Genomic DNA, 144,179 nt, shown 5'->3' on the forward strand with positions numbered 1-144,179 from the left:
CGAACTAAACAATTAATTAAACATTTAATTTGCAAGTGCAAATATTTCGGTCAATTTGATTTAAAAAAAAAAAGCCTATAGCCTTCCTCAATAAAAGCACTATTCAACACAAAAAGAATTTTTCTATTTGAACCAATGATTCTTGAGAGAGAGAGAGAGAGAGAGAGAGATTAGCACGTTCAAAGAAACACACTCTTCAGCTTTACGTTATTAGTTAATTAATAAGAAAAATAATGCAATGAATAATAATAACAATAATACTAAGTATAAAACTTGTCCGTGGGGTATTTTTCAAAGAATTTTGGTGTCCCTATATTATTACTTAACATAAGCAATTAATTCCAAATAAATTTAGAACCACACTTTAAAATATTCATTGAAACGTTATATAATCCACGAAATCTTTTATTTAATTCCTAATCTCATCATAGATTATGTTACCGTGACCCGGACGTATTCTTAAGCATTGTATCTAAGCTTTTAAGGATTAAAAAAAGTCAAACTTATGAAAAACCACAATTCTTCAAAAAAAAAAAAAAAAAACTGACTGCAAGACAGAGTAAAACATACATAGATATTTTTTAACACAGCTGTGCAAACATATTAGAATTTTCCAAATTCGTTAATCTTTTATCTATTGTTGGAAGTTTACATTTTTTTAAAGTATCATATTAATTTTTTACCTTCCCTATAATTACGTTACTGAGATGTCCTTTCTTGTGTAAAACCTTTAAAAAGTGGTAATAAAGACCCACGACAGAAGTGAGCTTTTATCTTTTATTTTTCTCAATGGATGTCCGGAAGAGATCCAGGAGTAAATGAATGAAAATCAGAGGCGGCGATTGGGGCTGAAAAGTGATGGGGGGGGGGGGGAAGGAAGGGGCAAAATAAAAATAAATAATAAAAAAAAAGAAAACAAAAACAAAGAATTTTTTTTTGCTAAGGCTGGTTTTGAGAGCATATGAGAGGTAATTGTTGCTTATCTAACAACTTAACTCACGTTTTTCTTAAGATTTTGATAAATTATGTACGTAATAACTTTCCCCGAAGAAATACTTAGATATAAATTACTTTACATTATTTACCCCCAAAGTATATGTTGAGATGTCACAAACACTTGGTAATAATTTCAATAAGCAAGTATGGCTTGCTTAAGTAAAACAATTGATTTACTAATATCTAGACAATTAATACATGAACTAAAAGTTACTGATTGTAAGAAATAATGTTTCGTAAACAGATACACGAAGTAAAACAAATAATTATGTTCTGAAAAATTTAAAGCTTATATATATATATATATATATATATATATAATATATATATATATATATATATATATATATATATATATATATATATATATATATATATATATTATATATATATATATATATATATATATATATATATATATATATATATATATATATATATATATATATATATATATATATATATAATATATATATATATATATATATATTATATATATATATATATATATATATATATATATATATATATATATATATATATATATATATATATATATATATATATATATATATATATATATATATATATATATATATATATATATATATATATATATATATACTATATATATATATATATATATATATATATATATATATATATATATATATATATATATATATATATATATATATATATATATATATATATATATATATATATATATATATATTTTAATTTTCAGTTTTTACTCCTAAATTGTAAAATAAAAATAATAAATGTACCATAAAAAGAAGGGGGCAGCTACCCCCCCCTTCTGTCCTCCGAATCGCCGCCACTAATGAAAATTATTAAGTGCCACGCACCAGTGGCCACAAATGGCACTGAGCCACAGGTAACGAAAACAGGGGAAAATGCACGTAAAATCCAAAATGGTGGCACGAGTTCAGCGTATTTCTGCTGTATTTTATGGAAAACTCGACGGAAACATACTGGTTTAACAATAATTGTGTATAACAGCTGTAATTCGTTTAAGAACAAATGGGGGTAGAATTTTGCAATGAACTTTTGCACTCAAAAACATCAACAATATAACACCCAACATCAGTTCTCGATTCAGAACTAAGAGCATGTTCCACTAGGCATGCGTTAAAATGTTCTTCTGCTGAATACATTTGTCATGATTTATTCGGTTCTCATTTTCATGTGAGAGAGGAAAAAGCTCCCAGATAAATTTAAATTTAAATCATTCCCGGTTAATCTCCCACGCAATCAGGAAAAAACATGTCATTTGTCTTCTCGAAAACTACGTGCACTGTCCAGCTGATGATCGAATAAGCATTAAGAATATAAAACGTATCTGAAACGGACACCTTTGCGAACAATAAATCATTCTCTGTTACCGACGGAAATTACTTTAGAATATTGGAAGAAGTCACGTTTTTTCCTCCATTTTAACAGACACGTTATCATTTGGTAATGTATTCCATTCGCATACTGTGAAGAGGATTTTTTCTAGAGAGGCAGAGAATAAAAGTAATTGATGTTTCTAACTTGATTTCCATACTTGAATATCTTTAGAGTCAAACGAAACAGACATACTATATAAAAAAAAGGAGCGTCGTTTGCAAAATATTGATTTCGAAGCATCATTTAAAGCATGCACATCATTAAATACGGTACTGTTTTTGTCGAACAGCTGGTTTCCTCATCTATACTTAAAATGTTTTATTGCAAAACATATTACTAATTTTTTACATACACCATACATTATGGCGTATATATATATATGAGGAGCAAACATTCAAACCATGTTTTCTCCTTCGGATACAGTTTTTCAGGAAACACAAAAAACTAATATATTTAAAAAAAACTCGTATTAGACCCCAATTATCATTTTTTTAGTTGTATTACTGATTACTAGTAAGACTTGTAGGCGTACTTTACCTAATAAACTTAAAATGAATTAGAAAAATGCATTTGAAATTTGGAGAAATCATGTTTTGACCGAACTCAAAGGAGGAAACGTGTTTTGAGTGTTTTCAATGTGGATAAAACACTTTTTGAATGAAAAAGATAGTAACTTATATTGCTACGATTACATTTTTTAATGGAATAAAACTAATTAATGACATAATAAAACTGATTGTTATAAAATAAAGCTAGAAATTTATATGTGAAAAAAAAATTGTCCTGCATAATCCTCATCCAAACAATCGCACACTACTACCTCCGTTTCATCATTGCGTGCAGATAAATTATAAATAATGTCTTTGTACCAATTAAAATCAGGTTGATTTTGTCACTCTTCGCCATACATTAAGTTTAAAAGTTTGTCTACGTCTCTTTTCTTTTCAACTGATATTCCATGGTTAAGAGGAAGAGATTGTAAGACAACACTTTTCACAATGTGCATCTATTATTTCTTCCATCCCTAAATTAATAATAAAAATTTAGGTAAAAGCACACCACTCTAAAATAAACAAACAAACCAACATAGCACCAAGCAAACAATAACATAACCTCTGAAACACTAGACACATTGGGAAATAGCTGGGTCACGTGATCAGCAAGAACAGCTCTGATTGGTTGACTGGAGGAATCACTGTTTGACTGGAAACTGGCTCTGGTGGAAACACTTTTTGAATGAAACCTGAATTTTATAAATAGGTTTATAATGGGAAAAAATATGTTTTGGTTGAAAACAATAGCATATTTTTGTACCATTTAATGTTGAGTTCAAAGAAAAATCACTAACTCATTTTTTTCATTTTTGGAGAAAACACTGTTTGAATGTTTGCTCTTCATATATAGATGCTTGTTTATTAAAGTGACACATCATTTAAAGGCGGGAAAAAAGCAATTGCACATATGTTGATCATGGACTATTCAAAGTTAGCAAATATTTTGAATAATTCACTTGAAACTTTTTCTTTCTTTTTAATGTTTAAGCATTTTTTTTTCTTTTTCTTTTTTTTTTTTTTTTTTTTTTTTGTTTATTTTTCAATCTCTAGCTTTTCTAAGTGCAATAATCAAAGCCGCGTGGCGTCAGGCGTATCAGTGACATTTTTAAACAAACAATCATTCTAAAAATCTATTTTTTTTATAATGATTAACAGATTTTATGACGAACAACTAGTTTGGAAACTTGACGTTTTCACTGTTTTCTATAATCAAATAAAATATGTTTTTGTAAGTTCAGGAACTGCAAAATTCATTTCAAGCGTCCGTTAAAACACTAGATAATCAGATCATTGCCATCTAGATTAAAAAGAATTTTAAAAATATATTATTTTTACGCACTCTTCTAAGATGCAAAACGAATGATAAATACGAAGATCATTTCTCTCAAATTAAGTGATAATTTCTCCTTTATATAGCTCAAATTATTAACTCAAGTAAGAAATACAAAATAAAATTTTCATAATGATATATGCATATTATTATTCATGTATACTGAGGGGAAAATGAGGCGGATTGAGAAAAAAAACCTGTTTAAAAGAAAAAACTTTTCTTTTTTTCTCAATTCATAGCCAAAAAAATTCATTGGAACTACGTTATATTGCAAAAACAGACAGCTAAATCCTCTTTGAAAAATTTATGAAGCGGCTCTTTTAAGAATGAAAAGGGAACAAATTGTTTCAATTCGCTAATGTTCTGTTGGCTCAGGTGTCCCAGGAGATGCCCAATTGCTTAAATGCAAGTTCATAAAGCTATTGTTCTACCTCGTTTGGCACGATCGGTGTCCATATACTAAAACAACATTCATCCATTTTTAATGAATTTGAGCTAATAAATGGTCTGTTGGGTCTAATTGAGCAGACAATATTAGATTGGATTTCCTTTCAAAAGCTAAACTACGTGACTATTTTGCAAGGTTCTTGTTTGACTTGTGACTCATAAACTTTGTTGCTTAGCACAAATGAAATAAATATTATTTCACGATCCAAACTGGCTGAAATAGTATTAAAAATGCAAAAAAGATTCAAATTAAAGTCAATTTTTGATTTTCTAATAAATGCATTGAAATTGAAACTACTGATATCATTTTTAAATCCATAAATCCTCATGCTTGACTGATACAAATTAATACATCATTAAAAAAGCTTGTTGATCACGTGTTACAAAAAATACTTTCTATGACTTTTAGCATGGGACATGGCCTCGCTTAATTCTTATAGGTCGTGATAATCGCTTAAACTCATGGCAACGAAGACGGTGCTACATGCAATCAATGTTTTCCATTACGTTGCCATTGATTGGTGGATGCACAGGATTGGGTTCAGCGCCCCGTGCGATAAAATGGGCGACGTCCATTCAAAAATAAACAAACTTTGAAACGTTGACATAGATTAGTGGAGGCACAGTGTTGGGTTCAGCGCCTCTTGCGGTCAAAATGGGAAGCATATGAGGTCTCGAATTTTCCAGAATTTCCAGTGCAGATCATAGTTGCATCGGTTTAACACAGATAAGTCATAATCTGTCAAGGCCCGTAAAGCGTCAGCGCCTTGTAGTGGCGCAATGCATGGGACTTAAGATTGTAGGAAGACACCCTACATTTTTAATAATGCTCAGGAAAGTCATGTTATCCATACATAACGAGTTAAAGAGAAAATGGAGTTTTATGGGACTAAATTTGATTATGCATTCTTAAAACTGAAAAAAAAAAAAAAAAACTTACATTTAGCATGAATTGATAAGAGGCAGTGAGAAGTCAGGGGAGGTTGATGAACGTTTAATAGTTTTCAGTAAAACAAGTTTAAAGTTCAGATCCTAGGAACTCTTTCATTAAAATGCTTTTCTATTTCATGCTATAGAGCAACCCCTAACAATGTTCTTAGTTCTATCGAATAACTTAGCGATTATCTTGCCAATTGTGCTCTCCAAGTTTAAAATTTTGGCACTTGTATTCCTTTGTTTCTCACGACATCAAATATCTTTTGCCTCCGACAGCTACATAAAATGAGATTTTTTTGTGAAAAATTACCTTTTTGTAAGTTATGCTTAAAATTTGTCAAAAAAAACTTTCAAATGATAAAAAATATTAAGTCATTTAAAATAATATTAGGGTTAGCAGGAAATTTCTCAACCCATGATAGATGAATTATATAGGGGAAGGTTGCCGTCAATAAACCGGTTCCATGACTATAGACCGCAAAGATATTTTCCGCACCAGAGTTTGTGCAGATACGAAATCAGTTTTAGTACTTGAAAAATAGCTTGAAAAATAATTTTCAAGAAAAACCTAACTCGAAATTTTAAAATAATACTAATATTGCGCTTATATTTTTTTCAGATCTTACTTGTACCAAATTTTAAGGCTATAGATGCTTAGAATTGTTTGGAGCATCGCGTACAGACGAACAATGAAGCAAACACCGTCTCTTTTATGCAAATCCACACTTTTTATACGTTTATATGCAAGTTTGCATTTTTAATTATCCTTATATGGTGTTTAACAATATACATTAACAAATAGGTTAGGAAATTAATTAAGAGGAGTTCAATACTTAAATGACTAGAAAATTGTTTACTATACGTTTAATCGTGAAACAATTTAAAGATGCTCTATGTCTTAGTTCAGACAGTTTTAATCCTGGAGTTTTGCACTTCACTTTCTTTCTGCCGAGATATCAGTGACGATTTGCTCTTAATGACACTGAAACAAACTAGGAAAATCACACATTTCTTCTCTTACACTTAGTCACTAACTATGTTTTAAAAAAAAATATTCTTTGAACTGTGCAAATGCTTTCAGACACATTACTTTTAATTATTTAAAGGGTAAGCATCCTAAGGGAAGCCCGCATGAAATGAAAGCATCACAAAAGAAAAAAGATAGTTATTCTTTAATGAACGAGCCATACATTGAATGTAAAATAGCTTTAAACTTGTTTTGAAAGTATTTTCTAAATAATTATCTTGTTCAAATTTATAGGAGCTGATAGAGTTTTAATTTATTTAATATGCTTTTTAGAGAGTTAAAATTACTTTTTTAAATCAGACAAGGACGTTTGTATCCCAAATATGAGGGAGAAGTTGTTCTTTTAATACATACACTACACTCACAGACACTTTACACACATACACACACACACACACACACACACACACACACACACACACACATATATATATATATATATATATATATATATATATATATATATAATCACATTCATTATTAAATTAAATATTTAATTAATATTCAGAAACATAAATTATAAAAATATTTCACATTTTATTTTAAGCTGAATAACTGATCAATTAATTGCTAAAAATAAAAACCAAATATTGATTTAAATAATCAGCTAGCATTTATTAAAATCAATAAATAGCATTTTATTGAAAAAAAAAGAGCAAATTTTTTTTTATAAACTATTTTGCTTCAGCAGTATGTGTTTAAGAAACACCTTTGTACAGTGGCACAATCAGAAATATATATATATATATATATATTTTTTGGAGGGGGAGAAGACACATTGTAAAAAATCTTGTCTGAAAATCTTTTTTATCTGACTGGAGAGGGGAGTATGGGTTCGGGTGTTCTCCCCCGGAAAAAAAATTTAAAATTTGTAGTCTTAAAAATGCAATTTTAGACTTTCTTTGCGGATATTGTTGGGGGGGGGGGGAGTAGAGCGATCTCAGCAGAAATTTCTAGAGATTGAAGCCCTAAGAACGCGATTGTAGGCCATATTTATTGACGTTAGGGTAAGTGATGGAACTCAGGGACTGTCCCGATCGATTTCTTTTTAATAAATCGAAATCAATTCCTTCTCTATCGGCAAATTTTCGAAATTAAAATTTAAAAAATTATTGTAGACAATCTTTGAAAATTTTACGGAAAGAAAGTTCTAATGCTCGGCCCAGGAAAAATGTTCAAAATTTTTTGTCCTGAAAACTTAAGCAATAATTTATATTCAGGAGCTATTCCACTTTTTTTTTTTTTTGTAAGTATGGTTTAAAAAACTAAATTGTGTATAATATTGGAAAAAAGTAGTATAGGTACAATATTTTTTGAAATTCAAATCTTAAAGTCGCGGTGTAAGACTATATTTTGTAATATTAGTTGTGCCAGTAATTTTCAAAGATTAAGACTCCAAAAACGCTATTTTAAGCAATTTTCGATGTCGCTGAGTATTTGGGGGTTTCACCTGGAAATTTTGCGAAATCAAAGATGTGGAAACGAAATTTCAGATGTTCCATTAGTCTCATGTTAGTGAGAAATTGATAATAAAATTACCTGGAGTATTTTTTTTTTCTTTTCTTTATGTTATGTATGGTTTTCGCCACGCTATTTAACTACTAACTACAAATATCTATACACCTTAATGGCAGGGGACACGCCCTAAATATTGGTCTGTGAAAGGGGTCCGCTGGCTATAAAGTTTGAAAAGCCCTGGTATAGAGCAAATAATAAGAAAAACTTTGTGTTACTAATTTTCAAATCGGTTTTGCTATTTTAAAGTAAAAATATAATTAATATAGTAAACGATAGATAAGTGATAAACTCAATCGTATTAAAATTAAGTAAAAAAGTAGCTTAATATGTGCAAAATTACTACATTTACTTACAATATTTATGATTTTTAGGAAGTAAAGGGGGCCAAAAGGGCCAGCACATTAAACAATGAGAAGAGATTTCTACAGTATTTTTTTCTTGCTAAGTTATTTAAAATTTCATAAAAATTCAGGTTTTCTATTGAACTTCGTTTCCTCTCATTTTACCAAAGATTGCCTATAAGGCGGTTTTCGTAAATGGGTCACGAATTTTTCCTCTTCTAACATCACCAAAGATCTTCCAAAACTGCGTTTTTAGAGCTACAATTTCGAACACTTCCGGGGAAGAGCCTTCAAATCCCTTTTCTAATATCATCAGACAACAACTACTTTTGTAAAGTTTCAATTTTGAAAAATGAAAGGGGAAGTACATCCCAACCTTTTCTTCTCCTATCATTACGAAAGTTCGTCCAAAATGCATTTTTAAGGCTGCAAAATAGAAAATTTCCGGATTGAGAAGCCTCCGAACTTTTTATTTCAGAGTGAGTACTATAAGATTTAATAATGACTAATCAATCCCTCTTAAAACATATGCTGAATCTTCCTCCTCTTATCTCTCTCTCTCTCTCTGCATATTATATGCACACACATATATTTTAAAAAACTAAAGTGCCGCCAATTTCGTGTATTTTTTTTTTTTTTTTGTCTGCGCAACGGCCGTGGCCCTAGTTCCCTGCTTCTGAATTCTCCGGATTCTGAGTTACCGCGTAGCTTGTTGGAAGATAAAGTCTAATTCTCTAATTATTCCCATAATGGGAATCAAACTCGATCGCATGCATGATACAACTAGTTTAACACAAACGTAACTTTGCAGAAAAACTCATACATCAACTGATTTTTTTTAATTCTATTTTAAAGCCCCCTCTCTCCCTGCACATGAACATTATTCAGCTCAGGAACATTTTTTAAATTTTTCTTTTCTCTTAGGGGAGCCATATATTAAAATATGAAAACGTTTTAAAAAATAGATAGCATTAACTTGTTAGCATATTTTATTATTTAGTTCAATCACAAGACTCCTTATTTGATGCAGTTTCGCAATTACTCTCCCTTTTTCCCCCCTAGAATTATGAAATGAGTAAAGAAGGTTCTTTTAATTTGGAGGCAACCAATACCCCGTAACATTGGAAATGAATATTAGCCAAAGAAAAGAAGTTAAATAAATAGCATGTTGCATGTTCCAGTGGAGTACGCAGAAATTAATTTTAGAGGCTGAAGCTTTGTCAATCTACCCCTGCGTACGCCACTGCACCCTACTATGTAATAATTATAAACAGCAATTTTTTAAATTTTTTTTTTTCGCGAAGCGTTTTAGTGAACGGACCGTTTTTACAATACCAACAAGAAACATCGATCGCTAACAAATCTTAACAAAGCATTCTGTTAACAAGATAGTACAAAAAAAAATAATTATAAGAAATAATTATAATAAATCAATTAATATATTTATACGTATCTACCATTCTTCTTACTAACATTTCAAAGTACTTCCAAGTAATTGTTGTATCATAAATTTAAATATACTTCTTCAAAACACATCTGGAAAAAAAATTTACGAAAGCAAAAACGTGCACATATGCTCGTCATTTTTGTCAAAGAGCTAAATTGAAACATTATTTTGTGCGAACACTGGAAATCTCAAAACACGGCGTCCTGCGGAAGTGCCCTAAATAATAAGTTCAATAAAACTCTCTTGGGAAATCTTCCGACGTAGACCTCGAAGAACTTTTGGAAACAAAAACAGTAAGATCTTCCACATATAATGTTGAAATTGAGCGGCGCTAATTTCAGTCCTGCTCCCTGCTGATGAACAAAAAAAAAACAGATGGGGTTCATTTACTTGTAAGATCTACGTTGTAATGTGAGTGGCCTGGTGTGAATCAAAGTGGGATCGGGATCCTATGCCTGCCCGTGGATATCTGCGATACACACAGGGCAGGCCGTTCGCAGGCAGTCTCCTCTTCTAAAGACCCTGGTTCGCAGGTATCCATGCTCTGCCCCAGGGCCATCTCTTCTCATCCCGTCTTTTCCTACAATGGTTATTAGATAAGAAGTGGCAACGATCTCCTATGGGGAGTTAAAAGGAATTGAATCACAGGAAGTCTAAAAATAGCTTTTTTTTCCCTTTCCGATAGTTTCTATTGCAAGTCAAACTAATCCTTCATTTCTCAATTGACAAAAATTAATACAATAAAATTTTCCGTAAAAATAAAGACGACGGCCGATCGGCGCATTTTGGAGTGGTGCACCGGGCATTTGCCAAAATGCCCTCTTTGGCAGTCCGACCCTAATAATGATATTGCCTGGTTTACTTGCTGACTCGTGACGCGTTCCGAAACCTGTGAGGCCCTGCTTAGGGTATGCTGCTCCGACCCACTGACGAAGAAGCAGCTTATTTGTTCATATAATATTATGTTAATTTGTGAACTTTATTTCATTTACATACCTACATTCTTTCGTTTACATACCTGCATTTTTACGCCTTTTTTAATATTAAATATTTGATATAATTCTAAGTGCTGCAGTTAGAGCCTTATTTGTACTGATCTTTCGTTCGTTTCAATTTCTGTATCTACCAATGGGAAAGTTTTTATGCTGCACTTGCGCTGTCTTCTCAAAGTTTTTATGCTGTACTTGCGCTGGTTTTGCATATTTTTTATTCGTCATTGTGGGTATGCATTTTTGTTTATATTGTTGGTTGATTGTTACTAGCATTTAAGCTTATATGCTTACTAAAATCATACAAAAAAAAAAGGTCCTAAACACTCTTGAAATTACGATATACAGTCGAACCTGCTTATCTCGAACCTGCTTGTCTCAAAAACTTGTCCATCTAGGAATTTTTTAAATTTCCTGCATTTGACACCAAAACTCAATGTATTTTCCATGTTTTTGTCGAAAAAGAAATTCCAAAAACCTCTATATTTAGAATTCCAGCAATGTGGTCATATTCAGATTCGAAATCTAGTAATCTTCAAAACAACTAACAACAACTTTCTTTACAGAAACAGTAGTATTGTCCTCAAGGGCAGAGAGGGCAGAGGAAAAAAGGGAGATATGCGTCCAGGTATGGGTTTGTTTTCTAGGAAGACCAGTCGTTTCGAGCGCTTTCTCAGAAGCAGAGCAGAGGGCAGAGAACGGAACAATGAAGTTAGGGGTGGGCTTGGCAGATTAATTGATCTGTGGGATGAGTTTTTCAAGTTCGTGTTTAAAGATCACTCAAATTAAAAGTCGATGATAGGCGTGAAAAGAAAATTCAAGACTCTTTCAAATGATGAAAAAAGAAAAATAAAATTCTAGAATTTTTGGACGGCAATCCAACACTGAAAAAAAAAAAAAAAAAATTGCCGCCAAGCTCAGTATTCTAGTTAGCACGCTTTCAACGAAAATTAAAAACAATGTCCGTGGAACAAAAGTTTCAGCGAAATAAAGCAGCAAAAAATATTTGAATGTGCGCTTTTCTGGATGTGGACGAGTGCGTTTTAAAATGATTCCCCCAATGCAAGGACTAAGGTGTTCCAGTATGTGGATTAATGCTACAAAAAAAAAGGAAGATTTTCCGAATGATGGTTTTTCAGCCATTGCCAAACTCAAGAGGATAGTTAAATCCAAAAAAAAAAAAAAAAAAAAAATCAGGCACCAAAAAACAGTAAAAACTAATTTGCTTGGAAAAGGTATGCTTAAAATTTCATAACTGCCAAAAGGATTCTTTAACTTGCAATAAAGTATTTGGTATAAAATAGTAGAATAAATGGCTCACAAAACTAATACACAAGAATTTTAATCTTTCGCATGTATTGTCTTCAGAATATCGCTTATTATCGCTTGTAGTTTTCTGCATATCATATACATACATAATAAGGAAAAAAAAAGCTTACATCTCCATTATGTATGAGTAAACATTTTTTTTTAATTTTCTAACTTTGACGGTTAGAGTTTTTTTTTTCTTTGAAAAATGTGTACAGAGACACATTTTAATGCGTTTATACTAAAGATTCTCTAACTTAAAATCTTACGTATGGAGTCAAACGATATTCAGTACATATATTCCACTGTATGAGAGCTATTGATGAGTTTTTGCTTTAACTCTTTCTGCCCCGTAAGCCGAACGCGCCCGAATGCTTTGGCTCCCATAATAGCCCAAAACAGCCCAGAATATTTCCCACCCCCTTGAGAGCTAACAAGCGTGAACTCGGGGCGTGTGCGCGGGAATAAAGAAGCGACAGTTGACATGACGGACAATAAGAAGGAATGTGAAGCAACATCGCAGTTGCACTTCAACATGAAATTTTCGTTGCTGGTTGCTCTTGAAAGAGAAGTCTCACTTTTCTACTTCATTATTTAAATTTTTGATTACTTTTAAATGGCATATTGGAGGAAAAAGACATTAACGCAGGAAAAAATTAATGCCATACTTTTTAATTCTGATTTTGATGACTCAGCAAACCTGCAAATTGAGGGGAAAAAATAGAAACATAAGGAATTAGTTCAGAAACATATTTAAATTTAAATTAAGTTTTAAATTGAAAACCCGACAGTAAGTGTTACATTCTTGAAAAATACCACAAACAAATAACCGAAAATAAATTAATGTTGGAATTAAATAAATTGAAAAAAACAAAGTGCGTTGAAAAGAAATAATACTGCCTTTTTGCCAACATGTTCTCAGTTTCTGATTATAAAAAAGGGTCGGTAAGATAGAGCTTCCCCACAAAATTTTCCGGGTACCCAAAAATCATTGAAAAATTCATTTTCCAGGATCTGGTTTCAAATGCATGCTTGAAGCGAGGGAGAAGGGGTTGTTTCAAAAAAAAAAAAAAAAAAAGAAGAAGAAGAAGATACTAGAATAAAGGAAAATGCACACTGTTTTAAAAATTAAGCTCTACATTTTTACATTGCACTTTTATGACATTTATTTAAATATACATAAGTGTAATTGTGAGACTGTGATAATTTTGGTTCAACAAATATTTATAGAATTGCAATGCATACATATCTAATGCCAGTGAGGAGAAGATAGAATAAACCTAAATCCTAAACTTAAATTCTACTGGACAACTTTTGAAAATATTTGTGACTATAATTTAAATGTGCGTAGAACTCAAGAAAAATTCCCGAAAAACAAAAGCGAAGGGGGAGGGGGGAGGGCGTAGTGAGTATTTTGCTGTACTACTTTAGAGACTTGAGTATTATTATTAATGACAGAAGAGTGGATTCAATGACGTTTTCATATTATTTAAACGTTTTTTTCTCAACAATGAAAATAATATTGTTTAAAAACAGTTCTTTAACTATTTGTAACGAAGATTCGAAACAATCTAGTGCATTAGTGTTATTAATACAGCAAAATTAATGTTAGTACATGAACAAGCAAGCTGTATAAGTTCTGAACAAACTTCATGTTTTTCTGAATTTTTCGTAAACGTTCTTAGAAAACTTAAATTAAAAAAAAAAACTTTTTCAAATAAATTGTCATGTTTTAATCTCATTCCTTTCTTTTCTTATTATTTTCCTCTAACGTCACAATCATAATGAACATGTAAAAAGGCATTGGAAAAATCTTTGCTTTAATGTGCTAAATTCTCCATAACCAATTATATACATCTCACATAGAAAACATAAAATTTCACATTCCTAAAATGTAGCGAAAATGCTACAGGAATTTGCTCCACGTGGATAGGGTAGAACACCTGTCACTACTTGATGGGAGGATGAAAAGGATAGGAAGTTACTCACAGGATTAGCAACTCAGCAGTGCGCACTAAGAGGACAAAGAAACAGGGGAAAGCATAGAACAAGAAACTCGGCCATGTGGCTGGGACCCTAGGTGCTTTCAAAATAGTTGCCCTTGGGGCAGAATTAAATCACGTCCATGCAGGTAATGCATTTAAGCATTTCTCTGTCTTTAAACATGAGCAATAAATTTTACGATTAGTGCAATGATTGAAACAAGAATATTTTCATAAAAGTGGAACGACACCTTTGGGAATTTTCAAATAGATTAACCAATTTTGTTCGAGTTTAGAGGGGATGATAACAAACAAGGACCGTGTAAAAACATATGTCTGCAACGGCAATGTTACATGCACACAAAGCCACGCACTTGCGGATGCAAAACATGTCACAAAAAAGGACAAGCTTTGATTTTACACAACATTTTAGTTTCAAGGAATTTTTCGAACTGTCGTTTTAATTTCCGGCCTGCAGTTACATATTACATGCGTCACAATAACGACACGACGAGTCATTCTCACCAGATTTCATCAATCACTATGCAGTGTCATTGTGATAGGGGAACTACACAAATATCGACAACTGCTTTTACCCTTCTTTACAGACTGAACTGTTGTTTAAAATTGCGCTTATGTAATACCTCATTATTTTTTGTGAACTGTCCTGCATTCGCCAGATTTTGTAAAGAAGCGCGTCACCACTGGGTTTGCGACATTATATTTCTACATAATTCTTGTTTGTTATCACCCCCTCTAATCCACATCGAGATTGGGTACCCTTTCCCCAGTTCATCCTGTTAGTATACAAATGATTCGTGATGAAAAGAATATTTTTTGAACCGTATAAACCATTAAAGAAAACATAAACAAATAATAAAAATTGATTTGAATTTAGACATCTGGAATTCAAATTACGTTTTTCGCAATCACAAGTGTGTGTGTTTGTGTCTGTGTGCAATTATGAGTGTGTGTAGGTGTGTGTATGTGTGGGTATGTCTGTGTGTGTAGGTGTATATGTAAGCGTGTGTGAGTAGGATATGGACGCAACCTGGAGACGGTTTTCGTTAGAGGAGCAGCATTGGGAGGGGCCAGTCGAAGGTGGTGCTGCAGAGGGAGGAGGTGGGAAAATAAAATCATAGGAACATCAAAACAGTCAAATGAGAACAATAAGCAATGTAATTGCTCAAAAAAAAAAGTCTAACTGATTCAATTGTTTTGACCACAAAAAAGGCTAAACATGTGCGTAAACGGGTTTCTACTGGGATGAATTTGCGGTTTGATTTCCAACCGTTGACCACTCTGTTCATTTGCAAGCTCATTTCTCCTTTCAAATGAAGATACTGGGTTCGAGAAGGACCATCTAAATCGCAAGTTCCATTTTTTCTTTCTTTACTTCAGCTTTAAACAGTATTTGAAAATGCCTAACAATTGTATTTTCAAGGGATATGCATTTAGCATGTAAAATTTTTCATTAATAAAATTGTTAATTTATCCATGAAAAAATTAAGAAAAATCTTTTCATAGAAGAAACAAAAAACGCAACTTACACCACCTAGCAAAAATTGTTGCTAGAGTCTTAGAAAGCAAATTAATCTTCCGAGTACCAATGTTAGCTCAAAAACATTTATTACAGAACCACCATTTAGATAATTATCCGCTGGAACGAAGTGTCTATGTCTTAATCACTTTTTCTGTTTAATTTGTTCGAAGCAATGCATAGTTACCCACATCGTCGTGACATACTTTGACATTTTAATCACAGCAAATCGAGAGGAGAAAACAATCTTTTCTAAAGTAGATTATCGTGTCGTAATTAGAATGTTTCCGCAATGTAAGCGTTTGTTCGTGCGAAGTTCCGAGATTTAAAATTCACAGAAGATTAAACTTTATTTTTCAGGTTAGAATGTTTCAATGAAATATCGGTTACTCAAATAAACATTTCTTCCCCAAGTTTAAATGCATTGGCTCTTAGGAAAGAGGACTTAAGTTTTACATTGGAAAATAACATTTCAAGCACTTATATTTCGATTGAGTAATAAATAATCTTTTTAGTATCTTAAGAATTTTTCACTGTATTTCAATTTCTGGACTGCAAAATGTTTACGAACCAGTACAACTTTTATTTTTTCACTAATGAATGCATTTCCCCACTCTTCCTGGTAGAAAAATTTGAAAAAAAAAAAAAAATGTTTTTGTTTTAATTAATTTAAAAAACATGATTAATTTTTTGTAAAGAAGACGCAATGTATACATTTTTACTTAATTTATTCTCGCCATCTAATTTTTGCACTTCATCAAAGAATCCAGCCTTCATTATACACATTTTTTAGTGAAGTCAGTATGAGGTCCTTACGAATAGGAAAACGTCACCATAACACGCGTTTCCCAAGTAGCATAGTGTAAATACATGAGTTAGAAATAGAATTTTAAAGCTGCGATCTTAAAAAAATGCTTGGAAGTTCATGAACAACCCGGAAGACACCAAATGAATTCTTTGTTCACTGTAAAAACATTCAGAAACGTCAAAGATTTTGTTTCCCGAACAACGTTTCGGTATTTTATGGGTTTCAGCCAGTTTTCTCCGAAAAAAAAGCATATTTGCAAATTATTTTACCGCAGTGCTTAGATTTTATTAATGCTAACTTCTCATTATTTTGAAAAACGTCTTTACCTACCAGTGTAAAGATATGTTTAGTTTTTTTATAGGTGCTTTGCGAGTTCAATTACAACATTTTTTGATTAACTGAACACCGAGCAAGGGAAAAATGCTGGGTTAAAAATTATGCCGTGAGTAAAAATTATAAACTCAGTTTATCTTTGCTATCTAATTTTTGCACTTTATCAAAGTATCAAGCCTTCATTTTAAAACTGATCTATACTGGCAGGAAGTTCTGACCAAATTTATTTTAGGAGCTTCATTGTAAAACCAGGAATTAGCAAAATTATTACTACAAACATATACACTAAACTCTCGATTATCCGCGGAATAGGGTGTTCTGGCCAAATTTGCTTTGGGAACTTCATTGGAAAACCAGGAATTAGCAAAATTGTTACTACAAACATATACAGTAAACTCCCGATTATCAGCGGAATAGGGTGGCTCGGTAACCGCGGATAAGTGAAAACTGCGGAAAATTCGACTAATATGTAAAACACGATATTTAGGGTATATAATAGCTAAAAAATATTAAAAACACTCATTTAAATTATAACCAAAAACATTGCTACATCGCCTCTACTAACATTGAATGTAAAAAATATATCTAAAATCAAAAGCGAACAATAACACAATCATACATTTTTTTAAAAACTATTGTGAAAAGACCCGCGGATAATCCAACCGCCAATAATCGGGATCTTACAGTAAGCTTATCAAGCTATTACTAAAAACATATAAGTTTACTCAAACTATTTCTATAAAATATATGTTTTCATTGAATGTTTTTAATTTATTGAACAAACATGTCTGCCTTTTATTCCGTTGTTTTTTATTCTTCTCTTCTGAGTTCTTTGGACTTATTCTAGGTTAATTTCAGGAAGGGTACTGGCTTTTTGCGAGAAACTTTCCATTTTCTCCAGATAATCGCGGACAGAATGTCCACAAACATTGATTTCATTCTAACGGTGTTTTTTTTTTTAAACTATCAGGATATTAGTACGAAGTGGACATGAGATCTGAGTTATTTTAGTCTAAATATATACCAATCAGTAGTGTCAAAAAATGGGCCTGTCTAAAATTACGATAGTGAAGAACAAAATATATTTCACTAGACTGGAGCTTGGGAAATTTTCCCCAAGTCTGCAGTATTTAACATTGTGGTCTTTCAATTTTAAAGGAATGATGGAGGTTTAATAAATCAGTGCATTAAAGGAAACCACAGTTCGTCTGAAAAAAGCTTTCTGATTCAGAAATCGTAATTGTCATCGGTTATTACATTTGAGTGAAAAAAAAAGGTCATTATGAAGTTCAATAACACGGCGATTTTGCATTTACTTTTGCGGTAAGGTAACTTGTTTATGAGCAGTACAATCAGGTATGTATGTTTAGAGACACCCGCATGTGTCAAGTTATGGAACATCATAACACAATTCGCCTGCAACTTTTTAAGCAATTTGTAATTAGTGAAAAAAATATTCTGCTTGCAACTTAACAGGGTCGTAAATCACCTCCGACTTTTTGAAGCAGTAAGTTTAAAAGATTGAAGAATACAAATTTCAAAACAAACAAAATCCAACCACAGTTATCTACACAACTGAAAACTGGTTTCTTCAACAGCACACATTATAAAATCTTGATATCTTCTTGTCTGAATAAAACATGTCGTTAAAAAAAAATCATGTGGTAAGTTGGATTACTTTACTTTGTCAGTTTTAGTACCATATCCATTCAACTGTGTTAGATATAACGATAACTTTCTTACTTCTTGCCCTTTCACAACTAATTATTAATTTTGTGACCGAATAGTTTCGGTACCTTTGACGGGCTTTCTAAGAATCCAATTTTTAATAACCTTACGTACACAAAAGCACTTCTTGAAAGACTCAGAATATAACTAAAACATTGCATGTATCACGCAGTCAAGAAGAAAATAAATTCATTACTATAAATAAAACTTGGTTATGGGAAGACATCGATAACTGCGGTTACTGGCAAATTTTTACTTGTTAAGTGTTTTATTTCGAAAAATTTCGGGGTTAGCGCTTTTTAATTTTTTCGTTATTGCAAGAATTACAAGTCTATTAACAAAAATTTCGCTATGGGCAAAAAATTTCATTTATTAAAATATCCTCATCCTTTTAAATGTATTTATTCTTTTATTTTTTGTTGTAAATTTTAAGTATTTTATCATTATTTTAATTTATGCTAGATGTCTAAAACGTTCACGCAAAAAATCCTTAGGGGAAAATTTTTTAATGGTTAAAAATGTTCAGCGCAAAATGTCGACTTTCTTCTGTCCCTAAACAATTCTCATCATATATCATCGAAACGTTCTGTCTTCGTACAGATACATAGGATTTTTCAAATCGCTACCTATGACAAAGAGTGAAAGTAGTTTTGGATATTTTTCATTTCATCTGAACAAGGAAGTGTACTCACAATGATTTTGAATGTAGCGATTTATTACCTGTACTAAACTTTTCTACGTCACAGAATTTATGTGCCAGAACAAAGCTGTTCATATTGAATTGGAGATAGAGCATACAGTAAAAGTAGGCTGTAACAAATAGAAGAATATTTTTACATTATCATGCTTTGAGTCATATAATGTTTTGAGTGTGTTGGTAGATTTTTAGTTGGTTGAGTGTAAAAAATAAAACGCCTTTTAATTAATATCAAAAGCAAAAGTGAATATTTTATTTATTTAAAAATCTAGAAAATAAATTTCATGACTGAACCTAAGCAGTTATACAAATGTAGGTAGTGGACTTTTTTAGTTTCACAGATTTTAAAAATATTCCAAGATTTTTTGACGGTTCTCCACTAAAGTTTTCATGTTAAAAACATTTTAATTACCCTTTTAATTCAATTAATAATCTTCTCGGGCAAAAACTATCACCGGTAGTAAGTTAGAGTTTCAGTAAGAAACTAATCGGATTAAAAAAAAAAAAATAAATAAACACCAGTTGCACACAAGCAGAAAATCCCAGCTTTCACGTAAAGAAGTTTTAAATATTTAAGTCTAGCTTAAAAAGTGCTGATTATAGCAATTTGTGGTAATACAATTTCAAAACGTCATATTCTGGTCATATCTGTTTTGGTCTGTTTATTATGAGTCAACGGTAAAAACTCGCAAGATCGTTAAATTCTAGGTGAAATCTGAAGATTTTAAAATATATTTTACTCCTTGCTTAATATATATATATATATATATATATATATATATATATATATATATATATATATATATATATATATATATATATATATATATATATATATATATATATATATATATATATATATATATATATATTATCGAACTTTCAAATCCCTCAAGAAATTTTTGACTATTCTGAACTGATGCACGATTTTTACAAATCAAAAATATTCAGAGCAATGACATATTTTTTTACATACATACATACATATATATATATATGTATATATATATATATATACACACATACACATGCATATATATATATATATATATACACACACACAGTCGGATCTCTATTTAAGGACGCATTCTACTTAAGGACAATTTGTTGTGGTCCCTTGAAGGTCGTTCAGCAGAGAGTCAACTGTATATATATATATATATCGATCTATCAAAAAAGAAAAATGAGTTCTTTTCTTGAACGTACAAATGTAATGTCATCACCTTTCTTAACCGATCAATCATTCGGGTCGTACACTATGCTACTATTTGTAGAAATTGTACTTCAATTTGCTGGCGTATTGCAAGGATATAAAGTTTCGTCGTGCAGCCCTTTAAAACCACATTGCCGAAAGCATCTGTGGCAACTGGAGGCGGGGCCATCGTGAAGGCAGTCGAGGCCGACTGACTTCACGATGGTCCCGCTGGAGGCTACCATTTCCGAAACCCTCGTCTGTTTGGACGAGCGGTTTTTGTTTTTTGGACTGTTCTTCAAGTAACGAGAAACGTCTTCGTGTCATAATTAAACAAATAAAGGAAACTTTCTTCAATTATTAGCGAAAACTACAGTGAAATCTACAGAATCATTGTAAAACCGTGGAAACAAAATTGCTGTTTTATTTAAAATGAAGATATTTGCTTTTAAAACTGAAATTCTGCATTGAAAAAAAGCTGATAACCGCTTTGCCAGTATTCGTTGTCTGTGTGGGTGTGTTATTTTTTTTTCTTTTGCAGTAAATAGTTTTGAATTAAATTAAAATTCATGCTTCGAATTGTACTATTTTTTCCCGGTAAAAATTACCGTTTTAATTGAAAACTGAGTTTTGTTTTTCAAAACAGATCACATAAACAAGAATTAAATTGCATTTGTATAATATAAAGGAATTTATGCCATTGACGCAAATGCTAAAAAATACTGTATAATTATTTTAAAAATAATAAAAGTTAAAAATGCTGTGAAATTAATAATGTTAAATCAACAACGTTAAATTCTACAGATTTACCGTTTAAACTGAAATACAAAGTTCATGAAGATATGTGAGTGAAAAATGCATTTATACTTTTGGACAGTATAATTTGCTGGAAGATTAGTGTCGATTCAAAATAGTATGTATTAAACTTGGATTTATATTTTTAAATTATTACATATTCAGTTATTATTTTGTCAAAAAATCGCATTTTAAGAAAGAATGAGCTAAAGTTGTCATTAAGAACTTTGAATTAATGTGTAACCGATCTATTTAATGAAAATAAAAGAATTTTGTAATTTTAAATTTCCAAATTCCACTTAATTTTCCATTAACAAGATGGTTTATCTTGTAAAATATATCAGTTTCTGTGTAACAATATTTTTCACTTACGATTTATGTTTATTCAAGCCTGTTGTAAATTCTAGTTTTTTAAATTTCATAAAACAAAATAATGCTCGTTCCATTTCTTATCTAAATAAAATATTGTTCCCTGATATTGTGCTTACTTAAAATAAATAATCGGAAGGTAAAGCTCAAAAATCTGCACATAAAAAGTGTGTTTGTTTTCACTCTAAAACTTTCACTTCTGCGGTCAATACTTTTGTATGAATTTTCTCTTACAATCTGATTTACATATTTATGTTTATGGCTTACTGTTTTAGCCCGAAGAAAGAAATTTCGAATGTATTTTTTCGCAAAACAAACTTTCCGTGCAACAAATGTATTGCTTTAAAGCAATTTTTATTAAAGTCGAGATGTCAGCACTCTTGTTTTGAGTTACGTTCTTGTTGAAAATAAACAAACATTTGGATTTTCCTTCCTGTTTAAAAGAAGTTGCTTACGAGGAATGTGTTATATTGCTACGAAGAAGCTCAGCAAACAGAAAAGAGAAATAAATATACAAACTTTAAAAAACAGGGTCTCAAGATAGGAAAATATGAAACATGTTTTGTTTTGCTGCCATCTGCACACAATGTAATATTTGATGCATATACAAGAGAATCCCTGCTCGTTGAATTGGTTCATCTACAGTGATTGTTTTTACTTCCTTTTACAAAAAAGGAAGTATTGAATTCGCGAAAAAATTTTCACTCAAAAATCGATAGTAATTTCCATTTTGCTCACCCCCGAATGAATGTTGAGTTATTTTTTTTGACTCGACCACACGTGTATAAGTGCCTAAGAACGTATAAACACGCGAAATATCCATTTTGACGATTCCCGAGTTAGTTACAACGATTTTTCTCGTGACGTATGTATGTGTGTGCGTATGTGCGTCGCATAACTAAAGAACGGTATGTCCTACAAAGTTGAAATTTGGTACGTAGACTCCTAGTGGGGTCTAGTTGTACTTCTCTCTTTTTGGTTGCATTCGAGTGTTTCCAAAGGGGTCTTTTACCCCTTTTTTGGGCGAAATCATTCTTGATTTCGATGTGAACTCAAGTGGTGTTATAATTTGGCGGACACTTGGTGATATATGGGCAGTCTTTCGGTCGCCAACTTGGCGACAAATTTGGCAATTTTTTTTTAAATAATTTGTTTCAATTTGGCCGCTGTTGGTGATATTTAGAGAGTAAACTATTGAATGACATTAAAATTGCCAGAAATGGGGAAATGACATTAAATTGGAGTAAAAGGAAGTCATGTGATACGCACATCAGCTCATTTTTTTTTCGCAAAGTATAAAATCTCAACTTATAATAAATGAAATTCGAAATGAAACTAAGTTAAGTGCTTCGTTTACGATTTTTCTATTTGCTAAAAGTAAAATGATGCGCATGCAGGAAATATGTTAGATTTTCAGGAAAATTATACAGTCGAACTGGCTTATAACGAGCATGAAGGGACCGTGCTATTTGTTTCTTAAAACCGAGTGCTCATAAAAATCGGGTTCGCGAAAAAAAAAATCATAAAATTTGTACGTGCTTTTCTTTTTTTAACGTTTTTGTACAGTCCAACGAAGCCGATTGATTCGCTTTGATGTTTTATTGTTGTTTTCATGTATCTTGTGATTCAATAAATATCATTCTTTGCACCTATGGTTTTTCTGCACTTCAAAAGCTACTGAGTCTGTTGAGGATAGTTCAACTCTTTATTTGTCGTAGTCGTCGTCGATTTCATTTTTTTAACTGTAAAAGACTGAATTTGATTACCAATAGCCTCGGAAACATATCGGAGGCGGTAACTTTAGAATCAAGAAAAAATTAATTTTCAGAAGCTTCTTTACTCCACATTTTTTTAACGAAGGTTGTTTTCAAAATTTAAGACTCATCACACTAACTTTCGGTTGATATTGGAATATTAAAGGAATTTTTTAAACAAAGTTTAAACAGCGCTGGAATTCAATAAAAACTTTAGGAATATCGAAAATAAGAATCGCTTTAAGCGGAGTTTGCTCGTTAAGATCGAGTTGCGCTCCTGGGATCCGGACAAAACGTCCAGGTCCAAAACGTCCGAGAGACAAAATGTCCGAAGGACAGAACGTCCGACGGACATAACGTCCAGCGGACATAATGTCCAACAGACATAATGTCCGACGGACAAAAGGTCCAAGGACAGAACGTCCACATTTTTGGACAGCTAGGACATAACGTCCAGTTTTCTGAGCAGGCTGGACAAAACGTCCGGATTTTAAAGTTTTTCCTTTGTCTCAACTAATTTTGTTGAATATATTTGTGTTTGTGTGACATGTGATGCAATCACCAGCAAAAAACGAGTTTTTAATATAGAATGAGTCTGAATAGATCCCCCCCCCCCCCCACACACACTGACATGATGGAAAAATAAAATTTAAGTATTAGGGTCCCCCTTTTTTAAAATAAAATATGCTTTACGGCAAATGCAGCGTGGAGACGACCCCCGTATCATCAAGCTTTTTCAGGGGAACAGGTCACTTGAAGGTCAGTGATTGGAGTAGTAGAGAAAATTTTGCGAATGGGAGGGTTCTTTAACAGCTGATTCCGCGCAGAGACAGTAAACAAACCCCTTTCAGTGCTTGCGGCGGGTGTTCGCTCATTTGATTATCTTCCTTTTTTTTCTGTCTACTTGTATTTATTTCTTTTTTTTTCTTCCATTGTTTTTTCTGTTAAGTTGTTATTCATTTATTTTCTTGATAGTTTGTTGCCATTATTGTTTTAATTTTTTAATTCGCTTTTGAAGCAATTAAACTTTTCGGATTTTCTACCAAGGCTATCATTAGTTCAGGGCATCATAAGCGAGTCCATCACTGCACTATCTTTTATCTTCACAAAAAAGAAAAAACTGGAATAGCGGAAATTTTCATTTCTAAAATTTTGACTGTTGTATGCTGAATAAATTATCGTACATATTATTTCAAAAATGTTATTTGCTTGCACCTGTTTTGTTTGCACCTGTTTGTGTTCACAGGTGGGACGGGGATCTATGACTCAAAAAAAAAAAAAAAAAAAACAACGTTTCCGAAAGGACCAGTCAATGTTGACACGATGGTCCCTACTATATATCAAAGAATTAGAAATTAATGTATCGAATAATTCAACAATTAATCAGTAGCGGATGGGGCCGGCGGGCAGTCGGGCAAATGCCCGGTGGGCCGCCTCGGTTTGGGCCGCATTAAATCTTTCAATTGAATAGTACAAAAAAAAAAGTTTTTTTTTTCTTTTCCTTAAAAAAAACTAGTGAAAAAAATCTGTCGCCTAGAAAATGCGAAATCAAACCACTTTGCGACATTGGAAAATCTAAAATAGGTTCACTCATTTTTGTAAACGGATTTCAAATCTTTGTAAAAATCTTAGGAAGACCTTTGCCTTCTTTAAAAAAAAAACGTCGACTCGTACATGACGAAAGCCTTCTTTTTCTTCCCTTGTGGACCGGCCCACCACGCACTCGGCAATCGATTAGCACCCCACCTCATTAGCCCTTTCATTGATGATAGTCTATAACCATTTCACGGCCATCTGTGTACAGGGGATAGGGACCAGTACAGGAACACTACTTGGGACGGGACGGCAAAAGCAGTTTGCGGAACGGAAACAGCTGTTTTTCATTCGAAGATGCAAAGAGAGAGGAATTTTTCCGAGAGTGAAGCCGAAGGCTGAAGGGTCGGGATTGTTTCCTGGAATTCTTTTCAGTAATTTTTGCTTTAGGGTAACTGAGGATTATACCACACCTACCATTTCCTTTTTTGTGGCTTTATGTATAAAAGGGATTCGCGCGTTGAAACTTGTAGGCACTGGCAATCTATTTATTTTTTCTCCAGCTTCGAGGCAACAGGACTGAAGAATGATGGAGTCATTTGTAACACGTTTTAGTTGTAATTAAAAATCCTTTTAAAGTTATAATGAAATTGAAATTCATTTTGATGATTCAATTAAAGGATTTTGAAGAGCAAGTTTGGTTTGTAAAAAAAATTACTTATTTCTAAAACTTTTACTTTAGTTATCCATTACCGCTTTTAATTTGTAAAAATGTTTTGGAGACTTTTGTTATTTATACTACTAGCTGCGTGCCCGGCGTTGCACGGGCTACATAAAAAATGTAAGAGCAGTCCAGTTGATGCTTTTGTAGTACACTGACACTAGTTTCTAACGCGTTAAGGAATAAATAAATGCGCGTAAAGCAAGGTTTGCAAAACACCAGTAAAACATATTTTTGCCAAAACACCTCATCAACGTTAATAATCGTTATCAATGATACAAGTTATGAGTACATTTTCAGTCAGCACAAAAGGGGAAAATATATGCATTGTCAACTATAATCTTTACTCACGTTAAACTGAATTACATCTGATAGACTATATCGGAAATATTTATGCACAATAACAATCCGCTTTTTACATAAAATAGTCTACTACCCGGCGTTGCCCCGGTGTTTATTAATGCAACATACCACTCAGATAAATATTTGGATGGATTCTATCCACATGGTCGTACAAGAATTACATCAATCCGTTTTCCAGGTACAAACCCTCAAAGAACTCAAATAACTTGTAAATCACTCATTTACTTTACGACGTGCACGGTCCTCCTCGAAAATGAAAGTTATGTCATGTGACGCGTATTTAACAATCAGGCTTGAACAAAAAAAAAAAAAAAAAAAAAAACAGCAAAATTTTGCTGCAGATTACGGCAAAATAATCGAAAAGTAAACAACTTAAACACCCTGATTACAGGAAAAGCCTTAAAACAAAAGCCTAATTTTATTTCTTTATATTCGAGAAAAAAAATTGCAACAGATGTTTCTTTTCAATGATTTTCTTCACGCTGTAAATTTTAATAAAAGCGTTCATCCGGAAAGTTGAGTTGAAGCACTGAATAATAATTTGAATGGAGGAAAGCCTTCGAAAAATAGTGATTTGATTTTGAAATCTAAGAGTCATAATTAAAAGTTTTTAATTGATATCTCCGCTAATTATTATCGGAGAATTATGTTAAATAGCCAAACATGAAGACGGGAGGATTACGAATCCATCGATACCTGGTTCGATGGTCAGTTCACTGTCGTTCGGGAGAAGAAGCTTGGACATATATAGATAGATAGATACTCGGATTTTATATGTATAAGATCATTTCCAGGGCCGGATTTACATTTTAGTTGAAAGCTATTGCTTATAACGAAAAGTTGTGTGAGTTGTCGTTCCTAAAAACAATGGAAATACTTCATTTTCAAATGCTTGAAATGTTGCAAAAATGTGGCTACAAGCCTTGAATTTTGAAATTTCTAACAAATTGGAGTTGATAAGGGGGAGGAGTGTCAAAATATGTTAAATTCAGTGTGTGTTTCAATGTATGTTCGTCAAAGTATGCTTCAATTTTATTTCTTACTAAGAGTATAAATTATGAATTGTTGAAATGGGCAGTATGTTACTCTCTTGCTACCTATTTTCTAAGTGTGTACCCTATTTCTTTTAAAGCAATTTGTAGATGGGTTGCAGGGGTGATTAAAAACTAGCTGTATCGAAAGTCCCTGAGCGCAAGTAACAATGCATTATCCTTTATCCTCCCTCGCTCTTGCTCTCTGTCGAGTGCCTCATCGATGTGTCGACCCCTAAAAAAATTTTACTGTGTATTATCTCAACTTGCAAGAGTACATAATTTGAAAAAGTTTTGTTTGCCTACTTTTCCCCCGAATATTTTTGATTCCAATCTTCCTTTATATGGCTTCAAACTGCTGAATTTTACTATATATTTTTTTTTCTAAAATTCCCTCTGGGGGAACCCCCAGAACCCCTAAATTGGGAGCCCTGCATCATTCTCTCGATGCTATTCCCCTTCTTAAGGGAAATCCAAAAAGGCAGGCAAACACACATTAAAAAACACACACAAAAAAAAAGAAAGAAAAAAAAGGAAGGAAGAAAGAAAATAATGCATAACTTTATGGTGTCTCAGGGGAAAAGACAAATATAGCGCAAAAAAAGTAATAATAGTCATTGATAAAAAAAAAACACTTTAGCATTTCCTCTTTCGCCACCGACAAAGTGGTCCGGATTACAAAAAGGGCCCCATACCTGAAATAACTTAAGGCCCCGTTAAGTCTAAATCCGACCCTGATCATAAATGTTTTAGAAATAGTAACAAAACTGGCTTTATATGCTAGTCTATGTAATTATTCTTCATTCCCTTTTTAATATGGGATCTTCCAAACCACTTCTCTTGTTAATATTACCAAAGATCGTCTACAAACTGCGCTTAAAAAAAAAAAAAAAACTTGTAAAAGTTTCCATAGGAGGGTGCCCCACCTCTCCTTTTCGCCAGCATCGTTCAAGATTGGCCGATTTTGATAAATAAGGTGTCATTCGTTTCGTAATTAAGACCCGGGTAGGCTATATTTTTTGCAGACTTCAGCAATAGGAAAATTTGATTTAACCTTATACATCCTGATTTTAACCAATTTCATTCCTTTCTCTTTCTAGCACGGGTTTTAAATAAATATAACAAAAACTGTAACCATTCTACAGAAAAAACATCATTTGGTAAAGAACAATTTAGGTGTTGATTATTACTATATTCTTATTAAGTAAGAGCAATCTTTCATAATCTAAGTTGTCTACAAGTTTTATGTAGTAACACTAATTTAATTTATCTTTCATGTGTTTCAAACTAAGATGCTTGCTTGCAGGTATATAGTGCTAAAGCTATTGTATTATTCGTTTTTACCCGACTACGGCAAAGTCAAAAGAAAGGGTTATGATTTTAGCAGTCTATGTATGTTTGTATTTACGGTTGTTTCACCACAGCGCCAAAACTATTCATCTTATTTTGATAAATAAGGTGTCATTCGTTTTTAAATTGTAACTCGGATAACATAGGCTACATTTGACACTTACAGTCCTGAATCTTTTAAAAATATCTTCGAACGATACGAAAATCACCCACGAAAGTTAGATGACTACACTGTAAAAGAAGGCCGAAGTTACTGGCTATTTCAGTGGAACGTTTCGGGATTTCGCAGGTTTTCATCCACTTCCTGAGAAAATCGAGGATATTTGTCAAACAGTTTCCTGAATTGCCAAAACCTACACGAATGCAGACTTTTCACTGTTGTGAAGAATATTTTTTCGCTACCAGTTTAAAGACTGACTGAGCTTGTTTATTAAGTGCGTCGGTTTTACCACGATTACTGTCTGTCCAGACTGACTAATGTATCGGTAAGAGCGAATTAGTCAAGGATCGCTTCAGCTTTGCCAGGAGCATGCTTAGTTCTCTTACTTGCAGTTCTGTCGTGTCTGCGTTAATGCTTCTGGAGCTCTGTTAGTGGAACGGCGAGGTTCTAATTAATTATTTAAAACCGACCTACCACATTCTTCTCGAAGGTTCCCGAGACATGGCTGGCTTTAACAGAGGAGATTTTCCAATTCTTTAAAAAGTTTCAAGAGCCGTTTCAGAAAGGTTACTGACTTTTGGCGGAATATTTTTCTGTTTTTTACCCGGCTACGGCGAAGCCAAAAGGAAGGGTTATAATTTCAGCAGTCTATGTATGTTTTTGTATTTAAGTATTATGCACCGTAGTGCCTAAACTATTCATCCGATTTTGATAAATAAGGTGTCAATCGATTCCCTATTATAGCCCGAGTAACATAGGCTATATTTTAACCGACTTCAAATGTAGCATGAGATGATTTATTTGCTTTTTTTTAAAAAATAGCAATCTTTGTATTTGTGTATGTTCCACTGTAGCACCTAAACTACTTATCCGACTTTCATGAATAAAGTGTCAATTGATTCAGTATTACGGTCCAAGTAACGTACGCTATCAATCGACTTCAACAATAAGAGGAGTTGATTTTACCTTGTAAAACTCGATTTTAAAAGATTTTTTTAGCGTGGGTTTTAAATAAATTTATTAATAACCCGACTAAGGGAAAAAGGGTAAGAAACAAGTTTGGTGTTGATTACTATTATAGTCTTATTAAGTAAAATCAATCTTTAATTGTTTAAATTTTCTATCAGCTTCATGTAATAGCAATAAATTAAATTTACCATTCTTATATATCAAACTAAAATGCTTACCGTAAATTACTCACGCTATTATTTTTTGTCCATCTTAGATTAAAACGGAAAATATTTAAATAAAATAAAAGATTAAAAAACTGAATCCCGACTACGGCAAAAAAACCTAAAAAATAAGAAACAAGGTAGGTGCTGTTTAATACCATCGTCCTATTGAGTAAAACCAGTAATTTGATAGGTTAGATATTCCTATTTATTTAGTTCTATTGAAATCCTCTGTCACTTTCGCATTAATAACATTATAATTCAATTCAAATACCGTAGTCGTGCGGTATAGTAGAAGTGTAGTTGAGAACGCACGACAACGGCATTTGAATTGAATTGTAATGTTATTAATGTGAAAGTGACAGAGGATTTCAATAGAACTCAATAAATAGGAATATCTATCCTATCAAGTTACTAGTTTTACTCCATAGGACGATGATATTAAACAGCACCTACCTTGTTTCTTATCTTTTAGGGTTTTTTTTTTTTTTTTTTTGCCGTAGTCGGGTTTCAGTTTTTTAATCTTTTATTTTTTTGAGCTACAATTTCCGAGAGAGTGCTCCAAACCTCTTCTCCTCTACCATTATCGAAGACAAGTAGAATGCATCTTTAAGACTGCAAATTAGAAAAATTTCTTGTTGCGGGCCCTAGAACCACTCCTCCACGTGAGCGCATTGAACTCCGTTTTTAGCACTACAATTGCAGAAAAAAATCCGCCGGACAACCCCCGAAACACCCTCCTCTGAACATTATTGGACATAATGTTTGCGTTTTGGACGTTTCAATTTCGAAAAACGGGCGTGGGGAGGGAGTCGCACCCGAGCGCATAATATTACGAAAGACAGTTAGAATGCATTTCTAAGATTAAAAATAAAGAAAAATTTCCTGGGATATGGACCCTCAAATTTCTCCTCACTCTAACATCATCAAAAAGATCGTCTAAAACTGTACTCTTAGAGCTACAAGTTCGAAAAATATACAGGTGAGCGACACCGAACCTCTTCAATCCTAACATTACCAAAGATCGTCTAAAATGCGTTTTCAAAACTAAAAATTTCGAAAAATTTACGGGGGAGAAACCCCCGGACCCCCTTTACTTCGGAGTTAATACTATGCTTAAGGTTTGTTCATATCGGCTTCCATTTAAATCAGAAATCCTATACAGCCGCCACAGAACAAACAGTACTTACAGAAATACCACTTTGAGGCGACGATTTTGCATACATTTGTTGAGAAAAAAAAGGCTGTAACCTTCTCAATAATTTTTATTCTTATGATAAACTTCTGTCGCCTAGTGAAAATTCCTTAAAAAATGTTCTGCTGTGAGCAATAAGATGCTTTACTGTGTGTCTGTAAATTCATCGGTTGACCGATAAGATAACTTTATTGCATAACTGTCCATGACCTTCTAAGGCGCTAACAGCTGCCTGTAATAATAGTCTGTAGGGGGACAATGAACACGTAAAGACAGGGCCACCTCCAGGGGTGGCGTAGAACCATGGCTGCCAATTTTAATTTAGGGATGAACAAAGTAAAAAAAAGAAAACCTTCTCAGTATTTAAAAAAAATTTAAATAGAAGTAACAAAATACCAAGTGGAATTCCGGTGACAAAAAATATTTTCTCAACAAAATTTTGAAAGAAAATGCAATCCTTGAATATTAAACCTTTAAATATTATTTAGGAACATCCACGGTTCTTTATTATAATTTACCTAACTAAAGGCAGCTAAAATTTTTCGAGACATTCTGACAAATTAAAAAAAAAAAAAAATCAAGCAAAAAAAGTATTCAGTACATTGTAAAAACCTATGACAAATTTTAATTTAATACAATGAATGAATAGCTAGATAATAATGGAGGTTTCATAGGGGCCGCTGAAGCATGTTTTAAATAGAAAAAGAGTTAAAATGCAGTATGGGAGATTTAAAACATTGTAACGTAATGAATACTAAGTATTTGAATGTATAAAACGAAAGTAAAATAAAACTTTATTAAGATATTCTAGCTGGAAGATATTTAAAGTAAAATAAAGTTGGAAGAAGATCTGGTGTCCCTGAAAAGTACCACATCAGTCCAAAATGTTAAAAAATATTTTGACGAATCTCAATCTCTTTATTTTCAAACAAATTCAAACACCAGGTTGGAAATTGAAAATTTCACTATGAAAAAAAACCAAAGAACTAAAATGATCTCGGAAAAGATATACTGGGGGGAGGTTTTCCCATAACATTTGTATGAATAATTTAATAAAAAGATAGGGACTTACCAAAGAATGCGGAAGGGAAAGACATCCTCTAGCCTCACCCTTCATTTTACACCTCCGAGGTAGATTAGAAACGTGTTTAAAACTTTTATTTTGAAAGAGTGCAGGGGAAGTTTCTAAATCGGAACCCAGTCCCATCTCATCGCCTATCGTTATCAAAGATGGCCTACAATTCGTATTTAGGACTTCAAATTCGAAAAACTTCCAGGAGAGTGATCACCTAAATCCCTGCAGAAGTGCCTCCACCCCATCTTTAAAGACCATTTAAAAATTCGTTTTTAGGACTACAATTAAGAAATTTTTCAGAGGTCATCGAATCTCTCCTCCCTCTTGAATCACCAAAGGTGGTGTGAAATTTCTTTTTTAGGGCTTCAATCCTGAAAAGATTTCTGAGAAGGGCCCCTGAACCCTTGGTAACATCAGCGAATATCATCTACGACTGCGTTTTAGAATTCAAATTTCGGAAAATTACGGAATGAAAGTCCCCGAACAGCTTCACCCACTAACATTACCGAAGATCGACAAAAACTGCGTTTTAAAAGCTAACTTAGAAATTTTTTTGTTCCCAACACGCTCGCCAGCATCACTAAAGGTCCTCTCAAATTTCGTTTTATGGGATTCAATTCCAAAATATGTCCCGAAAATTCCTCCCCCTCACGTCATTGAAAGTCGATGAAATAACGTTTTTTAAGTTTCAGTTTCCCAGAATTGTCAGTCCCCTTTACGTTATCAAAGAAAACCTACAATCCTTTTCTTTAGATTTCAATTACCAAAAAATTCCTGGAGAGCACCTTCGAGCCTCTTCTCTCCCAAACATTACCTAAGATCACCTAGAATGCATTTTTAAGACAACTAATTGAAAAAAAAAATCCCGGAGGGGGGGGGACACCGGATCTTTGCTCTCATTAACATTGTCAAAGATAATTTAAAGACGTTCATCAAAATTATACGTTCTCTTTTCACGCGTTATCGCGTGAAAAGTTCCTCATCAATCGTTATTGCACATAAGACCTTCCGATACTGACTTTAGGGGGGGGGGGCAATTTATAGGTAACAAACTTTTTGAAGAACTTCAATTTCAAAAAACATAGCCCTCCCCCCAAAGATCGTCAATTGTCACCTAAATTGGCGCTTTGGGAACTTCAATTGAGAAATTTTTCCCAGAAAGAATTCCTGAACGCCCTAGTGTTACAAAACAATGCTTACGCATACGTTTTAGAACTCTGATTTTGAAAAAGTTTTGGGGAAATTCTCCAAATACCCCCTCCCGCAAACATCGAGCAAGATCATTTAAAAAGTCTAACAATGCGTTTTTGAAGCTATAATTTTGAAAATTTTCCAGGGGAGTGCCCCCTCCCCCCCTCCCCCACATCATTAGCTAGAGTATTAATTTTTACTATGCAGGTGTTCGTATTATTGATTCTTTTTCTCCACATTCGTAAACGCAGTTCTCCTAATTTGAATATTCAAATTCTAATGGTGACTCCCTACTAAAACTAGAAGATGTATCCGCTCCATCTTTTATATTGTTACAAATCCTGTAAATAGTAATTATTGTAGGAACGTAACCTGTAAATAGTTTCCCGTAATGAATATACAACCCCTTTTTCATTCGGCTAAAGTATACGACCCCTATTTTCTTTCTTTTCATTGATAACGGTCTGCTACTTTACAGAAGCGTGTGGAATATTTGAGAAATTTCTTTTCGGTGTATTTAAGCCGTTAGCGATGGATAAACAGTGAGTTTCGATTCAGATTTCGAACTGAGTGCATTTTTGCTCTGTTTATTGCGAGGCATTTCGCTGTGTTGTTTTCGTATTTGGAAGTAAATACGTGTGTAAACGTTGAGTTTACGGTGTTGTGTGATAATTGCTTAATTGCTGATGAAAAATTTAGCAGTTGTTGAAGATCTTTCCTGTACATAGTGTAAATAAATTTCCTGTGTTTTATCAAGAACTGTGTCTTTATTTCAAGAAAGTGGAAGTCGCACCGAATCCGTTACAATTTGGCGCCCAACGTGGGGCTACTTCAGGACTTTCTTGCAGTAAGTGTGACTTTGGACATTTTTTCATAAAGACTTTTTAAATTTGGACTTTATTTTTATGGTGATTACTCGCGCAATGGATGAACAATTAAAACAACTGCTTGATGCAATCAACTCTGTGAAGAGTGATATGGCGGCTAATCAAGGACAATTAAAAAGTGACTTGACTGCAAGTTTTACAGCTAATCAAGAACAATTAAAAAATGATATGGCAGCTAATCAAGAGCAATTAAAAAATGATATGGCGGCTAATCAAAACCAATTGAAAAGTGATTTAACGGTGCTGAAAAATGACCTAGTTTCTAACCAAGAGGAAATTAAAAACGATCTTACTTCGGTAAAGACCGTGATGGAAAATAAATTTAATGAGATAGAGCATCGAGTTGATGCTATTGAAGGAAAGTTTGAGGCAGTTGAAGGCCGATTCATCGCAGTGGAAAATAAAATCGAAGAGAAATTTGAAGAAAAATTAAGTTCCGTTGAAGGCCGATGCAATGCTGTAGAGAATAAACTGGAAGAAGAAGATAGAAAATTTCATCAACTTAAAGAAGACATCTTTAAAGACCTGGAAAGGAGATTGGCGACCGCGGAAAGCAGCTCTGTACAGTTTGGCGCTCCCACATCGGTTGCTCGACCGTCCATTAAACTTGCCACCTTTGATGGGAAAACTTCGTGGCAGGTTTACAAAACTCAGTTCATGATAGTGGCGGAAGCGAACGGATGGGACTCTGCTACCAAGGCCTGCCATCTTGCAGCATCCCTGAGAGGTGACGCAGCGGATTTTCTTCAGACCCTTCCGGACGGCCAGCGCCTGGATTTCGCCGCCCTCACATCTGCGTTGGAGCTTCGCTTCGGTGAGAAGTGTCAGAAAGATTTCAGCCGACTCCAGTTGAAGTCCCGTTTCCAGAAAACCGGGGAAACCCTGCAAGAGCTTGCGGCGGACATCGAGAGACTGTCTCATCTTGCTTTTTGCGACTGTCCTGCGGATGTTCGAGACCACCTGGCACTCAACTACTACATCGACGGGGTTCGAGATCCGGAAATCCAGAAAGCTCTACGGATGGCGGATGTCAAAGACCTGAGTTCTGCTGTTGTGTATGCGATGAAGTGGGAGGCCGCCCAGCAAGCAACCCGTGTGGATCGCCATCCCATCCGAACTCTGGAAGCTGATGAGTCTGATTCCAGGTCGTCCCACCTCGCTGAACTCGAGAGACAACTCGGTGACTTGGCAAGACATCTGAGCAGCATAACAGCTCAAAAGAAACAAGAGCAGAAGTGCTGGAAATGCGGTAGTGAAGGACACCTGCGAAGGAGTTGTCCGGCTCGCCAAGCTACACGAGGGAAGGAAATCACCACCACCAGAACTCTGCAGATTTCCTCTTCTAGTAGTGGCAGTGATGGACTTTTCATTTACGCCCATGTAAATGGAAACCCCTGCAGACTGATTGTCGACACTGGAGCCAATGTAACAATCATTAGGACAGATGTGGCTCGTGAATTTGGATTGAAACTGCTGTGGACATCGCCATGCGTAAGTCTCCAGACTGTGACAGGTGACAAAATCGAGATTGACGGTAAAGTGGACTTGGAAATAGTGTTTGGGAATGCCACCTACCATCATACGGCATTCGTCGCTAATATCACGGACCCCTTCATTCTCAGATTGGACTTTTTGAAGAAATATGACTTCACTCTCGACTTCAAGGCTAATGAGCTGCACTCGATGAGAGAAGACATAGCCGTTTTCCCTGCAGAAAGTGATGTAAAATCCGCTCATCAAATAATAGCCCAAACAGATTTATCGATTCCCTCAAGATCAGAATCATTAATACCTGGCTCCATTGAAGAAACCAATAGTTTTCGATTTGGACTCATTGAATACCCTAACCTAAGCAATAGCCTAAAAGGAGTGCTGGTAGCATCTACGCTGGTGGACCTTTCTAAAGATGTAATTCCTGTGCGAGTCGTCAAAGTGAGTGAAAGGCCAAGGAATATCCGGAAAGGTGAAGTGCTGGCAACTTGTACTCCGGTAAACTGCATCATTAGAAGAATCAATTCCCCTGAGACTGTGTCTTCTGAGTCCTTGACATCGAAGTTAATTGGGAGTGCACCCTTATCGAAAGATCAAAGAATTGCTGCGGAACAATTGGTGGATGACTTCAAGCATCTGTTTTCATCTACATCGGAGGATGTTGGCCGTACGAATTTAACGCAGCATAGGATCTACACTGGAGAACACCCCCCTATTAAACAGCATCCAAGACGACTACCGTTCGCCAAGAAGGAAGAGGTTGAGACCCTCCTGAAAGAGATGAAGGAGAATGATGTAATAAAACCCCCATCCAGTCCTTGGGCCTCTCCCATCGTCTTGGTCCGAAAGAAAGATGGCTCCACCAGATTTTGTGTCGATTACCGACGGCTGAATGAAATCAATAAGAAAGACAGCTACCCTCTTCCACGGATAGACGACACCTTGGACACTCTTTCCGGACACAAGTGGTTTTCGACCCTGGACTTGAAGAGCGGCTACTGGCAGGTTGAAATACACCCTGATGACCGAGAGAAGACAGCGTTTACAACTGGACAAGGCTTGTGGCAGTTTAAAGTGATGCCCTTCGGCCTCTGCAATGCACCAGCTACGTTCGAGCGTCTTATGGAGACAGTGTTAAGAGGACTTTCCTACGAATCCTGTCTGGTCTACTTAGACGATATCATCATCCTGGGACGCAGTTTCGAAGAACATCTGGCAAATCTTAGGAAGGTGCTGCAAAAGCTTAAGGAAGCCAATCTGAAGTTAAGCCCGTCCAAATGTAATTTGTTCCGCCGGGAAGTGAACTACCTTGGTCACATCATCTCTTCTGAAGGTGTACAAACCGATCCAGAAAAGGTATCTGCAGTCAAGAGTTGGAGTCGTCCCGAAGACATCCATCAGCTGCGAAGTTTCCTGGGGCTCTGCACGTACTACAGGAAGTTTGTAAAGGGTTTTTCCAACATTGCACGACCTTTGCATAAGCTGACGGAGAGCAAGCAAAAGTTTGAATGGTCCAAAGAATGCGAAGATGCATTTCTACGACTGAAGGAGGCTTTAACATCAACGCCTATCCTCGCCTATCCTCAGCCTGAAAAATCCTTCATCCTGGACACTGATGCGAGCAACGAGGGCATCGGAGCTGTTTTATCCCAAGAAATTGACGGAAATGAACATGTCATGGCTTACTGGAGCAAATGCTTATCAAAGTCGGAGCGAAATTACTGCGTCACCAGAAAGGAGTTACTGGCCATAGTGAAAGCTGTAGAACACTTCCATCATTACCTCTACGGCCGAAAATTTCTGCTTCGGACAGATCATGCCTCGTTAACTTGGCTTTTGAACTTCAAGAATCCAGAAGGCCAGATAGCCAGGTGGATACAGCGGCTCCAGGAATATGACATGGAGATCAAGCACCGAAAAGGGCTGTCTCACGGTAATGCAGACGCTTTATCAAGGAGACCTTGTCCTGAGGACTGCAATTATTGTTCCCGAATCGAGAAACAGTATGGAACGACTAGCCCAACTGCCTATCAGGTGACAGTGACCCCAACATCATCAGAACCTGATCCATGGAGTGACGACCAAGTTCGAAAAGATCAACTTGAAGACCCTGACATAAAACCAATTTTGGAGTTCATGGAGAGTGACGGTCGGCGACCTAGCTGGCAGGACGTTTCCATCTTCAGTCCTGCAACAAAAAGATACTGGGCTTTATGGAACTCGCTCCATTTACGGAACGGCGTGCTACACCGAAAATGGGAATCTGACGACGGTAAAACATCTAGGTGGCAGTTACTACTTCCCCGATCAAGGATTTCAGATGTTTTGAAAGAAATACATAGTAGTGCGACTGGAGGACATTTTGGTGTCTTGAAAACCCTCAATAAAGTTCGGGAGCGCTTCTTCTGGAGCAAGGCGAAGGATGACGTGGAGAAGTGGTGCCATTCTTGTGACGCCTGTGCTGCTCGTAAAGGACCGAAGAAGAGAAGCAGAGGGAAGCTACATCTGTACAACGTTGGAGCTCCTTTCGAACGAATTGGGATTGACATCCTGGGTCCTCTACCAAGAACTGCTGATGGGAACAAATACATTCTTGTTTCCATCGACTACTTCACCAAATGGCCGGAAGCATATCCCATTCCAGATCAAGAGGCTACCACCGTAGCAGAGACTAGTCCAACACTGGATCTCGAGATATGGAACACCTTTGCAGATTCATTCCGATCAAGGGAGGAATTTCATCTCTGCTGTGTTTAAGGGCCTATGTCAAATTCTCGGAATTGAGAAAACTAGGACAACACCACTACACCCACAATCGGACGGCATGGTGGAGTGATTTAACCGCACAATCCTGAACAATCTCTCACTTATGGTCTCCAGAAATCAACAGGATTGGGACAAGAAGCTACCTTTGTTCCTGCTGGCCTACCGCAGTGCTGTCCACGAGACTACCGGATATGCCCCATCTCAGATGCTCTTCGGACGAGAGCTTCGGCTACCTTGTGATCTCGTCTTCGGTCGTCCTCCGGATGCGCCTGCATCGCCTGAGGAGTACATCCAGGATCTCCAGGCCCGGTTGGAAGACGTTCATAACTTCGCACGAGAGCGAATCAACATCGCGGCGGAGAAGATGAAGACCCGATACGACACAAGGTCTACTGGACATGAATTCAACGAAGGCGACAAGGTTTGGTTATGGAATCCCATCCGACGGAAAGGTCTTTCACCCAAATTGCCAAAGTCCAACCTCGCATTGGGATGGACCCTACAAAGTCCTTAACCGACTGAATGACGTCTTAGTGAAGATCCAAAAATCACCTTATGCAAAACCTAGGGTTGTACATTATGATCGGTTAGCCCCATAATATGGCCATAGTTCATGAGTATTACGTAAACAACCATGGTTGATAACATAAAAGTTGTAGATAATTTTTGCTTTTAATGTTTAGTAATATTTCTTGTTATTATTGTGTTTTCTGTATCTGTTAGTTATTAATTAATGTGTATATTTGTAAACTTGTGATAGAAGTTTGGCACCCTTTCTGGGGATTGTACTGCCCGGGACGTGCAGTCCTTAGGAAGGGGGCAATGTTACAAATCCTGTAAATAGTAATTATTGTAGGAACGTAACCTGTAAATAGTTTCCCGTAATGAATATACAACCCCTTTTTCATTCGGCTAAAGTATACGACCCCTATTTTCTTTCTTTTCATTGATAACGGTCTACTACTTTACAGAAGCGTGTGGAATATTTGAGAAATTTCTTTTCGGTGTATTTAAGCCGTTAGCGATGGATAAACAGTGAGTTTCGATTCAGATTTCGAACTGAGTGCATTTTTGCTCTGTTTATTGCGAGGCATTTCGCTGTGTTGTTTTCGTATTTGGAAGTAAATACGTGTGTAAACGTTGAGTTTACGGTGTTGTGTGATAATTGCTTAATTGCTGATGAAAAATTTAGCAGTTGTTGAAGATCTTTCCTGTACATAGTGTAAATAAATTTCCTGTGTTTTATCAAGAACTGTGTCTTCATTTCAAGAAAGTGGAAGTCGCACCGAATCCGTTACAATATATTTGAGTCGTTTGGACCCATCGCCATATCAACGCCTTCGCTTAGATGCCGCTGGTTAGTGCTGTTGGTAGATAGTGCAAATAATCCTTATAAGTTATGAATACCAATAACTAAGTATGCATAACTTAGGTTTGGTTTAGGGGAGTGGGTCATTGTAGCATTTGGGTCATCCTCCTAAAAGTGATATATGCATATGGCTTTTATATTTTTTTCCATTGATCATGCCACATTCCATCTCAATGATTGAATTTGTATATATTTTAACTGCTTGAAACATTTTTTCTAGGTCATAACACTATGTATGACCTCTATGTAAGTATTTCGAGCTCAATTTCAAAGTCTCAAGCAAACTTAATTTTGATCAAAATCATACATTTTAGTTCAAATTGAGAAAATGTGTCTCTATGATTATAAAAAATGCAATCAATCATGATTTATATAATTTGACATTTTTAAAGCCATGGAAATGTTCTCATATAACATTCGTAAACGGTACACTAATTGGTTCCAAGCTAACATAGCTACATTTGGAGACCGGTGCAGATATTCTATAGGGGCACACGTATTCCAACGCGCCATAGTTTAAGTGTTTCTCGCTAGGTACCGACACTTACCGGACAGTGTGAAACTGCAGCACTGCGCACGCATTCCACGTGATCCTTAGTTCAACAGCTGGCTTTGTCTTGATGGGACGTCAACTTTTGCGGGGTTTTTTCTGGTGAGTAACTTAGCAAGCATTCACTTTTCATTAAAAAAACATGTATGATATTGATTTTTTTTTTCATTGTCAGGACCTAGCTTTAAACTATATTTCATTACGGTTCTGATGGCGTGATTGCTTTGGAAAATAGTTTTCATTTTCATAGTTAAATATTGCAAAAAATAAAAAAATAAATAAATAAATATGGCGTTGGGGCACGTATTCCAATTCAATACAAGGTTCATTTTCTCATTGGAAAATGTGCTCCGAGCTCTTAATAAATGTTTTTTATGTTTTTTTTTTTCGGTTTAACTTTATATTTTTTGCCATACAGTTTATAATTACTGCATAAAACCACAATTATAAATATTTAAAATTAAATTTTGGATAACTACTTAAATGATCTGATTTTTTTTAAATAGTACCAAGTACTGAAACTGAATTTCATTCTCCAATGTAATATATCAGATGGATGGAAAATGATGCGCAATTACCGTAAGAAGTCATACCGAGAGAACTACTCGCAAGCGCAAATAATGCAGCGCTTGCAGCAATAAGAAATGGATGTAGTGCTAGGAAAGCTTCTATAGAGTTTGATATAAATACGTGAACATTAAATAACTACCTTCACAAGTTTATTAATGTTCAGTTGGCTCCAACTGAAGCACCTCAACTCGAAGTGCCTCAGGCCGAAGTTCCACAAACCGAAGTGCCTCAAACCGAATTACCACAAGCCGAAGTGCCTCAAACTGATGGCCCTCAAGTCGGAATGTCACAGGCCAAGTACCTCAAGCCGAAGTTTCTACAACACAAATGCCGCAAGTTGATGTACCGTCAGCACGAGTTCCTGCAATTAAAATGGCCTCAGCTGAAGGCATGTCCCCTACACCTCAGCAGATAGAGGAAACTTGGTAACTGCGGCACATACTGTAAATGCTGCTGGAAACAGCATCCCGCCATTTTTAGTATTTCCTAGGGTAAAGTTTCACGACTATTTTCTGAGGGATAGACCGCTAGGATGTGCAGAAGATGCAAACTCATCAGGGTGGATGGTGGAGAAATTTTTTTTAAAGTTTGCCAAGCCAGTGCAAACACCATGTTTGTTATTGCTTGACAATCACAAATCTCACCTTTCTGTCGAAGTTCTAGATTATTTCAAAGCAAATGGTGTAACGTTGCTATATTTCCCCCCTCAAAAAGGTATGTCAACACAGCTTTCAATGCGTGGGTCGTAGCCAACAAAAGGCCCATAGCCATGTACGACATCCCTTCAATTTCGGCAACAGCCATCCCTCTAACAGTCACGCCAACAAATGCAATGTCTGGATTAAGAGTATCTGGAATATGTCCACTCAATCCCGAATTTTTCACTGATAAAGACTTAATGCCTTCCTATTGCAGACAGATCGGTTCCTGACGAAGTAAACAATGTATGCCCTACTACTAACACTTCTGACAATCGTCCAGCCAGTTCCTTTACAATTATTCCCAATGAACCATGTCAACCACAATTAGGGCTACCAAACGGTGTTCCTCCTACATCTAAGGACACCCGAAGTGAGCCTAACCCACAACCATCTCACTCGCCGATAGCTGGTTCTTTACCTCAACAGTATTTTCTATCCCCCGAAGAAATCAGACCATTTGAAAAAACACAGGCAACGCGAGGAAAAACAAAAATCCGCCATTCTAACGGATACTCCTATCAAGAACGCTCTTCAAACATAGCAAGAAGCAAAAAAGAAAAAGTAAAACACGGTCATTTAGAAAAATGAAGAAGGAAAGCAAACTAAAAACTCAGCTACACTCATGTTTGTGAAAATTGCAACACCACGAAGGACTTACGCGAGTGATCTGAAAATTGCAGGAAATGTAAAGTACGGTATGATATGCAAATGATCAGAATTGCAGATCGGTAGCGCATGCGTATGCTGAGCAGCGCCCTCTGAACGGCGGATCGAACCGAATATAAATAGACGGCTGTAGCGAGGCGTGTATGATTATCGTTGGTTATATGCTAGAGTAAACGTTAACTGAATCTTTACTATGCCTCTTCGAAAGAAAGCGAAATTTGAGCAAATTTCGAAGTTTGAACGGGGCAGAAACTTCGGCCTTTGTGAAGCTGGATTGTCTTATCGTGCAGTAACCGCTCTTGTGCAGCGTGTCCATGCGTGTTTGGAAGCAGTGGATGGACGAGGGTCGGACAGCTCGGAAATCCGGGAGTGGACCACGAAATGTGACGTCAGTTGGCCATGACAGACACCTAGTGCGTATGACGCTGACGAACTGCACAGCTTCTTCTAGACAATTGGCAGCACAGTGGTCAACAGCAACAGGTGTTTCATCGTGTGCTTCATCAATTCGGAGACGTCTGCTGCAGCGTGGGCTGCACGCAAGAATTCCTTTATACAGGATTACTCTCACGCAAAACCATCGCCACCTGCGGCTACAATGGGCAAATGTGCAAAGGAGCTGGTGTGCTGATTGGCAGCAGGTCGTCTTTTCTGACGAATCCCGCTTCAATTTGACTCATCATGAGCGCCGCATTACTGTCAGGCGCTATGCCGGTGAACGGCACATTCCGGAGTACATTATGGAACGCCACAGTGGACAAACACACGAAGTTATGGTCTGGGGTGCTATAACATATCTAGGACGATCACAATTGCTACAAACTGTGGGCAATTCGAACAGTACCCGATACCTAAACGAAGTTTTACAGCCCCAAGATATTCCTTTCCTCAAGGGATTGCCAGCGGCTGTATTCCAGCAGGATAATGCTCGCCCACGTGTCGCCAGGACTGTCAAATCCTACCTTGATTCGCAGCAGGTACAGCTTCTTCCTTGGCCTGCATATTCCCCAGATATGTCACCGATTGAACATGTGTGGGATTTCACTGGTCGGCGCCTCGGCCATGATCCTCGTCCTGTTGCTTCGACAAAAGAGCTTTGGTTGCGCATACAAACAATATGGAAGACTCTTCCGCAGGCAGGTATTCAAACTTTGTTTCACTCCGTGCCACGTCGTGTAGCTGCTCTTATTTCGGCGCGTGGTGGCCACACAAAATACTATTTTCTATTTCTTTTTATTGTTTGTTTGGTTTGAAAATGTAATCATTTATTTGTACCAGTACTACTCAACTGTATATTTAATTTTACTCAATTATGATGCTTCCTTCATTGTGTTGCAATTTTTACAAACATGAGTATTTGTTGATGAAAAAACTGAGAAGAATACATTTCCGCCCGCTTAAGAAAAATAAAACTAAATATGCCAATGTACCAAGTGAGGAAGAAGATGAAGACTGTGTTGCCTATATTGCTTTGACAACTTTTCTAACAGGGCCGTGGTAGCCTGATCGGTAAGGCATTGGACTCGGGACCGGAGGGAATCGGGTTCGATCCTCGCTGGTCGAAGACCCACCGTCGTCATTAAAGGGGACTGGGCGACGTTAAATATGCTCGTGGTCTCAATGTCCTCCAAGTGAAACGATACCTCTGGGGGTGCTAGTACTAGGTAGCTATTAGCTCCTGGACTAGTTCAAAATTCTCACTAACTGTTCGATCCGGTGATGGTGCTGCCATCTATCGGTATATAAAATAATGGAGGCAAGGCACTTAGTATGCAGTCCTCGACATAAATACAGTTGAAGTCAGTTGTGACTCTTGAATAGAATAGAATAGAACTTTTCTAACTCAAAGCCAAAAGAAAAGTGGATCCCGTGTATTCGTTGCAAGAAGTGGTCTCACGTAGCGTGCGTCAAAAAAGAAGACTGTTTTTTTTTTTGTTTTTAAGTTAACGAGAGTAGAGGAATGTGGGGAAAAGTGAAACAGCGGGGAAAAGTGAAATGGTGAAATATTTACTCGACTTTTAGTATCTGTTACTTAGTTATATTTTAACTATGTAGTAACACATGGAGTCTGCCCCATGTGTGTGTGTTATATATATATATAGTGTGTATATATATATATATATATATATATATATATATATATATATATATATATATATATATATATATATATATATATATATATAATTTTCAAATGATAAGATTCTTGCTATTAATCTTTTAAATATTAATTAGGACTTTCTACTGTTCGGTGTAGTATTTATATAGTTAATATTTTGCTTAATTGTATTTTTAATATTTTTTGCAATTAGTCAAATGCATGCGGGGCAAAGTGGATGGGTCAAAGTGAAATAGTTCATTTCGTTTACTCATTTAACCATCTATTATTAACTAATGTGTTTACATTCCTTCATTTAATAATTCACTTATTAATTCATTTTGTTTCACATTCATTCACTTTTTTATTCTCTCATTTATTTTTCTTATTTATTAATCAATAAATCAACTAGTTCATTAGTTCATTGTTTCATTATCTTTTCATTTATTGATTTTCCTTTTATTAACATTGTTTTGTTCAAAAATATTTTTTTTTAAATCGAATAAAAAATATTTCATTTGAAAAATATTTTATTTTTCGCTTTGCCCGTGAAAATAAGGGAACAACATTTTCCACTTTTTTTATTTTTAAAGGCATAATTGTATTGCCAAAAATTAAAAATACTGTTTTAATACAAGTTTTATCAAAAAATACAATGTTATTTCTTTATGTACTGTAATTTCCAAAACAAATTTCAAATTTGTTCATTTTGGAGAAGCTCAGCCATCTTAACTACTTTACTTTCCCCCACATTCCCCTTCACTCACTAAAAACATACTTTAAAAGTTTTGCGTGTTTTTATTTTACAAGTGTGCCAAAAAATATCATTTTCACGTTTCTAATTATGTGAGCTTTTTCTACAATGTACACAAAGTAATACGGCATTAAGAAAAATAAACGAAGTTAGAATAAATTACCATTTATTTAAATCTTTGGAAACAAAAATACAAATATTTACAATTCATTGCATGATATGTTGCGTAAAAGCGTAATTATGCAATAAAGTAATTGAAGTATTTTCATTAAAGTTTCATTATGTAAAAAATCCAAAGCACATAAAAGTAATAAGTAATTGAATGTCAATTCTACCCACAAGACAATCTCATTTGTAAAACATAATGTAGCAGATAAATTAGCAAAACCATAAACTAATGTACACAAATTTTGATACACAGGAAACGTTAATTAATGTAACAAAAAGTATTTAAATGTGTTAATATTCAAATCATATTTTATTGGAAATCAAGAAAGCTGTGGAATAAAGAAGATTATAATGATTTTGACTGCACTGGACATTCAGTGTTATTATTTAATAAAATATTGTGTAGACAGTTCAATTATTTGTTTTACATATTATTATTATTTTTTTTAAATCTTACAATGTGCTTAGTAAGTCTTATGCCTATACAAAATAATCAACAAGTTTAATAAAAAGCAAAATCAATGACGTTTTTTATATTTTAATTTTTACAGCAAACGTATTGTTACGTACTAGTGCTAAAATCCTAATTGAGCGAATAAAATGCGTATTTAAAAAAAAAAATAAAGAAAATGAACTAGCAAACATATTTTGGACTTTATTTAGGATGTATATAGCGAAAAAATACCAAAAGTACATGGTATGATGAAAAAGTAATGAGCCTCACGTTATAATGACGCACGCACATCCTGCAGCTCGCTCCGCTTGTCAGTGGCAGTGGTGGGGACTGTTGGCTTTGCAGTGCAACGCAATTCAGTTGCCTCCCAGCTTTCGGAGCTGTACCATCAGCTTTAAGAGTTACCCCTGTACGGTGGTGTGTGACACGGCGATATGGAAAGTTCGTCAGAGCAACACAAAGAGATCAAGTTTTGCTTCCGGTTTCCTTCCCAAACGTTCGCAATGCTTCAATAGGGAAGTTGCAACCTATTAAATGTTCATATTTTGGTTATTGGATATTGTTAATTGACCCTCAAAACTAAAAAATTCACAATCGCCGAATTTTAAAACACCGTGGTTGATTTTTAATGAATTTTTAAAAATCCACGCACAAATGTGCGCGCATCTGAAACGTCACGAGCCTACGTCACAGGGCTCGAATGGGGAGCCTTCCGCCGAAGATCCCTTGTTTTCGCTACGGACATTTTGAGCGCGCTGATATTTTATTTTTTTAGAAATTCAATAATCCTTTTGAACATACTCTGGAGGCCGGATTCGTTAAAGCATAATCTAAATAATCTTCCTCATGTAACATCAATGATGATATTCGAATATTTCCAAGAGGATGAGAGGTTTAATGTTCCAGAAACGCGAGGAGTTAAAGTCGAGGAGATAAGCCTTTTACGTTTCGTCTTCGAAGTCGAATGAGTGACCTTCGCTTCTCCCCTATCGGAAGAGGGGATGACGTCACTTCCTATGCCATTTGACGTCACAAGAGCTTGAACTTTAAAAATTAATTTAAAAAAACTACTTATCGTATCGCAAAAATTTTTTCACCTATGATGTTCATACATGTTACTCTATCATATAAAAATAGAATTAAAAAATCGAAAACTTCCCTATTGGCGCTTGGGACTGAGTGTCTGTCCTATCTGCAAGTAGAAAAGTGGTACGAGGCCCTTCGTAAGGACGGAAAGTGGTGATTGACGAACCCCTGTCTGGACGCCCGTCCTTGGCCCGTACTAACGTTAATGTGCAACGAATGGTTGAGTTTTTGAACATGGACTGGGGTTTTAGTCTTTACCAAGTAACAAAAGGCTTGGATTTATCGTCGACTACTGCGCAACGCATTGTTACGGAGATGTTGCGCATGCAAAAAGTCTTCGTGAAACTTGTGACGACTGATGAAGGTCCGACTCAACGCTCTCGTGGTGCCCTAGCCTTTTTACAGTCCCGGCCTTTTGGCCTCCTGACTTCTTGTTTCCACTATTAAAATTAGCGCTGAAAAGGAAACGTTTCGACTCCATCGATGACATCCAAGCACATGTCAAGACAGCCCTTGCAGATACCAGGGAACAGGACTTCAAGGATGCTTTTGAGTCATGGAAAAGCCGCCTACATAAGTACATTGTTGCAGGAGGTGCCTAATTTTAAAACTATTACTCAGTTGTACTAATCAGCTTAATAAATATGTATTTTTAAACGAAGGGTCATTACTTTTGGATCGTACCATATGTACCTAGTTTCTTTACTATATTTTTTAACGTTTTTGGTAATTTTTTTTACACATTTCTTGCGTTTTAGTATTACTATAGAAATTTTTAAAATCAATAATTATAAGTCGCATAACGTTATAAATTCATGTTTGAAAATGTAACCATCCATATGAACATAACTGGCAAAAGTTTTACAAGGCAAGAAACTTAAGCTGCTAATAGACAGAAATATACTTTTTATTCAGAAAATATAAGTTTTTATCCCTTACAATTGCCTTTGGCATTTTACTGTTCATTCCTTCAATCTAAAGAAGCGTACATCTTAATAAACTAATATTGTTTATGATTATTTCATATACAGTACGCCTGGAAAAAATGTTCAGTTTCTTGTTATAAATTAGTAAGTGGAAAATAACTCTGCTGTGTCCTTGAATACGTGCTACATTATTAAAAACACAGTAAAACGAAGTGCAACTGAGGTTAGTGTGATCTCATCAAATAAAAAAACAACATCTATCACTTTAAGCAAATATTTCACTTACAAACTTTCGATTTGGCTTTCAAAATTTCAACAAATTTTTTTCGCTCATTTCAGCATTCTCAATGATTTTTTTTTCTTCGAAAAATATCAAACACTAAAATACATTCCAAGTAACAGTACACAAATTTCAGCAAAATGCAATCTGCACCATGAGTGAGAACAATCAGTTACACATTTATAAGAATTTTCAAAATACTTCACGGGAGAACATATAAATCACATTTAAAACACATATCACACAATTCAAAGTTTCTGATAGTCACACATGGAAATTTTATTTTGAGAAGTAAAGCTCAACTACTGACTGCATCTGCTTTTAAGTAATGCGTACATGTGTGTAAGCGTAGGTGAACAAAATGTATGCAAAACAAAAAAGACATTGGCGTTTGTTCGTCGAATCGTAAGAGCTTGTTCCTGATGAAGACAGACCATGGGGAACTTCTGAAACAAATTGTCAAAATGTCAGTACATAGAAATAACTCGATGGTTCACAATACATACAGTTTATTTTGTTAAACCTATGAAATATTTCTTTGTATTATTAAGCGTGTTTTTGCACTGTCATATTTAATCAAAGTAGTTTCAAAAAATTTTTTTTAGAATAAGTTAAACCATGTTGTTATCTTGGAAAAATAAATTTCATTTCATTAGTTTAAAATATGTTCATAAAAAAAAGAATCATGTTTTGCAAACGATGAGGTATAATTCGTATTCTTCGAATTTTGTGTTACACTACGCTACCTGGCAAGGAGATGGACATAACTTAAGAAAACAGAGCCGTGGGGAAAATCAAGTTTGTAAGAAATAGTTGCTTAAGTAATTTAGTCCCAAAAATTACAATACGAGCAACAAAAAAAAAAAAAAAAAAAAATGGTGTTCAATGGTTCGGTTTTCTTTTTGAGAAATCATGATTGCTTATTGTTCTCACTTGACCGTCCCTTTGATGTCCGGTTCCTTTTTCAACTTGAACCAGGAGCCTCGGCAGCACCACCACCCACCGTTCTCTGCAGGCGCGGCTCCTCTGATCCTGACCACTGTTCCCCGGAATCCGGTGTCGTGCATGTCCTACCCACACACGCAATAGCATATACACACACACACGCCTCCATCCATACACACAGGTTTATACACACACACAACTATACACATGTAACCGCCCAGGAGGAGGGGCAGGGTTGAAGGAACAGGAGGCGATTTTAGAAACAATAACTCCAATGACTAGGGTCCTATTGCAACTCGTGATTGCGAAACACATAATTTGAATTCAAAATTTCAGAATTCAAGTTAATTAACTTTTTTTTGTAAAATCCAGATAAATAATATATACTTAAAGCGCGAACATATTTCTTCCTAATATATCGCTCTTACGTCACCATGTACCAGTTACGTAAGCTAAACTTGTGCGAGTTTTGTGTGGCAAGAAAAATCATCTTTAAATCTAAACCAATAGCTCTTAGACGTTTCCGAAATGTTGAGTTATGTCACTTTCCTTGCCGGGGAACGACATGATATTGAGTGCATACATAATAATGGTGTTGCTGAAAGCGATAAATGGGGAAAGTCGGATAATGAAGCTGAGCGAATAATCCTGCTCACACAACGATCTCAAAATATTACTGAATTAAAAAAAAAAATATCGCTATATAGCTAACATCGTTATAAATGCATAGTGAGGAAATAGTCATCGTCGGAAGGAACGTGTTTTAGTGACGTCACTTAATTAGTTTGCATTGTTAAAACTTCACAGGTGTGGGAGGGGGTGGGGGGTGTACAGTAGGGTGGTTCAAAAACACGTGTAAAAATTTTTTCTCTTACATCACGGGACACCCCTCAATATTTTTACTCTTGTTGATATTGGTATTCTGGAAGAATTTTAGCTTCTTATTTCAACTGAAAGAGGATGCTCAACCTTCTCCCTCAAATTTCATACGTGTGGGGAGGGGGGGGGGGATAAAAAAGTACATAAATTGAAAAAACAATGCTACGTATTGTAATATACACTAGTAACATGCATATACATTGCATTAAAATAATTATTTGAGGAAAAAACAGCTAAAAAATTAAATATTTCTAAACTTGTAGCATTTTCTGTACTACGGCTAATGTTAAGTTAAAGGGTCATTGAGCAGGCTCCTCAAATTTGAGTAAGAAGTTAAAACGTTTGCAACGTAATACTATTAGTAAGTCTCAAAAAAGAAGGGGGTGTGCTGGATTATAGCTGAAAAAAGGTTTTTTTGAACCACCCTAGAGTACAGTGTCACAACAGGAATTTATCCAATTATTCAAATACAAAGAATAAATAAATAAATATTGAAGAAATAAATAAATAACAATTATTTTATATTTTGATTAACCCGTATGGCATTTTCAGAGAAAGTAGCAACATTTGAACTGAAAGTAGCATTAGAAAAACAAATCTAAGCTTAATTTAAGAATTTTTTTTTTTAATACATTTACAGCGTACTACGCTCTCAAAAAATGTATCATTCTTCCTTAAATTCATGATTTTATATCTTCCGTTTTGACAACAAGGTAAATGTTTTAAACTGTCACATTAAATTTATTTTATTAAGTACCACAAATAAGATGGCTGCGGCTCAAATTATTTTCCTGTTACTGATATAGTACTTCTGTGTGTTTTATACATTTAATTTACTCTAACCACTAAAATATAGCTTTGAAACTTAAAAGAATTATGTTGTTTGAGTGATTAACATTAATACATTTTCAAAATTTTTTACTTCCTTTTCGAAGTAAAGGAAGTATTCGCAAAAAAATGCTCACCCAAAAATCGGCTTTAATTTCCATTTTGCTCGCCGATAGATGAATATTGAGTTTTTTTTTTCAACAGGACCCCACACACGCAGATATGTGCCTAAGAACATTTAGACACCAAAAATATCCATTTTGACGATTCCCGAATTAACTATAATGAGTTTTGTCGTGACGACATATGTATGTGCGTGTGTGCGTATGCGCGTTTGCACGCATGTGTGTATGTGCGTATGTATCTCGCATAACTTAAAAACTGTATTTCCTAGAAAGTTGAAATTTGGTACGTAGACTCCTAGTGGGGTCTAGTTATGCACATTTTATTTTGCTTGCGTTTAGATGTTCCAAAGGTGGTCTTTTGCACCTTTTTTGGGGGGAAATCATTGTTAATTTCAATGCAAGCTCAACTGGTGTTATAAGTTGTCAAACACTTGCGATATATCGCCAAGCTTTTGGTCGCGAAGTTTTTTCACCAAGTTGGCGACAAATTTAGTGTGTGTTTTTTTAAATCTGGTTTCATTTGGGCCATTATTGGTGATATTTAGAGAGTTAAACATATTAAAATGTCAAATATTGGGAAAATTAATATGTATAAACCTTTTGTTTTTGCTTCAGTTCGCGACTAACTTAGGATAAAAATATTTAAAGTGTTTCTTTGCTTACTCGAAGGCACTATTATCATTAAATTGGCGTAAAAGGAAGTCATGTGATGCCACATCAGCTCGTTTATTGTCTGTATCTGAAGTTTAAGAAGATCTCTCTTACACATATTTAACAGTGTTCTACAAACTTGAAATTGTACACAGAATATAAAAAAAAGAAAAAAAAAAAAAAAGGGACAAAATAAATGATACTTACCTATTCTTTGGCCTTGAATTCCTAAGAAAGGAATAATGTAATGTTTAATAACTTTAACTGAATAAATACACACACAAAGGCACACATATACTATATTGCATCGCCTCAGAGTAACAGTATGACTTTAACCCCAGGAATAACAGTATGATGTCCTACTGTTGCTCTGATGCGACGATATAAATATATATTTATAACCAATACTTTTTCTATTGTGTTTTTGGTGTGCCCAATGATATAATATCTGCATTTACTGGAATTAGAACATCTGTTCAAAAATCACAACTTTAGTATTTTAAAAAAAAATGAAAAGCTACTGTATCAGTCACCGTATGAATCAGTTACCGTAGTACTTGATTAAAAAAAATAAAGTCGGAAACACTTTTAAGTTAATCGAATGAATTAAAACAATACAAAAATGCAACAACTTTGATGCTATTGTTGGTAAATTTCATATTATTAAGGTAATAATTTATTCAGTATAGTAATCAACGTAACAACGTTAAAAACAAAAGTGAAAGATGCAGATGATGCAATTTTTGAGATTACAATGCAGAACTTCTGTTCGTTTTTTACACTTCTAGGAGCTTATTACACATGTATATTTGTTGAGACCTAATCAAATAGCATTTAACCTATATTTTTTCTGTTATATTTTTACTCCATGCAGTAGATAACTCATTCAGGCAATACATGATTCTTTGTCATGTGCAAGGAAGGGGAAGTACATCAGGAGCTGCAGTGGGAATGAAACTCACAACCTCAAATATGTCAAGCAATTCTTCTGAAAACTCGGCTACTGAGACTCCTAATGTAGCATTTAAGAATTTCATGTGAACACTTGGTTTTGAGTAGAGTGTTGGTCCTGCTTTATGTTAGTGATTTTAGGGCACCGTAACTGTAGTAAGCTTGTTTCTCCTTTTTTTTACCACATCTATCATATACAGTTGACTCTCTGTTTAACGAACCTCTATTTAACGATTTCCTCTATTTAACGACGGCTTTTCCTGGTTCCAGATATTCCACTATAGTGTTAAAAGCATTCTATTTAATGACGCTTTCTATTTAAGGACGATTTTTTGTGGTCCCCTGAAAGTCGTTAAACAGAGAGCTAATTGGACTATCTTACAGCTTTAACTTTACTATTTGGAACCACCTTTTAAGGAGTTTGAGTGTAGAAATCTTTTCTGCAAAGCGTGGCAAAAACTTAAGACACATCTTTATGATTTCTCTTTGTTTTAAATCAAGGTAATTTTGATATCGGTTGTTAAACAAAGCATCGCGCTATATGCATTGTTATACATGGCGTTGAGGTGACTAAAAACCGCTTTCTTTAATGACTGTTTGGAGTGGAAAAACTTGATTTTTACAATTTTTGTTTAAATTAATTTAAATATCAGTTTTTTAAAGTAAACTGGTAGCTATACCTTAAAAGAAGAAATTGTGCATTTTCTTTTTGGGTGATTTTTAAGAATAAAAATTTTTTGTCTGAAAGGCAATCAAATAATAAAACATTATACGCATCGGTTTACTAAACCTTGATCTATACAACAGAATGCCTTTCAACGATAACACCGAAAATGTTGAAAGGTTGTCTGCAAAACAGTGATCCACTATGTTGGCTATCACTTCTTGTAAAGTGCTTCTCGTGAATGCAACACTCCTGTTTCATTCTATCCAATATCAAATACTTAGTTATAGACGTTAATGTCTTACCTGGGAAGTAGGCTATCCTTTTTGACTGAACATAGTTGGTGCCAGGTAGTTCTAACACACATTCAAACACTGTGGCACCTTTTGAGAAAATTTCATTGATTTTAAACGTCCTGTACACAATAGCATCATAGGCACCAGACGGTCGCATAACCGCCTTCAGTTTGATATCAGTCACTGCTTGTGGTGGACTTCCACTGGAAGGTCTCAAGTATAACCTGAGAACTGGAGAAGGAAAAACTCCTAAAGCTTTACAGGAAACGTTGACAGAATTATGACCAGTCTCTACATATCCTAGCTCAAATTCATGGGCTGGAACTATACGAAAAAAAGAAACATTCAACTAAAGTAGCGGTATATTTAGCATCATTAACGTGCAACTCTACTTGAAAATATTAATTTATACAATGGACATAAATATTCATTATCATTTAAGTGACCACGTGTAACATTAAGCAAATGAAAATTACCCTACACCATTCAAAGCCCTTAAAACAGATGTTTATTTTTTCCCATCGTACTGTAAAGAGATCAAAAAAAGTTTACATCAAAAAATATATATTTCAAATGATTCTGTAACAGTAATAACAATTTTGATTTTTATTTTTTAAAGCTGATGCGTAAAGTTTAGTTTTTTTGAATTGTCAAAAAGAAACTTTGTTGTACGTGATAACAGGGGAAATACGCACCAAGTGATGAAAATCTACTTTTTTCACCTCGTTGTACGAGGAAAATTTTCGTCCAGTAAAGATCCATCTGAGACCTAAAAGCTACACTAGTGTGCTAAATTACACTCACACACACACACACACACACACACCAATGCGCCGCATTTTGCAAAAGTGTTAGGGTCCTCAGCTGAATGCAATGCACTATAAGGGGCCGCTATTTCGAGGAAGCAGACTCATCCGGCATTTTGATTCCAAAAGTGAACACGTGATATCATTAACATGCGTAAGATGACTGTGTTGAAAAAAACAGCTGTCTAAACCTCTGGTGTGTTGCTTAATAGATTTTTCACTATTTCTGTCAATGGAAGAAGAAGAATTTATTAAATCAGACTTAAATCAAGCAATGTGTGAAACTGAGATTCTTTGCATTTCATTAAACCTTATTACGATCAAACTCGCTAGAAACAAGCGTAAAGTACCGCAGTATTTACTTATTATAACTGAGTATTCGTAAAAAACTGAATTGTATAGAAAAAAATCATAGCATTTAATGCATGCTTATTTTGTTAGTTCTTTATCTGTAATAAAAAACAAATAGCTGTTTAATTTGCTTCTAACTCCTTTCTTTCCTCTGAATGTGTTATTGCTTTTTTAGAAATACTCATGGCCCGAAAAACATCGTCATTTGCACGAAGGAATCGAAAAAAGAATGAAGTTTTAATGCATATCAAAAGCCAATCACTATGTTTGGGGAGGTTCTGATTGAAATTCCTCACATTTCTGATTGTCACCATCACTTTCATCGTTACATTCTGCTTTAGCTTGAATTTGAGCTACAATCTCTGGGAAGTTTTGACATTGGCAGGGTATTAAACTGCTTTCCTTCTTTAAAATTGGAGAAGAAAAAGCCGCATCACTTGTTATTAGGATTTGTGACTCATAACTAAATTTTGGTTGACTTTGGAAAGATAAAGACATTTTATCTCTAAAGGACAGATAGAGCTCATCGTAATAGAATCGATTTTTTAATCATGAAGTACTGCTTGTTTGCTGTAATCGGAGTTTGCTCGTTTATAGCGAGTTATGCTCCTATCGACTTAACATTGTACCAACCAAGTATTTCAGATGTCCTACATCCAGTGATATCTTGTAAAAAAATGTCAGACACATCAAGAAGTCTTCAAAACTGGTTTTCACTGGGGAGCCTTCAAAGCCCCGCAAAAGTATTTGCGATGCCTATTATTCAGGTTTTGAACTATTGAATCAGGTTATTCAGAAAAACCCCATTATCGCATTCAGAGATTCCAGTGACTGATACTTCAAGAAATCTTTTACAATTTGATATGGAATTCCAATAAAATGTCTTATTTGTAGACATCAGAGATAAAACGCTAATAACGAGGTCATTTCACGAGGCATTTCAGTTTACAACGTTATTATTTATGTAACTCATCAATAAATTCTTTAAAAAATCACGATTTTCAGGTAACAGGTTTCAGAGTTTTGGTCGTATGTATTTTCAGGAAAAAAAAGTTTATTTTAAAAATTAGAAACATTTTTATTGTTGTTTATTTATTTATTTATTTATTTTTTTTGAAATTTTAATATTAACTAATTAATTTTAAAGTAGCATTGGATTAAATCAGGACCTCCTAATTAATTGTCAGAAGGATATGATTTTAGCAGATAACGCTTTCTGAAATATACAGCAAAAACTGTTGTAAGAACCCATTCGTTATCTTGAGTAAACTAGCCACAGTATTTTTATTTGCACATTTTGAATTCCTTTTAAACTTGGCGTTCAACTGCAGGTGCTTTTTAAATGTCATTTAAAAAACAGCTCTATTTCTACTGCTAATTATTCTCTTTCGTGGCAGAAAAACCTATACATACTTTGCTTTTAGAGTCATTCTCCGGGTAATGACGCTTATCACCTCGTATTTGGCTGTCTAGTAATGCATTTTTTGAATCGTATTTGACCATATTTTTAACTCTTTTGTTCAACTGTATGGTCCTCGGTTTACTTTTTTTTATTTCTAAGTATTTTATTGATTGCAATCAATTGTAAAAACAAAGAACAACACTTATGATTTCTTTTCCATGTCAATTTCAAAATTGATGAATAAAACAATCTCTAAAGTAATCGACTTTTATTAACATTTAATCATTTGCATCATTGATGTCAAACAAACAGTCCTTCACTACATATATGGATTTCATTGCACACTTATTTTTCTTCTTTTCTTCCACCTGATAGGATAAAGTCACGCCAGGTCTAAAAAACCATTCACATTTAAAAAGTCAAAAACCTCCAGTGGCAAGGTATAGATTTCGTTCCTGCGCAGTTAGATGCAGTTTAGGATGTACTCTGGAGAGGCATGATGTTTAAGTCATTTGGGACTGATAGGGAGGGGCAGTCGTAAAAGTGCCAAGACGGACTTCTGGCCACCGGTGCACTACAAAATAGAAGCTGCACCAACACTTCCATGCACACTTTGACCGCCATATAAAAATGGGGTGAAACAATTTAATTTGTATCAACAAGAAAAAAAATCGGTAGAATGTTTGCTTTATACTGAAATATAACAAAGAACAAAAATGCATTTTTTAAAATATTTCCAACGCCTCATCTTTAGTATCAAAATCATGATTGCGTCTTTTTAAAATAATTATAGGTATTACGGTCTATACGTTTTTAAAATACCAGAAATATTAAAGAGAACAAAGTACTCTTTATTAACAATAAAGCTGAAAGTCTCTCTGTCTGGAGGATGTCTGTAGGATGTCTACATCTCTGTGACGGGCATAGCGCTTAAACCGTACAGCCGATTTTCATGAAATTTGGCACAAAGTTAGTTTGTAGCATGGGGGTGTGCACCTAGAAGCGATTTTTCGAAAGTTTGATTTTGTCCTTTTTCTATTCCAATTTTAAATACATTTTCCCGAGAAAAAATATCGCAACGTGGAAAAGTAAATTACCAAATTATCATAACGTGGAACCGTAAGATGGGCAAGCATAGCAAATGGGCGAGAAATTCATCATCCATTATTCGTAAATATACAGACGAACCAAATGACCTTTTAATTTTCTACTACGGGCAAAGCCGTGCAGGTACCACTAGTGTATTTATAAAACATTATGCTTACCAAACACAGTCATGACTTGCTCTCTTGAATCTTGACCTGCCAAGGAAGAAACTAGACATGTATATTTCCCGCTAAGTTCGATTGAAGGCCGAGGTATCCTCAAAGCTCTGAAGCGAGAATATGAGTCCATTGTATTGATCTCAAAGTTCAGATCCAAGCGGTTTTGTAAAATGCCTGATGTATGCTTTCTGTTGAGCTCGGGAATCCACTGGTATACGGGCTCTAAATTATCTTCGAAGAACCATTTGACTACAAGGCGGAAATCATTTTCATTGTAGACGTAATCACAATCCAGAACAATATAATCTTCAGTTCCATTTTGAATCCACCGGGGAACAACAAGTCTTCGAATTTCGACTGCATAACAACCTGTAAAAGAGAAATCAGTGTAATCGTTGAACTACTGAGACAGACAAACATATGCATATCTATATAAAGCACACGTACAGAGAGATGTATAGGGGAAACCCGGTTAAAGTGGATACCCTGGGCAAAGCGAATTTTGCCTATAACTCCCAAATAATTAGTTGGCCGGCAGCCGCGTTGTCATAGCCACGGTCGTCTGTTGCCGCTCCGTGTGCGGCAAACACGTCGGGACAAGTTTACCTAATACAACGCCAGTGAGCGAACAAAGTATGCTTTGGAGAAAAAAATATTAGTTTACAGAGATTAGTGTTTCCTTTTTAACTTTAATACTATTTGTGACATGTTCTTTGTTATGAGTAGGATTTAATGTACGATTATGTAGCTTTCAATTATCCGTAGATGACGAGTTTAGATGCTCTGGTTTTCTAGTAATTTTTAGTAACCTCAAAAATGTACGTGAAGGGCAAAGCGGATTGGGCAAAGTGAATACCATATTTACTTTGCCCGGTCATGTCACGTCACTTCATTCGAACCTGAAAGTCCTTCAATATTAAGATCTCAAGACAATACTACCATTGAAGACCGTCCTTATACTCCCATGGGATCTGAAACAACAGAATAATTAAAAGGTAATGATGTTCCCGCCGCTTCACTCAAACCTGAAAGTTCTACGAACTACTACAGTCCTTCCGTTTTACTACCTATTCTTCATCCTGTAAAACCAATAACAACACATAAATAAAAACTACAGAGATCTACACTCCAGGCAAGTACTCCAGTAAAGGACAATCAAAGACAAAAATTTGAAAAAACAAAAAAGACTTTCATGAAGTAACTTGATGATGTTTCGACTAAACCTTCTCAGAAGACTATTAAAAAGACCAAGTACCAAAAAGACTAATCAAAAATCTCTACTACAAAACATAGGACTGCATAAGAGAATGATAGGAAGAAGGAAGTAAAAAAATTTGATGGTGTAAGGTGCATTTTCTGTGATAAAATGTTCATTGAAGAAGCTGATCAGCCAATAGAAAACAGGATACAATATCATATTTATACTGAGTGGTGTCATAGTGTTCAGCATTCGAAAATAGGAATGATTTTGTTTGTGATAACTGGCAGTGATTAGTATTGTAGCAGAAAAATGTTTTTTTTTTAAAATATGCTCCTAAATTTTGGATGTTGACTTTTTTAAAAATATTCTTTGCTTGTTACAATAATTACTGCAATAATTAGTATCGTAAAAAAATGCTTTTTAATATAAGCCTTTAATTTTCGATGCTTATTTTATTCTTAAATTCAGTTTCTTTCTTTGTAATACAACAACAATTAGCACTGCAGAAAAATAAATGTTTTGAAATGTGTTCTTTTTATTTTCTACTTTTATTTTATTTTTTTGTTTAATTTCATTGTTTGCAATAACTACAATAATTAGCATTGTAGCAAAAAAATGTTTTTTGGATATGTTCCTTTAATTTTCGATGGTTATTTTATTTTCAATGTTTAGTTTCATGACAAATAATGTTTTTGTTCGCTTTGCCAACAAATCCACTTTACCCGGGGTGTTGGGCAAAGTGGATATTCATGCCATTGTTGAAAACTGGCCTTATATCTAATAGTGTAATTAATATTAAGGACACTTGTTATTGCATTACGCAAGTGCATTAAATGAAGACTGATTATAAACATTTGTTTCATTTTCTAAAGTTATAACTAAACGACAATAATCAAGAAAAGCTTAAGGTATTCACTTTACCCGGGTTTCCCCTAAATGAAAATAATGCGGAATTGAAACAAGAAAGAAAGTATAAAAAAAAAAACTTTTATGAAGCGCTACTTGGTTTAAAAACATATTTCATAGCTTTTGATAACGTATCGGTTTTTACAAGACGAGAAACAATATACTATTTAAACTAAAATTATCCGAACTCCAACTATCCGAATCGCTTTCAGAATTTCAGGAGAAAAAAAATATTTTAAGAAAAGAGTAAAATCATGTGTTGCGATTATAAAATATAAACCAGTTTGCTTCTTTTGTAATGAATCGAGTTTCATTATGGACGAGTACTGCTTAAAGCGGCATTACGATGCCAAGCACGTGCCTAAAAAGACACAATACAATGACGATTCCGACTTGATAAATTGCTAGATTAAAAAAAAAAAATCATAAAATCATCAATTTCTTACTCGGTACAAACTGCTAAAAATGAGTGAAGTGTAAAAGTTTGGGTTTTTCTTAACAATATGCTAAAAAATTGAACTCATACCGAAATTATAAATTAGTGCATGAAATCGGCAGCTGAAGTTCTATGCTCTCCCAAAAGCTCTTGTTTCCACAAATTAGCTTATCTAAGGTTGCTGACGCTGAAAGAATCCAACGTCTAGCTCAGGATATTGAAAACACACTTACGTAGCTTTAAATATTGTCTTTTCAATGTTAATTTAAAGCTTTTTTTTTTAATTATTTTTTTTTCCTTTTTAACGCATATACAGTGTCTAATTAATGTCAGAAAACATCCGAACTATTTACTGCGAAAATTGAGGATTCCAATTGATATGGAGAGTTAGAGTTCTAATTTAATTTGGAATTACATATTCATCAAATTTAAAATATAGCATTGTTTAGGCAAAAGTAAATTATGACGGTCTTTGATTTCCAATTACCAAACCTCTTTCTACTCCCATATTTCAAAATATCCTTTTCGCAAAAATGCATAGAATATTTATAAGAATTTCTTGAACTTCTATAAGAAAAAGTTTTATTCGTCATATTTGTTATAAAAGTATAATTTCTCTGGAAAGACAGGAAACTTATTCACTTTTCCTCGTTATCTGTTTAATGTCGTTTATCTTTCCGATTTAAGAAAGTGGGACACATTTTGATATCTGTCCATTTTCGAATCTGCACATGACATTAACAAAACTCAGCGACGGTTCGACTGCAAACGCTCTGTAATGATCACTGGTCCGATAAGAAGTCCTGGCGATTCCGACATAAATGAGCCGTAACTGTCATTATGTAGCAAATGAAACGTTTATTTTCGAGCAAATATGCCTAGTTTAAGATGTATATGTTCCTAAAAACAACTGGAGCTGAAAACTGGGAAAATGTACGGTGATATTTTTCTGAATGGGTAGCTATTTAGTTAGGTATTTCAATTCATTTTAATCGTAAATTTTTATCGTATATGCAAAGTAAATTCAGTAAAATAAATCGATTAATGAGCAAACTTTACCGTTTAAAACAATAAAAAAAAGAATTTTTGTTACAAAATTACATAGTATTGTGTATAATAAATTAAAAAATATTTTTATAAATATCGTATAATTTCTTAGCAAAGAATTGAAGGACAGTCAGAGGTCCCTTATGGTACGGTCACGCAAACGCTATATCAATAATAGTTCAGTTGATGTGGCTCTCGGTTGACGCTCCAAGTGCGCCACGACTCTTATAAAATTACAATAATTTATTCTATCTAATATTTATGCAGATCAAAAATTAAAATTGGTAATTATGTAAATTTAAAATAAGTTTTAAAATTTACAAATTTGACCCCGTGAAAACCATTTACAATAAATGAGCTAAAAAAATTAATTTTAAAAGTAATAATAATGATTTTTGACGGAATCAGTTTCAGAAGCTCTCCCTGTGGTTAAAATTAATTTCGTAGCTTTGTTAAAAACAGTACTTTCAATAATAGACCAAGAGCTTACCCCCCCAAAACGCGATTTATCTCTTTTAAGGCTTGTGGCCGGTTAAAATAATAAAAAAATGCAATTAAAAAACTTTGGCTCTAATCCCCCCCCCTACTAATTTTGGGTCACACGGCTGCGTGGGTGGATGAAAGGTCAAAAAAAAAAAAAATAATAATAAAGTGATGAGTTAATTGGCTAAAAATTATATAATAACATTAAATTAATAAGAAAAAACACGTAGCGAATTTCTTCCCCAGCTATATTGGGTCGAACGTGGTGCCCCCCAGGGGTAAAGTAGCGATTATTAAACTAAAAAAAAAATTGATCACTTTCGTGGGGGGGGGGATTTTACAGGGTATTAGTTTCATTATTTTGATTGCCGAAAAAAATTCCCCCCGCCCAGTAACTATGGGTCAATTTGTCAAAAAAAAAAAAAATTTTTTTTTGTTCCTCTTTATTTGGTCCTAGTTGAGCATTATTCGAACTTACGCATGACTGTTTAAGTTGCAGAAAAAATCCCAAAGTTTGAACGTTTATTCGTTAAAATAAAAACTCGTAGCAATTCCACCACCCCCCACACCTATGGAGGGGGTTGCTACGCAGTGCGCGGTTTTACAACGTGGTGCCCCACCCAGGGGTGAATTGTCGATTGATTAAATAAAAAATGATCATTTTTGTGGAGGGAATTTTACAGAGTAGGGTCTGGTGGGGTAAAGTGGTCATAAAATTGTAGATTTTCAACTTAGGTGGATATTAAATACAATAAATTCTTTAAACACTTCAACTTTTTTTGTTGTTATTTTACATTGCATTATTAAAGAACACAATACATAGAATTTCAGGAAAAATTATATTGATTTAAGTAGTTTTATAACAGTTTCATTTCTCTATGTATTTATGACCACTTTACCCCATGGGGTGGGGGAAAGTGGTCATAGTATGGGGTAAAGTGGTCATAGTTAAAAATAGATGCAAAACCGTTCTAAATAACTGTAATATTTGTATATTTCGGTTATTTTTATAGTTGCAAGTATATGCACGAGTGTATGCGGGTATACATGATCATGTATACGTGATTACCTACAGTATACATGTCTACGCGAGGATATACGCGTATAAACGAACATTATATGAGTGTATGCACTTGTATCTCGAGTATATACATGCATACCTGAGTATATGCGTGTATAGTAGGCATATATACGCATATATAGGTATACATACATATACGGGTATACACGAGTTATTTCGTGGATACATCCAGTTCGTGTTTGGTACATGCCTACTGACGTACATACATATGGAAGTAACGAGTATACAAGTATGTTTACGTGTAAACACCATTATGTACCAGTATAGACGTATATACGTTCATTTACGTGTATATCAGTACATGTATGTATACACGGGTATATCCCCTAACACACATGTAGGCTTACAGAGTGAATTCAAGCTCTGGGGCTAAAATCGAAGGGGTGTGAGAAGGGAGGATACGAAGCAAAGAATCATAATGAACTTATGGTCGCTGACGCGCAACATGCACAGTAAGCCAGAAACTGATGGATGCAAAACAGGCCACAAATTTGTTACACAAAGATGATTTTACTTGACCGGCTGGTGGCGAGATGGTTAGGCGCTGGCTTTGTATGTCTGTGGGGATGACGGTCGGTGGATTTTCGAGATGCAGAAAATTATCATGTCGTGTGATTATGCGGCATGTAAAAGATCCCTAGGGTATTCGTTTGGCTTAGAAATCCCTAGGCAAAATTAAAGTTCTAGTGCAATTTCACATCAAAGAGAGCCCAGGTGCCTCCCCCAGGTGAAAACTGGGCGTTAAAAAAAACTATAGTGACATGCATCAGCACCTTAATGGTGACACATGAAAGACTGATGCATTGTAGGGAGCGCACTAGGTCTGGTTATGGCCCAGACGCCTCTTCAGGTGGGACTCTTATACACCCCCATTGGAAAAAAAAAGATGATTTTAACCAACATTTTAGTTTTTAAGAAATATTTAGAGCAGATGTTAAAGTTACGGCCTGTAGTAGTTCTAATACACGCATCGCAACAAAGGCACAGCGGCTGATGAAAGTTTTTCAAAAGTCTCATTGTTGCAACACAGAGTTTTTTGTGATTGCGACGCATGTATTACAGCGGCCGGCCCCAAATTTCATCAATCTCTTTAACACTTTCGAAGACCTAAAATGTTGCTTAAAATTGTATTTGTGTAATAAATTTCTGACCTGTTTTGAATCCCTCAAGTTCTGGCTTTGCGTGCATGTAGCGCGTCAGCGTTGTGTTTGTGACCATATGTTTCTTATGATTCTTGCTTGTTCTACTCCCTTCTTACACCTTTTAAGAATTTTCCCAAGAGTTTAAACTCACCCTGTGTCATGTATATCATATGCTTGTGTGTAAGTGCCTACTCGAGTTTTGAGTACGTACGCGTATATACGTGTCTACCTGAGTATATAAGTGTTCGTATATATACGAGTATAAGCGGGTATATACGTGTATAGTCGAACGTATATCTTTATAGACAAAAAATACTTGCAGATATCCATATACTACACGTTTATTGGTGCATTTATGTGAATACGTATATATACGTGCCTACACGAGTATATGCGTATGCATACGCATACACTGGTATATTTAATCCTTTTTACTGTAAAAACAATACATATTAAGTGAAATTGATATTTCATTTATGTCTGCTTCATACTTAAAGATTAAGTGACATCAGAAGGACAATGTTCGTTAAGCCTAATATTATGACCACTTTACCCCATCTTACTTAAATTGTTCTAAAAAATCAACCAAAATAGATTCAGCTAACTACTAATCAGTAAGAGTTCTTGAGACATGTAGGAAGCTTCCTGTGCAGTCAATCTGTTCATAATTCTAACGAACAAAATTTTGCAAGAAAGTTAAAAGAGGTGTTTAGATTTTGAAACTTTTCATATTCACACAAATTATTTTATTTTACCAAATAAAATTTTGCCAGTTGTGAAATTTTGTATTCAAAATGTAGTTTCTAACTGCCCTATCGTAAAATAAAATTTTCACATTCATTCGAACATTTATTTCCAAGCTATAGCCATTTATTTGACGTATGACCACTTTACCCCATTGACCACTTTCCCCCACCAGACCCTATACATTTATCACAGAGTATAAATTTTCCCGTTTTCATTACATTTCTTATTGCTGCTCCACTCCTATTAGCCAAAGCGCAATGTTATATAGCCTATAGCCTTCTCAATAAATGTACTATTCAACAGAAAATGAATTTTTCAATTCGAACCCATCGTCCCTGTAGACAAAGAGCTGAGCCCCCAAAACACGGTTTATCTGTTTTATGGCGGGTGGTCGGTTAAAATAATAAAACAATATAATTAAAAATTTTGGTTCTAATCCCCCCCTCCGCCCACTATTTTTGGGTCACACGCTGCATAGGTGGATGAAAGGTCAAAATAAAAGAAAAATATTAACATGATAAGTGAAATGGCTAAAAATTATATAATAACATTATATTAATAAAAAAACCACGTAGCAAATCTCCACCGCCCCTCCAGCTATGTTGGGGCGAATGTGGGAGCCCCCCCCCCCCCCTCCAGAAGTGAATATCGATTGTTAAAATTAAAAAAAAAATCCACTTTCGTGAGGTTGGGGATGGAGAACTTTACAGGGTATTTGTTTCATTATTTTGATTGCCAAAAAATCTCCCCCCCCCCGCAGTAACTACGGATCAATTTGTCAAAAAAAAAATTTTTTTTTTCTCTTTATTTGGTCTGAGTCGAGTACTATTCGGACTTTCCCATGACCTTTTAAATTGTAAAAAAAAATTGCAATTATTTATTCGGTAAAAAAAACACGTAGAAAATCCCCCCCCCAACTATGTTAGGGCGAACTTGTTGCCCCCCAGGAGTGAATTAGAGATTGATTAAATTAAAAAAAAAGATTACTTTCGTAGACAGGGGGGATTTTCTCAGAGTTTACATTTGATTGTAGCAGGAAAAAAAATCCCCCCCCCCCAAAAAAAAGTTTTTAATTTAAATTAGAAATTTTGTAATATTTTTTAAAATGGAAGGAAGCAATTCAGCGTCCGTACATCTGCTTCTACCATTGTGTGCTCAGTATGAAAAGAAGGAAGGGGAAAGTATACCCCTGTGATGATTTCTTCTTGCTGTTTCGAGGGCAGTTTCGTCAGTGATCAACTGTAGCCAACACAGTGAAGTCGTTATAGCTGTTGGTTTTTCTTTTCGGAGCACGCTGTACCGCACGCATCCTTAAACTGAAAACGTAAAAAAATCCTTTTTTCAAAAATATATTTTGATCTTTTTATATTATGAGCGTTTTAAAGGGTAATTTTAAGTGTAGCCAGCTTCCAGGTAAAAGATTGAATGTTTTGGCAGAAACTTTATTTGAAGGAATAAAAGTTTCAAAGATTCGAAAACACTGAAAACTGAAGTTCCGTTATATAGATTTTTCCGATTTCTTAACAGAAGCAAATTTATATCATCGAGATTGCAGGAACATTTTTATCAAACTAGATAGACACTATCACAACCAATATGCTGAAGGTAAATAAATCTATAAGAATTACCAAATTATTATTTTAAAAATTCATTTAACGCATCGGATTAACGCATTAAAATTTACAAGTAAAAAAAAATCTTTATTGTAATTTTAACATAAAATCACTTTTGTTTGTGAAATAAACTCATAATTACTGGGGTAGGGGGAGATTTTTTTTTTTTTTTTTTTTTTGCAATTAAAACAATTAAATGTATACTCTGTAAAATTCCCTCACGACAGTTATTTTTTTTCATTTAATCAATCTATAGTTCACCCCCTGGGGGCACCACATTGTAAAAACGCGCACCGCGTAGCACCCCCCCCCCCCACACACAAATAGATAGGGGGAATTTGCTACGAGTTTTTTTTAACGAATTAACATTCAAACTTTGTTTTTTGCAATGTAAGCGGTCAGGCTAAAGTTCGAATAGTACTTGACTCGGACCAAATAAAGAGGAACATTTTTTTTTTTTGATAAATTGATCTATAGTTAGTGGAGGGGGAGGGGGGGAGTTTTTTTTTTTGCAATTAAAACAATTAAATGTATGCTCTGTAAAATTCCTCCACGAAAGTGATCATTTAATTTTAATTTAATCAATCGATAATTCACCCCTGGGGGCTGAATTATCGACCGCGCACCGCGTAGCAACCCCCTCCATAGGTGTGGGGGGGAGGAGGTGCTACGAGTTTTTTTTAACGAATAAACGTTCAAACTTTGGGGTTTTTTTTTTTTTTGCAACTCAAACAGTCATGCGTAAATTCGAATAATACTCGACTTGGATCAAATAAAGAGGAACAAAAAAATATTTTTTTGACAAATTGACCCATAGTTACTGGGGGGGGGGGGTTTGGCAATCAAAATAATGAAACTAATACCCTGTAAAATTCTGCCCCACGAAAGTGATCGTTTTTTTTTTTTTTTTTTAGTTTAATAATCGATACTTTACCCCTAGGGGGCACCACGTTCGCCCCAACATAGCTGGGGGAGAAATTCGCTACGTATTTTTTCTTATTTATTTAATGTTATTACATAATTTTTAGCCATTTAACTCATCACTTTAATATTTTTCTTTTTTATTTCTGACCTTTCATCCACCCACGCAGCCGTGTGACCCAAAATTATTGGGGGGGGGGGGGGGGTTAAAGCCAAAGTTTTATAATTACATTTTTTTATTATTTTAACCGGCCACCCGCCATAAAAGAGATAAATCGTGTTTTGGGGGCTCAGCTCTTGGTCTATAAGGTCGCATGAAGAGCGAAAACATACAACTGACCGAAATGACAAACGTCAATTGCTTTACAAATGCAGGACAGAATATTTACTTAATATTTGTTCACGAGGAATTAACCCCACTTAAGATTTTAAGAAATTCATGAAATCGGTTTTTTATTAAACAGCCTCCTACCAATTCAAGAATGTTTTCCTATATAAAAGAACACTATTACAAATGGTTCCGTATCATTACACTTCAGACTGATGCCATAACTCCTCCCTGAACTGGTTTCCGAGTGTTGAAGTTCCACGCAGATGCTGGAATAAAGGAGGAACTAGCGCTTCAATTCTAAATTTAATGATTCTGAGTTCTGTGGGGAAGAATTTACAACATAAATATGGTAAAACACGATTTTTTTTAGCCTACTTTCCCAGTAAAAGTCAGAAAAAGAAGAAAAAAACATGAAAGAAGGCTTAATGCATCTTAAAAATATCGCGAAAAACAAAAAAAAGTCAAAAATAAATAAAATAATTAAATAAATATTGAAAAATTAAAAATTGGAAAGTAGGGTATTGAGATGGGAAAAAATGTCTGTCAGTCTGTCTGTCTGTCTGTCGGTCTGTCGGTCGATCTGTCTGTCTGTCCCCCTAATAACTTTTGAATGAATAGTCCGATTTGAAAAAACTTTTTTTTGTTCGAAAGATCTCGGCAAGGACACCTCATTCCCATATTTCACTTTTGATTTGAACTATTTTTTGTTCAATTTTGAATAGTTCAAAAAAACTTAACATTAGCTCCTGCGGGGAAACCGAAAGTCAATGTAGATTCCGTACTTCAAGCCAGATTTTTTTTCAAACAAATTTTGTTGGAAATAGCTCTTGACGCCAAATTCCAGACTCCGACTCCAAGAATTTAGGGGCACTTGACTCCGAATCCGACTCTTGTGCCCGATAATTAATCGGACTATGACTTTCTAGCTTTGGCAAAAATTTATACACGGAGGACAAATGGCTGACTCCGATTCTTGGTTATTCGTCTCCGACTCCTTTATCTCAAAATGAGATTGACTCCGACTCCGACACCGCAGCTATAGTTTTAACTGTGAAATAATTACTGTTGACATGACTCGTTTTTATTTTCACTCTAAAGTTTTAATTTAGGTATTCAGTTTTCGGCGAATCAACTCGAAGTCATTTATGTTTCTACATAAAGATATGCGCAGAATTTTCTTTTTGACAATGAAAAGTATTTCTTTAAAATGACATTTTATTTTTTTTATTTATTTTGGTAAGTGCATTAATTCATTAAAAAAATTATTTTAGGCAACAGGGGAAAAAAAACGGATTTTTTTTTTTTTTTTTTGAAATGATGTATTTATTTTAATGAGCTTATTAATTTTAATTGTTATTCTTTTGTTTTGAAAGCTGTTAAAAATTTTTTTAATAGAAAAAAGTGTGTTAGCTGCTTTGTTTAAATGGTGCTGCTATTTTAATTGTATTTTTTTTAAAGCATCTAATTTTTTAGATGAGTGAGGAGTATTTTATTCCTAGAAATTAGCTTAAGATATTAAAAAAATATGTTTGAAACAAATTGCGATTTTAGCTATTTTTGAGAATATTGATCAGGAACTAGAAAGTAGTATGGATATACGGGAAAGTAGGCTCGTATAGTTCTAGACAGAACTTCTTGTACTACTATCTATTTTTGTTCATTTTTCATCGATTTTGGCATAATGTTGAATAGTAGGACATACCAATTCATGGAACTGTAAGAAGCAGAGTTCTTTAATATATTCTAATTCATTATTGAATATTTTTAAAGGAAAATGCATAGAGTTATAAAACATCCACACACACACACTGCTGGATTATAAAAGTGAACGTTTGTACATCTATACTGTCAAAACCGTGTATGTTGACTTGTATGGAGTATTGTTCTTATAGTTTATATCAAAAAGGTACGGCTCAAGACTGATCACATAAACTGAAGGTACTACATTTCAAGTGGAACATCCCACCATAAAAGTAGCTTTTCTTTGAAAACCAGATTCCTGAATATTGCTTCGCTTATTAAGTGCCTCATTAAAGCTTCCTCCTTGTGTCTAGTGAAATAAAATTTCTGGACATTCTACTATTCTTTATATTATACGCAACCACAACTGTTCCTTGCTTTTCTAACAGCAACGCATTCATTTTTGTCGCCTTCACTTTTTCTGAATTTAATATTTTGGCTTTAGTAGCAGATGCACCCCCCCCCCTCCCTCCATCTTTCGCCGTTTTCTTGTCCAGGTTGATTTGATACTTCAAAATTTCTTTAATGAAACAGCAAGTTTTCAGATATTACGCATGAGCATGATTAATTTTTCCTCTTCTCTCTGATGTAGGAATGTGTCGTTTATGAACGAAAGGGTCTAAAAAACGGACTCCTTAAAATAAACGGTGCAGTACAATCTAATAAATAAAATTTGAAAAAAATTATTTAAAAAAAAAACGGCCGTTCTCGTGAACGATGATGTTCCCTCTGTGTGACTTAATTTGATACTTTAAACTGTTTTTATATCTTTTGATATTAATTTCACTCCACGCATTCATTTTTTTTTACTTTCTTCTATATCTAATATATAGAAGAAAGTATTGGATTCGTGCAAATTTTCGAATTTCGAATTTTGACGGATTCGAACGTTTTGAGGTGTGCTGAGTCCATTTCGACTATTTTTGGAAAATGTCTGTCTGTCTGTGTGTGTGTATGTATGTGTGTATGTATGTGTGTATGTGTGTGTGTCACGTCTGTGTGTGACCAGTTTTTTGTGGCCGCTCTACAGCAAAAACTACCGCATGAAATCGAACAAAATTTGGTACACATATGTGCCCCTATGTGAACTTGTGCCCATTGGTTTTTGGCACGAATTCCTCCAAGGGGAGTGGAGCAATGGGACGTTTTTTGAGTTACGCGTGCTTGCTATTCCTCAGGAAGTAATTGGCGGAATCAAACAAAATTTGGTCCATATGTTGCCATTAACAGGAACAGGTGCTGATTCAATTTTGGTGTCAATAACTCAAACGGGGGTTGAGCTATAGAACGTTTTTTGTCGTCAATTGTGACTGCTGTATCTCAAGAAATAATGAACAGAATGAAAGAAAAATTTATCGGCAAGTAGTCCTTAGTGGGTATAAGAGCTGATTTTATTTTGGTGTCAACAGCTAAAAAGGGGGGTAGCGCAATCGCTCGTTCTTTTTTTCCATTGTGAGTGCCCTATCTGAAGAAGTAATGCTACGTTCTGGTTGAAATTTGGAATATATGTGAATCCATATGTAAACAGGCTTTGGTTCAATTTTGACGCCAATCGCTCCAAGAGGTGTTGATTTTTTTTTTTTTTTTTTGCGAATAAAAATAGCTTTATTAATGCAACAATAAGAAAGATAAATCGTAATAGATTGTCGTCTGCGTATTTCTCGTGATTTTAATTATATGGAAATGATCGGAAATATTATCGCAATGATTTAAAATTTTTAACTGTTGCCATCTTATGTTTGTTAACAAATAAAATATTTGTAATTAATTCAAGCAAGGCTTTTAAAATAACTTTCAATTTTCGCTCTTTGCTTTGCTTTTGCAATAATTCAGATATTGGGATGGTCGTCAAGTTTTTGCATGTGTAATTTTGTTTTTGTTGGGAATATTGCTTCCTCGTCAAGCATGGGGAGAGATCAGAAAAAAAAAGAAAAATATAGAAGAAAGTTTCGTGATGGCCACAACATACTAGTTTTGTTTATCTTTCCATTTAAAATGTTTTATATGAGATTCGGCATTTTTTTTAAAAGTTATTTATTAAGATCAATTTTGCAAATGTTTAGACGTCATGTCAATTTTATTTCTTTTTAACTTAACTAAATTAAAACTTTTTAAAAATTGTGTACCCTGCAAGAGCTGAACAGCTGCGACTTTTGGAATAACTTGTGTTACCACTCAAATACCGAGAAATAGTTTACAAAATGAAGTGTTTACTTTATACACCTAAACCTGTTTATAATATTTCTTGAGCAATTTTTATTCCAATGTTTTCTAAGTGTAAGGGAGCTTTTGTCACTTTTCCTTAAAATAATGTAAAGAACCCAATTAAATATCAATGTACGTGAGTTCATCTCGTAAAGATATCACCAGCAACTTTTTTTAATGAACGAATTCTGTTTACGGATCAAAAACATGAACGATTATCTGATGAACGGAACATTAAAACGAAGGGCATTGGTCATCTGTACTCTGATGACTCACCAGACTGTGCATCTAAGTTTTTAAATCTTGTTATCATTTTTTACTGTATTTATTGATATCAAAATTTTGAATATATATAGATACATGTATATATATGGGTAGTGCAATACAAATGTTAGATTGAGGCACATTTTGTACAGGAGTCCTATTTTTGTGTATAGTTTTTGATTAGATTTCAAATATCGCTATCTTTTACTGGAGACTTTATTTCCAACTCCTATAAAAATAGCTTAGATCAGTGATTGTTTTTTGCTTTTTTTTTTCAGTAAAGCTCCTTGCCGAATGTTTAAAAGAATAGAAACTATCTTGGGAGCGAAGCGGAATGAGAGTAAAATATTCAAGAAAAATAGCAGTCAAATCAATAGAATTTCATTTTCCGATATGGAATATCACCATCGTCATCGGTATTCTTTTCTTTCGTTCCATTTTCTGCTTAAGGAAAGAATGCTGACTATTTTGATGAACTCGAAGCCTTGGGGAGACAAAAGGAAATAGAAACATTCGAAAACGTACTGAAAAAAATTACCGTAGAAAGGTCCGGCGATGGATATATTTCCGGCGGAAAATGAAAAGACAATCTAACGTAAAAACTCTCTGAAAGAAATGAATGCAATGGCACTTTTTTGGATTCGACAAAATCATTTTAGAAACTACTGGTAAAAAACTTTTTTTTTTTTTGTGGGAGAAAGAATGCAAGCAGATTGAAACGGAAAAAGGAAGAAATAATAGAATAATATATGAAGAGTAAAAAATAAATGTGCATAATGAAACGGCGGTCAACGGATCATTTTTCTGGTTTGCCATATTTGTTATAGATGCATGTACGTGTAATATGCTACACGCATAAGTATAGATTATGTTTAATCATGCACAATTCGGCATTTTTTTTCAACATTTTGAATAGAAGTGCACTGGTAGTATTTGAATTTTAACGAATATTTCAAGAGGCAATAAAAATAGAGGAATGTAGGGCAAAGTGAAAAAGCTAAGATTGCTAAGCGTTTTCAAAACGAACAAAGTGGCAACTTGTTTTGAAAATTACAGTAAATAAAGAAAGAACATTGTAATCTTTACTAATAATAAAGCTGATAGTCTCTCTGTCTGGAGGATGTCTGGATCTCTATGATGCGCATAGCGCCTAGACTGTTCGACCGATTTTCATGAAATTTTTTCACAAAGTTAGTTTGTAGCATGGGGGTGTGCACCTTGAAACGATTTTTCGAAAATTCGATGTGGTTCTTTGTCTATTCCAATTTTAAGGACAAAAATATCATAAGATGGACGAGTAAATTACGAAATTATCATAACGAGAAACCGTAACATGGGCACAAGTCAATTGGCGAGATACGAAATTATCATAACGTAGAACCGTAACATAGGTACCAGCCAATTGGCGAGAAAATTCAGTATACATTATTTGTAAATATACAGGCGAACCAAAAGACCTTTTACTTTTTCTATTACGGGCAAAGCCGTGCGGGTTCAACTAGTTAAAATAAAACTTGCATCGATATTGTATTTTGTAATTTTAGCAGAAAATTTTCGCTTTCAAAAAAAAAAAAAAAAAAAAAAGAAAAATTTTCATTTTTTTTTTCATGTGGCAAAGTGAAAGATTAAGTATTTTTTGTAATACATTGCTTTTTATTCGATTATAAAAAAATCGATAAGTAAATACATTAATGAATAATTGTATGAGGACAAATAAATAAATGAAAAAGAGTGAATGAATGAATAAATAAGTGAATTACTAAATTGACGTATGTTAATGAAGTAATTATATTAGGGTTTATAAACGGAATTTTGCTTCTCGCATTTCAGTACAATATATTCAAAGTGTATATTAAACTAGCAGTACAACCACAGCGATGCCCGTGCTAAGAATTTCAAGGAAGTCCGTTGAAGAAAAAAAATCCAAAAATCCCTCCCATCCCTTCTGATGGAAATTGGAATGATTTGGAATTTAAAACTATTCGCCAAAATACATAAAAAGATTAGCATTAACTTTGAAACTAAACGAGCTGATGTGTGAATCACATGACTTCCTTTTACTCCAATTTAATGTCATTTCCCCATTACTGGCAATTTTAATGTGATTCAATAGTTTACCCTCTCTTTCACCAACAGTGGCCAAATAGAAAAATTAAAAAAAAATCGCCAAGTTTTTTGGCGAAGAAGACAGGCGATATATCGCCAAATGTCCACCAAATTATAACACCGCATGAGTTTACACCGAAATTAGCAATGATTCCCCCCCCCCAAAAGGGTCAAAAGATCCCTTTAGAAACACCCGAATGCTACCAAAAAGGGAGGTGCACAACTAGACTCCACTAGGAGTCTCCGTACCAAATTTCAACTTTCTAGGACATACCGTTCTTGAGTTATGCGACATAAATACGCACATACATACTAACGTACATACAGACGTCACGAGAAAACTCGTTTTAACTAAAATCTCAATATTCATTCAAGAGTGAGTAAAATGGAAATTAAGGTCGATTTTTGAGTAAAAATTTTGTCGCGAATACAATACTTCCTTTTTTGTAAAAGGAAGTAAAAAAAACGAAGTCATATTTTGGTATAATTCTCTACATAGTCTAATATTTTCGAGGGCCCCAGAAACTAGAGGGCCCTAAGGTGGGTTTTATAGGCCAAATAGCTAATCAGATCCGGATGTTCGCTCTTAGAAGAAAAAAAAATCGTCGCCAAGTTGGCGAAAAAACTTGGCGACCAAAAGCTTGGCGATACGTCACCAAGTGTTTACCAAATTATAACACCACTTAAGTTTGCATTGATATTAACAATGATTTCCCCCCAAAAAGGTGCAAAAGACCCCCTTAGGAACATCCGAAAGCAACCAAAAGGGGAGGTGCACAACTAGACCCCACTACGAGTCTATGTACCAAATTTCAACTTTCTAGGACATACCATTTTTGAGTTATGCGAGATACATACGCACATACGCACATACGCACATACGCACATACACACATACGCACATACATACAGACGTCACGAGAAAAGTCGTTGTAATTACCTCGGTGATGGTCAAAATGGATATTTCGCGTGTCTATACATTCTTAGGCACTTTTCCGCATGTGGTCGAATCGAAAAAAAAACTCAACATTCATTTGGGGGTGAGCAAAATGGAAATTAAGGGCGATTTTTGAGTGAAAATTTTTTCGCGTATACAATACTTCCTTTTTTGTAAAAGGAAGTAAAAATATCCTTCAACTGTATAGTTCATCGCTAACGCGCCAAGCAACCACGCTACCGTAGCCTACTCTTTAGCGAGTTAAGTGGGTTTTTTCTGCAATTTAAGATGTTTCGCCAAGTATACAATACTAAAATAAATAAGGGTATAACGAACAATCACAATTAAATGCTACGACAAATGAAACTTTTTACTTAGATAAGCAACTATCTTCAACTATAGGAACAAAAACAACGTTGTTAAATAAGGAAAACAAAACACAATAGAAAAATCCTACAAAATCAAATTATGTATCTGAACATAACGAAAAAAAACATTCAAAAATCAGCTCTCTAGCCACAACAGTTCCACAATAGCGTACAAATCAACACGACCAGCGAGCGCTCTTTTGAGTTAACTTACCCTGCCATCTAACGGGCATCCGTCAAACGGGATAAAAATTATCCTATGTCCGTCTCCTGGTTCTAAGCTACCTCCCTACCCATTTTCAGCCAAATCAGTTCGGCCGTTCTTGAGTTATAAACAGTGTAACTAGCACGACTTTCATATATATATATATATATATATATATATATATATATATATATATATGGGTGGTCCGTATTTCTGAAGTTGCATGTATTTTATGCGAGTCCCCCTCAATTTGTTCCATTATACAAAAAAATAATCCTTGCAAAATTTTAAGTCACTCCATGAATATTAACACGTGCCCCTAGGGCCCCTTTCTATGGGTTTCGAAGAAAAAATTGCGGATTTTTTCATTTTGCCGCTACTTCCAGACCGACCATTCTCTCACTTTCATTCTGTAAAATTTTACATGTTACAGAGGGTACATGTACAACAATGGCCTTGGCCAAAGCGTACCGCTCTTCTGCGCTAGTTCCAACCAAGCGGCAGGGGAACGTTTCTTCCCACCAAGATGGACACAAGGAATTCTATAGGCCATTAATGAACGATCTTTGAACACAACAAATTGCCTCAACCAGGCTTTGGGGGTGTTGATTTGCGAAATTCCCTGTGTATGTAATAGGTGTGACAAATATAGTCGCTAGGTTTCAATGCTATAAATATAAGTAATTCCAATTATATTTTAATTCGCTGTTCTTTAGTTATAAACATACCGAAATGCTTATGCAATTTTCAATTTTTAAAATATAAATTTCGACAAGACCTCGATTACTCCTAACATAAAAATATACTGTATTTTTCGTAATTAAAATATAAAATTAAAAACATATCCAGATCGGAACAATGTAAAAATCTATACTTTAATTAATTTTCTTCTATTTCAGTACATAGTCCTTTATTATCATCAAATTCTTGCGATTCACAAGATTTAGAAGCCGAAATGGGTATCTATCTTAACCTGTTGAACTTTTGTTTTCTACAGCTGGTCTACCACAATGCAAAAAAGTTTGACAACTATTGATATCTGCTTGCCTTTCATCACTGTTAGACAAATGCCATATTAGGGATAAAGATGTTGTTCTTTTATTTACACCCTATGTAGATGCAGTAAATTTAAATCCAAATGACCTAGTGATCAATCGTACATTCCTTAAGAGAGCAAGAGAAAAAGCTTCGACATGTAAAATTAAATTTCATGAATTTAAATTTAGATTTTGTAGTTATTCACTGGGATACAAAGCTACATCCAGATGTAACTGATAAAAAAAACGCCGACAGGATTACCGTAATACCCGTAGCTCCAGGTCCTAATATTGAACAGCTACTCGGAATTCCTTAAATATTTCTTCAGTTGTATATGTTATCTTAGATGATAGCTTTTTATTGCTAATGTAGTGTTTGATACAACGACTTGCAATACCAACCGTGTAAATAAACTGTGTGCAAAAAACTGAAAGGTGATACATTAAATTTGGACTGCCATCATCATGCACTTGATATCGTACTGAAGAGTGTGTCCTTAAAGAAGTTCTTGCCTCTCTTAGTTCTAGATCAGATATTCAATTATTTAAGCGCTTCCAAACTTTGTGGAAAGATCTCCATCATACAGAACATATAGCATTTCAATCAAATACACATACCACTTAAATTCTAAAAGACGGAATTGATGACATGTTGTTGTTCGTGAAAAACGGAATTGAGGAAGATTAAAGAGAATTCTCATAACTTGTAATAATATTTCCTGGTGAATTTCCTCCTACAGGGATATGTTTTCGGCAACTTGGAGCTTATCCCTGAGCCAGATGGATGACAAAAGGATTTTTTTTTTTTTTTTTGAAAATTTTTATATTTTGGAAACAATTTAAATTGACCTCACATGAAAAGAAAGCCCTTCAATGCAGTTTTACAATTAAATGCTGTACGAAGATATGGTTTTTCACAGCAACCCAATCGACGCTTCTTTGAATAATACAATATGTGTGAAAAACTAGCAGCGTACAAAATGACGACAAACATGCAGCAGAAGCAGTGATTGGAAAATTCATAAATCATTTATGGTATTTAGGCGATAAACTAGTAGCTTTGTCCATATTAGATGAAGAAATTAACTTAGACTAGTCCAAAAAATGCTTGTGATAAGGAAGACGTGTCTGATGACTGTTTAATTAATTTCAGATAACAATAGATGATTTGGAATACTTTCTTAGTAAAGATCTTCCTCTTTATAGGATCAATTACGAGTCAATAAAACTGTTTGATAAGTTACAAATAGTAAAAGATTTTTTCCTATTTGATCCTGATTCACGGCAAAATGAAGGAAGCTATTTAAAGGGAAGAGAGATCGTTAAAATGCTGAAAATTGTGAATGATACAACGGAAAGGAGGACACAATAATAATCGAAGAATTTCACAGCTAATTTACCATATATGAGTCACAAAAACAATTTATTTTACAGACCGCCCAAAAGACTATCGGGAAAAAATACACACTATCGAGATACATTGAGAAAAGCGTACGATTAAGGAAAGTTTCTAAAGCATTATTTCATTCTTATTGAACATAAAATCTTTAGATGATATAAAGTAATTAAAAAGATTAATTTTAGTGCTACCTCACTGTAAAAATATTTTACAAACCTAGGAGAAACTATGTACTGGGTCTGAAGTAAAAACTCAGAAGATTTGTGGGAAAATTAGTAAAAGTGTTAAAGTTCAACAGCCTAGGGGCACGTGTTATTATTGACCGATCGAGTTCAAATTTTGCACACGTTACTTTTTATTATAGTGTCACAAAACTAGGGCACGTCGCTTGTTGAATTCCGAATTTTTTTTTTTGCCATATATAAATAAGGACCACCCTTATATATATATATATATATATATATATATATATATATATATATATATATATATATATATATATATATATATATATATATATATATATATATATATATATATATATATATATATATATATATATATATATATATATATATATATATATATATATATATATATATATATATATATATATATATATCAGATTCTGCTTTAAATTGCGTCCACATTTAGGTATTTTGCATGGAGAAAGAGCATTAACGTAGGGAGATGTTGGGCGAAGTCAAATGTTATAAATGTTTCACAGTTGTCAGTGAATCCTATAGAAAAATAGTTTAACTGTTCTTAAACATATAGTTGAATCAGGAAAAAACATAAACTGCTCAAGATCAAGGAAACAAGCAATACCAGACACCTTCAAAATTGGATACACATATTGCAATATTTGCTGGTTTATTCAAATAGTTTTTAGTTTTATTAAATAATAAAAACATTTCTTAAATCAACATTTTAATTATTTATCGAAATTTTATGTACAGAACAGCATTTATTTAGTTTATATTTGGCATGTTTTGATTTTAAATGTTTAACGCACATTGTGTGTACGCACAGCAAAATGAATGGGGTAAAGTATTAATTTTGTTTGCATGTTCATTTATTTATCAATTTAATTATCTATTCTTTCATTAGTTAATTCAATTACGTATCATATGTCCTTATTCAGTAACTATTTTTTGCTTGTTTTTTTCCGTGCATTCATTTATCTATTCATTTGATTATTGTTTTATTGTTTATTCATTTTATGTATTTATTTCTTGAAAATATTTTTAGCAAAAAATAATCAATTTACCACTTTGACACACACTAACAAAAAGTCCAACCCCCTCCCCTCCCCCCTTTTTTAAAATACGTTATTTCATTGCAATTTTTTTAGGTGCATGTTTATTTTTTAATGTAATTAGCGAAAAATATTGCCATTTTTTTCACTTCAAAAAATATATGTTAACATAACTATTTCACTTAGTCCCACATTCCCCTATAGCCTAAAGCCACTCATATTCACTTTAAAGAAACTAAGCTCTGTAAAATCTCAAGTAAATGTCGGTTCAGCTTTTGCAAAAAAAAAAAAAAATCTATCTGAAAAAATAAATATTTCATTGATCACCCGTGTGCTCTGTTAAGACTTGACTTTTTTCGCAATAACTACAATTTGTTATTTTGTATATATTTGACCAGTACGAATTCCAGATTCAGTTAACCTTACTTGCGTCATGCCATCAAAGAATTTTTTCATATACTGAAATAACAGCATTTTGTTTTAAAAGATGTTCAACGAAGGAATTGAAACGATTTGCGCAGCACCGATACATAATACGAAAGTTGATAAAAACGACATAGACGTGACGAAAAATTTTCGGCTAAAGATATCAATTTGCGTGTGTTCTAAGTGCTAGTAGTTGTAAAATGTATTCTATTTGGGGGGGGGGGACTAGAGCAGAAGGGAAAGTGGGATTTCAAATCCAATAGTCATTTCACGTATTTCTTTGAGTGTTTATTTTGTTTTGCGCAAAGGTACTGTTTTTCGTCTTAAAAATATTAGTGAAATGTAAACACTATATTCTCAAAAGCATTGATGCCAAAGAGAACAATCAGAATAAGTCGTTTTAAATTTGTGGAGGAGAACTTTTTTTAAACGAATATACTTTTCTCATTCCTCGAAGCTTCTGATTAAACTTCGGCTTCGAAGAGAGATTACTACCTCCATGATTGATTCTTTCAGCGTAACAACAGCCATGGCCACAGAAACATAATAAAAATCCTCATCAGACGAACCAGTTTTCCAAAGGGAAATTCGCAGTTTAATTTTGAAAATGGGTTTTTTCTGCAATTGTAATGAATGAAATTCATCGATTTCATCGATTATTTTTTTCTTCAAGAATGACTGAACTTAATCTTCTTTTGTTCCTTGGAAGTGCTATTCGCTATTTTTCTTCTAGTAAGTTAGTTTTTAAACGACATGTGTTTGTGGAAATCACAAAAGGATTTTGTAATAAAACTGAATTGACTTCAATCCTGCGCAGTGAAAGGTATACTTATAAAGTATTGATCTGAAAGAAAAGGTCATTGTTTAAAACTATCGTAAGCGTTTTTTTTTTCCATTTTTCATCAATAAACATTCAAGGAATTTGTTTTACTATTTCATTTTATTGTACCATTTTTGTCATAATGATTATTGAATATCGTCAAATATTTATAAACAAATTGTTCAAAATAACTGGAAAAATTGAATACTTAATGTCTCTTCAACCATTAAATTTGCAGGGAAAAATATTAAGATAATAGTTTGAGTTACAATAAGTTCCCGATGATTCGCTGGCGGCTTATGTGCGGGGTTATAAATATGATTTTACACATTCTTATTTAATTATACCCTCTACATGCCAAAGAAATCAAAACCTTCAAATCCCCACAAATATGATAAGTTAAACCTGAATTTCACTACTTACTGATTTAGATCTACACTACTTACTATTTTTTAAGTTCTACCCCAATAACTGAATTTTAGATCTGTACTACTTAACCCCGCAAAATAGTGACTGGACCAATCTTGAAATAATTATTAGCTGCCACCCTTGTGTTTTTACGGTGTAACGTAGTTTCATGAGCTGCAGGTAAACAGTTTGCATTAATTTGATCGCATACGTTTGTAATCCATTTGCTAAAATGGGGTATCCTATTTCAGCTTTGACATAATATGTTATCATTTTAGCTATAGTTTAGACACATGCAACTATTACTGATATTTTTAAGCTATTGTTTACACTAGCATCGGTTTTACCTTCTTTACGAATCCCTATTCTACGGATAATCGGCAGTTTACGGTACTTCTATTTTTTGCCTTTTGTTCATTACTTCTTTTCAAATGAGCCCATTGGTATGAATTATATAAAAAAATACTTAATACCTAGCAACCTTGAGGATTGGAGAGACCGTCCAATATGATAATGCATTTTCACCACAAGCATCCAGTATCGTCGGTTCCATTCTGTTGCGTTTTGCAATTAGTAACCTCGATTTTCATTCTACACATCGACTACAACTCCACCTCACCACTCTCATAGCCTACTTTCGCACGTCCGCTTTTTCTTTATAGTTTCAAGGCCAAGGTGCCTCTATTTAATTTACAACTATCTTGTATACTGAAGAACTTTTGAAATACAAAACACAAAATCAAGAGACAATGCATTTGAATTGTTTTGTGTTCATAGATTAAGTTAAAGCAATTTAAAAGAAAATCCTTTTTCTTGTAATGTTAAGTTATACATATAAAAACGAAATTGAGAACTTTTTTTGGCAATGCTCTTTAAAAATGGCATGCGTTTTCATCAGCATATAAGAACGCAAATGTCATGATGTTTTGCTACGAAACTACCTTTCAAGCAAATGAAATTCATAACGTCAGTAAACATTTATAGGTAATAACATATATTTTTGTACATTAAAGTTTTGTGTGATATTGACTTAAGTATCCTCCAAAGAGAAATACCTTAAACATAATGCATTGGGCACTGATTTGTGCATCAAAAATAAATATCTTTAAAAAAAATAATATGAAACTTCTAAGTCAATGCTGAAAGTTAAGTTGATTTAGGTTTTAGGCCTTTAACGTGTAAATATTTTTCAAAAAATTGGGATTCCTTATTCTGCTTTCGATAAACATAAAATATCTCACTATCCTTCAAGACTTCAGCAGACGTAATCAGCTGAAAATAACAAAGAATGGATCTGATAAGTAGCGAGTGAAATAAAATCCTTTTGTCCCTTGTACGAAAAAGAGAAAAGTCTAGAAACTTCTTACATCTATTCGCATTAAAAGAAGATTCAAAGTATTTTTGTACACCACTAAGAAAATAAATGTGTCTATTTCTTTCTATCTTTTTTTTTTTTGATGAAAAAGTTGCTTACCAGAGTTGCAGTTTTAATGGAGTTTACTATCTGACGATAAGTTATCTTTACGTTATGTTTTTACTCATTGATTATTTTCAAACTGTTCTAAGCGCACATAAATAGACTATCACTGATTATAAAAATACATAACTTTCGTTTTATTGTTAAACTTACTATTGGGTTTAACACGTTTTTTCAAGTTTAAAAAAATTCCTCGAGTAATGGATATTAAATGGAAATAAAAGTATATTCAATTTACAAAAAATACTGTAAGCAAAAATTGCTGCAAAGTCAATCGATAAATACTTTAAAAGAATAATGTAAGTATTACAGGAAATTATACAGTCATATCAGTTGTTTTAAGCATTTGGTGCTGTGAAATCAGCTTTTTACATAGAAGTAGGAACATTTTAAATTAAGATAATAAATTTCATGGCGACCATAATTCAGATCTTTGCATATTAGTTCATTACTTCTTAATTATATATAAGTAACTGCATTCCCCGGCTTTGCATGGTGTACCTTAAGAATAAAAGTTAAGTCAAGTGACGCATGTTTAACATTTAGGCTGCAATTAGAGAAAAAAATGCTGAAAATTCCTCTTCAAAATAATCATTCCTAAAGAAAGAAAACGGCAAATCAAAAATTCCCGAATAAATTAAACGCAACTATCCAGTAATACAACTCAAACCCTTTAAAAAAAATCGCGCAAACGAAAATTTCCGTTATAAAATTTAAAAGTTCTTTTTAATATTTTTTACCGGTGATTTTACAACCTTTTTTTTAATTCAAAGGAAGTGAATGAACACTATGGGTATTTTTCGCGGGCATTCGAATGGCGTTAAAATTGAGCTGATTAGATAATGATTTCAATTAGCAAGAGTCATTTAATGCCATTTTCGGGTCTTAAAATTGAAATTCGAACAGTTCGGTTCTTTTGTGGCATTAGAAAACCCCCATACGTTGCTTCTCCGGTGCCTAAGTACCTCCCTGGCAAAATTGGTCGATATCCGACGTAAACTGTGGATTAGTACAGAGAACATAAACACCCGCACACACACGCACGCACACACGCACACACACACACACACACACATATATATATATATATATATATATATATATATATATATGCCGTTATGCTATCGGTATAATACATTACTTTAAAAGTTTGATTACTTAATAAGTGATAGATTTTTTAATCAAAAACTCATGACGGCCTACCAGACAAATAGAGAGTTTGACGACATGAAAGAACCGAATTTTTTCCTTGATCTAGAAGACACACAAAGAGAAAAATTAACGGTTGCTCTTCCGGCCACAGGGCGAATAAATATTTTAAAAAAAACGATTCAACAAGTAATATGAGTCAATTGACGCTCACATTGCATACATAAGGCATTAGATAATTAATAAAATATTTACGAAAGTCAAGATACAGCATTTGTTCATGAACAACTTAAAATTGATTAATGCTTTCAAGAAGTCATCATCTTTTTTAAAAAAATCACTTTACAATTAAACGTTAAAAAAGAACTGGCCCTTTAAGGAACACCTTTTAACTTTTTTGAAAATCTCCTTTAACAGAGATAAACTTGTATTTTAAGGCTACTGTGGACACAATTTGTTTTCAATAATTGATCTAGATGCTTAAAACTTTGTGTCTTTGTATATTTATTACATCTGAACCATTAAAAAAATGGGGCAAAAAAAAAGAATATGTTTTCAGAAATTTAAAATTAAAAAAAAAACATTTTAAGAAAAATTCACAACTTTCAAAATGCTCTATGCGCCCCAATTTTTTTTTTTCCAAAATTTGAATTTCCACTTGTTTTTCAATTTTTTGGCATAATTGCATTAACATACGCAATACATGTAATGTTTTATAAGAAAGTTTATTAAAAATGGGTTAAAAGGAGAATTTATGGGAAATTTTCAGCAAATACGGTGATTTTAACAGCAAAAGAGCTGAATTTCTAATTTTACATAGCCGTCATTATAAAAATTTATGCGTACAACTATAACTAAATATTATCCGAATGTGTTTTCAAAGTTTCATTATAACCTGAAAAATATTGGGGTGCATGGAACATCTTAAGTTTATGTTTGTATGTAAATAATGACAGCAGTATTATACGTGCTGCGAAATGTAAACTAAGGGGCTTGATCACGGGTGCGTAGAACAAAACCAACCCATTACTCATTAAATAATGCCTGGAATGAAAAAAATCATGTTGTCAAGAATACAGTAACTGATATAGTACTAAAAAAGGCGAAAAATATATTTCAATTTCTTTCTCAATTTTCAGCATTTTTAGTGTTTACTGTAGCCTTTAATAAAAATTTCAATTTAGAAATAAACAAGTCTTCCCATCCCTTATCCCTGCATTGGCATTTTTGCAACTTATCTCTTGATTAGCTAAGGTTGCAAGTTAAGCATACCTTTTGCATATTTAAATCTGATTTCTTGAAACAAGAAGTAAGAAAAAAAAAGAAGCAAAAAAAGTTAGTAAAAGGTTTTGTCCTATTTATTGGCATGTTGAAATGATAAAAACTTTTCTGGTGAATGATTTTATTTCCTTTACCGTGCTTTTAAACGCTATCAATTGAAGAAATCAAATGCATTTAACGTTTCTATTCGTTCTTGCCCGCGAAAATTATCTTAATATGAGGTGTTCGGCCCGGGGAGAAAAAAATTGGGCAACACAGATTGTACAACAATAGTGCTCAATTCTGACTGCTTAATTAGGGGAAAAGTCGGTACAATAAGACAGCTGCATTTTTCTTTTCTGTTTGGACATTTCCAGCCTAGTAAAACTGTTGAAAAGTGAGGTTGACATACTGTGAACAATATTATAGAGAAGTGAATAACTAAAATAAAAAAAAAATTTAAAAACTCCTATTGATTTGCAAATATAGATATAAGAGGGTAAATTGATTATACTTTTTAAAACCTTGTACAATTAAGAAGAAGATTCATCCAGAACTAAATGAACCCGCTTTTTCGTATACCAATATCGACTTTCTAGTATCTGACCAATTTTCTCAAAACTGGCAAAAATCGTAAACTATTTCAAAGATTTTTTTTTTTTTTTGAATATTTTAAGCTGATTTCTAGAAATAAAATATGCCTCGCTCATCCAAAGAATTATATGCATAAAAAAAATAAACGAACAAATAAAGTAGCAGCACCTTTTAAACAAAGCAGCTAATATATTTTTTTTTTCCATTAAAAACAAAATCTATAACCACTTTGAAAAAGAAAAAAAGATATAAATAAGCTCATTAAAATAAAAACATCACATCAAGAACAAGAAAAAAATCGCTTGTTTTTCCCTTGTTGCCTAAAAATTATTTCAAAAATGAATTAATGTACTTTTAAAAACAAATAAAAACAATGAATGTCATTTTAAAGAAATAATTTTCATTGTCGAAAAAAAAAACCGTCTGCGAATATCTTTATGCAGAAACATAAAGGACTCCGAATTTCTCCAAAACCCTTCATTCCGAAAACTGAATGCATAAATTAAAACTTTAGAGTGGAAATAGAAGCAAAACATATTTAAAAAAATTATTTCACTTTAAAAACCATGGCTGAGGTGTTGGAGTCGGAATCAGTCTTATTTTTGGACATAAGCGTCAGATTCAGAAGTCGAAAGTTTTTAATTCAAAGACGCGGAGTTGGAATCGGTCATTTTCCCTTACAGTCCGCAACTCTGACAATGATTGCGGAGCCGAAGTCGGAGAGTCGGAGTCCGACTAATTATCGGGCTCAAGAGTCGGAGTCGGAGAAAAATTCCCCAAAATTCTCGGAGTCGGAGTCGGGAGTAGGTCATCAAGAGCTATTTCCAGCAAAATTTGTTTGAAGTAAATCTGCCTTTAAGTTCGGAATCTACAGGGTGTATCAGTGCTTTTACAAACTTTCAGGGCAGTTACTACACATAGACGATGATAAATAACATAGCAATGCATGGTCGGAAACACTTTCTTGGCATGATAGTGACGACACAAATCACCAAACAGACAAGACGCGAATAAGAGAAGAAACATGTTTATTATCCTTAGTACAGCAAAAAAAACTAAGAAAAAAGAACATGAAGGAGCCAACGATCGTCATCAAAGTAGGTGTTCGAAATTACGACCCTGGGTCGTGATACATGCCTCACATCTACGGCGCACTGAAGATCGAACGTCAAGGCGTATACGTAACGACATCCATCGTGTACACTAGACAAAAATTTACCAGCATTTTTGCTGCATTAAAAAAATAAACATGTTTTTTCCATTTATTCGCGTCTTGTCTTTCTTGTGCTTTGTGTCGTCACTATAGCCTCAGGAAAGTGTTCCCGATCATGCATTGCTTTGTGATTTTCCATCGTCTAGATGTACTATATCTACCCTGAAAGTAAAGGTTGTAATGATACACCCTGTATATTTACTTTTAGTTTTCACGTAAGCGCTAATGTTAGGGATTTGAACTGTTTAAAATTGAACGGAAAACTGTTCAAAAAAAAAAAAAAACTATACATGTTCTTCATCAAAATTTCCTACTTTTTCCTACAAAGTTTGTTTGAAGCCAATTTGCCTCTAAATTTACAGGATTTATATCTGCCTCGAATTTCACCGTAGGAGTTAATGTTAGGTTTTTTTGAACTGTTTGAAATTGAACGAAAAATGGTTCAAACCAAGGAATGAAATAAGGAAATGAAATATGGGAATGAGGTGTCCTCGCCGATAGCTTTCGAACAAATAACAAGTGTTCAAATCGGACTCTTTACTAAAAAGTTATTAGGGGGGAGGACAGACAGACAGATCGACAGACATTTTCCCCGATCTCAATACCCTACTTTCCTTTTTTTTTTTTTTAAACTTTTCGATGTTTATTTAATTATTATTTTTTTTTTTTTTTTGCTTTTTTTGAGCAATCACGATTGCTCATTGCTTTTATTTGACTCTTTTGGCGTTCTATCATTTTATTTTCCCACCAGCATCCTCTGCAGCTCCACCGTCGACCGGCTCCTAACGATGCTGTTCCTCTAGCGAATACTGTCTCCAGGTTGCGCCCATATCCTACACGCACACGCATACATACACACACCTGCAAACACACCTGCACACACACTCATGCCTGCACACAGACACAAACACACACGCATACATACAAATTCCTATACACACACACATACCCACACACTCATGCCTGGACACAAACACTCACCCCTACATACACACACATACATTCACCCCTACATACACACACATACACATTCGTGATTGCGAGAAAAACATAATTTGAATTCAAGAAGCCAAAATTCAAATTAATTTATCTTTTTTTTTCGCGATATTTTTAAGATGCATTAAGCCTTCGTTCATAATTGTTGAGCAATCACGATTGCTTATTGCTATCATTTGACCGTCCTTGATGTTGTGGTTCCTTTTTCAGCTTGGACCAGGGACACCAGTACCACCGCCCACCGGCCTCTGCAGGCGGCTGCTCCGGTCCTGAGCTATCCGCTTCTCCTGGTCGGAGACGTCCATGTGCTACACACATGCGCGCTCATACTCACACACACGAGCGCACACACACACATACACACACACGCTCATACACACATACACACAAATCACACGCTCATACACACAAGCCTTTACGCAAATACACATACGTCTACGTGAATACACACAGGTCTACGCACACACACAAGCCTACACATGCAGGCACGCGTGCCTACATATACACACAAGCACACACACACACACACACACACTCACACACATACACACGTAACCGCCTAGGAGGAGGGGTAGGCTTGGGGGGACAGGAGCTGTTTCCAGAAACAATAGCTCCCAATGAGTAGGGCCCTGTCGCAACTCGTGATTGCGAAAAACATAATTTGAATTCAAAATTTCAGAATTCAAATTATTTTTTCTTCTCCCTCTGACTTTTACCGGAAAAGTAGGATAAAAAGCAATTACAAGTTTTTCATGATTTAACAAATCGAAACTGGCAACAGATAAAAATTTTAAACCATTGCGTTTTCTTTCCTTCTCTGCCAACAATGAATTTGGATACCAATAGCATAAATAAAGGCTTAGCCATATTTTAAATATATTTTACAAAAACGTCATAATTCGAATTCTGTATAACATGGAAGTTCCAAACACATCCTGTATGCGTAGAAAAAAATCCTTTTTTTTTGGTACTACATTTTTAAATGTGTTTTCACTGAAAAATCGCGAAAAATCTTTTGGAGGTTTTTAATTAATATATTCGTTGATTAATGTCATCCGATGATGCAACCAAATTAAGAGCACTTTCGATCAACTCTCATTCGGAACATATATTTTTTTTAATTGTTCCATCCATTTAGGTGGCTAGAGTGCCACAGACACAGAGATACACATACACACAGATACTTAAACACATCAAACTGATAACCCTTTTTCTTTGTGTGTCGGGTGTTAAAGAAGATTGCTTCCAAGTATCATGTAGGAAAAATAATAAAAGTGGAGAAGTTATACATTGAATTTAATTTAGTTAGAATTAGCCACCAGCCTTATTATTTTATTAGAGAAAAAGAGCAATGCCCCGTCGTAAGCAGTCTGCAATTGTCTCAGGAAAAATTTTCATGTCCAAGAAAACCAATCAGATGTCAGACAGCTAAGTATTTAACGGAAGAAAACTACGGCAGTTATTTCAGAGACAGTGCATCTTTTTTTTTGGGGGGGGGGAGGGGGGAGGTGAGTACGTTTATTCACAGGTCGGTCGACCCGAAACAATTTTATTTTGTTTAAAATAGCGTTCAGGAAAAATAATTCTGTGTTTATCCCTAGTTTCTCGCCGACATTTAAAATCCCCTCCTTCCTCTCACAGATGTCAGAAGGTATATGATTGAAACTGAAAAAGGGCGAGGAAAGAAATTTCGAACTGGGGAGACACCAATTCTAAAGGTTGACTTCTAATGCCATCTATCGGTTTGTTAAGTAAACATTCTAAGATAAATAGTTCAATGCCACATTCTATAACTACTTTAAGTGATACGTGGCGTGTTTCAGGAGAAAAAAATAAGTGTTTCTTATTCTAATAACAAGATAATATCAATGTTTAATGCTCGGTTTAGAGTATTCCATACTATTTAGCGAAAATACCATGTATTTTTTTTTTTAAATCCGAGCGTACATTGCGTAAAATGCATTTTTCAGGGGAAAAATAAGATTTTTTCACACATACATTTATCAATATGAGCTTAAATGAACATACAAACATTCTACCACAATATATTATACTTTAAAACTATAGAAAATGCCCTCTCAATCTCCAGATTTTAACTTAATGTAACGTATTTAGAGATATCTGGAAACTAGATTACGAAAATAAAGCTTTAAAACGAAAATAGAGCTAGAAACAGTAAGACTGGAAGTGTGGTTGAACACTTACTCAGAAATTACGCAAAAAAAAAAGAAAGAAAAAGAATGAAATTTATTCCCAGACGTTTAAAAGGTGTTATGAATGCTGCATGATATTCTACTAATTAATAACTTAATCAAAAGTTAAATTATTCAATAATGTATAGACATTTTATAAAGTGTACGAAGTCTTTTGTGAGATAAAATTTCCGGCACTTTTTGGTTTTTTATTTTTAAAAAATTAAGTTTTAATATTTTTTTAAAAACTTTTCATGTAGTTTTGTTAAAAATAGATCATAGATCTTATAATTAAATACCTATTCCGAAATATTAATTCTAACCAATGGATAGGGGCCTATTTCGTTGAAAGTCGTATGTGCACGAAGACTTTTGGGAGCCACTGTATGTAACTGTTGAGATGTTAAACTTTTGAACATTAGCCAATATAGATTATCAAGAGTGAGAAAAATACTTAAGTTTCTTTTCAATAATCCCTCATCAGTTATTTTTAAAAAATATTTTTATCGATCTCTCTTTTTTTTTTTTTTGATGCATAGGGGAAGGGAGAATGACTGAGAGGGGATGGCAAAGCATTGTTAAATTTTATGATTGTTGCGATTTTTATTTCTTGCTTCATTTTTGCAAAATGAAATTCATTCCAATAAAAGACTTGATGAGCATTTTTCCCTGCTTTAAATATATATATATATATACATAAAAAAAAGAAACATAATTGAAATAGGAAGACCAACAATGTATTTCTTTCTGTTATGTGATTAAATGTTTGGTATTAATAATAACAATAAGCTGGTAAAAAGCAAGGTTAATACTTTTTAAAAAATCAAGAAGTTCACATTTATTTGTTTAAGAAAACGGAGGAAAAATAATTTTTGTAGAAAAAAAAAGAGAGAGAAAAGAAATTGTATCTGCGTCTGCATATGGAAGTTTTGCAAGTGTCAATTTCGTGTGTGATTCCTTCTTTTAAAAAAATATTGTCAAAGGGACGAAAAAAAAATAGTAACATGAATTTTGCACGACTAAGTTCTGTGTCTAAATTTATCCTTCCTTGCCTAGAATATAATAAAGCTTTTTTTGTTTTAAATAATAATTTAAGATAATTAAATATTATACTACATTTCTCTTACGAAAATCAAAGAGTTGTCTTACGGTTAGTTACTAAAATATTACTGGTTTATTTTCGAGTTACTTTAAATAGCCAATTTTACTAATATCACTGACAAAATTTAATTTTTATTTCATATCATTGAGTTAAAAAATTATTTCATGCTAAAATTTAACTGCTAAACAAGATTAGATTAGCTTACCTGTTGTAACACGCACCATTTTAGATGAGATGAATGATTTTTGATGAATTTAAATACTATAAATGAATGAAGACTGAAAACCTCAAATCATTTCTTAACACGTTTTTTTTTTTTTTTTTTTTTTTTTTTTTTTTTTTTTTTTGCCTGTATTATGACTTTTAATAAAAACTCTACCATATACTTAAAATGTATACTGTGAACAAATATTTTGCCAGTTTAAATATTAAAATAAATAAAGAAAAAAAGCTGCCCTGAAAGAAAAGGACGAAAAATTAACTTTTTCGTTTGTGAATTGATTATTATTTTTATAAAATGTATCGTCGACCGAAAAAACTGCCTTCTTTTGTTTCAATATCACTTGATTTGAAAAATACACTTCTCAAATAGAAAATACCCCTACTATTAATATCCTATCCCTTTTACAAACTGTTACATCCAAGCAAGTACTGTGCGTAAGAGCCGACGAATCGCATCTTTTTGCGGAATTAGAAGTAAATATTCGACATTTGATTTACCTCAAACAAAAAAGCTTTTTGAAGAATATTTATCTCTGCAGTTATTTTTGGGGCCTCTACTTTCCCGTGAAAAAAGAAAATAACGATACAGTCGAATATCGATAACTCGAGGCTTATAACTCGAGTATTCCTGAATCTCAATGTTTTCATCGGGTCACAAACTCATAAGACGGTTGAGGGAACTTCCTTTAACTCGAACTACTAGTAACTCAAGTGTTTTATCTGGTCCCTTGGGACTTCGAGTTATCATGAGTTGACTGTATTTTGCTCACCCTCCTTGCCCATCGTAAGCAGCAACAACTTTAAAACCAATCATTAAACAATAAATATTGCAGACGGTATTTTTCACATTACATTATAAGGACCTGTTCACCAGATCACGCGATTGCGCAAAGTTAAAACCCCAGATAGGTAGAACAAATGTGTTGATGTTTAGAGCTTCTGTGTTCCCTATTAAAGGCAAGGGTGGATGAAAATGATATAGAGACTATAACTAGCAAACGTGATATGTTAGACATCCATATCTTCAGGCAATTTTGGTAACAATTAAAAAAATAATTCAAAGAACATAACATTATTGATGTTAGAAAAAATCCGTCACGCAGTGTATTTCACCAAACTTTGTTTCATAATGCGTGAACTTGAAAGTAGTATTTAAGCTAATGGCAGCTGAGGGCAATATGGGTCTAAATATGTATATTTCCCAAGTCACAATATTAAAATGTATTTTATTTCATATCTGAATGTTGTTAAATCTTATACATATGCACGTAACGATATTTTAGGCTAGAATTGTTAACTTATAAAGTGGCACTAAAATTGGGGATAATTAGGATTTTGGTAGATTTTTTAATCAGTCCGTGCTGCTGTAGTGCTAATATCAAGAAATGTGCTCATTTTCTTTCTTTCTTTCTTTTTTTTAATGTGATGTAGGACAGGATTAAGTGTTGTTTCATGATGGTGCATAATTTAGAAAAAAAAAAAAAAAATGCTTACCGTGAGTTAAAAGCAGACCAATCAAGAGGAAACCGAATCTGTTGAGACAAGGTTTTAGCCAAATCTTCGATTCCATCACAAATTTTAATTTCAAATCTGCATTTAATGTAACGGTATCCTTTATAACGCTATGGGTTTTCACAGTTATTTTTAATTATGAGCCATGGCTCTTGCACCAACATTTATTCGACCTGGATGTACCACTCCGAACCGAAGCATGGTATGGTCTGGGACTGTCCCGAACGAACATTTTCGTTTTAAAGCTTCACGTTCTGGTCAAAAGATTCAAATGTTCGGTGTTTCTGCTACGGAGTAATAACTGGTGGGTGAAAGGGGGTGATTGCATACAGCGCCACCAGGGTAAATCGATTGGCACTAATCTGTGGGAAGAATTCCTCTGCTACGTCAGTCAGATTTCCTGCTTTTGGAATGGAATTGGGGGATGCTTTTCTGAGGTCGAAGAGGAAAAGGAAAAAATGCAATCAAAGAAGAACGCAAAAACTTTTATTTGCTGTTTTCTTTCTTCCCTAATCTTAATAGTTGGTATGTCATTAAACCATTATTGGGTAATTACATTAGATGTTTCTTACAGTTTACAAATAGTAAGAAAAAATAAAAGGTTCTTATTTTCTTTTCAGAAGCATTAAAAGAGGAATGCATTTATTGTTCTTAATATGATCATATTTTCGAATTAAATTATGTTTAAAATTATAAGTTAACAGCAGTTCAAAAAATGTAGATTTATCTCTTCTAGGATTTTTTAACCTATAATCCACACTTGAGAAAAAATAATATCAATAAATCCCAGAAGAAATGAAAATTATGTTTATGGCAAATTTTATTTAGTAGTGCGGCAGAAATAACTCCCACATTTGGCATCACAGATTTACTGACGCAAATGCTATGGTGTTCGTCATTCTGGTGTTCTTGAATATTATGTAGATATTCGGCACCTTACTATGGGCCAGGTGGGCCAGCCATCAAGCCCCCAACCCCCTAATTCCTCGGAAAATTTGTGAATAGTTAAATAGAATATTTTAGAATCTCATTTCAGGTTTCTGTTTACAAAAACAACAAATTAGGGTATGAAACATATATTTTAAATATCTATGATTCTACAATCACTTATACAGTATTACAAGATTTCATTTTTTGCTAACGATCGCTTTGAGAATGATCCTTTGGACCTTGTCGACAGTATGCTTGTCGCACTTTGTTCCTAACACAATGTCGACGATTAAACCAGAGTAAAGACGGCAAGTGACGTTGCCTCGAAAGATCCACATGAGGGAGGGAAATGTCGCACATAACTTTACCGTTATTCGGCGTAGCGATGGGCTCTAAAATGCTGGCTCAAGTGTATAAAAAAAACTTATCGTTTTCTTCCGTTTTTCTCTCTCGCTCTCTCTTTTCTTTTAAGATAGTTTTATTCATCTTTTTCCATTCCCATTTAATCTTATTCAATCTTAAGCGGCTATTTCTATCAGGTTCTGGGGTTTCCAATGTTTTATTCCTCCTCCCCCCTGTTTGCATTGCAACGCAAACAGGTGGGTTTGCTTTTCAACCTTTCTTTTTTTTTTTTTTTTTTTGGTTCTTTTTGAAACTATGAGCTTATTCTCAAATTTCTGGAAGAATGTTTTATTTTCAAGAAGTATTAGCCATTTTTGTAAGTTTCAGTTTAAATTTAAGGCTCAGGTGGTTTGGAGTATCGTGCCAATATGATACGAGTTCGAAATTTTCATTTTGAAGTAACAACTGTTTCTTAAATAGCTTCATTCAGTTGAGTGAAATCTTGCTGAATGGAATAAATTCAATTGGGAAAATTCATTTGGGTGAAATCTTTTCAGTTTTCCTTTCAGTTCTGATTGGTAATTGCAATACCAGGATATCGGTATACCGAATACCGGTATTTAAAGCTATTTTACAATCTCGTAACACCGGTATTTACGGAGGTAAAATACCGGTATTTTTGGTATCTACTAAAAATAACAAATAGCTTTTAATTACCGAGTTTTTAACTTAACTTATTAAAAAACTACTTTTACTTTAAATGTAGAATTCTTGTTCGATGAGATAGCACCAAACTCAATCTGGTAATATAAAAATTCGGCTTGAAAATTACGAATTAATGGAATATCAATAAATAAAAGTAGCGGAAAGATTACAAAATGATATTTTCATCGCTAGATGATGTGATGAATTGCAGTTTCGTGCATTTATGTGCACCATGTTCATACTTCCTCCATTTTTTTGATCACTCACTTGCCGTTCTTTAAAAGTTAATTTTAAATTTAATTATGAATGCATATGTGCTAATTACAAACAGTCAACTTCAGCAAAACTTCCTGATATTTGTTTATAAATTCAACTGTAATGAATTTTGAGATAACCGTTTTCTTGTTTGTGTAACAAATGGTAACTTGTCCTGGTATTAGTGTGCCGTCCTCTCTCGCTGTTTAGCTGCTATATACTTGGCAAGATAATATTTAGCAATTATATTGTGCCTTGAAAATTGGCACAGAGGAAAGGCGTGATCAACTGGAAGAAATTTTTAGATATTAACATAGTTGAAATGAATTTTTTAAAGAAAGCGAATAAAATTAACTTACAAAGATCAAACTTAGGTTCATCGTAAATTTCAAACGAATGAATTAATGAAAATCAAACGTAAACTTATCCTGTGCAAGAAAAACCGTTGAAGATGATATCGATATTGAAATGTCTCTCGAAGGGAAATCAAAACTATTTTTTTATTTAAAAAAAACTACACACAATGAAAAATTAATACAAACACACACACCCACGACCCACATAATTTTTTCTAAAGCTAACACGCCAAATTAATTGAAGATGAAGGACTTCGACGCAATTAAAGAAGGTGTATCGGATGTTATTAATGTTTCGACCCACCTGTGTGAATTCAGATGGAGTACTGTATGAAAGTCCATTTAAAAAATGTTTGAAATGTATTCACCAAAATGAGTTCGAGGCATATTAGTGACAGTTCAATTGATCTATAATGTTTCTTAGTATTGCTGATCTTTTTATTATGATATTTCTTCCTTGATTAATATTCGTTTTCGTTCGCAATAAGTTGTTCATAAATTATGCACATTTTGGATGAAAATAGGAAATCTGGCAACAAAACAGTGTTGCCAGATGGTCAATTCCAGATTTCCCCAATTCCCTTCCAACTTTTCCCCAAAAAGCGATGTTTTCTATCAAAATTCCCCAAATTCAAAAATTATTTTTCCACTAATATTTTCATAAAATGAATCGACTTCCTCTGATATTTTTGTTTCTTGAATTTTTTTTTAACCCAAATAACCAAATTTTCTTATAAAATTCCCCAACTATTTTTCTTCCCATTTTCGCTTTTTTTTTTTGTCTTCTTTATCTTTATCTTTTTTTATCTTTACTAATAATAAAGCTGAAAGTCTCTCTGTCCGGATCTCTCTCTCTCTGTCAGGATCTCTGTAACGCGCTTAGCGCCTAGACCGTTCGACCGATTTTCATGAAATTTGGAATAAAGTTAAGTTGCAGCATGGGGGTGAGCACCTCAAAGCGATTTTTCGCAAAAATTCGATTTTGTTCTTTTTCTATTCCAATTTTAAGAACATTTTCCCGAGAAAAATTATCACAAAATGGACTAGTAAATTACCAAGTTATCATAATGTGGAACCGTAACGTGGGCAATCCAATTGGCGAGAAATTCATCGTGCATTATTTGTAACTATACAGGGAACCAAAATACCTTTTAATTTTCTACTACGGGCAAAGCCGTTTGGGTGCCAATAGTTATAAATACAAGAGCCTGACCAAAAGATAAGAAATAACCAAATATTTTTTTTCTACTCGCATTTACTACTTTGCTTCTGTATGCACATTTAAACTACGACTTTTGTATATATTTATCCAAGAACATTCTTCATCACACTTATTTTTGCCTGTTTCATGTATCAACTAGTTACTCACGCAGAACTATTAATGCGAATTCCATAGCATAATATTCCACATAATGCGAAATGAGAATTTCATTAAGTTGAGCAAAGGTAAACCAACGCTGTTTGATACAAACAATGTAACTACCAGATGTCAAGTCGCGAATTTAAATACGAAAAAAAAATTTTCCCGAAGTTTTTTTCCCTATGTTTTTCCCAAGAAAAAAATTTTTCCCTAAAGAATTCCCCTCAAAACCCATTTCCCCAAAATTTCCCCAGAAAGCACCAGATTTCCCCAAAATGGGGAAATTTCCCCCAATCTGGCAACACTGAACAAAACAGTAAATTTTTAATAGGTTTTTGAGAAATTTCCAATACCGGTATTCCGGTATCACGCTTTAAAAATAGCGAATATCGGTATTGCATTTTTGCATTTTGGTCCGATATTGCAATTCCTTGTTCTGATATTTGGTCAATGCAATTAGCGCTAATCGAATAATAGATCTTACTGTTATGTCTTTTTTACGCTGCTAAAGTATTATAAAACTAAACAAACCTCAGATCGGATACAATGCTTTCTGTGTTAATGATATTTTGAAGTGGTTTTGTTCATTGAAAATTAAAGGTACTTCTTATTTTGGTTTAAGAAGATTATAAATACACTATTGGTGGATCAAGAAAAATCAGTTACCTATTTCTTAATGTGATATAACGAAGCATGCTAAAGCGAAAGTTAATAATGCTGCTTGATCTGATTAAATGATAGCGTTGACATCCAGGTTGTAAAACAACTAAAATTCAAAAGAATAGAATATCAGAACTGTATGAACAAAAATTGTCATCGACTCGGGAAAAATGAAAGCATGGAAATTAAAAAGACTAACATCATGATTCAGGAATGGGTTAATCAATCTAAACAACTTTCCAGATATTATTTTAACAATTTATAAATCATTAACATATTAGAAAAATAGATAGATTTTTTTTATATGGGTCACAAACTTAGAATAATCTATTCATTCAATGTGAATTTTAAACAGTAGGGAAAGTAATTGCATACCTGTTACCCTATAGTTTGTCACAAGTATGGAGCTTGGTGCCCAGATAACTTTACGCTCTTTTAAAAGCCTTTTATTGTTCAAAATTTGTAGTCAAAGTGATAAATAAGAAAAAAATGAAGTTAACAATTGTATCATTTCTTAAAATTAGAAAAAAAAAAAACTATCCAATTCAATTCAAATGAACGTTTTACAATCTATGGTATGTAAGATTTTAAAGGAATGTAGAAAGACTGACCAACTAAAAAGTAACCGAAGTAAACGAGGTAGAAAAATTGTAACACCTGGCAGAGATGAACCCAAATTACAGTAAATTGTCCAAAATAATCGTTGAAAAATGCTTCTTACGTCCATAAGTGTATCCACTTCAACTACACTTAGACGGTTGCATAAACTGCAGCGTTAATTGCGGATCTACGAAGTAAGACCAAAGATAAACATGAAGCAGAAACGTGCACGACTCTCCTGGAGCAAATAGAAGCTCAAACAGGGGCAACAAGGTTGGAAAAGTATTATATTCAGTGAAGATTTTTTTTTTTTTTTGAAATATCCTTGAACAAAAAAGGCGTTCGGGTTTAACGTTTGAAAAGTAAAGCGTATGAGAAACCTTGTGTAAGACGTTCTCTCCAATTTGACACATTTTCTTGGTTAGTGGGTGCATGAGGCCTGCTGGAATTGGGAAGTTATATATATCTTAAAATAAAACAATGCGTGACTTCCGCTGTTTATCAATAACACCGCCTGCTACTTCATCTGAGGCACAGCAGTTACACATTTAGTGACACATTTTATCTTTCAGCAAGATTCTCCTGCGTGTCACATCTCTAAATCGACTCATAGATTTTAAACAGAAGGAGCAATTTCGATAATGAACTGGTCAAGCAACTCTACCATATCAATCTCAATACGATCAAGAATTTGTGGTACCGTCAAATCTAAAGAAAGCGGTTCAAGACCTGGTGCCCACCAACAAAATTGAGCTCGTTACTGCATTGAAGAGGATCTGGAAACTGTCAAAAAAGTTTAATGTAAGCAGGAAATGGAATCCGTGTAAAAAAGGATTAAAGCATTGAATCCAGCAAAAAATGACGCATTCTAGTATTGATATTGTTTGTCTTGAAGGTGTTTTTCCCCTTTTAATTTTAATATTCTAATTTTTTGACTCAGTGTAAATCTTCATCACTATAAACTTTTGGATTATTCTGACTAAGATTATTTTTAATTGAGTATATTTGAAATGAAATTCACACTTTAAGGTCTTTGTGGACTTAAAGTGACTTAAGGACTTGTGGCACGTTCATTTAAATACCTAATTTGCACTTATATATGGTAATAATAAACTGTTTTCCAAAAAGTGGGGGGGTATTCTATTATTTTGAATTTGGGTTGTAGTAGTTATATTCATGCCGCCTGTCTTTTTTAAAGCACTTGTATTCTACTTGTCCTGATCGTCACAGAAAAATCTGAGGACTGGTTTTGCCGTTAAACGTTGAAATGAAAATAGCAAGTATAAATCCTAGGGCGGAACAAGGATTAAATTTTAGTGCCAACTGCTTAAAGTTTTAGACACGTACATAAGTTTTTTCCCTTTTAGTACCGAGTATTTATATGAAAAAATAAGGTAAAGTTTCGTGATGATAAAACTGTTCTATTTTTGAAATACATTTACACTAAAAAGAATAAAATAACAGAAATTTTTAAAAAACACTACGCACATTTCATTATGCACTCAAAACGACAGAATAACTTTTCTGGGACAGTACGAACAATTTGAGAATTCCTATAGTTTTCGAAAATTAAAAGAAAATGACAGCACAATCGGAGAAATATGGGGTTCTAGTCCTTTCAAACCAAAATTTCTCAATAAGAAAAATATGCATGTTTGAACACTCAAAGTTTGATTGAAAGCTAGATAATGTGATAGAAATTCTCTTCATGACTTGTGCTTCACTTTTCTTCGTTTGTGGCGTCATTTTCTTGGAATTTCGAAAACTACTCGTACCCGAATTTTTATTTTCTGTTACTTACTAGTCTCTTGTGTTGTGTGCTTTTAGATACCAAAAATACATTATTTACGTTCTTTTCAATTGGCACCAAATTTTGTATACTCATCACATGACTCATAGAAAATGAGAAAAAAAAAATTCCATGTGAAAATAAGTCTCCATATTTTTTTTCAGCAGTTTTAACCAAGAATGGTGATTTGGACTTATTAAAAACACATGTATCCCCCAAAAGACGCTAAAAAAGGGCTATAAAACTACAGTCGAGCCCGTTTAATGGAATAGGCAATTTCCCTGGAAAAATTATTATAATAAGCGGGATATTCTATTATACGGGATAAAAATAACACACATCAACGGTGTAGTACATGGGAATTTTATTACATTAAGCGGGATAAAATTGAAGAAAAAATTCTATTAATATAGAAACATATTAAATCACATTTCATAGCTGCTCCATATTCGTTCCCATTCTCACAAATTTTGAAGCCTTCTCTCGGATTCCCCATTGATGAAAATATCTCTCGCTGATATTTTTATCAACACAACGACATTCCCTGAAACGGGGATTTTTTAGTGATAGGAATTTTACTGATATCCCAATAGCAAATCAATATCAATTGTAAAAACGAAACCTTTTGATACACGAATATGAAAATTGTATACACTTGATAATTTTGGAATCATTTTTGTTTCATTTCCCTTCTATTTAAAATTTCATTTCCCATCTATCCAAAATTTCATTTACCCTATATCCAAAATTTCATTTCCCATACATACAAAATTTCATTTCTCAAAAAAAATACGTTAAAACGTTTCCTAATGAAGGAAGTAGAAAAATATTACTATAGTTGTCTTTCAAACGTTATTTTTTATGTTTTAAAAGTAATACTATTTTCTTCCCATTAAAAACCTTGGAGTCGCTTTCAAATGAAATATAGTAAGGTTTTCAAGCTAAAAATAATTTTAAAAAATTTTTTTTTTTTTTTTAATATGGAAGTTTGCATAAGAATTCTTGAAAATGTTTGCAAAATTTTAAAATAAATTGCTATGAGTTTTCGTTTCTAATAATGCCAAACGAATTTTTTACTACATCCAATGCTAATTTTTGCAGCGAAATGTCATTTAATAATTTAAAAACTTAATAAAAATAAATAGATTTATCTCCCGTGGATTTAAAAAATAACTTATTAATGGCAAGATGTTACATAAATAAGCGTTCTTTTACATGTGTAAAAAAAGATAAAACGGGGGGGGGGGGAAGCTACACGCTCAAGTTACATATTTTATTTTTAATTTTTAGTTAGCGACGCAAGCAAATAATTCTTACAAACAGAATTTACTCTCGCATTTTACCTTGAAATGTTCATGAAAGAATTACGAGTGAACGTTATTAATTTCAATGTCCATTAGCTCTTTCACAAATAAACGAACTTATGAAATAAATGGGACAAAAATTATTTTTTTCTGTACAGTTCGAAACGAAAATGATAGAATGAAGATTTTTAGAAAACATTGAAGATTCTGCATTATAATTTACTTAATTGAAGGTAGCCGACATGTACATTTCAAACCTTTTCTTAACGAAAAATAAGCGTTCAGTGCATAGTACAGAACCATGACAAGCTTCAGTTTGATAACAATGCAAATAAAAATAATAAATAGATAAATAATAGACAGAATAAAAATAATAAACATGAAAACTCCGCAGTGGTCGTCAAAACATTTATGTTTTTATTTATTTGTTTATTTTTTTATTTGTTTACTTATTTATTTATTTTTTTAAATATCATCCTAAAAATCCCAGTCAAGTGAAGTAAAATATATAGATTGCGAAATATGTCTTAAATATAAAATAACAATATTGTGAAAGAGACTTAAAATATTGTTGTGAGTATAGTCATATTAGTATTTCTATTTGTTTAAATGTGAACAACAAGATTAAAATATAACTTAATCAAAAGTTTCAGAAGTGACGAAAAAATAAAATAAAGGGAGAAAAAGCCCCATGGAATCACCAAAAAGCACCACTTTGGCCCAAAATGTTAGTTTTTTTTTTTTTTTTTACTTGGGTGACAATTGTTTGTTTTTACAGCAAACAAAAATATGAGGCAAGAAATTGAAAATTTCGTTTTGAAGTTGAAAAAAATCCGGAGGATTTCTACTGAGGAAAACTACCGAAAGACAGTCCCGAATCCTATCTTTCAACTTGTTCACATATGCGTAGATCATTTAAACCAACTTCCAAGGACTTCCGGGGAGCTTACCCTCCTCCCCTTTATCACCAAGATATTTCAAGATCGTCTTGATTTCGTTTTAAGGGCTTGAATTTTAAAAAGTTTCCGGGAGATAGGTTCCGAAAATTCCTCCGCCTAACATCATTGAGAGGTTGCCAAAAATTACGTTTTTGGAGTACCAAATTCGATAATTTGACTGTCCTGGTATGTACCAAAGATGGGCTACAATCGCGTTTTTGAGAATTCAACTTTAAAAATGCTGGTGGTCTTAGCTTTCATTTTCTAAAATAAACGGAAAATCGCCCCAAACTCTCCCCCCCCCCTTAACGCCCGGGAAACATTAACAGGCTACAAAAAAAAGAACCCCGGACCCCATTACATCGGTATGCATATTATATTAACACGACTAGGTATATTACCAATAACTAGATCCAGTAATGATTCCCTATGAGAAATGAAACTGAACACATTATTTTTCTTTGAGCTCCGTTTGAAATGCTTAATGGCGGCCAGTTTCATACATCTCCTAACTTTACCCTAGTTACGACGGACCTGACCGCTGACAGTCAAATAGCCTATGGAATTTATTCCAAGAATGCAATTTCAGAATAATCTAATCACTCCGCTATCTATGCGAATCTGTGTATTTTAATATAAACAGGTGATAACTGTAATAGAAGTTTGACAGACGTCATAAATGATGCCTACTTCATCCTGGAGCAAACAAAAAGCGTTCTTGCCTTTGTGGCGACTCCCTCTGCAAACGCACTTCACGATGATTATTTCCCCCTAGTGAAGCAATTCTCCCGCTCTTTATACGGAACAACTCAATTACTGACGGACATAATGACAACCGCATTCTGCGTAATGACTTCGGAGAACCCTTCCGTTTACCGCGAACAGGCTCTCGGCTTCCTGAATACATAATGCCTTGCTTTGCGATTCTCCGCGGAGAGCGGAATTTATGACTATAACATGTGCAAAACATTTAGCTAAATATCTGAAAAGTGAATAAATGCGAGCAATGTGGCTGGGCACTTTAAATGAAATTCTAGGCATTACAATGGAAATTAAATTTGCGATGCTCGGTGTGTTCCAGGACGCAATGGCTAAAATGACGCAGTAAATGTCAAAGGCTATGTTTTCAAGACGCTTTGTTGGTGTCACGCTGGATTTAAATTGGTGTTTTTATCTTGCAATGGCAAATTTTAATTAAAGCATTAGTTCATATTCAATACATTGTTTCAAGTAGTTCACAAATTAATAAAAATATGAAAACTATTTTTTGACTCTTATTTTAGCCATGATGCGTTTTTTTAAAGCACTTTTTTCTTAGATTTGACTTTAAAAAATATTTTTTTTCTTTATTCATTGTACACCAAGGTCTCTCAGATGACGAATGTGGAAGGTTAAACTTAAACAATAGGATATGATACAAAATACGGTAGTGTTTTGTGAGGGATCATTAAAACATATGTTTCGGAAACCAATCCTTGAAAAAAAAAGTGTTGGTTTAAACATTAAAATTTTGAACAATAACTTAGCAGCAAAAGTTACAGTACAACCGTTATTTAGTCTTGGATCATTAAATAACATTTAGGCTCTCATAAAAAAGGAAGTCTGGAAAAATACGTCTTCTGAAACCGAATAACTATTACATATATCTTTTTAAAAGCAAACTGTGGACGTAGAATGATGTCACAGTATAACAAGAAACTCAATGGATTATTTCAGAACTTAAATTAAAAAAAAATATCTTAAACCGTTTTTCTTTTTTTTTTCTTTGAAGTATATAACAAAATAACCTCAAGTATCTTCTTAGCACTTTAGACGCATCTGGACAGCTCGATTAACTGCAGCTGACACATTTCAGTAGAGAATAATTGAATATATATTTTTTAAGCTCAAGGGCATGTGGATAAAGTATGAAATATGCAACTTGACTTATTCAAAAGGTTTTTGAAAATTGAAGCAGTTGCAAATATGACAAAGCTTTAGTTATTTTTAATCTCAAGTATTAAAATGTGAAAGAAGTAATTAAAATACACTCTGGAACATTTAAAACAGCGCCCCAAGAAGAAAGCATTGGATTGCAGTGAAATTTAATGTACATAATAATACGGATGAGAGATATACTTGAATCCAAAATCTAGACAATTAAACAAATACAGGCTAAGAAATGAGATAAACACAGTGCTACTTCAGTAGCGAGTTGGACCCCCTTTTGCTGCAATACATGCCGCAATACGGTCCGACATTGATCTAATTAAACGTCTTATTTAGTTCTAAGGCCGATGAACCCCCAAATTTTTAACAGCCAATTTTGAATCGTGCACAGAGCAGCACGGTGACATCTGGTGTTTCAACTGATCCCATAAATGCTCTATAGGGGACAAGTCGGGAAAGCAGGCTGACCATGGAAGAGTCTCAAACGGACTTAAGAAGTCTTGAGCATTTCTACCTGTATGTGGACGAGCATTATCGCGCTGGAAAATTGCTCCTGGGAAGAGATTTAGGAACGGTCCTACATGTGGTTGCAGAATGTCATTAACATAACGCTGGCCCGTTAAGATTCCACTTACCGCAACTAGAGTGGTTCAGCTATCATAGGCTATGGCCTCCCAGACAACTATGCCCGCTGTGCGCGCAGTGTGTCGTGCGGTAGTATGGATAGTGTGGTACCTTTTATCAGGGCGCCTCCTCATCCGTGCGCGGATACCCTCTGATTCCAAAACTAATCGGAATTCATCACTGAGCACCACCTTTTGCCTATCAATGACATCCCACATCGCTAAAACCACAATTCAAATATCACCAAATAATACTTTCTCATCTAATAGCTTTGAAGAAGCCAGCCAGAACTGGGCAGAACATCCAAAATTACAGTGTGCAATTCCGTATATTAGTCCAGAAGAACCTAATATTTCAATCATACAGGAATTTTCACGGACGGTTCGAAAATATGTGATGGAACCGCATCAGCATTCACCCACATCTCCAATAATCAGGTTGTCTACGATTAGTCAGCAAACTAACTGTAAATAATTCAGTTTTTCAAGCTGAACTTTTCTCCATTTTTCACGCTTTACACTATATCGCATCAAAAAATATTATCACGAGCACTACAATATTCTCAGATAGTATGTCTTCTCTCAAAGCGATAATGGACCCGATGCGTACCTCAAAGTTGGTCAAAGACATTCAAACTCTCTACAGAGAAAACCCAAATATAAAACTAAACTGGATTAGAGCTCATATGGGACACTTCGGCAATGAACGAGCCGATTTTTTAGCTAAAACCGTAGCAATAACTCTTGCACATCCATTCGTCTATAGAATTCCTCTGCCAAAATCTTTCCTCAAATATCTCCTCTAGTCTGAACTTCTTCAAAATTGGCAGGAAATCTGGGACACTGCAGAAACTGGTCGGAGAGTTCATGTCTTTCTGCCAAAAGTAAAACTAAAACAACGCTGCAAACATCCAGTTGAAGTACAATTTCTCAGTGCACATGGACCATTTCCATCGTATCTACACAGATTTAAGTTAATTAGCTCACCATTATGTGTATGCAGTCAACCTGGAACTCCTGAACATTACATATTCAACTGTCCTCTAACCAGTTCTTTCCATTGCACTTACAATTCCAACTTTTCTTCTCCAAAAATATTTCACACATTCTATCTCATCCAGTTACACGCAAGAATATCCATAAAATAATGTCGCTTCTCATATCTCAAGCAGATGACTTTAAATATCCAGCCTAAAAACTTTCAAAATTGCCGTTTGCATTGTATTTACCAGCCATCCCAGTCTTATTTAGCTTCTTCACTTGTATATTAGTTCTTTTTATTTAGTTATTTTTAATGTTTGTTATGTTATTATTGTTATTGGTATTTGTAATCATCAAAATTGTTCCAGCGAGTGTCGCTCGTGATCTGTTCTTTCCCCCCCCCCCAGTCACCACATCCGGTTAAACTCTCACCGGGGTTGGTACGGTGGTGATTGGTGAGGTTTAAATAAATAAATAAAATAAATCCCACATCGCTCTGGCTCCGCACCATTGCAGACAGAGTTGTCATGTTTTGTTAAAGGAGTACATGAAAAGGGCGCTTGGACTGCAGATTCATTTCCGCAAGACGTTTAGAAATGGTTCGGGGAACAACTACTATATGTACACCTGCTTGTATGTTGAAACGAGTCACTGTGGGATCCACGAGCGCTTGCCGCACGATCCTTCCATCCTCTCTCCTACTGATCTTCCTGGTCACTCCAGACCCGGTTTTTGCACGTGGGTACAATCTCGTGTCCACTGCCTCCAACAGTTTCTAACAGAACAGTCCGAACGATTCACCTGAGAAGCAACACGGCTCGTCAACCAGCCTGTAATTTAATTTTCTGGCCGATGATCAAACCTCTCTCAAACTCGCTTAACTGTGAGAACCGCTTTCTAACTCGTCTACCTGGCATCCATTGCTCATTAAGGTTCTCCGGCTATCCGGATGTAATTGTAACATTTATAAATCGTATATTGTGCACTGGTTTATACAGCACTTTTTTCCCGATTGCAACAATACTGTGGGTAAACGGTCATGCGCATTGACACCAAACTTGGATCATTTGCATATCAGATTTAATTCTTCGTTTTTGCAAAATTTCGCGATTGTACCTTTCTTCTTTCTTGGGGAGCTATTTTCAATGTTCAAGTGTATATGGAACAGGTTCTGCAATCTCCCGTGTTCCCATGCAGCGACACTTTGGAAGAATATATCACTCCTGAAATAAATCAAACAGCACATTTTCAGTAACAAACTAACAGTTCCAAGTAATATATCATATTGATATGGAATGACCAGCGAATATCAATGTATGCTAAATGATAAATACCGGGCTGTATTCGTTTTTCAATCTGTATCGTGTACGAAAAAAACTCTTAACAACTTGTGTAGTATGTCTAAGCAGGGAAGGGGTATTAAAAAAGATATTTGAAGTGGGAGGCATCCCCTCTATGGGGTAGAAAAACTGCAAATATACTTACTTTAGAAATTGTCTGTAGAGGCAAAGTGATCTGGGATAAGTAAAATAGTTTATTTTGGTTACATAATTCTTCAATTATTAATTCACTTATTTGTTCATTTTAATCTAGTAATTTTTAATTACTTATTTATGTGATCAAAAATATTTTCAGTAACCAAATAGAAAATACGTCATTGGAAGAAGGTACTATTTACTACCGAAGATGGGAAAAAAAAAATGCTTCATTGTATTTTCTTTTTTTACAAAATATATTGTTTTTCTCTTTTTATAATGCAATTTCCAGAAAACTTTTCAAATTTGAGCATTTTGAAAAATGCTCAAATTTGCTAACATAATTGTCAACTACATCTCCAGAAAAAATACAGACATTTCCTATCATCACCAAGAAAGCAAAGAAAAACGAAAACGGAGCTGAGTCGTCCGCATCTCCGTCGGTTTACTTTTGTCGGTAATAGCCGGAGGCTCTTTCCAGAGTTTTCGTTTACTTTTGTCATTAGAAAGAATAACAGAATGAGCCGTACATGATCCAGTACACAAGTCTCCTTCAGATCTAGAACTACTATTTTCGTATAAGTCAAAGAATATCTATTTTTTTCACGCAGCCATCATGATTTTTTTCTTTGCCTTTTTCTGTGCAATCTAAGAGACATTTTTTTTTGCTTAAATATGTCGTCTGAAACCGACAGGACTGATAAAAGGAGAAACAGTTTCTCTTTCTTGTTCGAAGCATTTGTATTATAGGAAAAGTCAAAAACATTCGGTTCAAAGCGCTACACTAAATTTGAGTATCATTCAGAAACGTTTCACAATGCTCCAACTTCCAGTTAAATGGTAAAAAATATTTTAATGTATATAGGGTGTTTATATAGTATTGCCCTGAATAAGAGTATTCATTAAAAATTCTCTTCAAGATTTATATATAGTTACATTTTTAAATGCAAATCTCATCACGTTTCCTCCCATTGGTACAATCATATCGCTGTGTTTCTTTCTGTTTGCCCGTGGTTCCGTGTACTGCGTTAAGTACAGTTGTTATCTATCAACACATCAACCGTTGAAACACATTTATATAACTAACGCATTTCGAGCACTGTGAAGTATTCTCGCTGTTTATAACCTTTTTTCTCTATGTAACCTTTTTACCTATTGTTGTCAGTTTGCCTGAAACGTCTTGACCAGGCAGTACTCGATTCGTTTGGGTTCGAAGTTTAGCACTCTGCTGATTAGGCTACTGGAATTATCAGTCAAGTTGCACTGTACTGCAATATTAGTACAGTTGGCTTCCTGTTTAAAGACTTTCAAGGGACCACAAAAAATCATCCTTAAGTAGAAAACGTCCTTAAATAGAATGCTTTTAACACTGTAATGGACTATCTGGGACCGCGAAAAACCGTCTTTAAATAAAGAAAGTCGTTAAACAGAGAGTCTTTAAACAGAGAGACAGAGTCGTTAAACAGAAAGCCAACTGTTAGTGCACGAAAACGATAATTTCCTGCACATACTAAGAACACATGTAGAAAATGAAATTTTAAAACAAAACTCTTATCACAAGATAATTATCTGAAACAATTTTTGTGAAAGATTTTAAAACATTGCCAAGTTGTTAGTACTTTCCTAATATGGTTATCCATAGTACAAAGAGATATAAGTAAAAGAACTGATCACTAGCCATTCATTTAACTTGATTTGCCTACTTACTTATAATAATGTACCTATTAGTAAGATCACTTTTATTATACATAAAATATATTTCTAAAACTATTTTTTAAAACTATTATCATATGTATTCAAACTCGTCATTTATCATGTGATGTTGGCGTTGGTATCAAGAATTAACATTTCAGTCACCCATAACCAAATCAGATGCGATGCCATAAGCGATTAAAGTGTTTTACTAAAACTTGCTCCAAATTGCGCATAATTACCAGATTCGTCGGTAATTACGAAATAAACATAATTATTAGCATGTTTTCGTATTTTAACTATGTGCATTTGTAGTCATAAGCTTTAACGTACATAACAATTATCGTCTCTCCAACATTTAGTATGCAGGTACAGCTACTGCAATGTGAATTGCTCCATTCATTAGGTAATTCGAAACATCTGCTCGACTCGCAAGTAACAACTAGGGTTTCGAAATTCAGGGGTAATTAAAATGTAGTGCACAAGCAAACTTACAAAGCAAGAGGCTATAGTTCTTAACGGTATTTATACTTTTCTTGAGAAAATAAAAACAAGATAGGGGTGGAGAACAAACTGCCGTTTTAAACGGAGAAATGTAAAACAACCCCTCATGGCGGGTTTTAAATAACGAGTGAGCTTTTGATGTAGCTTTCTTTCATTCGCTTTATTCAGTTTCGAAAACTAGATTTAAATCGGACAAGTATAAGGCAACAATGACAACTAGAAGCGAGACCTTGACCGTGTTTACTTACTTTTTGGTAAGAGGAATTGGCAACCAATTGAATGGGCAATTTTCGAAAAAGTTTGCGAAAGTATTTTAACTGAAATTGATGTCAATAACAAGTCCCCTTCTTGAAAAACACTCAAAAAGGAAGTAAACATTCAATTGTCAAACATTCATTGTCAAGTTTAAACTTCAGCTCTAATGACAATCTGCTTTTTTTTTTCAATCTAGTACTTGTCAACAAAAAAGAAGAAAAAAAACATAAACGCCAAAAAATTAACAACTCCATAAATAAACTTTTAAGACATCCGACTCACGACCTGAAAAAACAATATTTCATTTTATGAAAGAACTAGTAGTACCCGCACGGCTTTGCACGTAGTAGAAAATTGAAAGGTACTTTGTTTAGCCTGTATATTTACAAATAATGGATGATGAATTTCTCGCCAATTTGTTATGTTAACTTGCTCGCTCATGTTACGGTTCCACGCTATGATAATTTGGTAATTTACTCTTTCACATTATGATAATTTTCCCTGTGAAATGTTTTAAAAATTGGAATAGAAAAATAACAAAATCGAATTTTCGAAAAATCGCTTCAAGGTGCACATCCTCATGCTACAAACTAATTCTGCGCCAAATTTCGTGAAAATCGATCAAACGATTTAGGCGCTATGCGCGTCACAGAGACATCCGGACAGATATCCAGACTAACTTTGAGCTTTATTATTAGTAAAGATAAAGATTGCTTCGAATTTTTGTCGCTGCTGCAAATTTATTAATGCTTAAATTATGGCGCAATAAAATGATACTTTAGAGATGTTATAACGCTCCCCCCCCCCTCCAAAAAAAGACGTTTTCTTTTGTGTGCACAGTTGTTACAATAGCTATCAACTAATTACAATATATTTCAATTATATAGCACGTAAGTTTCTTTACCGACTATCAATAAATAATCTTAATGTAAAGCCCAAATCTGCAATTAAAAATTTCAAACACGCAATTTGGAGAGCAATAAATCCATCAGCACACTATTTTTTAGAGATATTGTAACGCACACACATATATACAACCCAAATTTAAAATATTAAAATATCAGAACTGTTTGAATAAAACTTGTCCCGATCTGAAAAGTTGTAAATACATTTCAACAACTTTTCAGATATTATTTTAACAACTTATAGATCATTAACAAATTGGGAAAATAGATTTTTTTATATGGGTCAAAAAATTAGAATAATGTATTCATTCTATGTGAATTTTAAAAAGTGGCAAAAATATTTGCATACCTGTTTACCGATAGTTTGTCACAAGTATGGAGCTTGGCACCCGGATAATTTTACCCTCTTTTAAATCCTTTTACTCCTCAAAATAGGTCGTCAAGATGATAAATAGGAAAAATAACGAAGTGACATATTGTATCATTTCTTAAAGTAAGAAAAAACTATCAAACTCAATTCAAATGAACGTTTTACAATCTATAATATGTAAGGTTTTAAAGTAATATAGAAGGACTAACCAACTAAGACGTAACCGAAGTAAACGAGGTAGAAAAATTGGAACACCTGGTTGAAATGAACCCAAATTAAAGTAAACCGTCCAAAAATATCGTTGAAAAATGTTTTTTACGTCCATAGGTGTTGAAAAGTATGTATAGTTATCTTGTCCACGCCAACTACACTTGAACGCTTGCATAAACTGCAGTTTTAATTGCGGATCTACGAAGTAAGACCAAAGATAAACAAGAAGCAGAAACGTGCACGACTCTCCTGGAGGCAAGAGAAGCTCATACATGAGCAATAAGGTTAGAAAAGTATTATATTCAGTGATGAATCATTTTTTTGAAATATCTGTAAACAAAAAAGGTCTTCGGGTTTGACATTTAAAAAGAAAAGCGTATGAGAAATCTTGTGTTAGATGTTCTCTCCAATTTCTCACATCCTTTTTGGTTTGTGGGTGCATGAGGTATCTTAAAATAAAACAATGTATGTTTGCATTGTATGTACCTTAAAATAAAACAATATGTGACTTCAGGTGTTTATCAATAATACTGCATGATACTTCATCTGACGCACAGCAGTGACATGGTTTATCTTTCAGCAAGATTCTTCTCCGTTAAATCGACTCATCGATTTGAGACAGAAAGAGGAATTTCCGTATTAAACTGGTCAAGCAACTCTATCAATCTTAATCCCATCAAGAATTTGTGGTACAGCTTAACCACGAAACTAAGGTGGATGACCTTGAAGCAAAAACATTGTTTGTATCATTTGCAATAGGTTGTTTGTTATTATTTTGGTACAGATAGGCTTAGCGAGACCATGTCTCTTATTATTTTGTACTTTCTGGCAGATTCTACGTATTACAAATGATACAAATGATGTTTTGCTTCAAGGTCATCCACCATCTATCCGCGGTCAAGCTTTACCGTCAAATGCAAACAAAGCAGTTCAAGACATGGTGTCCGCCAGCAAAATTGAGCTCATTGCCGCATTGAAGAGGATCTGGAAACAGTGACAGAAGCGATTAACGCATTCTAGCATAGATATTGTTTCTTAAGAAACTGTTTTTCCGCCTTTAATTTGAATATTCCACTTTTTTGACTCAATGAAAACCTTCATCACTAGAAATTTTTGGATTATTCTAAGATTCTTTTTAACCCGGGAGAAAGTGCGCCTTTCATTCAAACACGGAAGCGCGCGTGGAGTCCGCACGGACCCCGAGCACCTAACTTATATTTAAATCTAATTTTAAAGTAATATTTCAAGTTAGTATGTTTATTAATGAAAAATTAAAGATATTCTACCTTTTAAAATTCAGTAAATATCTTGAACACATTAAAGAATATACATACATGATGCAAATTTAACTTCCGAACCTTGCTTCATTTACAGCTCTATTTTTATTCTTCTTTATCCATGCAGAATTTACAGAGGTTCAGTGTGTGTTCTTTGCACAAAAACTGACTTTGTTGTCTAAACCCGTAACGTTCTCGAAACTTCAAAAGTTTTTCGTCAATCGTGACATATTCCCCTACGCAGTAGGAATCTCGACAAAGTTTGATAAATATTTCAAAAATGCTTCTGATTGCCGCAAGTTTAACTTCTTTTCGTCGTTCTTAACCTTGTATTGATGTCATCAAACCTCAAACATCTCAGGATAAGTAAAAATCGTAGGTACGACATTGTGGCAGGAAACATTTCTATACCTGTTCCATCTGTAGCCCATAGGTTACAAACGTTCAGGTGAGACACTTTGTGTAACCCACACAAATATAGAAATCCAAAGACCGCTCGAATTTAAATTTCATCAGTTTCTTTAGCTTCTCTAGCTCTTGAATAATCAGACGATATTTGTTTTTATATAAATGTTGGTGATAATTATGATTTCATTAATAATTTCTTCACCTATAAAAATATCCCAAGTATCATTCGGTGTTGATTACATTCTTTGCAGCCAGTCTGGGTCCTGGGAGATGCAAAATGATGTTGTGTGCACGTGTTCGAACATTTGCTTTTAATTTTTCTTTCGCTCATAATGTAGACTTATCTTTTCCAATAAAAACGCCCTCCTAGTGTAGAACTAGCTCTTGTACATCAGAATATTCATCAAATTCTGATTTTGAATCGTGTTCACTTATATTTTCATGATCAGAACAAATTTCATCATCTGAAAAAATATCTTCTTCGCTCCTCAGCTTCCTTCAAAAGAATTCGTAGCCTCTCAATTTCTATTTCGTACAGAGTCGCAGTGGTGAAGCTAAAAATGAACGTCCACTCACGGAGAGTAGCAACGATAAAGTGCAACTATCTGACTCACGCGATAACGCGCGCGGGGTCCAGCCGCCCCCCCAAGCGTAAAAAACCCCTTTGTTAAAGAGGAAATAATGCCCTTAAGAATTTTTGCCACCGGCTATGAGTAGAGGGGTCTGTAAAAGTCGACTACTGAAGAGAATGACCTTTCGAGGCCAATAGAAAAAAAGAAACTCCATTTTCAAATTGCATGGGGTCCATACGGACCCCGTGCGCGTTCTCTCGGGTTAATTGAGTATATTTGAAATGAAATGCACACTTTAATGTCTAAGAAAGGAGCACGTTCATTTAATTACCTAATTTGCACTTATATTTGGTTAGAATAAACTTTTTTTCAAAAACTGAGAAGTATTCTAGTGTTTTGAATTTGGGTTGCACACATGTGTATATATATATATATATATATATATATATATAGACATAAATTCATACCAAGTGGTTTTTTCCTAATATTGTCTCCGTAATGTTGGTATCTAAATATGAGACAAATATTTCATTATTATGACATAACCTGAGGCCAACTTGCATCGACCAAGTATAAGTATGACCCTAAAATCGGCCAGCCAAGAGTTCGCTTTTGTGTTCTTCCGATGTGGGGAAATGTTTTCTTCTTAGCCTGCAATATTGCGTCCGCTGATGTTGATGTGTCAATAGTACGACGTCTCTCCTTTCATTACAGTTACGTTCAACTAAATAGCATCAGATATTTGTTATTCGAAGTATTTCTTTTATCTTGATATCAGTACTTTATGTTGTTTGAGAAAACGAAAGTGAGTTTGAATCTAGCGACTCAAAATGGCTCATTCAAATATTAAAACCATATTTTGCAAATTTTTTTAAACCTATTTATGTGTTCTTGAAATGGTCATTTTTAAAAAAATATTCTCTAGTACTCCGTGTTTTTAAGAGTTATAGAATTGCATACATTTAAGTCTTTACATATTTCTTATTTATATATAATGCTGTATAATGTAGATCTCATAAATTGCATTATTTTAAAAAGTTTACCTAAATATATGAAATCCTCAAGGAATAAATTATCAATCCAGTAAGACATACGCACAGTTCTACTACTAAACAAAATAAAGGGAATTTTTAAAATATAATATTAACATATAAGTTAATTAATTTGCAATATTTGAAATGAAAATAAAAATAAAGCATTCACAATGTGTGACGTGATAAATTCTTAAGTTATCTATACATAAGATAACAACTGTTCATATTTACAATATTTAAGGTATTTTAAGTCAGTGCACGAGATCCCCTTCCACATGGAGTAACAAACAGTTATAGTATCTTTCAATCATACAGTAAACAATGAATCAAGTGACTCACTATCCACCAATCAAAAATATATCACATTTAAAAACCGCCTAGACCTGGCAAAAGGAACACCAATAACCAATCTTGATTGCTTACAAAAGAAGTACCACATGGAATAAAAAAGCTTTTGTAATTACATTTAGCTACGCATAGTAATCGGAAGATGCGTAGCCAAATTTTGAAGGATATTTGAGGAAACACTAACAAGCAAAAATCACATAAGAACATATGGTCACAAACCCGATGTAAACGCAGGTCATGCGCATAAGTACAGACAATGATAGTTCGAATTAAAAATAAATACGAAGACGACTTTGCACAATAATATAGTTTTGGAAATATTTAACAACAAATGTTGAATGTTGCGAGCTGTTAGCTTTAATACATCGTTGGTAACAATGAAGTTAGGTTCAAGGAGTATTTTTTTTTATTTAAATATAATAATTATTGAATAAAATGTGGATGTGCGATTCAAAAGTAGGGGGGGGGGAGGCCCAAAGCGGGTAGGCCTTCGTATCCCCCCCGCCTGCGGGCGTGGAAGCGGCAATGCATACCTATGTCATGCCCCGACTTTTAATCAGCCCCAGCGAAACAGTAGTGAAATGGCATAGTGCAACCAGGTTTAAATATATCTATCTATCTATCTATCTATATATATATATATATATATATATATATATATATATATATATATATATATATATATATATATATATATATATATATTTCTTTAAAAAATGAAGTTTTGTAACTTGTGATTAGTCGAAGACCAGCTTTTTTTTTTTTTTTTTTTAATAATATTACGTCATTCTGACACCATCCACCTACAAACTACGATAGTCATTTCGTTTGTTTCTTTTTTAAATTTAAGGTTATAATTATTGAAATAAAAAACGTGCCTTTGGGCAAAGTGGGTATAGGATTTAATCATATTGTCACGATGATTTAAATAAATACAGATTACTTTTAACTAAACTAGATACTATATTAGCTTGCCGCAACTCGCAGCATGGAAGAACTAGAGAACTGCCCACAACTCCTGAGGCTCACGTTTTTTTAACCGACTTCAAAAAGGAGGCGGTTATCAGTTCATACCGTACGTATGTTTTTTTTTTTGTTTGTCCACTAACAGCGTCTCACCTAGTGGACCGATTTTGATGATTCTTCTTTTAATGGATAGGGGATGGCTCAACTTAGGTCCCATTACGTTGTTTGACCATATTTGTTTGTTAGAAAAAAAGTTATGGTCAAAAAACAGTAAATTTCATGCAATTTCCCTATTAAATGATTTAACATAAAACCCATTGTTTCATCAATTTGGTGCCATACAACAATAATATTAATAGTAATTGTGGTGATAATTTTGAATGGAGGCTTCTCTGAAGCAAGCATCAAGTTTATTCAGTGTCATTGCTCTATAGTGGGGGTAAACTTAACTTGGAAGCGAGATTTATGCAGTGATTAGGATCTGCTTAGCCTTCACAATGCTTCTAGGTTAGGTTTGCTTCAACTATAGTAGTATTTTTATCGTTATCAAGTATGCCAATAACAGATGATTTGGGCTGAGTAAGGAGATACAGGATTGCACAGAAAGCAACTATGCTGTGAAATGTAAATTAGTTAGGGAAAACGTAATATTTCAATGGTTAAATTAACACACAAATGAATTCCAGCGAGGAACAAAGATAAATTTTTATTGTCAATCGCTTAAAGTTTAAGGCGTGTTTTTATTTTTTTAGTGTGGAGCATTTTTATGAAAAAAATAAGGTAAAGTTTCGTTATAGTAACTTCTTAATATTTCTGAAATACATTTACACTAAAAAGAATAAAACAAAAAAAAATTGAAAAAAAAATAGAACCGACTTTAAAATTGCTCTAAAAAGTGAAAAATAATTTTATTCTTTAAACACCATCGATAATACTTTTAAACATAATTTTTGAAGTTGGCGCAAAAACGATCGATAAAATCATTCACAGCCATAACTCAGTTACAATTATAATTTAAATCAGCCCCAGTTTCTTCACTACCACATGCATTACGCACTGATTACAGCATATTTGAGCAACGATATAAATGTTTCGTTCCTAACTTTGGATGATTTTTTGATAACAATATGAACGAAGCATGGTTACAATGGATTTTACTTTTTGTTTTTGCGCCAACTTCAAAAATTATGTTTAAAAGTATTATCGATGGTGTTTGAAGAATAAAATTATTTTTCACTTTTTAGAGCAATTTTGAAGTCGGTTCAATTTTTTTTTTTTTTTTTTTCAAAATTTTTTTAGAAGCATAGAGCATTCCGTTAGAAAGTGAAATAAACTTCCAGAATGTTTTGAACACAGTATAAATAAAATCAATTTTAATGTTCAAGCTCTGAATTGTCACTGCCAACTGAGCCACGGTGATTAACGCCTGCGCGGCAATATATTTATTTATAATTTCTTGATTCGTGTGCTGACTTAGATTTTCTGTTTCAATAGGATAAGTACAACTTAAAAAAGTTATTTTTAAGATGGAAATTAATTAGTCTAATTATTTAATCAGTTATTTCTTTATGTTTTATAAACAAATGTGCCAAGTTTAAAATGAATAAGTACAACTGTTTTATAATTTTTATATAAATGATGGCAAGTGGATAGTCATTTATTTTAATCATTTATTACTTCATATTTGATTGCCAAATGTACCAAACCACAATTAGTTAAGATTACCCTCTTTGGGCTCCTTGGTAAAGCAAAGCGGGTTTTTCAAATGTTCGTGAAGTTTGATAATAAATAAATATTGGGTTTGAGAAATAATACAAAAATCACTTTTTATTTTGAAGTTCAAGTACCCTGCTAGGGAATAAAACCAAAATTGTTGCGATAAAAATCCAAAAACTACAATTTCCGAGCATTCTTTGAAAACCTACCTGCTTTGGGCCACCCTCTCCTATATAAAGCTATTCGAAAAAAAAAATACCCAAACGTTTGGCTAACAGATAGTCAAACATCAGCTAGGTGAATGATTTTGATTTTTTTTCTATTCAATTGTGATCAAAAATAGTCTGCGGTTGGTGGTCATACGGACCACTGGTTACTTTTCTATGATGGTCAGAAGCAGGTTCCACAGGTCTGGGACCAGTTAACCAGCAGTAATTTTGAACGCTGAAATCTATATTTAAAATTACAAATAGAAATTTTCATGAAAATATTCCAATTTATTTTAGAAAAAGAAAATCTAATATAAAATTTAAGACATGGAAACTATTTTTAAAACCTTCTTTAGAACAAAAGTTATAAATTACTTTCGAACATGTTAAAGAAACGACTCAGCATAAATGATGAGCTTTCACTTTCCCTGATTGATGAATCGATACCCGTGATGGCTTTTGATGAGGAAGTATTCTGGTAAAAAGTGGTTCCTTTGACGGGAAATCATATAAACTTTTATTGATCGTTACTTAACTGCATTGGATAAAAAATAGGTGAAAGATATTTTATCGTTCAGTATAGCGAACAGTGAAGTTCAATCATAAGCAAATTAACCGTTCGTGGAGATTCTGAAAGCATACTAGTCATACGTGTCATGTACGGGGGAAAAAATAGCGCTGCAAGAAAATTTCTGAGACTCCATCAAATGTTCTAGTAACCCATACAGCGTCTGTTCAAGTACTTTTATTTAAGAAAAAGCAGTTTAGATTATTAGAAATTTAATCATATTCCAGGTTTTATGAAATCCCACTTTCCTAGAGATTTACTATTAGTACTGCAGTTGTTTTTTTTTTTTTTTTTTTTTTTTACAGTCTATGATACATAACACCAATGCCTAAAACAATGTGTTAACATGAACTAAATTGTCAGTTTTGCAAGAAACCTTATCTTTGTTTAAACTAAACTTCACATGGCTGGTAACACATCTAAGAACTTGATCAATCATGATGTTTTTCTTGGGCGTTTGGTCGTGTGGAGGTGGGGGGGGGGGGGGGGGGGGTATTCCTAGCAACCGTTACATGTATGTATTATATCGCACTAATGATTTTATTGTCAATAAGGTTAAACTTCCTTGATGTTTTCTACCCTGAGTTCTGCACGTTGTACATTGTTCAGCAATCGCAAAGATAAAAAAAATGTTGGGGAAACCGGGGCTAGTAGTGTCACTTTGCTCATTTTTGATATTACCGTAAGATTTTAACTGGTGTCAAACATTTAATGCATCATATCACAAAAGTGAACCTTGAGAAATATATTTATAAAACAATTGTCAACATATCTGACGTTTTTTATGGTATAAAATGGAATTTGCGTAGCCCCTATCTCATCAAAAACAACCCTGTTGTAAAAATTTCCCCGCCAAGAACACCTGTAACTTTTCCGCACAAAAAAAGAAGGCCTTCATCCTAAACCCCAAAACATTCATTCTTAAAAAGTTATGATATCTAGTTTGCCCGCCAAACTATCATCCTCCCTGTTCTCCTCTTTCATCACATGTACTTCCGTTAGAACCTCCTCCCACCTTCAACTCTTCAGAAATATGAACAGATCCTCTCAATTGTTTATCCTGTTTCGCGAAAAGCTTTTCAAAGTGAAGTGGTTGCTTGGTGAGCAAAAAGCTTCCCGCCAAACAAGATAAACAATTTTAAAGGATCTATCCATATTTCTGAAGAGTTGAAGGTGGGAGGAGGTTCTAACGGAAGTAAATGTGATGAAAGAGGAGAACAGGGATTATGATAGTTTGGCAGATACTTGGCGGGCAAGCGAGACATCATAACTTTTTAAGGCTGAATGTTTTGGGGTTTATGATGAAGGCCTTCTTTTTTGTGCGGAAAAGTTAAAGGTTTTCTTGGCGGGGAAATTTTTACAACGGGGTTGTTTTTGATGAGATATCACATTTTTTTGCATTGATATTATTACTTTGTCTGTATTTTTAGAATTGAGAACTTCAAGTCAGAAAATGTTCAGTTGAAACAACCCTGTTTTTGTGTTTTTAAGGAACAATAATGGCAAGTCTAATTTTCTGTCAAGTTATTTTCTGAACATAGAATCTAATGATTCTATGTTTATTTTGCGAGAATTGCGCCGTTTAAATTTTATTGCAATCCTTATATCCTGTCTGTTGCATAGAAAACTTCTTAGACAATAAAATATTATATTTTAAATTATATTGTTTTCGAGTATTTTACAACTTCGCAGCGACTGCGCATGATGCACGCGGACTTAGCTCTTTAAAGGTCTTGATTAAATTAATTGCAAAATTTTTTTTCTGTTAACAAATTACTGCAAAACACGGACATCTACACACGTATTTCATATATTTCAATTCATAATGTGTTATGTTTGTAAAAAATGCCTTAATTTTGAAAATAAGCAAACCAATAAATAAGTCCGCGCGCATGCGCAGTCGCTGTGTCAAATTTGAGATATCCGCGATTTAAAGTCTGTTGCAACTGTTGGATCTGTTTTAGTCTTGATTGAATTTAATTTCCTAAGACAACTTTGAACAACTGTTATATATGTTCTAACCTTGCAATTGCAGTCATAGATTAACAAACTCTATGAGCTGAGAATAAGTACATAAGAATTTAACGGAAAGTAATGATTTTCAAACTTTAATTACTCCAGCCCATGATGTCTCTGGGTGTGGAATTTTCGTATACGTACTCAATGCCCCCCCCCCCCAAGAATACGTATACCAAAAATCATTGCCATAGCCCCACGGGGGGCTGTGACAGAACCCCGGGAAGGTACAATTTAGTGGGTAAAAACGAGGGGGGGGGGGAGGGTGAGCGGGTCAAATGGCACAAAAGGTACATCAGTAGGACACAAGGAATGTGTGTGTGAAATTTCAGCTTGATTCGTCTTTTCGTCTAACGTAGACCAGCATTAATTTTTGGCCATATTCATCTTTAACTCGGACTACCTATTTTTATAATTGCTCATGTAAACTATCCTTAGTCGGGTGTTTATTTTCTTTCGTCTTTCTTGGCGGTGGATATTTGATTTTGTTGGTGGTCGGCATTTGGTTTTCTTGGTAGTAGGACATTTAAAATAAATAATTTCAATGCAGTTTAGCAAATATCAATAAGGTACTTTTTTGCTTTAGTACAAAATATCTCATAAGGTTTTTTCAACTTCGTGAAAAACCTTGACGTTATGGGCTCAAACCAAATTCATATTCAGAATCAGCATACTCGTGTTAGCCAAGGACACTTTATCTAATTCAAAACACCAAAAACATGTAGGCCTGCGTTATCATCGCTTGTTTCAACATCTGAAGTGATGTTAATGCAAATGAAATAAGATTTATTTTTTTGGTACATTTGGCATGAGACCAGTTTTTTAGGGGTTATGCATTGTACCCAGTCTTCTACGGGTCTAGAAATTTTGTATTCCTCTAAGCCAACTAGACATAATCAATTTTTATCATCTTTAGAGCTATTCGAATTTTTTTCTTCAATTTTTTTTTAATAACGCTGGTGTACTTTTTTTGCAATTTTTGGCATTTCCGTACAGTTTAAATTTTGATTTTTCTTCTTCAATTTGTTTCTTGCGTTCTCTTGCTTTTTGTTTTGCTCGAATTTTCACTTTAGGTGCGATTGCTAGAATAACAGTTTTTAAAATATTTACGAGCGGAGTGCTTGCACTTTCGATTTCCAGTTTTAGGCGGCAGTCTTTTTATCTATAAAACGCACTGCTGTTACAATGCTAATGTCAACTGCCATAGACTCATTTAATTCAATGAGATTTTTCAGTTCTGAAGACTTCTCTGAATTCTTACCATTATTGATTAAATGTATTGCTGAAGTGCGAGATTTAATAACAGCTTCATATTTATTATTTTCACTATCATTTTGGTCATCAACGCTCTCATCTCTGATGGATAACGAGCCGGGCAAATAGGGTCACTGTCACAAAATGCCTCCTTGACTTTGTCACAACTAACTCCGTGTTACGCCATTTTGCACTTCACTGAATTGTTTCCGAAATCTTATCATGATCAACAAATGAAATGCATATAATAACAAATCAAGACATATGTATTTAAAAAAATGTTAGGAAAGTTTTCACACCTCAGTGTCCTTAGTGGCAGTGACAATTCCAACGAAGGTCACAAAATTTACTTTTGCTGTAGAAAACAAAATAAATATTTTTATATTAAAAACAGTTCAACGTTATACTTCCAAATTTACACAATACACTGAGACCATCAACCTGCTCACTCACATGACGCGACAGGTGTTGAAAAATATTTGCTCAGTCAGGAGGGTCGATGGCACAACTAACCACGGTATCCACTACGTGTTTGAATGTGAACTAACTCAATGCCACAACAGTTCATGTTGCTAAACGCCTACTGTATCCATCTTAGTTTTCTTCACCAACGGAACTGCTGTGGAAGGCAAATGTTCCGGTTAGGTAGTCAGCCAAACATGGAACCTCCAGTGTTTAGTTTCCAAGCAAGCTTGGTACGAAATTAATCGACCCACTGAAGTGACGAAAGGTAGAGTTGACCATACCTAACACGAAACCATGTTGAACACGAGACTGCAGCGCAGATGTTTAAAATTCTGTGATTGCAAACTAGTGCTTCAAATAGTTTAAATCTTTGAAAATATGCATTTAATCCTACAGTTTTCATAACCAAATTTATTTGACATTACGGTTTAGCTTTTGTTTCAATAAATAAAAAAATAAATTAATTAATTAAATGTAAGGTAGGATGCATGTCAAAAATCTCTTTGATGCTTAGCGGCGTTTCTTTCCAATGAAAGTCCTACAAGCGTAGTAAAATGATTTTTTAAAAATTATTTGTTAAAAAAAACTATTTCATTCCTTTTCCTTAGAGCATTTGTACTTCATATGGATAATTTGATGAGAAAAAATAGATAGAAAAAGTAATTATATTCTGAAATTAGGCATTTTTACCATTATCAGGAACGTGAAATAACCTATTAAATACGAGGAATAATTCTTTCGTCTTAATTTTCTGGCAATTTGCTCGTTTCATTAGCACGTTGACAACTCTAAAGGTAAAAGACGGTGTTCGGAACGCCCTTTCCGGAACGGATGCTACCCCTATAGTGCCACTTGTTGCCACATGATGGGAACGTTAATGAGTTTCTGCTTTTCTAAATTAGAGATTGGCTGAAATTTACTTTGATCAATTGCTATGCGCTGGAGTTTTCATTTTTATTGCTTTGAAAACAGGCATTCATACACTCTAGTTGGTAAAAAATATTACCATAAATAATAATAATCAATATTTGAAATGTTTCTCCTTTTAAATACTTTTTTTCGTTTAAAAAAATCTGGGTAAGATTTTATTTTTTCTAATGTAAAATGAAATCACTAAAAATAAGAATTTCATTTTTGTAGATTCGTAAAAAATTAGAGGAACGACAAAAATATTTTCCGTTTTACCCAATAAATTTTGATTTTTGTAAAGATTTAATTAAAATTATCGGTTAAAAATTTTCAATATAATTAAAACATGCAGGATAGCATTTCACTTTGTTTTCTATGCGCAGTAAGAAAAAAAATCAAAAAAGTTCCTGCAAAAAAAAATAAATAAATAAAATTGCCGACTAATATGCTTAATTTTTCGCCAGGAGCGGGAGACTAAGTCAAAAGCAGAAAAGTTTAACGTTTAAAATCAGTAATCATCCTGAAAAAACAATGTGCTGGTTCTTAAAAATTCAGAAGCTTCCCCAATAAAATCCAGACATGTTTCCAAAAAAAGATAAGGAACTTTAAAAAAAAAAAAACAACTTTGATAGATTCAGCACGCTTGGCACGTTCCTGATTTTCTAGAAATGCTGCTACAGCAAATGAGGTCAAATTAAACATAGAATTAAAGCAAATCCCGATCAGCTGATTAACTTGCAAGTCTTCAAAAACTGCAATTGAGAGACTGGATTTCATCTTGGCTTGGGGATCAGTCAATTTGGAAGGGTCCTTCCTACATGAACTGAAGGCGAAACTCCTGACAAGGAAGCTAAAAATATTTTCACAATGGTTGATAAGAAATATTTCATAACAGTGAGCCATGATTCATGAAACTTGTAGCATTTCAGGAAATATTTAAGCAAATACACTTGTTTACAGTTAACAATGTAAGGTAAAGAATAACAATAATAAATGAGGCAGTTACAGAAGCAGAGGGATGTAAGTGGACATTTTCAAGTTTTGAGTGAAACGCGTTTAAAGATAAAGTCCTTGGTATACTTTCACTGAAAAGTTTTCCTATATCATGCTGTATAACAGCATCTACCAGGGCTACTTGTAATATTTTTTGTCCCAAAACATAGGACAGGTTCACCTACTATTTGTACTGGTTATCTCCAAATTTTTAATTTTGCCACTTACATCCCTTTGCTTCTCACTGACTCAAATGTAAAAAAGGTTATGAATCTCATATTATTAAGATATTTCCTTTCTGTATTCGTAAAGTACACATATGTTTTTTTCCCTCTTCAATTTTTGTTTATTAATTTATTTCATTTATTTATTTATTATTTTTCTCTTTTTTATTATTATCTTTTATGTATTTGCATTTTTGTTTGTTTATAAACCTTACTACTAGCAACAAACTTTCTTTCGAAGTTTAAAATCTAAGAGTTATGAATTTTTCATTTTGCAAATCCAAGATATCTGTATAGATAAAAGAATCTCCCGAATTTCAAAATAGGTGTTCTATCATGCAGTCTATGTCAGAAGCTCTTTCAAATATTACATTAGAAAATATTATTTTGTTTTAAGATCTAACTTGTTTCTAATAATGCGACATAGCTGAATAATATATTTCCAGTGCTTAATAAAAACAAAATCACATCAAAAATGGAAAGGGTATCAAATGCAGGTTTATATTTCTGAAACGAAATTTAAATCATCGTTTTCTCTTTCTCGTACATTTTTCCTGATAGTAAAAGTTTTTAAAAATAATTTTCGCAACTATTAAAAAGCTGCCGTTAAAGTTGTATCCGTATCTTGTGTTTCCCCCTTTTGAGAAAAGGAATAAGAATGTTTCTGAAATTATAACACGTATCTTTTAAAAAGCAGCACGGAAATTCTTTTGAAGTACGGATCGACAAAATTTTGCCAATAAAATAAACGCAGTGTTTTTGAATATTTAAACAAAGAGAAAATTTTATTTTGAATTAGAAATATAACTACTTCAACTTCTTTTTTGAAAAACTGACTACTCTGTAATTTAGTGATCTAATTGAAGGCATAGTACAATTTTCGTTTTGGCACCAAATAAAAAAACGTGACGCATAAAGCGATGTAATTTGAAAGGTACTCATATTTTTGTGACTAAGCTATACAAAGGAGGAAATATAGTATAGTATACACCAGACATATATCATTTATTAGAAAAGAACTGATAATTTTCAGTATTTGAAATTGTGAGACATATTAAACATAGCTAATGCTTAAAAAAACCATCTAACTTACTTTTTTTTCTTTTGCAGATATAAAAGTTATACTAATAAAGACTTTATTTTTCATTGACTAAGTATTAGTTTCAAAATTAATGTATGCATTTTTTCAATAATTCTGGTTTTAAAAGATCGTGCATAAAAATAGTTTTTTTTATGTAATATGGAAGTTTTTAACTTCACGTTATAAAATAACTAAAATTGTGTTTTACTTGAACACTTTATGGATAAGTGTGGCCAATCTAGGGCCTTAAAAATGCTGAAATAGTTTAGATAGATAAATTTCCAAAATTTTTAAAGCTCTGTGATGCGTTGTAACAGATGGGGGGAAAAAAAGAAAAAAAAAACGTCCTAACCTACTTTTTTATTTTTTTGCTCCTACTTTAAGACGTTATTGTTAGACAAACCCGCAGTTCGTTTTGTTGTTTAGTATTGTCTCGAAAGCCTGGACTTATTTATTTCTACTCACAGTTTAAATCTGTTCCAATCTCCCCTCCTCCTATTTAAAAAAAAAAAAAAAAAATGTGGATTTATGACAAAGCGCACTAGCAATCATAATAAATTTAACGGTCACCATCCGTCTTTTTCGTACACGATTTAGGATCTTTTTTAGGATAAGAACTCATAGTCCTTGGAACAGGAGATCAATTCTCATCCTACCGCCCTGCAACAGCGTAGGCCAATGCTGAAACTGTGCCTTGTCATGCGGTAGGAATGTAAGATTATAATAACACTAACAATAAATATTAAAGCATATGGTAAGAGCTCCAGTATAGTCGGACATTTTAGGTAAGCGAACACTCTAATTTTCGAAAAATATCGATTTTGGGATTATGAGAAATTTAAAGAGCCCTAGTTTTCTACTTTATAAATCCGCAATTGTTTTTACTTCCTTTTACAAAAAAGGAAGTATTGTATTCGCGAAAAAATATTCACTCTAAATTCGGCCTTAATTTCCATTTTGCTTACCCCCGAATTAATGTTGAGTTTTTTTTTTTCAACCCTACCGCACGCGGATAAGAGCCTAAGAACGTATTAACACCCGAAATATCCATTTTGACATTCCCCGAGTTGATTACAACGATTTTTCTCGTGACGTTCGTATGTACGTCGCTAAATTTTGTCACCAACTTGGCGACAAATTTGGCAATTTTTTTTCCCTTACTCTGAATTCAGTTTGGCCACTGGTGGTGATATTTAGAGAGTAATTTATTGAATCACATTAAAATTTCCTATAATGGGAAAATGACATTAAAATTGGAGTAAAATGAAGTCATGTGATGCATACATCAGCTCGTTTTAAATTGGTGAATTATTCAGAGAGCTAAAATAAATTTACTAATTTCAAACGCACTGCTAATGACTGAAATTTACTTTTTCTTTCTTGATTTTCTCACGACCGCGCTTTATAGTTTTTGTTTACTCCAACAGCTCTATCGAAAAAAATATTCACTCTAAAGATTTCCAAACATGGTAATTCAACATATTACTGCGATATAAATCTCGAAACTTTAATGTGCATGCAATATGTGGTTTTAAAATAAACTTAGGAGACAAAAAGCACGTTTTTCGGGAGAAATTTTCAAACATTTACCCGTACAACCTGCTTTTAGTTAATTATTTCCATATTGAAGAGTCATATCACTCTCTGGTATCTAACGAAGAAATAGACAGATTTATTTTCTTTAATTGTGAAAAACTGAATGTACTGAAAGTGTTAAGGAAATGGTATTTTTTGACTAAAAATATGACTTAAAAAAAAATACCATCGAATTTTTTTTCAACAAATAAGAAGTCAAAACGTGTTATTTATGTCATATTTAATAATCGTATAAAAGTTTAGATACGTGCATTGAATATTGAAGAAAAACATATTTAATGCGATCGCCTACCTTAAGAGAGCGATTGTTGATTTTTGTTAATCTATAAATTTCAGCAATTAATACAACAAAACATTGTAAGACTTTTGGCTACACCTTTCTGATAATAATTCACTAAATTGTTTCAGAAATTAAATCATTTTTATTTTAAAATCTAACCTATTGTTAATATGAGATAATGATCCGGTAATCGGCGATATAATTCCAGTGCTCGGCCATGTATGAGCCCAGTAGTCGACCGTTTCATTTCCATTACTCTTATGGGGTGTGAGTGAATAAATTTAAACAAAATTTAATTCGAAACTTACAGCACAGCATTGTACTTAAAAATATAATTATTCCAATAATTACGAAAGATTTCTGCATTCGTGATATCTTCGTAACTTCTATGATTATATTATTTTTTAAACTGCAACCACTTTGAATATGCACCACATGCAATACATATTTTACTATTCATCTTCTACATCACTTACTAAAGTGGTATCGTGTACTGCAAAAATGGAAATTGAAGAATGGGAAAGACTCGGTGTTTTTGGGAAAGGAATTTTGAAAACAAGAGGACTTGGATCCCCCCCCCGGTGAAAAAAGGTTTCTGTATTAACTGTGTATGCTAAGATAAAGACTGAATAAAAGAGTTGATAGAATTAATGATCGATTTGATTTACATTTGACTGTTCCATGTTCATTAGAACGAAACTTCAAAATCCGGAACATAAAATTAAAATTGTAATTATGGAAACAATTTCACCTAAAAACAAAGCAAGTAAAAATTCATTCGAAAAGTACTTAAAAGTTTGGCAATCGCAGGCACATCTGAAACAAAATTTATCATAAAAAAGGTACTTTTGTTGTGAACGAACTGGAGCAATAAGAATTATGGTGGCAGTTTCCTATTTGGAAAGTTTTTTTTGGGAGGTGACAAAGGGAACTAATTCAGTGCATTTTAAAGGAAAAAAAAAACATCAAAATACAAGCAAAAATGCATAATTAAATTATGCTTTGAAAAATAAAGAGGGTCAAATGCACCCCCCCCCCCCGCCTTTGGTTATTCAAATGACGAACCTGTACGTGGGGAAATTGAAATTGAGAAACGAGGGGCGTCATGAAGATAATATTACAACGTTCAACAAGAACATTAGTAAACCATGAATAAACTCAAAATAGAGTGACTAGCAACGTGATTCAACTTTGAAACCATGTTATTTTGAAATAAATTCAGCACGCTTTTAAACAAGAAGTAAATTTTGATTTCCTCGTGAAGAAAATCCAATGAATTAAATATTTGGTTAGAAGCAGTAATAGGAATTGGTATCAACATTTGAAATAATTTGTCTAGTTACAGGTTTCTTGAATCATTGTTGAAGCAAATAATTTTGCAAAAAAAGCAATAGAAAGAATAACCACAGGTTTAACGCTCATTGAAATACTTTGAACTATCGTAACTATTGAAGTATTACATCTTAATTCCTTTCAATGGGAATGTTTATGTATTGTCGATTAAATACTAATTGCAATCAGATCATTTGTTGTATTAATTTCATGAACGTATCATGATATGATAAAAAAAATCGATAAAATTACCATTTGGTAAAGGCAAGTTGAGTATTAGAAATTATACTATAAACGCATCGACGGACTGAATTTACATCCTGTTTTTAACATTGTTTTTGAAAATTCTAAACTAAAATTAACGTTCATCATCATTATCATCATCACTTTCAACCATTATAAATCCACTGCTGGGGATGAAGGCCTTTTCCAACTGCTTCCAAATTTTTCTATCTGTTGCTTGGGATTTCCATCTGATTCCTGCCAATTATCGAATTTCATCATTCCATCTAGTTTGCTGGCGTTTTCTAGGTTCTTCCACATCACGTGGATACCAGTCTAACACATTAAAGGTCCATCAGTTATCTTTTCTTATATCAATATGTCCAGCACCAACTCCATTTCAAGCGCATAGTTCTTTCTATTACATCAAAACTTTTCGTCTGACTTCCGACCCAAGAATGTCTTTTCCTATTACTTTTCGTAATGCCGAGCATGCATCTCTCCATACTTCTTTGACTTGTCCTCAATCTCTGCACTGCCCTGCATGTAAGTGTCCACGTTTAACAGACATAGTTGAGAAATTTTGTTGGAAAGGCGTAGGCCAAAATCCTCCACGCTGGCCAGATGCGGGTTGGAGGAAGCCCATCCACGTCCGTTCACTATGTACTAGATATATTTACTAACAACTCGGCAAATTATCGTTAGCTCGATCTCATTTTAAATTAGCGTTCAGAAGGTAGCCACTTTTGTTTATCTCGGTTGTGACTAAATAAAATTTTATTTTTGTTTTGAGGTAAAATTTTCCCCTTTTGATCATTATTTGGCGATTTATCTTCTTTCTATTTCTTTCTTTTTTTGTACTGCCAGAAGAAGCTAATCTGCAAAGTTGTGTTTAATGTGCTCAGGAATTTCTGATTTGATGTTTTCTTTCTTTAAGAATGATTAATTATTTTGACGGGAAATTTTACAGTATTTTTTAAAATCTAATTGAAGCTTGTTTGTTGAGCACTCGTCACTTGACGTAACTTTAATTTTAGAGGTAGACCGTGCATACGATTTTGATCTATACATATTCTATTTATAAGCAAATTTATTTTCTTGTTGCCAATCACTGGAGACTGGCCGACTACTAGAGCACTTACCTTATAAGAGATTTTTTTTCACTAAAATACTGTACTTATATGCCAGTAATCACCAGGTAATTTTAACGACGGGCCGACACTACACTACACTCCCGGGTTCCCTACCACTATACTTGTTTAGCAGGCTAAATGGAAATATAAAAACAGCTTTTTTTTCATCTAGACTTGAAGTCGAGTAACCTCTGAACCAGTACCCACAGAGGTATTAATTTGGAATGGACACTTGTAGAACTTTGTGAGTATGACACGTTAAACATGATGTTCCAGTTGCCATTAGCGAGCAAAGGGGGCATTCGACTGCTTGGCATCGATGCCTGGACTCTTCAGTTACAAGTCCAACGCCTTGCCAATCAGTCCAGCATGACTCTATGACACGACGGTCCAAGATTGATTTAGCTGTTGGGAAGGCAAAATAGTATTTACTGTTATTTTAAGACCTTAAATCATTTATAAAACAATCAGCTTCATTTACATAATTTTACTTTAAAATGTTTTTATCTGAATTTCAGTTTGGCAACTCTCTTTAAGTTTTGTACGTACTGCATTCTTCTAGGTTTAGTTTAACAGTTTATTCCATGTTTTTGATGCACCGAGTTTTGTAGTTACGTTATATGTTTAATATGTTGTTTATTTTCTATTTTTACTTTTAGTCAAAATAATATTATTTTTATGTGAGAATATTGCTGCACTCTACTGAATTAATTAAACATTTACTACCACCAAAGGACAGTAATTTGAACATTAACGAGGAAAACACATGAATTGTGTAATACTGTGATAGTAAACCATACTATGGTTTTAATACATTGTTTTTTTTTTCCTTTGGTCTCAAATTCGTGGAACACAATAATGACGTTTTACTATGTGCGAAATCAATTGTCTTTCATTCATGTGGCTACATAACTTTTTCGAGCTACGGGTATTCGCCATCATGAAACGTTTTCGAAAGCGTTTCTAAGATAGATATGTCATTGAAAAGCAGAACAATATAGTATTTTGTACGGTTCTGTTTGACTTATTATTTTTACGTTCTTAGTGAAAGATTTTTCGCTGAGATAAGTGGTTGCTCAGTACAATGGATTGTTTAAACAACTAAAACCGTGTAATGGTTATTATCTAAACAAAACTTTAAACAACTATTTACATTTATTTACTTAATTTTACTTATAAGAACTGTTACTCATTTTTGAAAAAATCTTTTAAAATATGACTAATTTTTAAAATTTTCCTTCTTTTCAACCCTAGTTTTACCAAGGTTTCTATTTTCGTAACTTATTTTTAATTCGAGAGTAAGAGTGTGTATATAAATGTCGCAAGCTCTCTGAATCAAAAATTAGTTTTATTTATTTCAAAGTTTACAGGTAGAGAGGATGGAGAGCTGTCATTGTAGAGTGCACTTGATTAATGATCTCATTAAAAACACTTTGCTTGGCTCGATCATACATGAAATTTATTTACTTGAAATTTTCCGAAATACGAGGGGAGAGGGTCTTGTTATTTCAGCATTTTTGCCGAAAAACTAAATTAAACATAATCTTTTTGACTATATCAATGTCTGAAAGGCACGAAAATTTCTGAGCCCTAAGTTCAAAATAAAATGACTATGCTTAGTATTCAAATATGAAAAGAACAAGTAATCTCAGATACAAAATAAATCTGGTGTCCATGAAGAGATTGTCTAGTCTCTCCTAGAGGATTTTTAATCCCAGTTAGGGGAGGTGGAAGCGAAATCGATGCCTTGGAAACTGTATCGTTGAATTAGGTGATCGCTGTAGAGAGGTGGCCGCTCATTGAAGTTTTACGGCACAACATCTCTGCATATCTGAGGCGACATTTCTTGGAATGTGTGTGAACTGATATTGAATGCATGTATTTATATCTGTAAGAATTACATTCTTTGTTTAGAGTATAAATTTCAGAAATCACTTTAAGCCTTGTCATGTGCTGGACTTAAACCAAACCGAAATCGAACCAAATCGAAATCGAACTTTTTAAAGGATATTTTGTAAGCAATTGTTTCTGTATAGGTTCAACAAAAGGAGTTACTCATTACGAGATGAAATTAAATATTGTCTGAATGTACAAGGAATATATTTTTTGCGAAAGAGAGCATACGTTTTAAAGTGCAACACGGAGCAATGTTACAGACAATAACTAGATTTCAACCACCCAAGATTTTTACCACCCAATTCATCAGTATAAAAAAAGAATAAAAATCGAACACTTATTTTTCAAAAAACTTTATGTGAAAATGTTTTATTCAAAGTTGTAAGTTACATTAATTTCCTAAACTAACGTAAAAATTAATAAGTCACTTGTAAAAATGGCAGTTTAAAAAGGTTTGCATGATTTGTATTGTGGGACTGCTTTACGCCGGGTGAATTTTTGAGGCCATTGCAGCAACTTTACCTTTAAGTTCAAGAAGGTCAAATATTTGTTAGGGTTAAGTTGAACTAAATTATATCGTTGTCGTGGTTTGTCATAAAGTTTTACAATTTGCTAAGATACTAATGTCTATACATTTTTGGCTACTTTAAAAACGAGATATTTTCTAGTTAAGAATGTAATTCTCAGGTGTCAAAGCTCCGTACAAAAATGCACCATTTAATCACAAATACATTCTTAAAAAGCATATTCAAGTGCCTTTAAATATAAAGCATTAATCCCGAAAGCAACTGACCATTTGAACTGAGCAGCATTCGTGCAACAAATTAAATGTAAACAACAAACGAACATTCAATTAAAATAAAGCAACTTTCAATTTAAAATTCTCCGTTTGGTAAAATTTTTAATTAAAACCCATACATGCAGTTTAAAATGCAGAATTTTCCGACAAGTAAAAATAATGGCATAGTTTTCTCGTAAAATTCACATTTAAACATTGTGACAGTATGGAATAAATGCAAATTGAATAACATTCAGTTTTATCACTCACTGAATGCAGTTTCAAGAACTACATCTGTAATGGAAGTACTTAACGAACCGAAAAGTTTAAGCTATTGGTTGAATTAATTAAATAAATAAGGAAAAAAAAATCCTATTCGATTAAAAACCACCAAAAACATAAGTATTGTTTTTCGAAGATGTCATTATATTTTAATGACACAATCGTAATGTTCTTAAGCTTGCAAGGGAAAATTTATGACTATAATAAATGAAAATTACTTTTTCTTATAATTGCCATTTATGATTTTCCAGTGAAATAGTGGATCAATAAGTTTTCAAATATAAAGCTAATTGATTTTAAAATTGATCGTTATGAAAAAACTACTCTTTTCTGAAAGTTAATAAAATATTTCGAGTAAATAAAATAACATTTGTTTTAATGACGAGATCCAGCTTTTATATACATAATTTTTTATTTATTTTTTTTGTGCACATTATAGTTTTATGGTTATTACGGAACATGCAGCAATTTCTTCTTATGTAACGGTTTCACGTTAAGAAGAAGTTATTTCTTAATGGTAAATATTTGTTATTTATAAATTTACATGATCAACAATGTTCAAATTAGAAAACTTAATTTTTATGAGTATGATTTTTTTTAGGGATTTTTTTATATTGACTTTTTTTTATACTACTTTTTTAATACTATTTTATAGGTTTTTTATACTAACTGAGAAACCAATAAGTAATTATAAAATGAAAGCTTAAATAATGCAACAGATTTACATATACAGTTGTAATGTGACATCGACGTTGATGACTTTTAAATATTTGAATGTTTTTTATTAAAATATCAATTTTTTTATCGTTGATGTTTTGCGTTCGATATTTTCCCAAAGTATATGTTTTATATTTGAACCAAAAATATTCTTAAAAAGGAAATGTGTCTATAGTTTATATTTTTACAGCTTTTTTGAAAAGCTGGCTAAAATTGTGAAGTTCTGGACCTGATTACTAAATAGAGCATAAGAAGGCAGTGAGAAGCGAAGGGATGTAAGTGACAAAATTTATAATTTAGAGATAATCTGCACAAACGGTAAGTGAACGTCTCCTCTGTCTTGAGGCAATAGTTAGTACTAGTAGCCCTGGTAGATGCTGTTACATTACAAGATTTAGAAAAAATTTTCAATAAAAGTCTACCTAGGACCTTATCTTAACTGCGTTTCACTCAAAACTTGAAACTGTCCACTTACACCCCTTTGTTACTCACTGCCACATATCCTAAGGGCCTCCGATTTTCAGGTTCTAATATCTGTACATCAGAGCCAGAATAACGTACGTCCAAAAATTTTAATTTTCTGTTTAAGTGCATCGTATGCAGAAGTCTGTTCCGCATCAAGTCATGTAAACGTAATTGTTAAAAAAAAATCATTTTCAATTTTTACCAGGGTTAAAAGAGCGCGCGTTCCATCCTTTGCATGCGCCAGAAAAAAAATGTTTCTTTCTTCCTGTAAAATTATTATGATATGACTTTCGTCCTTCAGGCTCTAAGGTACAGATATTTTGAATATGATTAAAAAATAAAACCAAGATTTTCTAATCTGTAATTTCCCTTTCTATTCTGTTTACTTGAGTATGTTGCGCTGTATCCTTACAATTTTTTGAACGAGTGATTGAGCAATGCCTATCCCTGAAGTCGGCATTGCTGACTCCCGTGTTTATTAGGTTTGACTACAGGGGTCTATACTTTGTTCCGTAGAAGAAAATAAAATGAGAACAGAAATGAGGCCGTGAGAAGAAAAAGGATGTAAGTGGACAGTTTCCAATTTTGAGTAAAAGGCGTTTAAATTTGCTGGGCTCGGTAGGTTTTCATTGACCTTTATTTCCAAATCATGCTGTATAGCAGCACCTACCAGGGCTATTAATTAGTACAGCATGGTGATAACAAATTACTTGGACACAAATTATACATTATAATTTTAATGCTAATGAAAATATTATGACCAAACTTCTAAATAAATATGAATTATTTCGTCTAATATATTTACAAACGCTCAAAGTTTTTACCATTAGCATTAATGCGGAGCTTGAAAACGTGTAACAAAATTTTCGACTCTGGGCCGCAGCTCACTTAGAGGTATTTTATCCTATGCCTTGCATAAAGATTTCTTCTGGAATGCCAAAGTTTTATGAAGTTTAGCACACAAGCTTGTCTCCAAAACCTTCTTGCACAGTTGAACGGCGTCAACGACCCCAATCTGTCAAGGTTTGGGGTGGGATATGTGTTAGTGGGAAAACACCACTTGTTTTTGTTGATCAAGGAATACAGATTAATCAAGAAATATATTGCAAACTCATTTTGGAAAGCTCTGTCTTACCTTGGTCTCAAAAAATTTTTGGAAACAAAAGATAGACCTTCAAACAAGATTCCGTACTTGCAGACAGAGCTAAAGGCACTCAAGATTGGTGTAAGACACTTTTCCGGAATTCCAAAGAATGGTCACCGTATTCCCCAGATATGAAAACAATGGGTATTTCTGTTTGACCTGTCTTGGAGACAAGAATGTGTGCTAAATCTCATAAAACTTTAGCATATTAAAGAAATTAGTATGCAATAAATGGGATAAAATATCAGTAAGTGTGGAGCGGCCCATAACCGAAAATTTTGTAACACGTTTTCCAGCTCTTTATTAAGGCTAAATGTAGAAGCTTTGAAATTTGTTCATCCATTAGACGACATAATATGTTCATATTTATCTTTATCTTTACTAATAATAAAGTTGAAAGTATCTCTGTCCGGATATCTGTCAGGATCTCTCTGTGTCCGGATCTCTGTCTGATATGATCTCTGTGACGCGCATAGCGCCTAGACCATTCGACCGATTTTCACGAAATTTGGCACAAAGTTAGATTGTATCATGAGGGTGTGCTCTTTGAAGCGATTTTTCGAAAATTCGATGTGATTCTTATTCTATTCCAATTTTAAGAACAAAACTATCATAAGATGGACCAGCAAAGTACGAAATTATCATAACGTGGAACCGTAACATGGGCACAAGCCAATTGGCAGGATACGAAATGATTATAACGTGGAACCGTAACATGGGTACAAGCCAATTGGCGAGAAAATTCACTACACATTATTTGTAAATATACAGGCGAACCAAAAGACCTTTTATTTTTTCTATTACGGGCAAAGCCGTGCGGGTACCACTAGTTTTTTAAATATGTGATCGTAATGTCTTCATTAGTATTAAAACTTTAATGTATAAGCTATGTGCAAGTTTTTTCTTGTCACCCTGTATATCTTGCCCCAAGACAGAGAAGGGATTTACCTACTATTTAATATGGTTATCTCCAAATTTTTAATTTTGGCACTTAGTGGAATGTAGGGCAAAGTGAAATGGTTAAGATGACTAAGTTTTTTAAAAATGAACAAATCAGAAATTTGTTTTGAAAATTACAGTACAGAAAGAAAGAACATTGTATTTTGCTATAAAACTTGCGTTAAAACAGTATTTTTTTTTTAAAAAATTTTTGGCAGTAAATTTAAATTCTCAAAAAAAAAAAAAAAAAAAAATCTTTTCATGGGGCATGAAAAAATAAAAGATATTTGTAATGAAATATTTTCCAAAAACATATTTTTGATCAAAAGAATAAGTAAAAAGAAAGTTGAATGAATAATTGCAAACATAATGAAACTGTAAACGAATGATTAATTGAATAAGTAAATTAATATATGAAGAAAAATGAGCGAGCAAAAGAATGAATGAATAATAAAATATGGAATGAATGAATCAATAAGTGAATTACAAATGAAGGAATGTCAATGAATTAATTAATAAATGAAAACGTAAGTGATTTATATTAAATGATTGCGTGAGTAAGTGAAACGAACTATTTCAATTTGCCCCATCCACTTTGCCCTGTATGTAGTTGACTAATTGTACAATTTATTTAAAATACAAATAAACTTAATGTTTACTAAATTAATGCTGGCATTGAATATTAGGAGGTCTCAATTAATATTTAAAAGGTTAATAACAATAACTTAATAATTTTGTAGTATGAAAACATTTTTTGACTTACCAAATATTACAATATGAGTATCATTTTTTTAAAATTGCCTGTGTTACCAAATGCTTTTATCTTCGGCGGCATTTTTTATTGACTGGAATAGACTACATATGGAACTATGTAGTTAAAATAATACCAGATAGGTGGAATTAAAAGCAGAGAAACTATTTCACGATTTCAATTTGCCCCGCTATTTCGCTTTGCTCCATGTTCCCCTACATCCTTTTGCTTCTCACTGCCTCAAATAGAGTCGCACGTTGAAAGTTTTCAAACGAAAAAAATATGTACAAAAATTTGGAAAAATTATGCGGGCACAGACACGTGATGACATGTTTTTGTCGCTCCAGTAAAGTGTATATAAACAGGTTGATCTGATTTTGATACTACAAAGTATTGTGAAAAAAAAAAAGCACGCTATATGCTTAAAAGTGTCATTCTAATCTTAAGTAATATATCACAACATAAACGTGAGTAAGCTTTATTAATAATTTTCGACTACATTTCTGGAACTAATTTGCATTCAACGGGCGACGCAACATAATTTTAACAAGTTCTTAACTTTCAATTAAACTCTTAGAAAATTAATGATCCTGGAAGCAATCACTCAGTCTAGTCTGATGGAAAGCGACAGCATGAAATTAGATCTTTCACGTATTTCCAAACTGAACAGTTTAAGCATATTGCATATTTGGAAACTTTACATAAGCGGCTGCATTTAAATTCAAAGCAACTAAATATAATCATACTAATGGCACCAACTAATATAAATGATGTACATAATGACAATATTTTGATTGGTAATTGGAGAAACAAAAGAAAAAGATAAGAAAAAGGAAACGACTCTGAAGCAAAATATAAATATTTCTATATAATTTTCTTGTTCATATAATAGTAATAACATAGTTTTACACGTCGATTTTTAAACGTATAACTTACTTACAATTATAAATTACTTTAAATTATTGTTACGTACAAAAAGTATAATAACAACATAAAAATACATATTAAATTTAAATACCTGATTTTCGTGACGGAGACATATTTTGTTCTTCTTTCTTTGTAATATCAGTCGGAGATATTAGAAGCGGAAAATTACTCTCCAAACGAATTCCTGCCACCCCCCACCTCTATTTCCCTTCCCTTTTCTTGATTTTGTGTAAGCAATTGTTGAAGCAGTCGTTAAAAAAATTAAATAATCAAGAATACAGTTATGATTACAAAACTTAGTTTCAAAGCAAGAAGGAAACGAAGTTTCAGTAATAATAAGGAAACGTATGAGAGATTGCACACAATTGAGCATAATTTTAATTATGACAGTAAATAAATATGCCGTTTTTAAAATTTTACGTAAATGAATAACATGATTTATTTTTTTATATTTACATTTTCCCGCTAAGTGCGATGCAGGGAACTTGGGGACCATGTACAAAGTTATATTTTGTATTTTTTTCTCTTTTGTTTTTCATTTCAAACTTTGAATATCTTTACCCAGTATCTAGACTGAAACATTTTTGCAACTGAAATTAGACATCTCTGACTAACGTTGCTGTTAAATAAGTTGTTATTTTTTCCCCCTAAATGCAATGCAGGGGACTTGGGGTCAATAGAAAACGTTAGATTTTGTACTTTTACACTTTTGTTTTCCGTTTCTGACTTTTAATATATTTACTTGGTATCTTGAATTGAACATTTTGCAATTGAAATTAGGCATGACTAACTTCGTTGAAAAAAGAGGTCTTGAGAATAAATGAGAATATGCCGCAGAAACCCCAAACTTCAAGTACAAAATGGAAGAACATTGGAGCATTTTGAATCAAAGAACGTGGGTTTTGAGTGTTTTCCACTCTAGATGTGTGTTTAATTTAAACTTTGGAACACATTTAAGGTCGGAAAAAGGACACACTTAAGAGCAGGTAGTGGACTATTCGACAACATATTGGAATACATCAGAATACACAAGTGAAATCAGCACTTTCTAGGGGAGGGTGGCCCAAAGCGGGGAGGCCTTCGTATGCACGCCCCCCCCCCTCCCATGGAGTGTAAGCGGTGAGGCATACATATGTCGTACTTACATGAACATCCCGAATTTGAATCAGTTCCAGCGAACCAGCAGTAAAGCGTATGGAGCAACCCGGCTTAATATATTAAAAAAAATATATACATTTCGAAAAAAAAATCAAGTTTTGTAACTTGTGATTAGTTGAAGACCAGCTATTTTTTTTTTAATTGTCAAAAATATTACGTTATTCTGAAACCATCCTCCTACAAACTACGATAGGGTCAAGTGGGGTGAAATGGGTATAAAAACAGGTATTTTTGAAATGATTACCAAACTATTCAAATATGATATGCAATAATTAAAAAACAATAACTGAGATTTTATATTTCAACAATACACTTCACATATCCACAGTTATTTTTCTTGAAATTATTTTATTATTTGGTGAAAAAGTTATAATTTCAAAGCCTGTTTCTATACCCATTCCACTCCATGGCGTGGGGTGAAATGGGTAGTTGTATTTTAAGATAAATTTCAGAATGAATACATGAATTTATTTAATTTTTTTCACAAAATATACACTACTCGACATTGAAAATGCAACACAAAGAAGGAGTGGTCGAAAAGTAATGAAATTTTGAAAAAAGATAGAGACAGCAAGGAATAATAAATGATCTTAATTTCAAAATGATAGGCGGAATACAGAGCGAGAACGGCGTCGGCTCAGTAAGGATGTAGGGCCACCGCGGACAGCGATACACAAAGAAACACGTCTAAGCATAGAGTAAATAAGGGTGCAGATGGTGTCCAGAGGGGGGGGGGCTCAATATTTCCTTTTAACCATTTGCCACAGTTCGTCTTCTGAACGCGGCAGGGACAGAGTCTGCAAACGGCGTCCAATCACATCCCACACATGTTCGATTGGTGACAGGTCAGGAGTGTATGGTGGCCAGGGAAGCATCTGTGTGCCTTGAAGAGCATGTTGGAATATGCGAGCACTGTGTGGTCGGGCGTTATCCTGCTGAAAAATTACATTAGGCAGCCGGTAGCCCTTGAAAGTAAGGGATTGCCACCGACCGCAGCACATTATCCAAGTGGCCTAGGGCTTTCATAGTGCTCTGAATACGAACTAGAGGTGATATGGAATTGTACGCAATTGCGCCCCAAACCATTATGCCACGCTGTCGTGCGGTGGGACGTTCCACAGTTACTGACGTATTAGATCTGTTTCCACGTCGACGCCACACACGTATGCGGCGACTATCACTGGATAAACAGAAGCGGGATTCATCTGAGAACACGACATTTCGCCATTCTGTCATCCACGTTGCTGTAGTCCGGCACTATACTAAACGTTGCTGTCTATGTTGTGGGATCAATGGCAGCCTTCTTAACGGACGCCGTGATTGCAGACCACGTGCAAACAAACGACGGGAAACGGTTCTGGTTGACACGGGAACATTCAGGGTATCTTGCACCTGCTGCAGAATCGAGGAACAAGTGAAATGTGGGTTCGCTGCAGTTTGTCGGTTGTTGCGTCGATCCACGCGTTCTGACGTCACTCTGGCCGCCCCTGCACCCCTCAATCTTGCCACATTTCGCTGTTCCAACCTTCTTCAGCACAGCCGATGCACCGTGCATGCATCCATGTCGGTATCAGCTGCGATTTGACGTACGGACCAACCTCCCCTTCTCGGTCCGATCACCATACCCCTCGTAAAATCGTCTATCTGCTGGAAGTACCTTCGTTGACGGCGGCCTGGCATTCTCTCATGTTACACGTATCCTCCAAGACAAAAACAAAATTTCACTGATAATTCTCCAGTCAGAAATAACGACACGAATATTGCCCATTCTGCAAGTTCCTTCCCTTATATCTTACTTCACGTGCGTCGGAGAGCTGCGCATTGCACATCATTTACATAACTCATTGATGTACGTCTACTCTAAAATTTGCATAAATTTCCAAACACTCCTTCTTAGTGTTGCATTTTCAATGTCGAGCATTGTATTAACATACGGGTAAAAAACTCTATTGAACAGTATAATCTCTAATTTTATAGCAATTAAAGCTATAATGCCCCCGGTTCGACAAAAGCGGATGTCTTTTCATCTACAAGCTCTTTACTTTTTGCATTGAAAAAGGCGTTCCCTCTAACGCCGAAACACGTGTATGCTGTAATTGGCAATATGTGTTTTTTTAACGTTGTTTCTTCTTACTTTACTCTTAGCACAAAGGTATTTATTTATCTTGTTCGAATATTGCTCAAAAATGTTCTCAAATGTACTCCTAAAATGTTCAAAAAGTGCGCTGCACGAAGCAAGTGTTACACTGCTCAAATAAGGGTTCTTATTTGAGCAGTGAATTAAAGTTCCATAAATGTTTTATAATGTGAGGCAGTGAGAAGCAAATGGATGTAAGTGGACTATTTAAAGTTTTGAGTAAAACGCGTTTAAAGATCAGATCCTAGGTAGGCTTCCATTGATTTTTTTTTTTCAAAATCTTGCTGTATAGCAGTATCTACTAGAGTTACTAGTACCATCTCTTGCCCCATAACAGAGAAGAGGTTCTCCTAACATTTGCACTAGATATCTCGAAATTTTTAGCTTTGGCACTTACATTCCTTTGCTTCTCACTGCCTCATATGTTCTAAAAAGTGTTTTACAGAGTGTTCAAATATTGCTCAAAAGTGCTTTAAAATGTACGTTTAAAACTTTCCAAAAGTGCGCAGAAACTAAGCTAGTGTTACACTGATCAAATAAGTTTTCTAGAAAATGTTTTGATGACCATACAAAAGGTGTGCAATAAGGTGCTCTAAAAAAGGACAAATGTCCGTGCTTAAAAAGCGTTATTCAAGTGTTTTAAGTTTTGCAGAGCACGTTTTTTCTGAAGTTTCTCTTTTTGTTAATCCTAGTGTTTTCTTTCTCTTAAGGGATTTTCTCCTTAATATACTGTTTAACGTAAAACAATAAAATACATGCATTCAATGAGGAGAAAGAGTTGAAAACAGATTTTTGGAGCAACTATGTAATTCTAGACATCAAACATTTTGTTCGAAAACATAAAAAAAATAAAACAGTTCCTAAGCGACATTTTAACGGTTATTTCCTTTGAGACGGCATGACAAAAAATAAGAACACATTATTTTAAACTTCTTTCTTTGGTCTCTTTTACCGAATTTATTTTTTAATATAAAAAACGAGGAGAAAAGAATAATAATTCAACGAAAGAGGGTTTCCAAAAGAATATTCAGGTTAAAAATGTCCTCTCAACGGAGCGATAAAGTAGCTCGTATCACCTTTTATGAACACCTCTACTGAAAGGATATTACTTTATAACATGGCCAACAATAGCTCATCATTTTTAAGTGGGACATAGTTTCACTTTTCTGAAAGTAGTGAATAAAAATGTCCAAGTAGTTATTCGAGAGCGCCACACTTTCTAGAAGTAAGCGAAAAGATGGTATATAAAAATTTAATATTAGATGCAACATAAGTATCGTTTTGAACTAAAATGCTTGACTTTTTCTATAAAACGTCAAGATTAAATTTCAGAAGAAATAGGAAATTGTTTGAATATTTGGTAAAAAGTTTCAACTTATTCCGTAATGAAGGTTATTTTGTTTGCTTAGAAACTACCAACACCAAAAACTTTTGAAACGTCATTTTCAAAATAAGTAAATTTCGGTAGAATTAATCGAATTTTTTTCCAAAATATCCACATTAGTGTTTTTTTATCTTTTATTAAGTTACTAAATTATACCTTAAAAATATTTTTAAGTATGCATTATCATCATTTAAATCGGTATTACAAAACATTTGTTTCACATTTCACGTGAGTAGTTTATTGATTGAGAAAACCTTTTTATTACTTTGCAGGGTGAATGATTGGTGATAATGATTTTTTAGTTTATACTGTCAACTGCGTCGTAGTATGAGGCTACGTTTGAGGGGCGTGCCCTTGAGTACCACCAAATTTACGATTTGAGTTGCTAGCAGCGAAGTGGAATGGCGAGCATTATAATTATTTGCAATAGACGTACCTCAAATATACGGATTCAATTTATGTGTCCACTCAGAAACAGCTTTGCATATATTTCAATGCAACCAACGAACATTCAGCCCCCCCCCCCCAAAAAAAAAACACATTCTTTGCGCAAGAGATTCACTGCAAAATTCATAACATTTCGGACAATTATTGAACAAGGACGCTTGTTTCTTGTTTGGAATAATTTGAGTCACAATTTTTGGAGCAGTTTTCTAAACACTTCTAATAAAATTTTTCAGAACACTTTTTTAGTTCAGCTCATTCAAAACTTTTGGCAGCACTCTTAAGATGATTATTTAAAAATTGACACGTGTCCTTTTTTTTTCCAAGCAATAAACGGTCTCCTACTGCTAAAGACTATACTTCATATAGCCGTTATCTGCGCCAAGAGATAACTATGAATTGTAACATACATTGTTATCATTTTGTATGATTCTATTGACTCTTCGTTGTAAAAAAATTGTTGAAAATGTTTTTAAAAATCAACAAAGGACGGCGATTTCTTTTTTTTTTTTACATTGATAGTCATTGAAAATGAAACAAAAACAAAAGTGACATATTTTTTTCTTCTTCTTCTTCTTTTTTTTTTTTTTTTTGACTTTCAAATAAAAATTTGAAACCTAAAAGGAAAATACATGACAACATTGACAGATACGAAACTTCATAATGTGCAACCACAGGAGATAGAAATGTGTCCCTAGTGACTATATTTGCTTTAAAGTGTCTTTAAAATTACTCCCAATTTGCTTTTAAATGTGTTCCCAAAGTGAAATTTACCAAATTTCCTGAGTGTAGCTTATTTGGCTTAGTTCTGAACACTTTTTTCATAAAGGAACACTATGGAAACAAATTTCTGTACGCTATCTTTATTACGGAGTAAATTCCAAATCCATTTCTGAATTCATTGAGGGAAATTGACTACTTTTTTACCCGTCTGCCAGTTTGTAAAGAAAAGGAGGGTAATGTGTCTATGAGTCTAAGTAGGTATGTATGCTTGTTTGTTCCTATGTGGCGTTGTATAGGCTAAACGCCTTGGCCAATTTTTTATGATTCTTACGTCAATCGATTTGTCTTAACTTTGGGAGTGTCACTAAACACATGAGAGTAAACAAAATTCACCATATCTACAACCAGTTACCGTATTGTTAATTCGGGATCGTGTCGCATGCTACCAGCGTGCGACAAATGCAGGTAGCATTTTCACTGCCTGAATTTTTTGTTTACTAATTCGATTTTCATCGCTAACCTGTTGCATCTGTTTTCGTCGTAATTCAGGAAATTAAGTTTCGCAACGTGTACTTTCTTTACGGTGGTTTTTACTTTTGAAAGAAAGATTTAACTGATGACGTTTCTGAGCTCCCGTTGTCATGAATTAGTTATATAACATGAGGCTGTTATATAACTGTAGTTGGCTTAAAATCGCGCATTTTTGATGAAGGTCAAGCTAGGACAAGTAACTTGCAGTGGTCAGTATTTTCAACCACTGCAAGTTACTTAATAATCCTCACGATATAAACTCTCTCAATAAAAGTACAAGATTTCGAAATTTATCGTCTTATAATCGTAATAACTAAATCAATGAAAATTAACTAAAAAGTGCAAAAAAAAAATAATTATTAAGTAAAAACAAGAAACCCAACTACGTAAAAACCAAGAAAACTAAAAAGAAAAAAATATAAGCGCAGTAATATGAAATGTTATTAAGCAATACTGAATAACTACACCATTGAAATATTTTTGTAATCAATACACACATAAGAAAAATCATAATTTCAATAGCAGAATAGAAGGATCAACAGTCGGGGCCTATTTAAATTTCACAGGGTTCCTTGATTGGTCAAAAAAGAATGGGCTCAAACTGTTGATCCTTCTATTTTGCTTTTGAATTTATGATTTGTTTTATATGTGTATCGATTAAAAAACTATTTGAATGGTGTAGTTATTCAGTAGTACTAAATAACATTCTAAGCTTCTGGGCTTATATATATTTTTCTTTTTAGTTTTTTTGGTTTTACAGTCTGGTTTTTGTTTTTATTTAATAATTATGTTTCTTTTCTTATTTCATATGTTCCTGATGTGTGTTCAAAATTTGCGGTGTTGGCGACAAACCCTTTTATCATTAAAAAAAGACACATCTTGATATTTATAAAACTAAGATACCTGAAGACCGTCGCAGCAGTAACACAACTTTTCAAAAAACATGTACATACTTTATCTAAATATTTAAGAGAAGTATGCAATGAGTTTTCCAGAGGTATTTAAAAATCCACACGTAAAAAACAATGGGAACTCGGCAACCTCAAAAATTTTTACTGGCATGAAAAGGAAAAAGCTTGTGAGGACATGAAATGG

The 144,179-nt window shown here is 33.8% G+C and overlaps 1 protein-coding gene across 1 annotated transcript; it reads right to left on the reverse strand.

The window, feature by feature from the left end:
* Positions 1 to 48,153: 48,153 nt before the first annotated feature.
* On the reverse strand, positions 48,154 to 92,093 carry LOC129234578 (uncharacterized). Its single transcript, XM_054868639.1, has 5 exons — positions 92,005 to 92,093; positions 57,225 to 57,593; positions 53,410 to 53,724; positions 51,697 to 51,717; positions 48,154 to 48,507 (listed from the first exon to the last, which is right to left on the reverse strand). Exons 1-5 carry the CDS (start codon positions 92,078 to 92,080, stop codon positions 48,383 to 48,385), a joined length of 906 nt encoding a protein of 301 aa, XP_054724614.1. The 5' UTR covers positions 92,081 to 92,093; the 3' UTR covers positions 48,154 to 48,382.
* Positions 92,094 to 144,179: the final 52,086 nt, after the last annotated feature.

Source organism: Uloborus diversus, chromosome 1 (assembly GCF_026930045.1).
Source record: "Uloborus diversus isolate 005 chromosome 1, Udiv.v.3.1, whole genome shotgun sequence".
NCBI classification, from domain to species: Eukaryota; Metazoa; Arthropoda; class Arachnida; order Araneae; family Uloboridae; genus Uloborus; species Uloborus diversus.

Coding starts and splice junctions, on each gene's coding strand:
- LOC129234578 (XM_054868639.1), bottom strand. CDS start 92,080: ATGGAATCGAAGATTTGGCTAAAACCTTGTCTCAACAGATTCGGTTTC. Junction 53,725..57,224: donor GCAAGTCATGACTGTGTTTG/GTAAGCATAATG, acceptor TTTTTCGTATAG/TTCCAGCCCATGAATTTGAG. Junction 48,508..51,696: donor AATTCAAGGCCAAAGAATAG/GTAAGTATCATT, acceptor AATTTGTTTCAG/AAGTTCCCCATGGTCTGTCT.